The sequence below is a fragment of the Hemicordylus capensis genome, chromosome 2, assembly GCF_027244095.1.
Source record: "Hemicordylus capensis ecotype Gifberg chromosome 2, rHemCap1.1.pri, whole genome shotgun sequence".
In the NCBI taxonomy this organism is placed as follows: Eukaryota; Metazoa; Chordata; class Lepidosauria; order Squamata; family Cordylidae; genus Hemicordylus; species Hemicordylus capensis.
In genome coordinates this window covers 135,398,799-135,542,977 of record NC_069658.1, presented here as the reverse complement: position 1 = coordinate 135,542,977, position 144,179 = coordinate 135,398,799, and the positions used below count along the sequence as shown (strand labels likewise).

Below are 144,179 nucleotides of genomic sequence, written 5' to 3'. Positions count from 1 at the left end.
TTTTGGAAGTCCAAGTATACTATGTTGACCAGATCACCTTTATCCCCATGCCTGTTGATACTCTCAAAGAACTCCAAAAAGTTAGTGAGGCAAGACTTGCCCTTGCAGAAGCCATGCTGGTTCTCCTTCAGCCAGGCTGTTGTTCTTGTATGTTTAACAATTTTGTCCTTAAGTATGCTTTCCCTCAATTCACCCAGCACAGAAGTTAAGCTAACTGGCCTGTAATTTCCCTGATCCCCCTAGATGCCTTTTGAAAAATGGAGTCACATTAGCTATTTTCCAGTCCTCTGGTACAGAGCCTGATGGTAGGGACAAGTTACATATTTTTTGCTAGGATATCAGCAATTTAACATTTGAGTTCCTTCTGAACTCTTGGGTGGATGCCATCTGGCCCTTGTGATTTTTTAGTTTTTCAAGACATCTCTCTCATAACCTCAAATTGCCCTTGTTCTTCAGTGTCCAAGCCTGAGAAGCTCAGTCCCAGAGTGGGTATATGGTCATCCCCTGCCATGAAGACAAATGCAAAGAACTCATTCAGCTTCTCTGCAGTCTCCTTATCCTCCTTAATAATCTCTTTCACGCTCACATCTTCTAAGGGTCCAACTGCCTTGCTAGCAGGTTTTCAGCTTCTTCTGATATATTTAAAGAGCCAGCGTGGTGTAGTGGTTAGAGTGCTGGACTATGACCAGAGAGACCTGAGTTCAAGTCCCCATTCAGCCATGATACTAGCTGGGTGACACTGGGCCATTCACTTCTCTCTCAGCCTAACCTACTTCACAGGGTTGTTGTGAGAAGAAACTCAAGTATGTTAAAACTACTACTACTAATAGTATTGTGCAATGAAAAAAACACAAAAAACTCAAGTATGTAGTACACCACTCTGGGTTCCTTGGAGGAAGAGCGGGATATAAATGTAATAATAATAATAATAAAGAAGTTTTTGTTATTCTTCTTGACACTTCCAGCTATATGCTCCTCAAACTCTCTTTTTGCATCCCTTATTGAGGTAGGTCTCACGATCAAAGAGACCCACCTGGGGAAGGTGAGTGGGGAGAGCGGGCTTAGCCCGCTCTCCCCACAGACGGCCAGCCATTCTGCTCTGGGTGGCCACAGCAGTCACCCACACGACTACCGGCTTTGTCACAGAGCCAGTCGAGGCTGGGGAGTTTGGGGGCTGCGCGGCCCCCGGAAGCTCCAGTATGCCCTGTGTGAGTGCGCAGGGCATACTGGAGAGTAGGGATGTGCACAAACTGGTCCGCAGGCCATGTTGGAGGCCTGCAAACCGGTTCACAGGTGGCCTGGTCCGGTGGTCTGATGCCGGGGGGGTGGCTCTTTAAGGGCAGGGGGGTGGTACTTACCCCTCCCACCTCCCCCCCGGCGCTCCATTTTCAAGTAAAATCGTTGGGGCTGCAGCAGTCCTCCCTGCTACCCCTGCGCCCTTGTTGATGGTAAATGCGGAAGTAACTTCTGCGTATGCGGCCGCCGCTGACGCATGCACACCACACATGTCACGAGCTGAGCCCGGTGGCAGCCAAGCCCGGTGGTTCTCATGTTTGTAGAAAATCGGGCTAGCGGATGCTAGCCCAGTTTTCTACAATCATGTGAATAGCCTCATTGTCTCCTTGCATTTCCTTTGCCAGAGTGTATGTTCCTTTCTGTTCTCTTCATTTGGGCAGGACTTCCATTTTCTGAAGTAAATCTTCTTCCCTTTTATAGCTTCCCTGATTCTACTTGTTAGCCATGTTAGCGTTCTCTTGAACTTCATGGTACCTTTCCTCCTTCTTGATATACATTTCAACTGAGCTCCTATTGTTGTAGTTTAAATAAGTGCAATGCTTTCGGAAGTGATTTGATCCTCATGACTTTCACTTTCAGTCCCCTTATTTTTGAGAAGTTTCCTCTGTGTTGGACTTCCTTGGCAGTGCTACACTCGCATATAAGCTGAATTGTATCACACTATGCTCACTATTCCCCAGTGGTTCTACAACTCTGAAATCTCACACCAGGTCATGGGCACCACTCAGGATTAAATACAAGGTCACCTTCTCTCTGGTTGGTTCTGCAACCAATTGTTCTAAGGCACAGTCATTTAGCATTTAGCATGTCTAGAATTTTGGCTTCTCTGTCAATATCCGAACATGAATTTGCCTAGTCTATGTGAGGGTAATTTATTTTATCTATCTATTTATTTATTTAACATATTTTTATACCGCCCAAAACACATGTCTCTGGGTGGTTCACAACAAATTGAACTCACCCAATACTAATTACAGTTCTGTCTCTCTTTGATGCCTCTCTAATTTGCCTCTCCAACTCCTGGTCACCCTAAGTGTTTGATCAGGAGGGCGACAGCACATCACAGGTAGCACATTTCTTTCAGTCCTTGTATTGTCACCTATTATGATTCTGTGGAGGACTCCGGTCCTTCTAGGTTTTCTAGGCAGTTGGATCCTATCCCTTCTTTAACATACAATACTACTCCACCCCCAATCCTTTCCTCTCTGTCCTTTCTGTAGAATTTGTATCCAGGAATAAGAGTGTCCCACTGGTTCTCACTATTCCACCAAGTTTCTGTTATGCCCACTATATGTTTTCATTAGCAACAAAGCACTCCAGCTTGCCCATCTTGGCTTGGAGGCTTCTGGCATTGCTCGGAGCAGCAGAGCAAAGGATTCTCAGCAGTGGGCCTTCTGCCAGTGTATGAGCCTTGATAGTTGCCCGATCATATTGATCCCTGACACGAGCCCTGGAATAATTCAATTAACTTGAGTGGGATTGTTTTAGAGTAAACTGAGATCTGTGCATGTTCAGTATGTGTAGTTCTTGTAAAGCACTTCAGTGTTGGTGCAGAAATGAATCATGAAGAATCATGAAATGTTTATCAAGATTTGCCTGTTGTTCAGGTCCTTTGGCTTCTCAGAGACTTTTTATAATTCAACAGCTGTCAACATGGCATGCTTCAAAGAGAATTAGAGGAGACATTTAGCTCTCTATAGCTTATGGGATAAGTTGATTTGGCCTGTAGGACACATAATATCGTAGCAGAGACTAGACAGAAGTCTATAAAATCATGAATGGTGTGGAAGGAGATAACAGAGATACAATTTTTCATTTTTTATAATACTAGAATTTGAGGTCATTCAATTGAACAGACAGGCAATAGATTCAGAATTACAAAAGAAAGTAGTTTTATATGATATATAATTAACCTATGGAATTCATTACCAAAAAATGTAGCACAGGGATGTGCCAAATATCTGCTTTTTTAAGATTTTCAGGCCAAAATGTGTTAACTAGGCTTGGCCAGGAACAGTTATTTCTCCTCACCACCCAGAGACATAAGCTTTGGGCAGTATATAAATTTGTCAAACAAACAAACAAATACATAAAAATAAAATAAAATATATATTTTTAAATGGTTTATAGTGAAAATATTCACCTTGAGTTTATAAAGAAAATAATATTCATCCTGTTCACTGCCTTTATTTCTCCTATCTCAAAGAGTTCCACTTTTTTCTCCTAGTTATTGCTTCTTCTTTTTCTTGGGCAATTCACATCCCAGGCAATCAATGATCACATAGAGGAGAGATGGTATAGACTAGCATACCTGACAATGTGACCCTATTGTCCCATTCACCTGAATGGGACAATAGGGACATGTTGACAGGTATGGATTAGGTGATGATATTGCTGAGAGAAAACAAAGCCAACTGAAAAACAGGGAAGAGAGGACACTGTAAGTGAATATTTTTTACAAACATTGGTGAAAATAATTGGAAGTGGGGTGTCAATGTGTTGTTTTGGACATGGCCAATTATTTGCTCTACAGAAGCCGGAACCATGCTGCCACCATGTGGGCAGGTTACTGGAGGAAGCATCACCCACTTGGGCTGTGCCAGAGTGGCATTGAGAGGTGATAGGGGGGCTTTGAGGGGCAGCTGCTGGGCTAGTAAGAACCTTAATCTACTTTAATTATGTATGTATGTATGTATGTATGTATGTATGTATGTATTTTATTTATATACCGCCTGACTCCAAAGGCTCTAGGTGGTTCACAAACCACACACAAAAAACCAACCCCCAAATAAAACAAACTTTTTAAAAACATCAATAATTTTTAAAAAAATATTCAGAGATTACTAAAAGCCTGGCTGAAAAAATGTTTCTTAAGGGCTCTTTTGAAGCCTGGCAAAGATGTTAAACCACAAATACCTATAGGGAGTGCATTCCAGAGTCCAGGAGTGACTACGGAGAAGGCACACCCCCGAGTCACTGCCTGATGAGCTGGCAGCATACAGAGATGGATCTCTCTTGATGACCTCAATGTGCAGTGAGGATCATGCAGAAGAAGGCGCTCTCCTAGGTAACCTATTTAGGGCCTTAAAGGTAATCACCAGCACTTTGTATTTTGCCTGGAAACCTTTTGGTAGCCAATGTAATTGTTGTAAAACAGGCATAATATAGTCTCTCCAAGACACCCCAGAGACCAATCTAGCCACTGCATTTTTAACCAACTGAAGTTTTCAAACCACATACAAAGGCAGCCCCACACAGACCGCATTGCAGTAGTCATCCCCCCCATGGGAGATAGAGGAGCAAATTATCTATCAATGCTTCACTTTTCCAAGATTTGGGTTGTGTTTGCTCGGGCTCGGTTAAATGTGCTGCCCTCCTCTCTTTTGGAAAGGATGTTCGTTAAGGATTCTTCAGCTACAGTTTTCTGCCCCTGTGGCTCTGGCCTCCTGGAAACTGTTACCCATGTTCTGTTATATTGTTCTTTGTATCAAGGTGTCAGAGAAGAACTTATTTCCCCCCTGTTAGTTAGATTTCCTGGAAGGTGTGAGCTTTTTTATACACAATATTGCCTTGCGGATACAAGCTGTGAGATCACAAAAGTGGTGACCAATTTTTTTTTATATTGCTATGAGATTAAGGTCTCAATGTTAGGAGCTGTTTTACTGTTTTTAATCTATCCTGGATGCTTGTATACTGTTTTATTGTGTGTTATTATCAGTTACTATTTGTGTATATTAGTTATATTTGTTATTCTGATTTCTATCTCTTGGCTGGCCAACAGCTGTAATAAAAATTGATTGATTGATTGATAGTCAAGCCTAGAGATTACCAGAGAGTGTACCACAGTTCTGAGATCACTATCTTCAAGGAATAGACTCAGCTGTCCTATCAACCAACATTGATAGAAAGCGCCCCTGGCCATAGCCTCAACCTGAGAAACCAGAGTGAGGCCTGTGTCCAGAAGCACTCCCAAGCCACGTATCCGTTCCTTTTGGGGGAGTGCAACCCCATCCAGAACAGGAAGATTTATAACATCCCCTGAAGTATGACTCCTTAACATGAGTACCTCCATCTTGCTTGGATTTAGCTTCAATTTGTTATCCCTCATCCAGTCCATTACTGCCTGTAGGCAGACATTTAGGGGGGTTATGCCTATTCCTGATGATGATGTCATGGAGAAATAGATTTGGGTGTCATCAGCATATTGATAACACCCTGCTCCAAATCTGATGATCTCACACAGAGGTTTCATGTAGATGTTGAAAAGCATCGGAGATATGATGGAGCCCTGAAAGATACAATAGCTCTCGTTTCAAAGAGCAACTATCTCTTAGCGACACCATCTGGAATCTGCAGAGAGATAGGAACGGAACCACTGCAAAGCAGTGCCACCTATTCCCAAATCCCCCAGACGATCCAGAAGGATACCATGGTCGATAGTATCAAAAGCCACAGAAAGGTCCTAGAGAACCAACAGAGTCACATTCCCTCTGTCCATTCCCTGGTAGAGATCATCCATCAGGCTGCCCAAGGCTGTCTCCACCTCATAGCCTGCTCTAAAGCCAGTTTGAAATGGATCTAGATAATCAGTATCTTCCAAAACTGCCTGGAGTCGATCAGACACCATCCTCTCAATTATCCTGCCCACCCAAGGGAGGTTGGAGACTGGCCTATAATTATCAATCACTGAGGGCTCCAGGGCTGGTTTCTTAAGCAAAGGTCTCACAATTGCTTCCTTCAAACATGAAGGCATCCTGCCTTCCCTCAGTGAGGCATTTACAATGGCATCCCAGGCAATCAGTGTTCACATAGAGGAGAGATGGTATAGACTAGCATACCTGACAATGTGACCCTATTGTCCCATTCAGACCATCTCTAACAACTTCCCTACTAGATGTTATAAGCCATGTTGGGCATGGGTCCAAAGGACAAGTGGTAGGCCGAACACTTCCAAGGAGTTTGTCCACATCCTCAGGAGTCACAAACTTTTAAAGGTGCATTCCTGACGCCTCCTCATCCACCCTTTAGAAGACTTTTCAAGGATTCCCCCCACCCCTTTGCTTGTAAAGGGGAATGCTCACCACATTCCCCTTTACAAGCATAGCCCCTCAATCCTGAACTGGTCCCCCACAGACAGCTCGGTTTGGTCGTGGACCGTACCAACTCCTGTCTGGTTCACAATGGAACTATCAAACTGGCCCAGTTTTAGGCAAACCAGTTCAGGATTGAACAGTTCATGCACACCCCTAATATTTGACCCATTTTAAAGTTTGCCCCTCTTCTGTTTTCCAACACTTGTATGCCTTTCACAGAATACATGGTGATGCTTCTAATGCTTAGGAACGCTGAGACTTTTGGATGTTGTCAGAATGGCAGAGAGAGACACAAGTTAAGGTTGTCTCTTAGGGCTATGTCACAAATTTGGGCTTGCCGCCATGTTTACATGCAACCTAGGAGTCACAGCCAATCTCAGCTCCCAATATGTGCACCTGTATAATATAAGTGAGAGGCAGTATGTGCAAAGTGTCTGTAATTATGTGTTAGTTGCACGTACATATTATATTTTTAGGTGTACACTTAAAGCATATCCAATGTACACTTGTAAAATTGCCCCCCGCCTTGCCCCAGTAACTGCCTATACTACCCCTATGAAACAACTTAGCCTTCCCCACCTGCAACAGCAGGCACTATTTTGGCTCTATCAGAGAGCTGTTTGGCTCTAATGCTGCAGTTGTGGAGGCCAGCCATTAGGTGATGCTGTGGCCTACAACCTGACTCTCTGCACCTTGCTTCACTTCCCCCTTATTCTCTTTGGCCTCAGCAATGTGTGCATAGGGTGTTAATTCCACCCACTGCCTCCTCCGCTCTCCTGGAGCAAGTCTCCAGCTGCCAGCCTGCTCCAGGCTTATTCTCCTTGGCTGCAACCACACCAGTTTCGAATGGCCTGGCAGAGGCGACACATATCCAAGTTTCATGAGACATCAGGGCTCCCTTCTCCCTGGCACAGCATTGCCAAAACAATGCCTATGCTGGCTGGGGTGGCCTCAGCCTGGTTCACTTGCTCCAGCATGACTGCCGTTTTATTGGGGTTGGGGTTGGCGTTGCTGTTCTTCCTTATTCACTGCTCAGTGATGGGCTTGTGGGCAACTGGACCAGTAAGGAAAGCGGCTGATGTAGTCTGTAAAGAATGTCTTAAGTTAGTTCCACAGGATTTAAAAGACAAACAGGGAGACAGAGAGTCAGTCCAAGGCTGTGACAGCAATAACTGTAATTCATTGCAGTGATTTCACTACTGTTCACTATCATGGGCTATCAAGAGGTCGATGAATATGTATTGTTTTTACATCCTGCTGGACATTGCTTTGTGCATAACTGTTGGCTGCTACTGCTACTGTAGTTAGTGGCAAATCAGTCCAATTATTGGTGTCACTTGTTTATTTGCATATTATCTCAGTGACAATCTGGTCTGGTGAAATGCACTAAGTGCTCTAATTAAAATTGCCTGGGGAAATGGCTTGCAGTTGTCATTGATTGCAGTTGACAGCCCTGACCTAGGAAATAGTGCGAGTCCTGCAGTGAGAATTCTAAAATACTGTGAAAAGAAGAGCCTTTGGCAAGATGGATTTTACACTTGGGATGTCATGGTTTCCCATAGTTAAAGATATTGATATTGATTTGCATTGTTCCACATATGCTTCATGAGAAATTTATGATATCTGATATGCCGTGGGGTAGGTGCGATGCAGATGGCAAGATGTGTTGCTGTTAGCCCACTTGCAACTCAAATGTTCACACATCTGCCATCTTGAATCGGGATGGGTGACATCATCACAAACTATGTCGTTGAGCCATCCCTATACGTCCCTACAACTAGCAAATTTGGTTCAAATTGGGTAGGTGGTGCACAAGTTAGCCCACTTGCACCTCAAACCTTTGTGCATCTGCCATCCTGAATTGGGATAGATGATATCACAAACTAGTCAGTTGAGGTGTCCCTATGTGTCCCTACAAATGTAGCCAATTTGGTTCATATTGGTGCAGACAATGTGAAGTTGATAGGGATATATACACACACAGGGCCAGTTCAGATGATACCTTCAGCACGTGATTAGATTCCTTTACCCATTTGTACCCATGTACAAATGATCAACCGAATGGAAAACCATACATTCTCTACCCTGGATTTAAATACCAGATGTAATGTAGGGTTTAGACTGCTGGGTAGTCACTATCATGTGATTAGATGATTGCCCAAATTGCAATGTGGTGTTTTACCCTTTTAACCATAGAGTTTGAATTGTAAACAGGATAGAGCCCAGGATTGGATCATCCAGTTATGTAGGTGAGACTTACTGGCACAATTTTTTTCCTTCTTGCCTTAGATTGAGGGTTGTGAGAGAGTCCTTTTAATCTCTGCCATGCTTACATAGGTGGAATAACTGCTACTTACAAGACCAGTGTGCTGTATACAAGTTCCCCCCATTTCTTGCATAAAATAAATGTGAAAAACTGTCTGTGTGCCTATGTGCTTGAGTTTCAAACATGAATTTTTATTGTTTAATTTTTTTGCTGTGACAAGAAAAAAAGAGGCAGCTTTACCCACCAAGCCTTAAGGATGACCCCTGGTTGCTTGACTTCACTCCCCCACCTCCCAGAGCCTCACTTACATCCTCTTCAGTCACTCCTCCTGCTCCCCAACATTCCTTCCTGTGGAGATCTGACAGAGCATTTAGCCCAGGAAGATCCCAGTCAGTCTGGAGGGTGAATGATTGACACAGATTGGTTGCAAGAGGAGAGCGCCCAAGGTGGGGTGGTCTGAAGCCAGACCACCAGGCAGGTCCCTTAAGGCAGGGATCCTCAATGTTGGGCCCCCAGATGTTATTGGACTTCAGCTCCCATAATCCCCAACCAAAGGCCACTGGGGCTTGGGATTATGGGAGTTGAAGTCCACTAACATCTGGGGGCCCAACGTTGAGGATCCCTGCCTTAAGGTATAAGGGTCACTCTTGGTACTTTGCCTTCTCTTTCCATCTTTTCTTATAAAAGGGGTTTTCCCATTTTGGAGCTCATTTTGGAGCTCATTATGTCTATCTATCTACCTATCTGAAGCTGCTTGGGACTCATTCACTCAAGGTCATGAAACTCCTAGACCAACGAACAAAAAACATCTATCTAGTTTTTGCAGACAGGTTCCAGACCTTGCCTAGACTAAATAATAATAATAATAATAATAATAATAATAATAATAATAATAATACCCCCAGTGAGGCACTACCTTGGCGTGGTTGTGGGGCTTGCATGCTCTGAGGAAGGTGAGAGCTATGCCAGAGGCCCAACCATACTGGACAGGTCTCACCAGAGGAGGCAGACAAAGAGTGCCTCTCCCATCAACAATATGGTGAGACGTAACTTTAATAAATCTATACCGGATTGGTCGTCGCCCAGGTCAACAAGGACCGCACCAGGTGCTGGAGTCCCTGGACATCTGGTGGCAAGTGGGCTACAGGACTCAGGATCTTCAGTTGAGCAACCAGGGCTGAAGACAGCAAAGTTACTGGAAGAAACAACGCTTAACCGAAAAAAATATACGAAAAATGCCAACAAGGAAATAATGATCTGCTATTACAAGTCTAGTCCAACTAGAAGAGGTTATTTTAAAAGAATGTACCAAATTTGGAAAGATAAGCATCCAGATACAGAAATAACAGAACTAAGGCTAGCAGACCAGAGAAGATTCATAATAAGAAATAAAGTATTCACAGGAGTTGAGCTGGAAGAACTGCAAAGAGCAACACAGGCTCAAGATATGGAAGAAGAATTACCACCAACTGAAGCAGTTGCTCAGGCGCAGGTAGAGGAGGTGTTGGAAATAGAGGATGCCGCTGTTGCTGAACTGTTTCAAAATCAAAACCAGGCAACCTCCCCTTTGCCTTCACCTCAAAAACCCAAATGCCGTTTAACAGAAAAGCAAAAAGAACTAAAGCAAAAAATAACTGAGCACATGAACCAAACAACCACCAGGGTTCAACTTCCAGCTCTAAAAATAGTTGCCAAAAAACAACTTGTTCAGGTATTAAAAGATGTCAATGCTGCACTTGCAGAAATAACAACCAATAATTTGCAAGAAACAAACCAACTAATGTACAGTGCAGCAACAATAACAACACAAGAGCTCGGATATAAGATCAATGGACCTGTAAAAAAAGAAAGTGGTACATCACCTAAATGGAAGATTAGATTAGAAAATAAAATCTCCACGCTTAGATCAGATGCTAGTAAATCGAAAGATATGAAAGACAAGAAGCTGAAGAATGAAAACACCAAACTGTCTCTGATCCAAAAAATACCACCTAGATTCAAGAAAAATTAGAGAAGTCCTGGAAATAATAAAGCAGCAAATAACAGCAGTGTCAAAGAAGATTAGCAGATATGAAGCCAGAACTACACAACACAGGCAGAATCTCAAATTCCAGTCGAATCAGAGACGTTTCTACCAAAGCATAGAAGGAGAAACTGCAAGAAACATAGAAACACCAAATAAAGAAGAAACAGTGCAATTCTGGGAGAAATTATGGGACAATCCAATAGATTATAATAAAAGAGCAGACTGGATGAAAGAGGTCAAAAAATGTAACCAACAAATGCAAGATCTAATAATAACACCAGTATTAATAAGTGAAAGAGCAAAGAAAATTAAAAATTGGACTGCTCCAGGCGATGATGAACTGCATGGCTTTTGGCTTAAACACCTAACAAGCCTTCATAAACAACTATCAAAACAGTTCAATCACATTTTGCAAAGAGGTGATATTGAACAATGGCTAAGAACTGGGAAAACCCATCTCATCATGAAAGACCCAGCAAAAGGTGTAGTTCCAAGTAATTATAGACCGATAACCTGTCTGCCAACCATGTTCAAATTATTAACTGGAATCATAGCAGATGAAGTGATGCAACACTTATTAACTAACAAACATCTTCCAGTTGAACAGAAAGGAAATTGCCCGAACACCAGAGGCACAAAAGACCAGCTGCTGATTTACAAAATGATTTTAGAAAATTGCAAGAGAAGAAAAACCAATCTAAGTGTTGCATGGATTGACTACAAGAAAGCCTTCAATTCATTGCCTCACACATGGATACTAAAATGTTTAGAAACAACTGGTGTCAGCAAAAACATTCAGATATTTATAAAAAAAGCAATGAGCATGTGGAGTACACGGTTAACAATCAATAGCGAGACACTTGGACAGGTTAGCATTAGAAGAGGCATTTTCCAAGGGGACTCACTATCTCCTCTGTTGTTTGTAATTGCCATGTAATCACCACTTTCACAAATACTAAACAAAACAGGCCTCGGATACCAAACATCTAAAACATCAAGTAAAATCAACCATCTGCTGTACATGGACGATCTGAAGTTGTATGGAAAGTCCCGGTCAGAAATCGAATCACTGCTAAACACTGTCCGTATATTCAGTAGCGATATAGCAATGGAGTTTGGACTAGACAAGTGTGCTGCATTAATAATGAACAGAGGGAAATGACAAAAACAGAAGGAATAGAACTGCCCAATGGAAGCAAGATCAAGAACCTGGAAGAGAAAGAACCTTACAAATACTTGGGCATTCGCCAGGCTGATAACATTGCACACACTGAAGTTAAAAGAAAAATTGGAAGTGAATACATCAGGAGAGTTAGAAAATCCTCAAGTCCAAACTCAATGGCGGGAATACCATACAAGCCATAAACACCAGGGCTATACCTGTTATCAGATATAGTGCAGGAATAATAGACTGGACCCAGGCAGAGCTAGAGATGCTAGATCGTAAGACCAGGAAAATCATGACCATCAATCATGCTCTGCACCCCCACAGTGATGTCGATAGGCTCTACCTCCCTCGCAGCTCAGGTGGAAGAGGAATGCTGCAAGTCCATCAAACAGTAGAGGAGGAGAAAAGAGGCCTTGAAGAATATATCAAGGACAGTGAAGAAGATGCACTTAAAATGGTCAATAATGAGAAACTATTCAACACCAATGAAACAAAGCAAGAAAGAACAAGTCAAGAACCGAGCAGAAAAATGGAAAAATAAGCCACTGCATGGTTAATATTTGCACAATATAACTGGAAAAATCAGACATCACCAAGACCTGGCAATGGCTTAAGAATGGCAACTTGAAGAAAGAAACTGAGGGTTTAATACTGGCTGCACAAGAACAGGCACTAAGAACAAGTGCAATAAGAGCAAAAGTCGAAAAATCAACCACAAACAGCAAGTGCCGCCTTTGTAAAGAAGCAGATGAAACAGGACCACCTAATCAGCTGTTGTAAAAAGATCGCACAGACTGACTACAAACAAAGTCATGACAAGGTAGCAGGGATGATACACTGGAACATCTGCAAAATATACAAGCTACCTGTAGCCAAGAATTGATGGGACCATAAAATTGAAAAAGTCGAAGAAAATGAAGATGTAAAAATATTATGGGACTTCCGACTACAAACAGACAAACATCTGCCACACAATACACCAGATACAACTGTAGTCGAGAAGAAAGAAAAAACAAGTCAAAATAATCGACATAGCAATACCAGGGGATAGCAGAATAGAAGAAAAAGAAACAGAAAAAATCACCAAATACAAAGATCTACAAATTGAAATTGAAAGGCTGTGGCAGAAAAAGACCAAAATAATCCCAGTGGTAATTGGCGCCCTGGGTGCAGTTCCAAAAGACCTTGAAGAGCACCTCAACACCATAGGGGCCACAGAAATCACCATCAGCCAGTTACAAAAAGCAGCTTTACTGGGAACAGCCTATATTCTGCGACAATATCTATAACAACAGCAACAACATTGACAATAAAATTCTGGCATCCCAGGTCCTTGGGAAGGACTCGATGTCTGGATAAAACAAACCAGTCAATAACACCTGTCTGACTGTGTAAAATAATAATAATAAAAAATCCCAAACTGCACATAAAATGCATTATGCATTATTTTCCTAGAAAATGCATGGAAACTCTTCCATTGAAAAACATGGACAATGGAACCTCTTAGAGATAGGAAAGGCTAGAGTCACAGAACGGGATAAAAGGATCCAAAGCTCTCAGTTCGGACTAGGAAAACAATTGAATCTCAACATATGATCACTGTGCATGTCTCCATCATTTTATGAGGAGGTGCTGTGTTTGAAGCAGGAAATACAATAACGGAAGCCTGGGAATCATAGAGAGAGGGAAGTGATAGGCCTTCATCTGTGAAAATAAGGTAATAAACACGTGATTGCAAGAATATACTCTACCAACATTGGTCTGTTCATCTGAATCTGTTTTCCAAATGGGTATAAGAAACCACAGATATTCTAAACACGTGTTTAAAAGTATCATCTGCACTGGCTCACAGGCACGCATTTAAATGAGGAGAAAACTTGTATTAATACCTTTGTTAGGCCAGCCTAAAATTACAAAACAATGAGTAAGCTTTCAAGTTTCACCTGTAATGGCATGTGTTCTCGTGATCAGTAGGTTGAGGTGCCCAAGTCTGCTGATCATGGAAATGCCATCATGGTTATGGGCTTTGCCTCTGCAGGTGAATGCCACTGTAATTGTGAAAAGTGTGGGCGGGGGGTGAGTGGCAGAAGTGTGTGTGTGTGTGTGTGTGTAAATATCCTTTAATTACAATGAAGATAAGATATAACCATCCACTGAAGGGATACAGCCCAGTTAGGGAGTTAAAAACTCAATTGTAAAAATCACAATCACATATATATACACAATGATACTAAAATAGTCTCTGTAGCAACTGGAAGAAGTTGAAGGCTTCTGAATGTAGATGGGGAAAAACAATATAATCTTTTTGTTGAAGAGTAATATATCCAGAGGCAGTACTCAGCTGTATCTGGTTATATTGCAGAAAACTGCCAAAAGAGTTTCGACCCAAAACAAAGGTCTTCTTCAATGAAATACACACTGCCCCACTGGCCAATGAGGGTAAATGCACACTGCCCCACTAGCCAATGAGGGTAAAATTTACCCTTAAATTTGCTTAAAAGGAATAAGGAGGCAATTGCCAGCAGATCAGCCCATGCTTTCACTGGCCAATCTGCAGGCTGGAAGGGCTGGAAATTTAAACAGATGTCATAACTCAAAATGGAGACTGAAGGAGAAAGATTTTTTGTGATTGCAAAATGGAGTTCCAAAACAGCCGAAACAACAAAACGTTTTGTATCCGAAACAGGGATGTTGTTTCGTTTTGGCTACAAAATTTTCTGTTTTGAGCATTGGGTGTTTTGTTTTGGCTACAAAAACAGCCGAAATGGCCTGTTTTGTGCACAAAATGTTTTGTATCCGAAATGAAACGCACATTCCTAGAAGTTTCAGAAAATGGTGTGTGAAGAAATTCTGCATGGAGCAATTACAGGCAAAGCACATCAGAGAAAACAAAATGATTCCTTAAATCTCAACAAAATGATTCCTTAAATCTCTTCCTCAAATGTGTAGGCGCTCTCCATGTAACCCAATCATGGAAATTAAAGAAGTTGATATTTGTGATGTTAAGAAACTCCCTACACCTAACAAGGTCCTCTGATTTTGTGCAAATATAAACAAAGCATCAGTTTTTAATGCAGAACTGAAGCTTAGCCTTTGAATTCTGGTCAGAGGGCAAGAAAGGAGCATATCAGATTATTAGAGTACAGCAGACAGCTTTAAAATTCATTAAAACCAATAGGACTTCACCTTGATCCTGAAGCAATTGGCTGCAATTCAGAACTCTGATGCCACACAATTATCATTTTTCATCCAAATTTGTTTTCAGTAGCAAAGCCTATGGCTTAAATAAGTGCTTTCGACACTGAAGTTATATAAAAAGGATAGTTAGGGTTTATAGCATGTTTCATACATCTGGACCTTCTTCTTGAATTTGGAAGCTGGTAATTATAGGAATGTACTTGTATATATTTCTGATTTTGCAGAGTGTGGGTACAGGGAGAGAACAATGGATTGTTTGGAGGTCATTTATAAGATATCACATCTCAAGGATGCAGCTTCAATACACTTAAAAAAATAAACAAAATGGCTGACACCCAGACTAAAATACTCATGAAGCCCTTTACATAAATGCTTGAGTAGTACTACAGTAAGTTAGTCTGGATGTCATCCAATGTCTTAAAAGCACAAAATGGTGTTGGGCCAGAACAAAAATCACTTCATATGAAGCTGCCCAGATACTGAGGTCATCACTGAAGGGCCTGCTCAGTGTCCCTCTGCCATCAATGGTATAGCAGGTCAGCACAAGACAATGAGGCTATTCTCACGATGGGGGAAGAGCCCAGCCCAGTTTCCCCCCATCGTGAGAACCACCGGTTCACTCGCAGGTGAGCCCAGTGGTTCTCTGGCAGCTAGCCTGCCAAAGTAGCCCCCCTCTTAACCCAGGTTAGCACAGTGCTCAGGTTTTCTGATCATGTGTCACCACCATGACGTGGCTCCACACTGCGTTGACACATGAGAAGACCCCTACTGGGAGGCTCAAACAAGCCTCATGGTCCCGGGGGACTCGCCAGAATGCCCCGCGCACTTGCGTAGTTGTGCCTAATGGCAGTTCACATTGTGTGAAGAACCTCAGTGAGTATTTCTGCTGTGGTACCTAGATGACGATAACTATATGCGTCACCTTGTGGCATTAGGCAAGGCTATTCTGCTGCCCTGCAGCCCATTTGGTAAAGGGAACCCTTGGGTCATTTCTTTACATTTCGGTAGGGATGGGGAACCCTAGAATAGGACTCAATTAAGACAGCCTGATTTTGCATCTGAAAGAGCCAGTATGGTACAGTGGTTAGAGTGCTGGACTAGGACTGGGGAGACCCGAGTTCAAATTCCCATTCAGCCATGATACTTGCTGCTGCTAACATAAGACAAAGATCTCCCTGACAATTACCCGTGTAACTGCTGCCACCAAATAGACTTTTCAAACCTCTGTTGCAAAAACAACTTTTGGTAGAGTGGTTAGGCCTAGAGGCATGAGGTGGAATAAACAGAAGCTACAATTTTTCTTTAGAGATACACAAGTAATTTTACTTTACAATTAAAAATTGTAACTTAAAAATTGCTTCACAAGTTTATAAGGGGTGTGTGTGTGTGTGTGTGTGTGTGTGTGTACCATCAAGCAGCATGGGGAACAAGCAAAATGTGGGCAAAAATGCACCCACTAACCTGACTCTCCCCCCACCCATGTCTTGCTATGCTGCCTCATCATGGTGGTGGTGGTGGGGGGTGTTCTTGGGAGGGATGAGCGAAGTACACTGGGAGTTATACTCCCAGTAGGGTCACCCAAAGCACAAAGGCCATCCCAGCTGCCCAGCTAAAGCAAGCAGGCACCTATACTGGACAGCAGCGATATAGGAAGGTGCTGGAGGTGGACGATCACTTCAGTGACAATGACAAAGGCATCATTTCATTCTCAGCAGGAGAAGGCAATGGTAAACCATTTCTGTATTTTACCAAGAAAACCACATGGATAGAAAAAATGGAATGATTGTCGGTGTCGTGCCGGATGATGGGCCACTCAGGTCAGATAGTACTCAACATGCTACTGAGGAAGAGCCGAGGATCTCTCAAAGTACCAATGGTGTTTATGACACAGTTAGACTAAAGCCCTTTGGACGTTTAGCAGCTGATGTTGCTGTGCGGGAAAAGAAAATCCAAAGCTGCAAAGACAGAATTACAGTGGGAACGTGGAACGTAAGAAGCATGAATATGGGAAAGCTCGGCACAGTGAAAGATGAAATGAAACGACTACAGATTGCCATCTTGGGCATCAGTGAATTAAAATGGACTGCAATGGGACACATTCAGTCCGAAAAACATACCATTGACTACCCAGGACACGAAAACCAAAGGAGGAACGGTGTTGCTTTCATAGTCAGGAAGGAAATAGCAATTACAGTTCTTGGGTTCAATGCAGTCAGTGATCGACTAATATCAATTAGATTTCGTGGATAACCCTTTAACATTTTATGTATGTATGTATGTATTCGATTTTTATACCGCCCTTCTGAAATGGCTCAGGGCATTTTACAATTAAAAACAGAAACCATTAAAACCAATAACAATTAAAACAGAAATATAAATATGAACACCAATTTAAAAACATCCTAAAAAACAATTAAACTATCAGAACAATTAAAACCCTGAAAACCAGGTTAGCATTAAAACAATTAAAACTAATTAAAAACCCTGAAAGGCCAGGCCGAACAGATGGGTTTTAAGGGCTCTCCTGAAGGCTAATAGAGAATTCAAATTACGGATTTCTGCAGGGAGTGCATTCCACAGCCCGGGAGCAGCTACAGAGAAGGCCCGCCTCTGAGTCGCCACCAAATGAACCAGTGGTAACTGGAGACGGACTTCTTCAGATGACATTAATGTGCAGTGGAGATCATGTAAAAGAAGGCGCTCTCTAAGATATCTCAGACGCAAGCCGTTCAGGGCCATTCAGGGCTTTAAAGGTAATAACCAGCCCAGAAACATATAGGCAGCCAGGGTAACTGTTTCAAAACAGGCATAATATGGTCTCTCCAGGTTGCCCCAGAGACCAATCTGACTGCCGCATTCTGAACTAACTGAAGTTTCCGGACTACGTACAAAGGCAGCCCCAAGTAGAGCGCATTGCAATAGTCAAGCGAGGAGGTTACCAGCTGATGCACCACTGTTTTAAAGTCATCCTCTTCAAGGAATGGGCACAGCTGTCAAATCAGCCGAAGCTGATAGAAAGCGCTCCTGGCCATGGCCTTCACCTGAAATACCAGGGTGAGGCCTGAGTCCAGGAGTACTCCCAAGCTGCGCACCTGCTCCTTCTGGGGGAGTGTAACCCCACCCAGCAGAAGATCTAACTCACCCCTCAGATTCTGAGCCCCCACAATGAGCACCTCCGTCTTGCTTGGATTCAGCTTCAATTTGTTATCCCTCATCCAGCCCATTACTGCCTGTAGGCAGGCATTTAGAGAATGAGTGCCATTTCCTGAAGATGAAAAGGAGAAGTAGATTTGGGTGCCATCAGCATACTGATAACACCCAGCACCAAATCTCCTGATGACCTCACCCAGCGGTTTAATGTAGATGTTAAAAAGCATTGGTGACAGAATGAAGCCATGAGGCACTCCATATAACAGCTCCTGTTTTGAAGAGCAACTGTCACCAAGCTCCACCATCTGGAATCTGCCAGAGAGATAGGAATGGAACCACCGCAAGGCAGTGCCTCCTATCCCCAACTCCCCCAGGCAATCCAGAAGGAGTCAATGGTCGATGGTATTGAACGCTATGGAGATCCAGAAGAACCAGTAGAGTCACACTCCCTCTGTCGATTCCCTGGTAAAGGTCATCCATCAGGCTGACCAAGGCTGTCTCAACCCCATAGCCAGCTCTAAAGCCAGTTTGAAATGGGTCTAGATAATCAGTTTCCTCCAAGACTGCATGGAGCTGGTCAGCCACCACCCTCTTAATCACCTTGCCCAACCAAGGGAGATTGGAGATTGGCCTGTAACTGTCCATCACTAAGGGGTCCAGGGAAGGCTTCTTTAAGAGTGGTCTAACCATTGCCTCCTTCAGACGGTGGGGGTGCCCTACCCTCCCTCGGTGATGCATTTATAATATTAACTAGGCCACCTCCAACAATCTCCCTGCTAGATAGAAGCAGCCAAGTTGGGCAAGGATCCAGAGATCAGGTGATAGGCCGCACTGCCCCAAGCAGCCTGTCCACATCCTCAGGAGGCACAGATTGAAACTGATCCAATCTAATACTGCAAGAGGAATTGCTGGACACCTCCTCCATAGACCTTGCAGAAATAGTAGAGTCCAAGTCGACCCGAGTACAGGAGATCTTATTCGTGAAGAACCCATTAAAGGCATCACAGGAGAGCAACTCCGGGGACTGATTGGAAGTAGAAAGAGCAGAAACCAAACTCCTCACAACCCGGGATAACTCCACCAAGCGTGAACCTGCAGCCACAATGCGCGCAGACCAGAATCTCTTTTTCGCTGTGTGCACTGCCACCACATAAGCCTTCAAATGGGTCACATGCTGAATCCTGTCAGATTCAAACCAAGTTCTCCTTCACTTGCGCTCTAGTCACCTATCCAACTGCTTTAGCCCCCGCAGCTCCTCAATATACCAAGGGGCCATTTTTGCAGCAGGTCGGAAGGGACGCTTAGGAGCAATCATGTCTACTGCCCTGTTGAGTTCCCTGTTCCAGGTTCCCACCAGGGCATCAGCAGAATCACCGGCTGCACCAAAGTCAAAATCCTCCAAGGCCTTCTGAAATCCCACTGGGTCCAGCAGCCTTTTTGGACAGACCATCCTAATTGGTCCATCCTGTTATGACAGTCTTTCAAGTCTATGCCCCAACAACTGATGCAGAAGAAGAGGAAGTTGATGAGTGTTATGCTCAAGCTCAGTCTGAAATTGACAGAACATGCAAGCAAGATATGATGCTGGTGGTTGGAGACTGGAATGTTCAAGTTGGAAATGGTAAGAAGGAAAACACAATCGGCCTATGTGGCTTAGGAAACAGAAACGAAGCAGGAGAATGACTTGTTAGTTTCTGCCAAGCCAAAGATCTTTTCATTGCTAACACATTCTTCAAACAACCAAAGCAGCACCGATACACATGGACATCACCAGATGGAGTACACAGAAATCAAATTGATTACATTATTGGTGCAAGGAGGTGGAAAAGCTCAGTTATAATTGCAAAGACATGGCTGAGGGCCGACTGTGGAACCAATCACGAACTGCTCGTGTGCAAGTTCCAAGTCAAGTTAAAGCGGAAAAACAAAGCTATCCTGCTTCCACAATATGATCTTGAGAATGTACCCACCATTTTCAAGGAGAACACCAGGAACTGCTTTGAGGTTCTGAACCTCATTGATAGGGAACCAGGGGAACTGTGGAATGAAATCAAAGATGTTGTTAAGGATGAATATGAAAAGAGACTGCCAAAGACCAAGAAACAGAAGAAAGCAAAATGGATGTCAGAACAGATGGTGGAAAATGCCAAGAAGAGGAGAGAAGCCAAAGTCAAGAAAGATAAAGACCTCAGGAAGGAACTTAATTGGGAATTTCAGAAAGCTGTTAGAAGAGACAAGGAGCAATACTACAATGACATCTGTAAAGACCATGAGGATGGAAACAGACATGGAAAATAAGGAAAGTTTTCCAAAAGATCTCTGAACTCAGAGGGAGTTTCAAACCTCAGATAGGTATGTTAAGGGATGCCAAAGGACAGATAGTAACTGATTCAGAGGAAATCAAATGGAAATGGAAGGAGTATACTGAACATCTGTACAGCAGGGACATCAACATCCAAGATACTCTAAAAGATATTCCCTACTTGCAAGAACCTCTAGTACAGGAAGATCAGCACTCCGGTCTTTACCAAGTCGGAAGGCTACAAGAATTGATGGAATAGCTACAGAAATATGGCAGGCAGCAGAAGAAGAATCAGTCAAGGCTCTAACCAAACTATACCAGCAAATTTGGAGAACAACACAGTGGCCAACAGATTGGAAGAGGTCAGTCTACATACCCATATAAAAGAAAGGGGACTTAACAGATTGCTCAAACCATCACACAGTATCCTTAATTTCACATGCTAGCAAAATAATGCTCAGGATCATCCAACGCAGATTAGAGCCCTACATGGAAAGGAAAATGCCAGATGTTCAAGCTGGTTTCAGAAGAGGCTGAGGAACATGAGACATCATTCTGATGCATGCTGGATAATTGAGAAAGCCAAAGAATACCAGAAAGAAGTCAATATGTGCTTTATTGACTACAGAAAAGCCTTCGATTGGGTCAACCATGTCTTGGAATATCCTTAGCAAAATGGGCATTCCAGAACATCTCATTGTTCTCATGAGAAACCTATACACAGGACAGGAAGCCACAGTCCAGACAGAACATGGTGAAACAGACTGGTTCCAGATCGGCAAAGGAGTAAGACGAGGCTGTATACTTCCTCCTTCTTTATTCAGTTTATATGCTGAAAATATACTGAGCGAAGCTGGATTGGAAGATAAGCGTGGTTTTAAAGATGGAGGAAGAAACATCAATAACCTGTGCTACGCTGATGACACCACAGAGCTGAGAATATGAATGATCTGCAAGATCTAATAATGAAAATCAAGGAGCACAGTGAAAAAAATGGGACTACAATTAAATGTAAAGAAGACTAAACTAATGACAACGAGTACAGCAACCAGCCTCAGAATTGACAATGAAGACACTGAAGTCGTGGATAGCTTCTGCCTTTTAGGATCAACTGTCAACAGTAAAAGTTCCAGCAGTCAAGAAATACGCCACAGACTAGCACTTGGTAGGGTTGCAATGAAGGCCTTGGAAAGGATATTTAGATGCTGTGATATGTCTACACCTACAAATATTAGAATCATTTGGACAATGGTTTATCCTGTGACACTCTATGGATGTGAAAGCTGGTCTTTGAAGAAGCAAGATAGAAAAAGCATTGAAGCTTTTGAACTTTGGTGCTGGAGAAGATTTTTGAGGATACCATGAACAGCCAGGAAAACAAACAAATGGATCCTAGAACAAATCAATCTAGAATTTTCACTCATGGCACAAATGATCAGGCTCAAACTTTCATACTTTGGACAAATTATGAGAAGACCCAGCTCCCTTGAGAAGTCTATAATGCTGGGGAAAGTTGAAGGAAAGAGAAGAAGAGGACGACCAGCAGCAAGGTGGATGGATTCGATTACAACAGCAATGAATGCACCAATGAGAGACCTTAAAGACCAAGTTGAAGACCGATCATCCTGGAGAGAATCTATCTATGTGGTCGCTAAGAGTCAACACCGACTTGACGGCACTTAATCAATCAATCAATCAGTCAAGTCATGCAAAAGTTTTGTTATGTATGTATATAATGTGATTATATAGTCACATGTGTGTGACTATTATATAGATATGTATATGTACATACTATATGTATAGATGATGTAAAATGTGACTGATAACAATGAGGAAAATAGTCCAGACTCCTCTGGAACCCAAGGCACTGATTAAGCTTACTTATTTCTCTTCTTCCTTCAAAAGATGCTTCCCACAGACTCCATGGCTACTCCCCACAGAGTCTTCACTGATGAACATAACACTCTTCTGTCTGCAATATTGCTGTCAGATTTCCAGTTCTGAGGATTTTCTCCTACTTTATTAGGCTTCTAACTGTCATGGGATGTGACTCTTGGTAACAAAAAAGTATGTGTGCACAGACAAGAAAAATTCACAGGTGTGTGTTCCGAATTTCTGTTCAAAAATTGCCCAGAGAGAGTGAGAGCTAGAGAGAGACTGTGCAGCAACAGCCACTGGAAAATATGCCATACTGGGCTGAACAGGAAAAGTTGATCTTCATCTCAATATAAAAGAACCACCACTTAAAATGTTGCCTAGTTATGTCTATTTTAGTGGCATAAACCTATCAGCAAGCTAAGAAGCCAAATTCAAATGATTATGGCTTTGTTTCTTCAGATACTGTAAGCTAGAATGAAGGAAATCAGAAATACTGGAGCTCTCAGGGGATGGCAGAAATATAGGGCCACTTCTGCTGCTTTTTGGTTTAGAAATATCATCTTGGAATCATGAATTCAATGCAGTGAAGGCAATCTTTCTCTACCAGAAAACACACTTGATTGAGGTTGTATGCATCACTCTGAATCTGGTTTGAACTTTTCTTATCTATCACACACATGCATTAGTTCTATTTGTGGCATGTATGCACATACATACATGCACCCGCACATACATTCTATTGTTCTGACCTCTGGCAGAACATTCCAAACATGCACAGTAGCTTTTCTTGTTCAGTCCAATATCCCTGGAGGGCAGGGAAAACTGCTATCAACACCCAGATTTCCATTTCAACAGCCTATTTACCAATCAAAAATGTACACATTTTATCCCGAGAAACCCAAAGAAACAATTTTTTAGAACTTCATCTATAACCCATTGTGTTTCTCTATAGAACTGTAAGCTCTAATTCACATAGGAAACCTATAGTCCTTTATCACTCTGCCTGTAGTAAAACAAATAAAGTTTTACCCAAGAATTCTTGCTTCTAATCTAGCCAGGGGTTGTTTACAGGCTCAGCATTAGTGATTGTTATGGTCAAGCATTTGCTGGGACATTCATCCGCAGAGGGTCACCACTGACCAGAGCACATGAAATTGAAGTGAGCAGTGGCAGTTTCCTACATATTTAAAAATGTGTCCACCCTAGCACCAAACCCACCACTCCCTTTTAGCTAATTCATTCACAAAGGGGAAATGTATTCTATTTCTATACCGCCCTTCCAAAAATGGGTCAGTGCCATTTACACAGAGAAATAATAAATAAATAAATAATAAATAAGATGGCTCCCTGTCCCCAAAGGGCTCACAATCTAAAAAGAAACATAAGTTAGACACCAGCAACAGTCACTGGAGGTATTGTGCTGGGGGTTGATAGGGCCAGTTACTCTCCCCCTGCTAAATAAAAGAGAATCACCACGTTAAAAGGTGCCTCTTGGGCAAAATGCAGAAAAAAGGGATAGTATGATGGGGCATCCACTCTGTGGAGAGCTCCCTGCAACTCTGGCAATGAAGAAGTATTAGGAAAAGCAGCCAGGGTCACCATAAGCTGGGCAACCCTCCCCCCCCCCGCACACACACAATAGAGATGACACATGCCAAGGGAGTTGTGCCCTGTGAATTCATGGAGGGGCAGGCATGACACAGATGGTACATACCAAGGGAGTTGTGCCATGTGTCTTTGTCAATAGGAAGCCCCATCATTCCTGGTTGGCTTCATTCTCTTTTTATTTACAAATAGGTAGGGGAAGGGGGAGCCCCACCCCCCGTTCCCCTTGTGTGCAAACAACAAATATTTATATACTGCTTTTCAACAAAAGTTTCCAAAGCAGTTCACATAAAGAAAAAATAAATAAATAAGATTAATTCCTGTCCCCAAAGGACTCAGAATCTAAAAAGAAACATAAGATAGACACCAGCAATAGACACTGGAGGTACTGAGCTGGGGGTGAATAGATCCCTATTCATGCATGCAGTCTCTGGCATTACTCATGAGAAGGTCGATCTGCAGCAGTATTCCATCCAGTCACATGCCCAATTTTCCAAGTGTGAGGATGATTGATACTGCTCTTCAGCGGACAACTCCCTCATGAGAAAGGCCATGGAGACACTCTTGCACTATTAATGAGAATGGCAGTCCATCTAGAGCATTACTGCATCCCATCGCTTGAAAGATGTGATGGGTTGGCTAATGCTAGCCAGCGCAGACCACTCCCTCATGAGAGTTAGAGGCCATGGAGACATGCATGTGGGTTGGAGGGCTAACACCACACAGCCTGGATGTTTTAACTATGCAAGCACCGAGCAAAGGTACCCCAACAAGCCCATTCCTTCTTTTGGCAAATGCCACCTAGAAACACTCCAAGCACTCCCTTGCACCATTCTGGTCACCCCTTTGCAAATATGAATGTTTATTCTAATGCAAGATGGCCAGCTGGGTCACGAAGGGCTGCTGAAGACAGGGGCTCCCCTCACCCTTTCCCCCCAGCAGTGGCCAGTCTGTATATGCCATAATGCCAGTCAGAGCCTGGGAAGTTTTAGTGAGAGGGATCTTTCCCCGGTACTTCCCTATTGTTCCCACCCACAACCACTCCAACATGCAGGCTTCCACTGTGTCTCATGCTCCCTGGAGCAGATCATTCCCTCATGAGAGTGAGAAGCCATGGAGACACACATATGGGCCAGAGGGCTAATGCCACCCAGCCTGGTTTGACGCAAGCACCAGAGAAGGTCATCCCAACAGAATCATTTCCTGTCTTGGCTGAAGACAGGATCCCCACACCCACGATTCCCCATAGCAGCCGATCTTCATACGTTGCTATGCCGATCAGAGCCTGGGAAGTTTGAATGGGGAGAGGGATCTATCCCCAGCACCGTGTCTACCCAAGACCGCCCCGACACATGGAACGGCCAGAGTTCGCAGTTTGTAGTGACTGGATGGTACAGATCATGAGCTCTATTATTAACCAGTGAGAAAGGGGGGCCCACACAAGCAGGGCCCCCTAAGTTTGAACAGCCTAATTCACGAGGATGCAGTCCAGCAGAGAGCTGAGGCCCAATGGGACCCTGGTCCTCCCCAGTGGTCTGGCCCTCTCATGAGGACTAATCCCCAGCTGGCAAGCCAGCAAGGGTGGGGGTAGGAGTGTGTTTGGGGATCCTGGCCTGCTTCCACCGAGTCTGCCATCCCAGCATCCTCCCTTGTTATGGTGGACCATATCCCAGGATCCTTTGCCCATACATATTCCCTCCTAGGAAGTCATCACGACCCCTTGCCTGGGTTGCAGGAAAACAGTGCTACATTACCCCTTTAACATTTTATGTACTTCTGAAAGGCTGCTTGTCTGCAGGCCTCTTCCACAGGCTTAAGTGCAAGTGGTGTGAGGAGAAGGGTTTACATGTCATTTGAAAGGGCTTAAATGTCCTTCCCCAGCTGAGGGCAGGCAGTTCCTGCTGAAAATGCATGATCATGCTGCACATGCCCCCTTCAAGATCACAGCCAATACCTGTAGCTCTGATGACATGCCAATGCGTTGCCCGGAGTCTGGCAACATGAGTGTTGCAAGGATTGCTACATGCTGACTTGAAGGGATAGGAGGAGGGAGGGGCACCCCTGCCCAGAAACCTGTGGGGTTTATACAGCTTCTAAAAGCTTCAAAAACACAAAAACATCTATAAAATTTTATTGATGTTGTCCAAGGACTGGAAATGAAAATTGGGTGGGAACGTCCTCCAAAGATTACTCCACGGAGAGAGTACAACAGTTTGTTCATTGTTACCCTAAAATGACCTCTGTATACAAATGACCGCAATTTCTCTGTAATTATTTGGGTACAGGGATAAGGATGGGGTGATAACGCAGAGAAAGCTGTAAGTGCAACAATGCTATCACCTATTTCCCATCTCTAGGGGGTAGACGCTGCCAAAATCGCTATGAACATTCATCCCCTGAGATGTTACCAATGGCCACAATTTGTGGGCCTGGCTCATGGACTGAAGCTGCCATGCCCATCAAGTGGCTAGATTTGTTTGCAAGTGAAACATAATAATGGTCCATTGCCATACTCTTTGCCTCTATAGCATTCCCAGACCAGCTGGGTATTAGTGTATCATCTGCTGATTTGCCCTACGGCCTCCTCTTTAGCTGTTATTACTAGGAGTCAGTACCTGTCACTCCCTCCCACCCCACCTCCAAGCAGCCACCAAGTCAGCTTTAGCCAAGGGCTACCATATCTATTGTCCCTATGTTGTCCCTGTGCCAACTAGGGTGCACAGCACTACAAAAGACCCACTGAGCAGTGTGATTCTTTTCCAAGTGCACTGGGGCAATTATGTAAATTTCTGGTTGACTCTGTGAGAAGAAAGCAGGGGGGATTCTTTCTTTCTGGCTTCAGGGAGAAAAGGGGAGATGGAAGAAAGATATTTTTAAAAACCTTCTGTGTATATCTTCTTATGTAATTTGAGCTTTCACCCATTCTATCTTCATGACTGCATGGTAATGTGGTTTGGTTTTTCTAATTCTTTTCCACACTAAAACAACTATATTTTTTCATTATTTCTCTGTTCACTTAAAAGAAGTTTTGGAAGTTTTTTCTTTCGATGTTTGGTCTTTCTTGGATTTCCTATTTCTTTCAGCTTTCAGAATCAATTTGTGTGTTGTGTCAAGGGCAGAGAGGATTTTTATTTTGTTTCTGTGTGAAAATAAATATATTGTGGTGGCTTTCCCTCACACGGCCTAGAAGGCCATGATCTGTCCTTCCTATTTTCTTTCCTGTTTTTTAACAAATGGGCAGAAAGAAATTAAGAAGCCACTGGTTCAAAGCTAATTGTTTGGAATTAATAGAGAGCCTTCAGTGAGCCCCTCTTACCATTGACAATATGGGGATGATAATGATAGTTTACTTACAGGATTGCTTGCTGTAAATATTAGAAAGAAAATGCAAATTAGTCTGGCTGAAAGAGGAGGGATAGTAACAAAGCTTAAAGGAGCTCAAAATTCTGTCTCACCTGAGGGCCCATGAAAAACTTTCATCTGGCCTGTTGCTGTTTTTTAAATTTCCTCTCACCCCTTTCAGTTCAATTCTTTCATCCTTTTCCAGTTCACTCAGTTTTGAAAGAAACCAGACATATTTTTTTTTAAAAAAAAAATTGAAAGGATGAAGTGAATTCATGGATTGGTATCTAAGTTTTGAAAACAGGCAATGAAACACAGTGAGCCTTCTCTCATGATTGCCTGGGAGGGCTACCAGGCAGGCGGCAGGGAAGGCTCCTAAATCTTACCTTCCCAGCAGATCATTCCTCTGTCCTTGCTGGGTACACTGATTGCATGCCCGGAAGGTTGCCGGCTTCCCCACGCAGGGCAGTGGTTTGGGGTCCAGGACATGTTGTCCCAGCATGGCACTGACACATGGACACTTAGCCCAAGTTAAGGGTACCCTCTTAACCCTGGCTAAGCAGCAGGCTCCCTAAGTGGGCTTGTCACCACGCTGACCCCAGGAGCCACTTACCTCTGGCGGTTCACACATGCAGTCAATAGCTGACTTGGCTGCCTTCACCCACGCTTGGCTGTGCATATGAACAGACTCACTATGAGTTGTTCCAGCTTTTGTAGAGAATCTGTACCCAATAATGCCTGTATTGTGAACGCCTTGCCATTATCAATATAGCTAATTTTACTTTTACTTTTACTATGGGCAGCTTCACACGACACGCTTGCTGGGAACCAGAGGTTCCTGGTTTACTGACTTGACAATGATCGTGTGAAGCCACTCTATTGCAAAATTATTGTAAAACTCACAAGGCATATGCAGATCAACGGGCACTCTTATGATAGTTCTATAGATCTTAGCTGGTGTATAGAGAAAGGGCTTTTTTTCCCTTTTAGGTAAAACAAAAAAGACGTGAGTCTTGGGTGGTATAAAATATGTTAATTAATTAAATAAATAAATAAATAAATAAATAAGACAAAGTGTAGCATTTACTGAAAATGTTTTCAAATACGGATGTAAGCCATCAATTCAACTGAAGGATATTACAGCGGTTTCCAGACCTTCAGGATTGCCTGGAGTCTCCAGAAATAATCATAAATCTCCAGATCACTGCTGAAAGCAATCCTGAAAATTTAATATGACAAATATTTTTTTGGCGGGTGGGACCATTGGGGGGGGGGGAAATCTTCAGGAACAGCATCACTCAGAGCTAAGTTAGAGCGGATCTGTGTAATAGCAACACTATTACACAGATCCATATTAGTCAAACAGCTGATCGCAAGCCTATGTCCTTCACACCTCGTATTAAAAATGCCTAGCTCTGATTTTTATGTGACTGTCTTAGAACTGGATTAGATGTTATGCTCTATCAGCATCCCTGTGGCAATATCCTCCCCCTTGCAAACTGGTAGGACTTGCATGGTAAGACAAAATTACATGGCAGGACTCACCATGTAAGTTGGAACCATTCATCCTATTGTGAATTTTCACACATGCCACTTCACTCCATTTCAAGTCATTGGCAGCCATTTTCAGAGGTGGGGAATCCCACTAAGTAATTGCCCCAAATCACCCAGTGAGTCCTACTTACTATAGGATACACTTGTAGGGTGGGAAGCATCCCCATGTCTAGTTCAGCTAGCTCTTAAGTGGCCAGCAAACTCTCAAGAGCTCAGTGGGTGTGACGGTTCACAGAAAAAGCTTTAAAAACAGAACCACTGCCCATTTTATGCATTTGTACAGTAGATACTTGGTTGAAAGGAGGCTTCTTCCCACATTTTCATATACTCTTCCCGTGGGTTTACACATTTTTAAGAGCTCCAGTCTCTCTTCCATTTCAATACCACAAGAGATTTTTTTTTCCAAGCTTGAATTTAACAGCTGCCTCTGAATTTCATTTTGCTACTGTAAATGAGGTTATTGATTTAACTGAGAAAACTAAACCCACTTCAACTTACAGCCTTATTCCTTCAACACATAATGCTGAAAAATTTTCTAGAAATGGTTGGTATTAGCCTATTTTCTTGCTCTTTTACTTCATTGTGAAAGTGTTAGAGAAGCAATCAGCCTGTTTAAAAAATTACATAACAGATTCTCATTTAATATATAAATATAACCTGGCAGTGTGACTATTATTATTTTTGTGGAAATGGCACACTTTATAGCTGACCAAAGAGTCAAGTGTAAAAGCAGCCATATCTGTTGCCCTGCAAGGGAAGAGAAGTATCTGTGGGCACAGATAGGTCAACAGATCATCTGTTCTGGTGGGAAGAGATGCTACCATTGAGAGGACTGACAACTTTAGATTTCAGCCATTTTGTTTCCTGGGTGCAGGCTGGAAGCACAAATCCAGGTACTTTTTGGGCTAACAAGTCTGGGGATGGAATCTTGCTGTTCCCAGCAGGTATTTCTTTAAGACCTTCAAATGTATTGCATAAAAACAGATAATAAAACCTTGTAAAAATATTGTTTAAAATGTTGTTAAAAGCATAACAAAAACAGACATTTCTGCATCAGATGCCAACTTCAGTGTTGTTCCTACTTCTTCTGTGGATCACCTGCTTATATGGTTTACAGTTTCAATTACACACACTCTGGCAGTAATTTCAATCAACAAATGAGGTTAACAGGTGAGAGGGGAGGCGGGAAGAAAAGGGATAAAGAGATCCAAGTTCACACAGCTGTGTGTCTGTGTTCTTACACCACATATTCCTTAGTAGCCAATATATTTCATAGTCTCCTTTAGCTCTTCCCTAGCATTTACACTGGGTTTGAGTTTATCTACCTATACAGCCTCTCTAATCTTTCTTTGTACTAAGTAATGCTCCACCTCCAATACATGCACCTTAATAGGCACTGTTACTCCCTCATGATAGTTGGTCATATGTGCTGACCAAGGCCTCTCTCTCTTCACATATTTTGTACCTGCCAAGTGTTCTTTAAATCTAGTGATTAACTCTCTTCCTGTTTCTCCAGTATAAAACTCCCCACACTCTTTACAAGTTATTCTATACACTACTCCACTTAATCCAAAACTCCCCTCCCCCATTCCACATACTGGGCAATCTGTCTTGTCACATCTCCGATCGTATAACCTCATTCTCACCAGTTCTTGTTTCAGCATCTTAGCTGACTGAACCACCACATTGGCCTTAATGTCATACTTATGTAATGTTCTCTGGTATTGGCTAACAAAATTGTCAGATACAAAGGGAATTTTCAAAACAGGTAAGCCAGGTACAAACCTAATTCCTGCTGCTATTCTTAAAGAAAACCTGCAGCCATTACTTTGTCCCAATACTATAGCTCTTTCTTTTGATTGTTCTTCATATGCTTCTGATGAGATTATTACTGCTCTTTTAATTATATTCTCCATATTGTGAGTTTTAATAATCTGTGAATGTGCTGATGTGTTATTAATAATCAAGTCTTTCTTTGCTGGTTTCCTATACTACTTAGTCTTGGGACTACTCCCCGCAAGATGAATTTCCACTTCCAAACACTGTAACCAAACCAATACATTGGGACTCTCTCTAGTTAACCTTATGCTTCCTATTGTATTCAACCTCTCAAAAATCTCATCAGCTTGTTCTCTAAACCTAGTGTTAGAAGGGAAATTACTCCCTGCATCCACTTATCTTTTAGTTAGGTATTTCACAGGACACCAGCATCAAAGTTTCAAACAAAGCTTTATTTCAGTGCTAGCAAAAGCTTTGGGTGTGGCCACCTGCCTGGTCTGGTAGCCCACCCCCTTTTTATATCTTTGAGTAAACAACTTCCACACCTGCACATCGCATACAAGCCAAAGTGTTACTTTAACCCCAAAGGTTCTGATTTGCTTCCAAGTGTTATATTTCCCATTTACACTCATGACATCTGACTTGCGGCCTTGGTTTCCCCTCCCCGTTGAGACATTACTTTAAGCACTGCCATCATAAAATATCCTCAGGGTGTGGGACTATCCACCAACAGCTGCAAGCTTCATTGATAAAGCAAGTAATGAATTGCTGTGCAAACCAATCGTGCTTTTGGGCTGTTGAGAGCTATTTGCAAATAATATTCCAACACTAGTTATGATGATTATATCCTGCTAGATTATTACACAGATAATTAATAACAGATTATTAAAACTCACAACCCCTGCTAACTTGGCAAAGAGGCACCTTTTAACGTGGTGATTCTCTTTATTTAGCAGGGTGGGAGTAACTGGCCCTCTCCACCCCCAGCACAGTACCTCCAGTGACTGCTGCTGGTGTCTATCTCATGTTTCTTTTTATAGTGTGAGCTCTTTGGGCACAGGGATCCATCTTACTTGTTTATTATTTCTCTGTGTAAACCACCCTGAGCCATTTTTGGAAGAGCGGTATAGAAATCGAATGAATGGATCTTTTATATAGGAGTACATCCTGTTTTACACATTTCCTTTCTAGTTTGTCCATATAGCTGATAGCTAATAATGTGGCAAGGTGATTGCCCATAGCAAGTCATCACTCCTGTGAATAAAATTCACCATTAAATTTTAAAACATTGCATTTTAAACTGACCTCTATCATTTCCTCTATATCCCCAATTGTAAATCCAAAGCAATTCACCTGTCCTCAATAGCTCAACTAAACTTTTCCTGTCTGCTTCCTTATCTACATTAGTATACAGTGCCTCTACATAATTCCCAGTCATCTTAAATGGCAAAATTGGGGAAATGCTTGACTAACAAGAAGAAGGTTGCTGGTTCAAATCCCTGCTGGTACTATATTGGGCAGCAGTGATATAGGAAGATGCTGAAAGTTATCATCTCATACTGCGCAAGAGGAGGCAATGGTAAACCCCTCCTGTATTCTACCAAATAAAACAGGCATGGAGCCTGACTGCCGGTGGCCTGTGTGCGGCCGCTGTGGTGGCCCCGCTGACCCTGCCCCTCGCATCTGATGTCAGACACAGGGGGCGTGGTCTGACTCCCAAACGGAGCCTTGAGGCTCCGTTTGGGAGTTTGTGTTCAATTCCCGAAAGGGCCACACAGCCCCTTCAGGAATTAAACTAAGGCTTGCACTGCTTTTGCAGTGCAACCAGGAACGGCTCTTCCCTGCTTTAGCAGTGCCAGCCTTAGTTTAGCTCCCAAAGGGGCTGCGTGGCCCCCGCTCGGAAGATAAACAAGCACCTCCACGTCTGATGTCAGATGCGGGGTGTGTGTTGGGGCCACGAGGCACAGCCTCTGATTGGGTGTGGCCCGGGTTCTTTGAACCCATTGGCCCAATGGTGGCTCCGCCCCTGAAAGAAAACCACAGGGCTCTGTGGGTGCCAGAACTCAAAATCGACTAGACAACACACGTTTACTTTACCTTTACATCATTCCCAGCAGGAGCAAAGTGAATAGCAACATTCTGTTTGGTTCCGTGACCGGTGCTGACAGATTGAGTGGGTTGATCCATGTACTTACATTCACAGGTTAGCTAGTTAACCTTAGCTTCTAACTGAAATCAAATTTTAACTTTTAAAAATATATATACCTTTATCATTTTTATTTTTATTTTCCATCAGTATCTTTCTTTACTTTCATTTCCTCCTTTGGGCTTTCACCGGTTGTTATGGAAACTGTATAATGGTAATTGTTGAATGAACTGCTTGTTGTGATGTAAACAATCAGAAGGAAACTGAGAAGGATTACAAATATGTATGGGGAGAGATCTGGGTGACATAGCTTGATAGCCTATTCTCCCTGTGGGGGGTTATAGAGACCAGTTTTGGCTGAAGTTAGTCTATCTCTTCATGAAAGAATATCTTTCCATTTATCTCTCTGGTTTTTTGTTTGTTAAATGAAGAGGAGGACTGCTGAAGGTTTAACTGATTTCTGTCACTTACTTTATTGTGTCTGTGACTTTTTGCATACCTGTATGGGACTAGATGGGAATTTTGATTACAAAATATTGGTGGATATGTGGCTTCGTATATACAATATATGTACCTTTTCCTTTAGGTAGAACCCGTCTTTTAATGCTTACATTTTATTCTCCATTGAATTTTTATGTTTTAAATCATTCTTTTGAGGCCAAGGTGAGAGTTCAGTGTGAGGTTCAAGGTTCATTTTTTCTCTGACGATTAGATTTAGTTTTTAGACGTACCCTCTATTTTTTATAGATTATCTTAATTCATTCAAGTATACTTAAATATTATCTGTACAAGTCTTTTTTCCTTTTTGTTGCTTTCTTTGCTGTGGATGAGTAATTGCTCTTATTCATGTATGATTATGTCAAGATCAGAGATGTAACCGGTTCTATTTCTATTACTAATAAAAGCAAAAATTCTTGGGCGGGGGGGGGAGAAATACATTCACAGGGTAAAAGGAGCTGCACAGGCAAGGGGATGTGAAGCCAATCCAGTATCTGCTAGGCCAAGCTGCTGCATTGTCTCATTGCACCAACAATTGGGGCTGAGCTCAAGAAGCTGTCTCCTTAGTGCACTTGAATGGGACCAGCTATATAGATAAGAACATAAGTACAGCCCTGCTGGATCAGGCCCAAGGCCCATCTAGTCCAGCATCCTGTTTCACACAGTGGCCCACCAGATGCTGCTGGAAGCCACAGGCAGGAGTTGAGGGTGTGCCCTCTCTCCTGCCATTACTCCCCTGCAACTGGTACTCAGAGGCATCCCTGGCATGCTGCCTTTGAGGCTGGAGGTGGCCCACAGCCCTCCGACTGGTAGCCATTGATAGACCTCTCCTCCATGAAGTCATCCATACCCCTCTTAAAACCATCCAGGTTGTTGGCTGTCACCACATCCTGTGGCAGAGAGTTCCACAAGTGGATCACGCGTTGTGTGAAAAAGTACTTCCGTTTCTTGGTCCTAGACCTCCTGGCAATCAATTTCATGGACCCCTGGTTCTAGTGTTGTGTGAGAGGGAAAAGAATTTCTTTCTCTCCACTTTCTCTACACCATGCATGATTTTATAGACCTCTATCATGTCTCTCCGCAGTCATCTTTTTTCTAAACTAAAAAGCCCCAGGTGTTGTAGTCTTGCCTCATAAGAAAGGTGCTCTAGGCCCCTGATCATCTTGGTTGCCCTCTTCTGTACCCTTTCCAGTTCTACAATGTCCTTTTAAATATGTGGTGACCAGAACTGTAGGCAGTACTCCAAGTGTGGTCACACCATAGTTTTGTATAAGATCAAGGATGCACAGTGCTGATGGAGTGACTTTCACTCTAGATATTCTGGCAACCAGCCCAACATACTGGCAACTATAGCCAGAGCTGTTTCGCTTTTTGTTGTTCTCGTTGTTCTGGTGATGGTGGAGGCACTCATTTATTGACAGTTCCAATTATTGGCTTGTGCAACAGGCTGCCATAGGCCTTTGTCAGATGCTGCATTGCAACATTTACACCACACAAACCACACCTTCCTTCCAAGAGTGTGTTGCCAGCAGCAAGATGAAATTGCAGCACTGTGAATGATCTGTGCTGGAAGTTGTGTTTCCATTTCCTGCTGTTTTCCAGATCAATGTGCATAACAATACCAATTAGAGAAATGCATTTTGTGTATGTTTGCTTTGCAGAGCTGTTGGAAGCATCAAGGTTTTAAAGTATACTTCAGAATTCATTAAAAAAAAAAAACTCACTGCAAAGATGTGCAAAATCTCCCATTTTATGTTTGCAGATATTTCTGTGCCATTACGAGTGACCTTGGACGAGCAGGATATTATCTACGAAAGCTGACATGCCATTTTTTGCAAAAGTAGGATTGTCTGAGTTGTCAGTTTGCATGTTAGTTCTTAAGTTAGCTGAGATCCCAGCATTGCTGTGCATTGTCCTTGTTCATTTAAAGGTACAGCGGGAGTTTTAAGTTTGTTTGCTTTCCAAAACAGCACGTGCATATGCACACACACACAAAATTCCCTTAAAAAAATAAAAAAGACTATTCTGTGAATGGTGGTAGAACTGACTTAATTGTGCATGTTTACTTATACAAACACTGGGTTTCAATGTGGAACAAGGCTGCACTGCTGATTGATCCGCTTCCTATTGTGCTAAGCAACATTGTGTTACTCAGACTTGTTCCACACTTGAAGCTAGTTCAAGAGACTTAGGCTACACGCCTAAGCACGCTTGTGTACTTCCTGTGTCCCCAGGCAGAGAGTAAATCCATGGTATTTACCCCTGGTAAACATCCTTACAGGAGCACCCCGCGAATTGCACACAGCCTTGCAGTTGTCACTTGCTCTCCACATCCCCCACTCCTTTGATATGCTTCCTCATTTATTTTTCAGAAATATGTTGCTATTTGTGGGGCACTTGCCTGCAGCTGTGAATATGCAATTTTTGATTCGGGGAAATAAAAATAATGAATATTCGATGCAATCCTGCCTAGCAGGAGGCTTGCAAACTTATTTCATCATTGGGATGGATTTCAGTGGCCACTGCAATGACTGGATTACTATTAATATAACACAGCCTGCTTGAATACATAATAACAGCATTCAGCTCACCTGATTGAATCTCCAGTCAAGTTCATTGAAATGCTAGAATTCCAGCCCCACTTTGTGCTGCTTACTGAAAGCAGGACAGTTAGAAGGGCTTCATTTACATCCTTAAGGGTGCATCAGAGTCTTGGGCCCCCAATACTGCTGCACATGCACAGTGTATCTGAGAAATCTGCGAAGCATGGGAAGCTGTGTGCATTGTGCTATGAGAGTTGTAGGCAAAGAGTGGTTTGTGTCTGCAAGCATATATGACCAGATAGGCTGAGGAGCCTCCATCAGTTATGTGCATCCTACATCCTTGCAATGAGTGTTGCTATCACACTTGCACATGAATGTGTGCACTACCCATAAGTGTATCTGTGCTTTAAGACAAACTTAAAATTAAACTTAATTTTAAATTGTATAGTAGTTTTTATTTGGTGAACATTTTGATTGTTTTTTTTAATTCTGTGAACTTGTTTGAATTGTTTTCATTCTGTTTTATATGTGTTGTATTTTGGGTTATGTACACCACCTAGATACATATATCATGTGGCAAAGAAATATGATAAATAAATAGCTATATATAAATAATCTGGGGAAATTGTCTCAAAAGCCAAATTTGCAAGTGTGCATAACAAACAGACCACTGTCTGGATACAGGCAAATACCAGCATTAAGGTATCTCTGAGGAGCAACAGGCTCAGAAATAAGGTTCTTAAACCAAATAAATAATGTGCATTGATAAAGCAGAGGCACAATGCAAATGGCAGTATCTGGTGATACTGTCACTGTTCCACAGGGCATGAAGGCAGCTCCAAGGGACTACATAAGGTGGGGAGAAGGACAGAGTGAAAGCTCTAATAGCCTAACAGCTGGTGAGCATTGCAGTATGGACAAAAAGAGGAGGGGAAAGCAGCTTTTTTTCCTGTCCATGCCTGCTGTTTCATGTATGGACAGCAGGTATGGACCATACATACCTGCTGTCCATACATGTCCCCAAAAGGGCAGGACATCCCACCAAGAGAAGACTTGGGGGCCCCAGCAAAGGTTTTGCCAAAGTGAGGGCAAGGAGATATGCTGATGTGGCAGACCATGCAATATGCTGGTGTGGCAGCAAGGTCTGTGGCACTACCCATGCCTACATCTAGCAAAGGGGAGCACTGGGGCTCCAAGCAATCAGGTTCAAGGGTTAGTCCATGGAAAGTTCACATAGAGAATGATTCAGCCTCAAGAGTCCATCTACTGTTCCACTTGAGAGTCTGAGATCTCAGGTAGTCAGGCACAAGGATGTGGCAAGCCCATGCAGAGAGTGACCTAAGGACTCTATTTGTCAAGAGTTCCAGGGCAGTTCAGTGTAAGTCTCCCTACAGCAGCCCCACACAAGGAACACTCAAGGCTAGTGATTTCAGGTCAGTAGCTATTCTGAATCCTGTGTTCCAGTGTTCCAACACTGGGCTCAGCAGTCCAGTGATTCAGCTTCGGAAGAGGAAAGGGTTTGAGTACATGGCAGATACTCGGCCAAGTGGGTATTTGGAGGCAGTAGCTATCAGCTTGTGCCACCAAACTTACAACAGCATCAATAAAGATGCTTCCCAGCAGAGGGCAATTTCCTATGACACCAAATGCCTGCCTATGTTCTAGTTTCCATTGCTCTCTGTGTCCCAAAGCAGGGCAGGGTGGTTGGGGTGAGCAAGAGAGTCTGTCTGCTAACACTCTACCAGGAAAAAAGACATAGGCCACATTCAGACATCTCAGAAAACTAGAGTTACAGGTTGATGGCAAACCTGTAACTTTGGTTTTGTGTTATGTCTGAATGCATGAAGCCACAGCTTCGCAACCAAACCACAGAGTCCATTTACTTCCCAAACTGGAATTTGGACCTGGGATTGTTCCTCACTTTCACTGCTCTAAACCTTTGTTAGAAGGGGCCACCATGTTGTCTACATGCATCCACTGCTATAATTGTGGTTACAAGTTTAAGCGCCAGCTGCAACCATTGAGAGGCAAGCTCAGAGCAGCACCAACAGCAGTTACACTCTAGGGCTTACCCGGCACTCCATAGTCTGTTACCTGACTGAATGCCCTGCCAACAGGCATACCATGCCCTGCTGCTCTTATAATTAAAAGGCGAGCAGCACTACCAGGGGAGCACTGCTTGAAGTCTGTAATCACAGCTAGTAATCACACCCCCTCTGAGCTCCTGGCCAATTATAAGTGATTTCCTGGAGCTGTGAAGCCATGCCCACAGCCTGGTGACAGCATGGCTATACAAATGGGTGGAACCAAGCTCAGAAGACCAGAAAGAGGGAGGGGAAACTCTAACCTGCTTTTAGAGTTTCCTAAATGATACTAGCTGGGTGACTCTGGGCCAGTCACTTCTCTCTCAGCCTAACCTACTTCACAGGGTTGTTGTGAGGAGAAACTTAAGTATGTAGTACACCGCTCTGGGCTCCTTGGAGGAATAGCGAGATATAAAATATAAATAAAATTAAATAAATGAATAAATCGGGGATGGAGGATTGTCTATGATGTGATCCCCAGTTTAGAATTTTGACTGCAAACTGCAGTTCTAAGCCAGTTCCTGCTGTGTCTGAATGCAGCCATAGTTGCAAAATTCTATTCATTTTCATTATTAAGCACTCAATTTGCTCTGTTGAAATCAATGGTGTATAGTGATCCTGCATGCCTGGTGGGGAGCAAACAGCAACTCAGCACTGAAGAGTTCTGAATGAAATGAATGAATGAATATATGATATTTGCAACTTATTTGGCATACACAGGTGTTCATTTTGTTTGCCATAACAAATTAAATGAATGGGAGCCATTCGTTTCAATTTCTCATTTGCTATGAAATGAATGCACACTCCTATTCCTCGCAAGTCACTACATAATGTAAGTTGTGAAGCTGGAAGTATTTACATATGCTAACCTAAATTGTTTTTCATGCTTTGCCTCCTTTGGTGTCTGTGTGTCCGTGTGTGTGTAACTTTGCCTACTAGCCATAGACAGGATTAGCAGCTGGCTACGTCCCTTTACAAGTTAGTGTATGATTTTGTAACCCAATTTGCATGGATCCTTATGCTTATGTGTAATAACGTTTAACCTTATTAATTAACACATTTTAATTGATTAACTACTTTTTTAGCATTCCTTAATCAGCTCGCTTTTTAAAGCAATAGGTTGCCCCACTATTAAGCTAATTATCTGTAGTTTGATATAATCAGTTGTGAACCTCTCCTCTGCAACATTCAGAGTAGCTACATAAATGGGGCTGTTCACATTACCATCGTACCAAGGATTGGGGATTGCTGGCGGAGGAGACAGGATTCTATCTACTTCCCCCACAGGGCTGCTGGTTCCTTCAGGCATTGCCCCTCACACACACACACACGATTGGCACTGCAGTGAGCAGCATGTTAATCCACAGGCCGGGGGAAGGATGCCTGGCCTCCAGATATCCCATAATGCACTCCATGAGCAGCACAGTGCTTTATGGAAATGCTGGAGGCCAGGTCACTCCTCCCCCTGGCCTCTATCATTTTAATGGCTGCTGGCAGCCTATGCGCCCAGATGATTGGGTGGTGGGGTATGAGGTGTACAGGCATCCTCCAACCTCACTTTTAGCCCGAGTTAAGAACCTGGGCTACCCAGCGAGGCAGCGTCAGGATTGGGACTGATCCTGGCACTCCACAGGACCATACCTACCTGGATAGGACTGTGCAATCCCAGTTAGGGCTGGTTGTGTGAATGGCCCTACTGAGCCAAATCATTGGTCCACTTAGCTCAGTATCACATATACTGACTAGCAGAAGACAGATATTTCTCAGCCCTACCTGGCCATGCCAGGGATTCAACCTGTGACTTTCTGTGTACAAAAATCTACAAAGCAGATGTTTTTCCACTGAGCTAGGTCCTTTATGTGAGCATCCCTTTGAGACTGTTGGCACTGTCAGCTTTGACAGTGTTGATCACGAAGGGTGTGAGAATTTTGTTGTTCCATTACACAAGGGCTTCTTAACCTTGGGCCCCCAGATGTTGTTGGACTACAACTCCCATCATCCCCAGACATGGCCTTTGTGGCTGAGGATGATGGGAGTTGTAGTTCAACAACATCTGGGGGCCCAAGGTTAAGAAACCCTGCATTACACCATTCATGTTTGGTATTTAAAACCTTTGTTCATTTACTTATTCAGTAAAAGCCACATTCATGCTGAATGTAGGGCTTTTAAATTATCCCCTTCATTTTCATTAACTGAGGCTTACTAAGGCAGCAGCAGTGGCATTTTTTTCTCCTTTTTTCCACCAACAATAATTTTTCATGATCAAACATTTGGAGGCAGATATTCTTTGGCAGTAGCTGCCGTTTTGTTTTCCCCACTTTGCCCTGGATGTAGCATCATTCTTGGCATGTTGGGAAAGCCAGAGTAGTTCCCATTGGCAGCTTCCGCCCACCACCCCGGAACAATGCTATCTCCAGGGTATTGTTGAAAAGAAAATGGCAGCTACTGGCAGAGGAGCTCTGCCACCACCTCCTGTTTGAAGCTTTAAAACAGGTTTAAAAATGTAACCAATTTTCTCTGCTGTGCTCTGCTACCAAGTAAGTGAGCTCCTCCGACTTTTAAAAAAACATATGGAGTCCCAACTGAAATGGATGGCACAGCCATTCATTTCATTTCTGGCTCTAATTGTCATCATTTTCAGTTTGTTACTACTGAAGATGTGGATAAACTGCTTCGGACTGTACGTTCCACCACCTGCTTTCTTGACCCTTGCCCAACTTGGCTTATTTCATCTGGCAGTCATATTATTAGAGAGGGTCTGGTCAATATTATAAATGCTTCTCTGAAGGAGGACAGGATGCCTCCATGTCTTAAGGAGGCTATTATTAGACCTTATTTGAAGAAACCTGCATTGGATCCCTAAGTACCTGCCTGGAGACAATATTGGGCTGGATGAGGGATAACAGGCTGAAGTTGAATCCAAACAAGATGGAGGTACTATCTGTAGGGGGTCGGAATCCGAGAGATGGTTTAGATCTGCCTCTTCTGGATGGGGTTACACTCCCCCTAAAAGATCAGGTTCATAGTCTGGGAGTGCTCCTGGATCCCAAACTCTCCCTGGTTTCTCAAGTTGGGGCAGTGGCCAGGAGTGCATTTTAACAGCTTTGGCTGATATGCCAGATACGTCCATTTCTGGAGACAAATGACCTTAAAATGGTGGTACATATGCTGGTAACCTTTAGGCTTGACTATTGTAATGCCAAATTGACTAATGTAACTCTACATGGGGCTGCCTTTGTATGTAATTCGGAAATTACAGTTAATATAGAACACGACAGCCAGATTGGTCTCTGGGTTTACCCAAAGGGACCATATAACACCGATTCTAAAAGATCTACACTGGCTGCCAATATGTTTCCAAACAAAATACAAAGTGCTGGTTATTACCTATAAAGCACTTAACAGCATAGGTCCAGGGTACTTAAGAGAGAACCTTCACTGTCGTGAACCATGTCACATACTAAGATCATCTGGAGAGGTCCAGTTATGGTTGCTGCCAACTTGTTTAGTGGCAACTCGGGACCAGGTCTTCTCTGTGGCTGCCCAGGGCTTTGGAACACACTCCCTGCTGAAATAAGAGCATCTCCTCCTCTGTTTGTTTTTAGGAGGACCCTGAAGACGTACCTATTTTCCCAGACCTTCAACTGAGACTAAACTTTTAAATTTTAAAGTGTTTTTTATCTATTATTTTTATCTTTTTATGAATTTTAATTTTTTATGTTATATTTTGTTTTAATTCTGTACACCACCTTGAGATTTTTATACTAGGCGGTATATAAATTCAATGAATAAATGAGTAAATAAACATCATTGCCATTCAATTTGTATTGAAAACACAGACTGAATGGCTGAATGGGCTAATTCCGTTCATTTCCCCATTGGCTATGTAATGAACGTATGCCCCTCTTGGTCACCTGTTTTGCGGGGTGGTAACTGAATCAAGGACTGCTTTTCCCAATAATCTGTTGAACCTGTACATATGCAGAATCTCCCCTGAGTAGCATGCATATGGATTGCTGCTGCACATGATAATTTGTGGATGGGAACGAAAATTGTTATCTCTTAGTTCTTCCCAACCTAATTTGAAATAGTATTTCAAATTAGTCAATCTGTCATTATGGTGTATTTTAGGAAACTGCCAAATGTAAAGGCACCTAAAATTAACTCCCCCAGTCTGCCTTACTTCTAAACCATGAATTTCCCTTTGCTTTGCCTTTCTTCGGGGGTGGGGGGAACTCACTTCCAACTTCACTGTGTGCAATAAAATGGAAATATTTAATTGGATTGGCAGCAAAGAGTGACTTCTCCTTGTAGAAAGCTTGTGAAATAGCAAGATGCTGCTTGGACGAAAGAGATAAGAAAGGTACCCATGTGTTACTTCGAATTAACTGCTGTAGCGCAATAAAAATTTTAGAGTTTAGATTAGTTGGAGGCATAGTGTTAACTGCTAATTAACCAAGTGGAGGATGCTGTTTAAATGTAGATGAAGCTGTATACCTTTTGAGAATTCAGAAGAGTCAATGTAGCTGTTCACTCATTACCCTATACATATGTCCAGGTGTTTGTATGCCTATACATTTTTGAGTGTGAATGACTATACATCCATTCATTTTGAATATTATCATGGAATAGGCCCTTCAGTAATGTAGAGGAGTAAAGATTGTGTATATGGCTGTATGCACATTGAACATACCATGTGCATAACTCTCTTAAACCAGGCCTTGATTCTTTGGATCTAGGAGCGAGCCCCAAAATTTGAGGCAGACCACGAACAGTTGACAAATTTATCGGACTTGGTGATGGACAATGTGGAAGGGCAGAGTAAATGGGCTTCTCTTTATCCCCTTACAAGCATTGTTCTTAGAAGAGAAATAGGGCTGCCTGGGACAAATACCGGTGTGACTACATAACTCTACTTCTGAATATCCTAGTCATGGTTAAATTTCTAGGCATCATGGCTTGCTGGTGCCTGGGATTTGTCAAGCTCTGCTTGCCAGGCCACACAAAACTGAGCATGCACATCTTTCTGTGCAATATTCAGAAATAAATATTAGACACCAGTGGCAGATTCCTAATGGATCACAACGTCAGAAACAAGAGCAGATATTTCAATGCTTGCGGGGGAAGGGGGGGGGACTAAAATAAGGACAATTTCAGAAGCAACCCTAGAAGAACTGATTTTATTTTAGCTCCCAAAAGAGTTACAGGAAGTTTCAGCTGTGGGGTCCATCAGCTTTAAAACACTGACATATGGACAAGGTCCCATTTACTAGCAAGCAAATGCTACTTTCCCCCACACTTCTATTAGATGTCAGATTTACGACAAAGCAAAATATAGTTTTCCAGTAAACCTTGACCTAGGTTGTCTCCTGAATACAGATCAGTCAGTATTTGATTTGCTTTTCAGCTTTCAAGGTTAGCGTGTTTTGTACCTTTGATTAGCAGAACCCAATATGTCATTCTTATTACACAACAGATGTGATTGCATCTAATTCCACTATCTTCATTTGTTACATTTTCTACTAAAATGTGAAGATCCCTTTAGATTCAAAGATAATCTTGGTTTTTTGTATTTGCTTTAGAAATAGAAAAAATATGTTATCCATAAACCTTTTCATCCCTATATATTGCTGCCCTGTTTATGCCACAATACACTTTTGAATACTGCTGAATGCTAAAAACGTATCTGGTTTCAGGCCGCCTCCCTTAAGTAACATGAAGGAAAATGCATATGATGAGCTGCTTTAGATATTCGAAGGAAGCAGCTACAGAGAAAATGTGAATTCAATTATGTATCTCCTTTCCCCTTACTTCTGGGTCTCATTCCGAGAGAAATGCATGTCACATGTAGAGAGAAGCATATCCTGTTCCAGCATTAAGAGAATGTGCATCTCATTGAACAGTGGCCAAACATATGGGGAGCATATGCCTTATTGTTCTTGCCTCACTTTACCTTGAAGAAACTCATATGTGGCTGTCAGCAGACTTGTGAAGGCTAGGCTGATAAGTAGTAGGGCTGTACAGCACATTGGAGTGATGATCAGGTCTGATTTGATGTGAAGTATATTGGACAATTTTGTTCAGGATCGGAATCAACATGGAAACAGGGCCAATCCAATTCAAAATTGTCTGATATAATCAGATCAGATGAATTGGTCCACCAACCCTCAGGGACATATTTTCAGGGGATATTAGGTGCAGCAGAGGGAAGGGAGCTTTAGTGAGAAATCCCCCTTACTCAAGTACAAGATTACTCCGTACAGTGCTACCATCCATGTGTACAGTACACCATCAACTATAATTTGTTATGGTTTTTTTAAAAGGAGGAGGAGGAGGTGGAGGAGGAGCACAAAGTCTCAGTAATTAAATCTCTGACTTTTTTTTTTAAAAAGAATCAGTGCTAAATTACTCACGGATGCAACTAAAGCTGATGAAGAACACATATCCTACTCATAACTGGGTGTTCCTGAATACATACTTCCTTGACTTTTCATACCTATTATTGTGGTTATGATGTTCCAAAATACTTTAATAGTCAGCTAGCTTAAAGCTGTGCAGAAAAGAAGTGTTTGATTTCCCTTGCCTTTGTCCTGTCCATCTTCCTTCACCTCTGACTCTTTTGTTTTGATGGATCCATCGCAAGTGCTCATTTCCAAATGAAGCCTGCCATTCGTTGTCTTCCACTGCCATGCCATCATCATTAAAATATATGGGGAGTGCTCCGTGACATGGCTCGCTAACAGGGGCATGCATATAACATTCTTTGCCCCTAGTGAGACACATTGCATCAGATGGGCTTTGTAAGGGCTCTCGATATATTGAATTTGACAGTTCTAGTGGAGAGCAGAGCTCCATCACAGTAGCAACAGCCTTGTGTCTTGAATACAAATCTGCCCTTCCACACCCTTCCAGACATAGATAAAATGTTGTCTCGTTTTCTTGTTGAAGAGAAGCACTCTGTGCTGGAGGAGAGTGGGACAGCCTGAATGTGGGTCAGGAGGAATTAGGAAACTAATTAATTCTGGCATTGTGCCACAGATAGTTTTGTAGTTTTAATAGTGCCAAAGATGCAGGAATAATAATACACCTAATAATACAACTGCTAGAATCACAGGTGTGGGGGGGAAGCAGATCCCTCTACCACATGGGAATGATTATTTAGGGCTTGGAACATGGTGTCCTCAGTAACACTAAAGTGCTTAGGATTTGGGGATGATGATAGGTAGACAATGGTCATTCAGCGGATCAGATTTTGTGAAATACGGTGAGGTTGTTCTCATGACCAAACTGGTGGGAGCTGGAGGGAAGGCAGGAAACTGCCCATTTCCTCCACAATTGGAGCCTTTGTTAGACTCTGTCGCCCATGTGCCCACAAGAGTAGCGCGGCGGTGTGCCCAGGAGTAGGGGTGTGCATGGACAGCTGTCTGAGGCCCAGTCTGAATTTGGATTGGTCTGCAGTCCAGTGAATCAATTTGGTTTGGCCAAACTACGAACCGGTCCGGTGGCTTGAGGCAGCTCTGGGAGGACAGTGTGAAGCACCTTTAGAAGGTCCTTACCAGTGTGAGGTAAGATCCTTACCAGCGTGACCACTGCCCTAGAAATTTTCCTGCTGTGGCGGCACTCCCCTAGCAGCCCATGTGCAGTGACATATGCAGAGGCCAGATTAGTGACAAAGCCTCCTACACAGGAACAATCGGGGGGGGGAGCAAGATGGGGCTACTGGTTATCACAGCATGATAGCTCTGTACTGCCTGACCACTCCTCCACCTGGCTCTATTATAAAGATGGCTGCTGGCAGACTGGGAGCAGCTGCCAGGAGTGTGGCACTCCAGACAACCAGTGAGTGAAGTAAGAGGCACGTGCTTGTCCTCCTACCTCACTTTGAGCCTGGATAGCCAATCAGGGCGACCCAGCTGAGAAGCGACGGGATAGGGAGTGATCCCAGGACCCCAGACAACCAGCCCTACCTGGGTAGGACCGGGATAGCCCACATAGAGCTGGTCATGAGAATGGGCTCAATTATTTCTACCTTGCTGTTTATGTTTGCAGACAAATAAGTTTTTAAATGTGTACTTTGCAACGTATTATAACACCAGCTTTTTGGGAAGGAAATATATGGACATATTTGAAAAATGCATATTTAAATGTGGATTTTTCAGTGATGGAAAAAAAAAATCAGATTTTTGGTGGGAAAGAGCCAAACAGAAATCAGAGGGAAATGGACAACTTTTGGACAAAGCAGAAAACAGAGATCCTCCCAACAGAGGTGCAAACAAGTTCGATGTCAAACGTGTTCAACATCAAACCTGTTCAGTCCGACCCTGGACCAAACATCCCCCGACTGTTCAAGAGGTTCACGGATGATGATTTTTTTAAAAAAAAATAAAATTAAATTTAAAAATGTATACTTACCCCCTTCGGGGGAGTTGTTGGAGGCAGCAGGGGGGTCCGTGGAGGTTCCCCCTCCCTCTGCTAGCCTCCCTTATTGCTGCCACCAGCCATTCAGCTGGCTCTTCAGCCCATTTAGGCCTTCTCCCTCCAGTGTTGTGGCCATTTTGGAGGCCGCTGTGCCTGGGCAGACTTTTTAAAAAAATTGTTTGCAAACCACACACACACACACACACACACACACACACACACGACCAAACTGAACTGGGGGGGTTTGAGGGGGTGCTGGACCGAACTGGCCTGGTTTGGTTCGGGTCCAGTCCAGACTTGAACCGAACTGGACCAGCCAGCTCCGTGCACACCCCAACTTCCCAATTCTATGTGGATACATGAGGATGCCTGTATAGTACTAAACTGACTTAGCAGCATACTAACAGGGAAAGAGGTTTTTCTTCTAAGCTCTCAGAAACACTGGCCTTATGAGTTCTGTCAGTGCTGCATTCTCCTCCTGCTAACTTGATCTTAGGTCAGGTCCCCAAGCTCTTCCAAAGCATTTGACACTTTTCAAATGCCAGCTTGTGGTTGTCTATCTGGACTAATAATAAGCCACCTCTGTTTTTCATAGCTACCCCAAGCTTTCAAAGTGCTCTCATCTTCCCCTCAATGATAACTCATCTCTAGGCTCCTAGATTGTTGGGCTTTACATTCTGTGGCAGAGCTCTTAAGGAAGTGTGAAAAGTTGCACCTTTGGCAGAGAGGAGGCCGCTTTTAATGGCTCCCTGCTTGGAGCAAATGATAAAAGGAAACTGACTTTTTGTTTAAGTGGAAGTGAAAAGAGATTTGGGAATTGCTTTCTTTAGCTCTTTGTGGTGGTGTGAGAACGCAATGGATGGGGAGTTCCTAGTTCTGCTCCTCTGTCTTGAACAGCAAGTTGATCTGCAGAAAGCAATTCAGGAAGCTTTTCCCATTATTGAGATTGACATTAGCCCTATTTCTGTGTTTTGTTTAATGCATGCATATCCGCATATAATGTATGCATTTATGGAGCTGTGCACATCGAAGTTGTATATTTGGGGACAAGAGACATTCTTGTGGTAGCGAGCATGAATTGCCCCCTCTGCTAAGCAGAGTTTGCCTTGGTTTGCATTTGGATGGCTGACTTCATGTGAGTGCTGTCTGCTGGAAGATATTTCCCTTAGGGAATAGGGTCATGGCTCAGTGGCAGACATACGCTTTGCATGCAGAAGGTTCCAAATTCACCACCTGGCATCTCCAAGTAGGGCTGGAAAAAGACTCCTGCCTGAAAACTTGGAGAGCTGCTGTCAGTCAGGGTAAATAATACTGAACTAAATGGACTAATAATGATCTGACGCAGTATAAGGCAGCTTTCTATGTCATGTTCCAAAGTTATCCACACATTATGTTCAATGCACTTACAGCAGTACACTTCCTATCTATATCCTGCATTTCAGGGGGCCTGTACCAGGTTCACTTTTAAAATGAATGCATGTACAGGAGGACCTCGTTAATCACAGGTCCAGCACTCGCGGTTTGCATATCTGCAGATGGGTAATTGGCACCCAGTCTTGGTATAGGTGAGGTTAAATCGACACACAAAGGGTTCAATCCACATATTCACGGATCGGAGGCAGCTGGAAATAACCACGGAGGTCATTTCTGGCCACCATTTTGGTCATCAGAACCATTTTGTGGCTCATTTTGTTTTTTAAAAGTCAGAAAATCATAACTTTTTTTAGAGGGGGGAAAAGATTGTGGCACTTGGTGGGGGGCATTGCTGAAGTCCTGCAGACCATGGTATGGCACTTTATTTTGCCTTTCTTCCCCATCTTGGCCCATTTTTACCACCTTTTCCCAGCCTCCAGGAACCTAAACCCCATGATTGCATTTACAGCAATGACCTGGTATTCATGGTTTCTTTATCTGAGGCAATGGTGGGGAATGATAGCCCCATGAATACCAAAGTTTTTCTGTACAGTCATTCACACAGAAATGTGTTCAAGTGTACAGACACCTGTACACACATACAGTGGGAGGTCTGGATGAGACTATTATCTCCTGCCAGTGTCTGCAGATCAAACTGTTGTGAAAAGCATAGGAGCATGGGCTGGTGAAAGATTCAGCTATCACATAATCTTGTAACTATTGGAATTCAGTGCTTATGGAAGAGGACTTGTTTCAGCCTTGGTTGTTGATGACAACAGTTATAGCTGCTTCATTCTCTTGTCTACACAGTTTGAACAAATACATGGAAAGTGATTGTGAGAATAGATTAATCACATGTTGATCAACTGGGGCGGTCCGGTTGTGGTTTCCACTGGCTCTGTTGGTGGCACCTCGAAACCGGGACTTTTCTAGAGTTGCCCCAGGACTCTGGAACGTGCTTCCTAATGAAATTAGAGTTTCCCCTTCTCTGAATATTTTTCAGAAGGACCTAAAAACATACCTGTATAGTCAGGCTTTTAGTTTATAGTTTTAAAGCTTCAGTTTTGGAGTTTTTATTGTATATTAAATTATTTTAATGTTTTAATGGTTTTATATTGTGAACCGCCCAGGGACTTTTTTGTATGAGGCGATATATAAATGCACTAAACAAACAAACAAACAAACAAACAAACAAACAAACAAACAAACTGTTGTGTGAATGAAGTAACAACGCTCATACATTTGTTCCAATTCACCATTCATTGTTTGTGTAAAAGACGGTTATATAAATAGGATTTGACAGCACTTGAAAACTAGAAATTACCATCTGTGCTACACAAATGTGGTTAAATTCAATTTTATAGCACCATATTCATTGTAGATTGCTCAACTTTTATTAGCTGCATACTAAATATCATTGTCAATGAACAGAGATTTAAATAACCCCAACAAGAGTTCTTTCTTGTGAGACTTTAAGAACTTAAGACATCACAAATTATTCCAAGTCTCCAGGGCAGTCAACAGCGTTAGATGAGGAAAACTTACTGTTACGCCAGTGAACTGGGCATTACAGGAAATTATTCACAAAAATTTTATGGCCTATCTGGGGCTGTTGACAGCAGTCCACAGCATCAGGCTGGCCATGAGAGATTTGTGAATAAATCAGACCTGGAGTCCTGGAGTTTCAATTCTCCAAATGTGGGTTACTGAAGCCACTTACTAGAGTGGTGTATGTGTGTGTGTGTGTTGTGTGTGTGTGTGTACCAGAGCCAAACGCGCAGCAAGTAGAAGATTCAAAGCTTGACTTAGCATGGACAGAAGGTGAAATTTCTAGTATTATTACCAGCTCTAACCAATCCAAAGACTTCGTACTGCAAGACAATTGCAATACCTAATGTTTCACAAAGTTGTTTCCTTGAGTGCCTGAAGAAGACTCTGAGGCCTGAGCATGCAGTTTCCCAGGTAGCTCATTAGGCTGAGTCTCCAGCCTCTGGCCATTTGACTTCTGGTTTGAACCCTTGACACAGCCATTTGACATATACCATTTTAAACTGAATTGATTTAAAATAAATAAATCTGGAAGAGGTAATTTCCATGAAACGTAAACTTACCTAGATTAGGGTTGGCACCATCATTTCAAAAAAGTGAAATTCAATGCAAATTTCAGGGTTCTTTCCAAGGAGAATTGTGAGAATTTTCAAAAGACAGATGAGTTTCTATTAGGGATGTGTACAAAACTGGATTGTCAGGTACGGTTCAAGTCCAAACCAGACTTCAACAGGATCAGGCATGTTCAGTTTTGTCACCCTGAATGAGGGGCCGGCTTGGTTTGAATTTGAGCCGGTTCAGACCCAGTTCAAGGTACTATAGACATTTTTAAAAATGGGGGGGGGAGGTAGACTTACCATCACTGCGGGCTTCTATGGCCTCAGGGGTGGTGCTGCTGCAGCCATGAAGGGGGGGGTCTCTGGTGGTTCCCCCTCCCCCAGCAGTCTCCTCCTGGTCTGTTTCAGGCCTATTTTGGGCCTCTCTGAGCATATGGCAGCTATTTTGGACGTTGCTACATTTGCGCACAGGCCATTTGCATGCCCAGCGTCACGGCCCAGGCACGCAAATGTGTTCAGAGAGACCCAAAATGGGCCCAGAAAAGCCTGGAGGAGACGGGGGAATGTCAGCAGGGGAAGGGAGGCTGCCAGAGACCCACTTTTGCAGCTGTAGCAACATACCCCGAGGCTGAAGACGCCTGCAGCGGTGATCATATCCCCCCCAAAAAATAAAATGGACCTCATCACCATCTCCCTAGCTGAACTGGGCTTGAACTGGCCCAGGAGGGTTGGCCCGACCCCGAGCTGAACCAAACCAGGACAATTCAATGTTGAACCAGCTCAAGGTCAAGCCGGTTCACACATCATCATCATCATCATCATCATCATCATTTGATTTCTATACCGCCCTTCCAAAAATGGCTCCGGGCGGTTTCCAGAGAGAGATAACAAACAAATAAACACATCCCTCGTTTCTGCAAGACAGTAAAATTTCTTAAAATGTTTCTGAACATCCCTGTGAGTGAAATTTCACACAAAACCCAGTTCTGTGTGCAGCCCAAGCACACACAGAGTTGGGCGCTAGAAGCTTTGCCCTGACCTTCATAGATCCACGCTGAACCAAGCAGCATAGATTGTGTGGGAGCAAAATCCGCTCATCTCACCAATGTGAAAGGGTCATCTGGGGGGAAGGTAAGTTCAGTGCAGCCTCCCCCGCACCCTCCCACCCAGTGATCATGTGAATAGCCTTTTAGTATAACTTTATAAAAGTATAACTTTTAGTCTAACTTTTAGTATAAGTAACGAGAATAACAATGGGCATGACAATGCGGATACGTAAATGCATGTCTGTTTCTTTAAATTGGTTTCAATCAGCAGCCATGTGGAGGGATGAATCTGGATCAGAAACATGACACAGGAAGGAGGGAAACATCCATAGTATCATGCTGCAACCATTCCAGCCTGATCATGAACTGCTTCACTCCAGCACTGGTTGGGCTCTTGGGAGCTAGGGGGCTGGTTATGAAGTTCTTCATACTGTGGGCAAAGCTGGGAAAGACCAGGGAACAAAAGACTAGAACTGACACCAAATGAACTGACTCCAACTTTTGTGGAAAATGCACAGAATCATGAGAGACATCTGATGAGTGTTGAGGGTAGCAAATATAGTTTCAACAAGACTACTGACATTCCAGTGAGGCTAGGAAAAAGAGCTAGGGATGTAATGCTCCTCTCTAGCTTTTAAAAAATGTGTTAGTTTATCTTCCCGCACATTTATTTAGCCTTTCCAGGTTCTTTTCAGTATGCAGAGCCCCTGATAACCATTTTTATTGGCTAATTTCTTAGCCAACTGAAGTGCACTTCCAACGAAAAGCAACATCAGACAATTTGTCAGCTTGTAGGTATCCATCACTAGCTTGTAAAAATCATCCACTTTCCTGAGATTGATGGACTCAGACCGTTGTTTACAGAGAAGCAGAGCAGGCAGTCATGTCAGGGCAAAAGGGACCAAATGCTACAGATATAAATCAAAATTAAAGGCTCTGCATTGATGAAGGCTGCACGCCTCCTCTCCAGCTCTGCTCTGGAATACCTTTATCCTTGCTGGAATATCAATGCCTACATATGCTCTGCTCCATTTTTTTTGTAATTTGGCAGGTTGAAAAGACATTTCAAAGAGAGAGACATTATGGTAGATATATGCCAGCTCTCAATTTATACTGTCCCTGCATACTTAAGAGAGAAAAGTCAAAATCCACAGGCTATATGGCTAATAAGTCAATTTTAATAGGACTAAACTGGAATACGTGAGTGGTGGATAGGAGTCAAGTTACACCTTAGAAAGCACGTGGACATAGTGAGGCTGTTCCAAGATCAGCCCTACCTAGGCTCACGCAGCCGTACTAGGGTAAGGCTGCTCGTGTGAAGCCCTGGGATTGTGGCCAGTCCTAACACTGCTCCACCAAGTAGCCCAGTTTTTTAACCCCACATTTACCTGGGTAGAAGGGCACAAGCACACCCTCTCCCCGATCCCCGGTTGTGTGTCTGCTTGGGCTGTCTACAGCCCAAGCAGACACAGAGCCAGGTGCCTAGAGCATCTAGCTGAGGAAGAATCCCTTAATACACTCATGCACTGCACTCCTCACACAGTGAATGTAGGGATATCTGGAGGCCAGGCTGCATTTTCCTGGCCTCCTGATGGTGCACGGCCCCTGGGAGAGCCACTCATGTGGGCATGCAAACCATACAGCCAGAAGAGGACCAGAAATTATCAGGTGGGGGGGAGGTAGGTGCTATTCTGTCTCCCGCCGCCGCCCTCTCCGCTTGACTTGAAGCTTGTGTGAACAACCTCAGCATCTGGGAATCCCTCTTAGAGGGAACAGTGCTCCCATGGAGGGATTATCTCACTCCAGATCTGTACAGCTGCCTTTCTCCATATGGGACATTTGCCTGTTAAGGGCCCTGATCCAAACGAAGGTCCTGATCAAAATACCTTTGTAGTATTTAGAGAATTTTTCACAGCAAGGCTATGGAATGGCCACTCAGAAGATGTTTGGATGAGTACATTCCTACTGCTCTTTAGAAATGATTCCCTCTAGGCTTTTGATCAGTGAAAGTGCAACTAGAAACTACTTGGGTTGCCTCATAATCATACTGCTAACATGTCACATTTCTCAACACTGCACAGAAAAGCAAACACTTTTGTTTTTCTGGACATCTGGGTTGCCTTCAGTTTATTAAGTGGATGAACAGTCTAGCTGACGAAAAGGCAGGGTTGGGGAGGGCAGGGGGAAAGGCAAGACACAACCAACTTCCCCCCACATGATCCACAGTGCTCCATGATAGCTTGTGCCATGCACCCACATGGCCAGGGCACGAGTGATCACCGAACAGCAAGGGGTTGGGGCGGGGGGGGGAGCCGACTGCAACCTCCTGCATCCCACAATGCACTGCCATAGTGCATTGGGGGAGTTCCCTGCCACCAGGTGCTCTAGCCGCCAGACTCTGTGGCTCTTTGGGCTGCTGGCAGCTTGAGCAGCCACACAACCAGGGACTGGAGTAGAAGAGCATGCTTGCACCCTTCTACCTCAGCAGAAGCCTGGGGAGAACTGGGGATACCCAGCAGGGCAGTTACAGAATTGGGCCCGATCCCAGTGCTCTACATGAGCAGCCCTACTCAGGTAGGGCTGTGCAAGTCCGAGTAGGGCTGCTTGTGTGAACAGCTCCTAAGCCTCACAAGTCTCAAATTTGAAATCTAATTGCAAGTATAAATAAGAACTGACTAGTACTCCATGAGAGGTTCAAGCCTTGCTTCTTCTCACTGCAGCCTGCCTTTTCCCCACCAAATTGCACACCAAGGGAGAGAAGGGGAAGTTTTTCCTGTTTCTCTCAATGGACCCCTGGATTTTATTTAGGAGTGTTTGAAATATAGCAAGGGACTCCAGTCATAATGGCCATTACTTTCTGTTTGAATTGGCTTCAATTGGAATCTCAGCTGTCCTACCCTACATTAGTCATTGACAGTCATACACCTCATTCACACAACCGTGTATACCCAAGTACAGCCTACTATCCAGGTATACATGGTCGTATGAATGGGTTATAAGTAATTGTAACTAAAAATCCTTAAAATACTTAACTATTTTTATTCATAAGGATTCATAAGGATTTATCAAAACTGCAGATTTACATCATTTAAGTGCTGTTGTTTTTAAACTTCACTTTGAATTTGCCTTCTCCTTTGTAAATTGATGTTGCATCTCTTGGAATTGACAGATTTACAGTTTGACAGACTTGCACATTATCATATTTGAAGAGGTTTTTCACAGGATTTTGTTGCAGTCTCTTCAAGAAGAAGATTAATTATGAGGCACTATAATGAATCATAGTAGAATTATAATTTTATTTTTAAAAGGATTATAAGCCTACATTCAGCCCGCCCCCGCCCCTCCAGACGTGACATGAAACCCAAGGTCCCTTCATCTCCAGTTTCTCTAACCGAACATTCAAACACGTCGAACTACAGGGAAAGGGGAAAAAATGGACCCACAGTTTCCCTCCCAGAACTCAATTTGTTACCTTTGGTTCTTTCTAAGTTTCATTGTCCTAACCACCAGTTTGGCAGGGGCTGTGTTATATCTGAATGCTGGCACCGCTGTTAGCCTTGTTCCAAACCAAAGTTGAAGGAGGAAGCTTTGCTCCAGCTGCTATTGGCTGTGCAGGCTGTCTTTCAGGAAAGAAGGAAGCACACAAAGCCAGCTCCCCCACCTAGCTGCAGCCTCACTGGCTGCAGTAAGGCCCCTCTCCCCAATGTCCAAATGCGGATGGGAGAGCAGGGGAAAGAGGATCCACAGTTCTGTGTTATGTCTGAACCTGGCCCTCTCTCACACACGGTTCGAACTCAAACTGATTCGGGCAAACTGATTTGTGCACACCCTACTGCTCCCAAGGCTTTCTGCCTACCCAACAAGGTCATGTGGGGGGGGGGGATTTTTGCTCCATGTTCCAACATTGAGAAAGTCTAATTTGTCATGCACACAGGACGGAGCTTTCTCTGTTGTTGCCCCAGGATCTGGAATGCCTTCCCAGTGAATGTCCGCTCTTTGCCTCAGGGGCTGCCAGGTCTCTCAGCTCTCCTGTTTCTGTTGTCGTTTTTTATGGTGTGTGTGTGTGTGTGTGTGTGTGTGTGTGTGTGTGTGTGATGGTTTTTTTGTTTAATGGATTTTAAAGTTTTAAATGTGATTTTTTGGAATTTTATTGTATTTTAACTTTTGGAAAAATGTCTTCACCAACTTCTGTATCTCTTTTTTTTCTGGGCTGCTCTCTATCAATTTTCATTAGAGTGAGGCCAGAATTTTCTCTAGACACTCTATTGCCATCTGTTTGTGTGTTTGCATGTTGGTGAAATACCCCCTGTGCATGCATTCTGCTGCTCAACAAGACTCTGGGTGAGCCAGAAGCATCCTTTCTACATGCAGATGCAGTGATGCTGCCTAGATTGCTGCTGTGGATGTCAGCTGCAGCAATTAATGCCATTTAGGTTAGTCATGACTAACTTGTCTTACTTATTCCAATGGTGCTTAGTTATGAATAACAGTTTGGATCCTGCTCTTTGTTGCAAATTAAGGGAAACTATGGATCCACCCAGAGAAGTTTAGAACCATGTTACACAGCCAAACAGGGCAGCACAGCAAAACAATGCCCCGACTTGCTATCCATATAACAAAACTGTTTCATTACAGCCTTCACCTCTATGTGCATTTTGTCTATGACAAATGACTTCTGCTGCACAGCCTTATTTCAAGACTACAGAAAAATACAGGCACAAAACCCACATAAAACAATATTTTAGCTACAATACAATAACCAGAGATCTCACTTGAAGAGTTTGCTCATGACTGCTGCTGTTTCATGGTCTAACTAGATTGGGAGTGGGTAAACTGATCTCCTCCAGGCGTCTTCCCAATAACGTTGAGTCACAGTAACACACAACATCATCATGTTAGCATTTCCCTGCCCTGCTCCAGCTCAGTGGTTTCTGCTTTCAGGGAGTAGGAAAAACAGTGGAAGTGATGATTTCACACCACACATTTCTTACACTAGGTGGTCATTCACACAATGAAAAACTGTGTTGTTCTACCCAGGTTTAGGAGCTGTATGTGCTCCCAGATGTTGGTTGTATGGAAGCAAGGTAGGAGGAAAAACAAGGTAGAAGTGATTGTGTGGAAGCAAGATAGGAGGAAAATCTGGGTAGCTTTTCCTCCTACCTTGCTTCCACACAATCACTTCTACCTTGTTTTTCCTCCTACCTTGCTTCCTTTGGGAGTGCACTTTGGGAGTGCACACAGCTCCCAAACCCGGGTAGAACACAGAGGTTTTTTAATTGTGTGAATGACCTCTAGATGTTATCAGGGAGGCACAAGTTGGTGGCAGGAATCCTCCATAACTCCTAGGACTTAAATGGGGATGGGGCCATAGTTTAGTGGAAGAATGTCTGCTTGTGTGCAGAAGATCCCAGGTTCAATCCCTGGCCTCTCCAGGGAAGAGTTCAGAAAGACATTCTCCAGTTGGAAAAGACTCCTACCTGAAACCTTGACGAGCCACTGCCAGACAATACTGAGCTAGATGGACCCATGGTCTGACTTGGTGTAAAGCAAACATGCCAAGTATCTGCTTGCATGCAGAAGGTCCAAGATTTGATCTCTGGCATCTGCAAGTAGGTCTGGGAAAGATACCTGCATGAAACCCTGGAGAGCCACTGCCAGTCAGTGTAAACAATACTAAGCTGGATGGATCAATGATCTGACTCGGTATAATGAAGCTTCCTACGTTCTTATGTTCAAATGGATTTGTGGACTGTATCCTGATGTTTGTTGTAGTGGAATAAACCCTCAGTTGTGTACTTTTTGTTTTTAATGAGATACCGGCTGTAGTGCCATCATGACCTATAACCTGTCTTATAAAGTATACAATCCTTTCTCTACCAAAGGGACTGGGAGTTAAAGCCATCCTATGAGAATACCCACCAGTATATTTCATTGGATGTAGGGATAGTATCATTAAGCAAATGTCTTGCCTCTGTCTTCTGATTAGATGTAATCAGATTTAGTAAGCTGATGATATCTGCTGTTCTGTTTGGATGTAGTCAAATGATGATGTCAGTACTGTGCTCAATATAAGGATTACCTGGACTATGAGAAGATGGATATTCATACCATTCTTGGATGACACCATGGATACCTTGAGAGTGGATACCTTGAGAGTATCCCTAGCCTGCAAGGGATACCTTGAGAGTATCCCTAGCCTGCAAGGTAGATCTCTGGATGACTCACCCGCAACACTGAACATGGAATCTTTATAAATGATTTCAATAAATTGGCTTCATTGAGATTGTTCACACGACCAGGCGGGGGGAAAGGCTTATTACAGTCACCTTCCTACTGACGACCAATTCCATGTTTCTGGGAGTGCAGAACATGCTCCCAGACGATCCACACTGCATGCCTGCAGCACAGAGCTCTGGAGGCTGGGACAACACATCTTGGCCTCCAGAGATCCCACAATGCATCGTGCAACACACACAATGCATTGGGAGATTCTTCGAGGATACAGGCACTCTAGGTACCTGTCTCTGCGTCCGCTGGGGCTAAACATAGCCCCAGCAAACACATGATCCGGTAGCCCAGGTTAAGGGAGTGCTCACTGTAGGCTTTGTCTATGGGACCGGTATAGAGATCATCTATATATATAATTCTCCTGGGTGTGCCCAGGAGAAATGCGTCCCGGCAGCCCAGCTGATTGGCTGGGCTGCAGGGGGCGCCTGATTGGCTGGCAGCACACCCAGGAGAATTCGCTTGCTGGGCGGCTGCGGAGGCAAGGCGGCGGGCCCAGGGCCGCGGCGGCGGAGCCCAGCGAGGCGGTGGGCCCAGCAAGGTGGCGGCGGCCCCGGCCGTGAGGCAGGGCGAGGCGGCGGGCCCAGAGCGATGGCGGCGGGCCAGGCCGTGGTGGCGGGGCCCAGCGAGCGGCAGGCCCAGCGAGGCAGGGCAAGGCGGCGGGGCCCAGCGAGGCGGCGGGACTGGCCGGGCTGGGCCCGGCCGCGGAAGCAAGGCGGTGGGCCTGATGGCTGCACTCTGGGGCCGGCCGCGGCATCGGCGGCGGCACTCTGGGGCCGGCCAGGCCCGCTGGCGGCGGCGGCCGCACTCTGCCCCTCCGGAGACGGGGGGCGGGAGGAGAGAGAGAGGTAGCCTGGCCTGGCCGGGCCCGGCCGCGGAAGCGAGGCGGCGGGACTGGCCGGGCCGCGGAGGCGAGGCGGCGGGACTGGCCGGGCCCGGCCGCGGAGGCGAGGCGGCGGCGGCCGCACTCGGCCCCCGCAGGGCGGCGGCGGCCGCACGGGTCAGCTAGTATAAGGAAAACCAATACATGTACAGCTTGCAAGGTTGTGTCTGTACTGACAGCCAATCAATGCATAAAGGGTAAGGTTGCGTCTGTCTCCCCCATCTATACATTCATGCTACATAAAACTGTAACTTTCTCCTTGACATGCACAGTTTATCACTGAAGGGAGAATTTCATGAAAGGCAGTACTGAGGGGGAACATTCTGACATTTAGAATTATGCTATCTACAGTTTGCAAGGGGACAGATCCTCCACACATGCTTGATGGGGGATTTTTGCTCATCAATATCAACTTTAATGGACAGGTACTTCTGTTCCTCTCTCTACACCAGTGGTTCTTAATTTGGGATCTGCCAGATGTTGCTGAACTAAAACTCCCAGCATCCCCAGCCAAAATATATCATGGCTGGGGATGCTGGGATTTGTAGTTCAGCAACATCTGGTGGACCCCACGTTAAGAACCACGGCTCTACACCAATAACATGGCACAAGTGAGATGACATCATGGTTAAGGAAGATTAACTGTGGTTTGACATGATATTTACATTGATAAATCAAAGTTTGAAATCAGCTGGCAAATCAGAAAACCTAGTTTGAAGTGGATTTGCAAGCTGTGGTTTGTCTAAGCTAGGGTTTGGTATGATGTCTGAATTGACAGACCATAGTTACAGCCCTTACTCTTATCTTTGAATTTGAACTGGGCTGTAGTACATCACCAGCTCCTGTTTGTTTAAGCCCAGGGCTAGAATGAATGAAATGGATGCATTGGTCCTAAAGAATCAACTGAGAATGGATCCCTAGGTGGTGATTTACAATCCGCTGAGCTTTTCCCAGCATGAAAAATGTAACTTTCTCCCTCACATGCACAACATTTTAATAAACATAGGATATAACACTGTGGTTCATTTATCATGACACAGGTTGAAATACAGATCCATGGGAGCAGAAGAATTTTGTTCCAGCCTAACAGCTGGATCTCTGAGGAGTTTCCCTCAGCCAGAGTTCATTGATTCTAATTTAATTTCTGGAGCCTTTTGGGTCATTCTAGATATAAGAGAGTTGCCCCCTTCCATTGCTAACAGCTGTCGGGAGCAAGGATCATTATCAGGCTTGGTCAAAAGGTTTAGCCTGGTGTCAGTGTTCCAGAGTGAATTAATCCTTGCAATAGCTTCTTAATAAAACAGCAAAAGATAAGGAGGGAGAAGGAAAGCAGATGCTTCTTATACCCTACTCACATCTAAATCCGAATAAAGATGGGACTGGAAACAGGAGCATAGCAAAATAATTTGGCTTTTTAACCTCAGTTTATGGTGGCCATGAGTAAAGGTGCTAGTGTTCCGCTAAGATATGAGGAGCCATTTGGAAATTTCAGCAAGATACCATTGGTGAATACATGTATTTATTTATTTATTTAACATGTTTTTATACCACCTAAAACTTAAGTCTCTGGGCAGTTTACAACAAAAACAGAAAAGTTAAAACATTAGTTAAAACAGATAAATGACAACAAAGAAATTAAAACATTGGTTAAATAAATGAGAGCAAAAAGTTAAAACATTATAACAATTTAAAACCTTAAAACAATATTTTAAAACAATGTTAAAACTATTTGAATGGTATTTAATTAAAAGCCTGGGTGAACAAATGTGTCTAAAGATTTTTTTTTAAATTGTCATTGATGGGGAGGCTCTTATTTCACTAGGGAGCATGTTCCAAAGCATTGGGACAGCAACTGAGAAGGCCCGTCCCCGAGTAGCCACCAGACTAGCCGGTGGCAACTGCAGATGGACCTCTCCTGATGATCTCAATAGGCGGTGGGGTTCATTACAAAGAAGATGTTCTCTTAAATACCCAGGGCCCAAGCCATTTAGGGCTTTATAGGTAATAACCAGCACCTTGTATTTTGCCTGGAAACTTATAGGCAGCCAGTGTAGCTCTTTCAATACAGGAGTAATATGGTCTCTCTGAGATGACCACCCTAACTACATACAAAGGCAGCCCCACATAGAGTGCATTACAGTAATCCAGTCTGGAGGTTACCAGCAGATGTACCACTGTCCTAAGGTCGTTTATCTCAGGAAACGGAAGCAGCTGGCGTATCAGCCAAAACTGATAAAAGGCACCTCTGGCCACCGCCTCAACCTGGGACACCAGGGAGAGGCTTAGATCCAGGAGCACCCCCAGACTGTGCACCTGTTCCTTCTGGGGAAGTGTGACCCCATCCAGAACAGGCAGATCAAACTCATCTCCCAAGTTCGGACCGAGCACAATAAATACCTCCATCTTAGCTGGATTCAGTCTCAGTTTGTTATCCCCCATCCAGCCCATCACTGCCTCCTGGCAGACATTTAGGGAGCTTATGCCTTCTCCCGATGAAGTTGACATGAAGAAATAGATTTGGGTGTCATCAGCATACTGATAGCACACTGCACCAAATCTCCTGATGATCTCTCCCAGCGGTTTCATGTAAATGTTAAAAAAAACAAAAACATCAGAGACACTATGGATCCCTGAGGGACACCATACAAAAGTTCAGATTTTGAATAACTACAGTCTCTAGGGGACACCATCTGGAACCTGCCCGAAAGGTAGGAGCAGAACCACTGCAAAGCAGTGCCTCCCACTCCCAACCCCCTCAGGTGCTCCAGAAGGACACTATGGTTGTTAGTATTGAAAGCTGCCAAGAGGTCCAAAAGGACCAACAGAGTCACACTTCCTCTGCAAATTCCCAGGTGGAGATCATCCATCAGGCCGACCAAGGCAGTCTACACCCCATAGCCCACCCACAAGCCAGTCTGAAATGGATCTAGATAATTGGTTTCCTCCAAGCCTGTCTGCAGCTGGGAAGCCACCGCCCTCTCAATTACCTTGCCCAACCACAGAAGGTTGGAGACAGGCCTGTAGTTACTCAACTCTGAGACAGGCTTCTTTAGAAGTGGTCTAATAATTGCCTCCTTAAGACAAGGAGGCATCCTTCCCTCCCTCAGAGAAGCCTATAATCTCTACCAGGCCTCCTACAACAATCCCTCTGCTAGGTAATATAAGCCATGTTGGGCAAGGGTCAAGAGAACAGGTAGTAGGCCGCAACACTCCAAGCAGCTCATCCACATCCTCAGGAGTCACAAACTGGAACTGATCCAACCTAACCACACAAGATGAGTTGCTGGAAACCTCCACACTGAAGTAATTGGAGACTGAGTCTAAGTCAGCCCAAATACAAGAGATTCCCCCCCCGCAAATAGAATTCATTAAACACATCACAGTGGGTAATCAATGGTTCAAGATTCTGATTCAAAGGAGGAGGGGCATGTACTAGTCCTCTAACAACCCTGAATAATTCCGCCAGACATGAACTTGCGGATACAATACGGGCAGAATAATTCCGCCAGACATGAACTTGCGGATACAATACGGGCAGAAAAGAATCTCTTCTTTGCCACACTTATTGCCTAAGCATAGATCTTCAAATGTATTCTATGCTGTAATCTGTCAGATTCAAGCCGAGTCTTTCTCCACTTGCACTTCAGTCATCTACCTTACTGCTTCAGCCCCCGTAGTTCTTCTGTATACCAAGGGGCCAATTTTTCAGCGGATCGGAGAAGACGCTTAGGAGCAATCATGTCTACTGTCCCTGTGAGTTTTCTGTTCCAGTTCTCCACCAGAGCATCAATAGGATCACCGGCAGAGCCAACACTAAATCCCTCCAAGGCTTCTTCGAATCCTATAGGATCCAATAACCTTCTCAGGTGGACCATCCTAATAGGCTCTTCAGCTCTGCAAAGGTGGGAAGTGATTGTGAGTCCAACCTTAACCAGATGGTGGTCCGTCCGTGACAATGGGGAGGAGTCCCCAGCCACGGAACATCACCCTGATCACCCTGATCAGAGTGAAAGACCAAATCAAGCGTGTGACCAGCAATGTGCATCAGTCCCAAGACCACTTGGGATAAGCCCATAGTCATCATAGCCGCTGTGAACTCCTGAGCTGCCCTGGATAAATTGGTCCCAAAATGAACATTGAAGTCCCCCAGCACCACAAACCTGGGGGACTCCAACCCCAAGCCCGAGACCAAGTCCATCAGCTCAGTTAGGGAATATATGTTGGGGGTGGTGGTGGAATGTATAGTCTCTTGCTTATATTTCTGGATAGGATTCAGATCTTTTACACCAGCCCTTCTATAAACAATAAGGGAAAAGCTGTAAGTTGAGATGGCAAAATCTGGACTGTGCCATTTCAATACACCGGGATGGGGTGTTTTTTGGGTGGTGGTGGTATCATATCCTTGAATGTCCCCTTAAGTAAAACAAAAAACAGAACTTCCTACATGGAGTTAACTAGCATATCTGAATGAAGGCAAAGTTAAATCTTGGTAAACAGGGACAGTTAAAGGGTATGACAATCATCAATACAGGCAAACCTTGTTACCCGCAGATCCTGCATCTGCGGTTACATGTATCCGTGGTCAGGGAACTGACACCTACCCTTGGCGTACGCAAAAGGGCGGGGGAAGGGTTCAATCCATGTATTCGCAGGTCAGGGGTGGCCAGAAAAGACTGTCCTCGGAGGTCATTTTTGGCCACCATTTTGAGTGCGGGAACCATTTTGTTACTCGTTCAGTTTTTATTTTAAATTTCCATGAAAAATAATGAAATAATGGCAAAACTTGGACTTCTGGGGGGCATTGCTGGACTGCTGGAGGTCTGTGAAGCATGGTAGGGCACTGTATTTTGCAGTTTTTGCCAATTTTTTACTGTTTTTTTTAAACAAGATTTCTGGGCCTCCAGGAACGTAAACCCTGCAATCACATAGAATTTAATGACCCACTCAGAGTTAGTTTGAATGATATTATATCTTTGAATGTCACCTCAAGTAAAACAAAAAACAAAACTTCCTGCATGGAGTTTGAATGAAATTCAAACTAATCCAGAAATCCAGACTAATCATTTAAAATAAATTTCTAGTTTTTCCCCAAATATATATCCATTTCCATTGTACACCTTGTTGGTGTACTTACTGACTTAAGATAGTCAATCATTTAAGGTTACACTATAAATCTCCAGGAACTTTCAGCAAAGGAAACTTTTTTCTTTCCTAATGGCTTTTTCATACCTTTTGTGCATTGATTGTATTGCTCCATTTTCAAGGCTATTTCATTGAACAAACACATCCAAATATTTTCCCTGCTTATTATGCCCTTGATTATGTATATTTCATTTCCATCAGATTGCAATTTGCTATACAATTATACAGTCTTGTGTATGGCTCTGGTGTTTTGATGCAACAAGGAACATAGGCTGGAAAAGCAACCTACTCACTCTGTAAATAAACAACCAATTATAGAAATAAAAATAAAAATGAGACTCACCAGGAAAGAGAGTCACACAATAAGTTCCTTTTGTCACTTCCTACCCCAAACCAATACATATATACTGGAGAGATTAAAATCCTCTTCAAATGAATCAAGAGGTATGGATGATGATGATGATGATGATGATGATGATGATGATGATGATGATAAACTTTATTTGTTAACCACTCCATAATAAATTGTTCTCTGGGTGACTCACAACAGAGCGTTAAATCATTAAACAAAAACACATAACACATTAAATCATAACAGGTCAAAAGGGGTGGGTGGGGGAGAAAATATAAAATACAATATAAAGCAATTTAAAAACTTTCATAATGAGTTAAAAATCAAATTTGAAAATCAAAAGTAAAATTTAAAAGGCATGTGAACAAAAAGGTCTTTACCTCGTATCTAAAAGAATAAAGTGATGAAGCCAGGTGAACCTAACTGGGGAGGCTATTCCATAAATGGGGTACAACCACCAAAAAGGCCCTCTCCCTAGTAGCCACCCACCTCACCTCATTTGGCAAGAGCAGTTGAAGGAGGGCCTCCAAAGAAGATCTTAAGGTCCAGGTTGTGACATATGGGGCAAGGTGCTTTCTCAGGTAACCCAGCCTCAAGCTATTTAGGGCTTTAAAGGTTACAACCAGCAATTGGAATTGGGTCTGGAAACAGACCGGTAGCCAGTGGAGCTGACAATGCACTGCTGTAATATGCTCAAAACATCCAGTCCCAGTTAATAATCTTGCAGCCCTATTTTGTACAGTTTCCAGACCATTTTCAAAGGCACCCCCACGTACAATACATTGCAGTAATCCAAGCGAGAGGTTACCAGAGCATGAGTAACTGTGGCCAAGCTATATCTGTCCAAGTAAGGTCACAGTTGGCGTATCAGCCGAAGCTGATAAAAGGCACTCCGAGCCACAGAGGCCACGAGCCTCTAGTGACTGTGCTCGTTCTATGAGCACCCACAAACTGTGAATCTGGTCCTTCAGGGAGAATGGAACCCCATCTAGAACAGGCTGAACATCATTCACCCAGGCAGAGGAACCACCAACCAGCAGTATGTCTGTCTTGTCTGGATTGAGTCTTAGCTTGTTCACCCTCATCCAGTCCATTACTGCATCCAAGCACTGATCCAGGACAGTCACCACCTCACCTGTGTCTGATGAAAAAGAGAGATACAACTGAGTGTCATCCTTGTATTGATGACACCTAAGGCCAAATGTCTGGATAACCTCTCCCAGCAGTTTCATGCAGATATTAAACAACTTAGGGGAAAGAATGGAACCCTGTGGAACCCCACAGCACAACTGCCAAGGTGTTGAGCAGTAATCCACCAGCACCACCTTTTGGAAACGGGCCTTGAGGTAGGAGAGGAACCACCTCCAAGGAGTGCCTCCCACACCCAACTTGGCCAACATTTTCAAAAGGATACCGTGGTCAATGGTATTGAAAGCCGCTGAGAGATCCCAGAGAATTAACAGGGTTGCACTCCCCCATCTCTCTCCCTCCCTCCCTCCTTCCTCCCTCCCTCTCTCTCTCTCTCTGGACAGGTCACCCCACAGGGTGACCAAAGCAGTTTCTGTTCCAAAGCTGGGCCTGAAGTTTGATTGAAATGGATCTAGATAGTCCATTACCTCCAAGAGTGTCTGTAGCTGGTCAGTCACTACAAGCACCTTGCCGAGGAAGGGAATATTGGCCACAGGTCTATAGTTAATATTCTCTGGGTCCAGACTGGGTTTCTTTAGGAGTGGTTGAATAATAGCTTCCTGGAGCTGGGACCACTCCCTCTCAATGAGGTGTTTAGAACCTGCTGGCCCAGATAAAAATCCCCTCCCTACTACATATACGAAGCCATGTATGGCAAGGATCAAGCATGCACGTGGTCATCTGAACACCTTGTCCACATCCTTGAACACCAATAATTGAAACTCCTTCAGCAAAACTAGATCAGGTGTTACTCTAGACCCCTCTCCCAATGACCCTGCATCAGCCATAGAATCCAACTAACGGTGAATGCGAGCAACTTTACCCTAAAAGTGCTGTGCAAATGCATCACAGTGTGCTACTGAGGGTCCAGGGCAAGATTTCAAAAGCCCCTGCACCACCCAGAAGAGCTCTGCTGGATGACACTGAGAGGATGCAATGGAGGGCAGGGAGAAAAGTTTATTCTGTCCCATCACTGCCACAGAATAGGCTCAGTAATGAGCTCGAATCTGTGTTCACTCAGACTCACCCCATGTTTTTCTTCACTTATGTTCCAGCCATCTCCCAGCTTGCTTCATCGCCTTCAACTCAGGGGCTCTGCTTTGCTGGAGAGGGCACTTGGGAGTGATCATGTAAACTGCCCAAACCATCTCTCAGTTCCAGAGAGCAACTAGAGAGCTTCAACAGGAGTGACTGCCATACCAGATGGAAAATCCTCCAGAAGATAGTTATCTTCATAGTGGTTAAGCTGAGTCATGTAAAGTGAAGGAAACACACCAGTCAGTGGATGTACAAATGCACCATCTTTCACCTTCTAGGATCCAGAGGCCCACACAGTCTTCAATAAACAGTTTTTGCAGAGCAGCGTACATACTAGTGTGGTGTAGTGGTTCAAGCGTCAGAGGAGGACTAGGAAGTCCTGAGTTCAAAGCCTGCTCAGCCATGAAACTCACTAAGGGACCTTCTCTCAGCCTAACCAATGTCAAAGCATTTTTTGTGAGGATAAAATGGCAAGGGGAAGAGACCATGTATGCTGCCCTGAGCTCTTTGGAGGAGTGAATGGATAAAAATGTGATAAGATAATTACTATATAAAATGTGTCAGAAGCATCCCTCTTTGTATCTCCTTGTTGCACTGAGCCTAGGCTGTGAGTAAATCTGCAAACATAACTTCCAACATTAACCAGGCTGTCAATAAAAGCATTTTAGTCAAATTGTCGGCAACTACTGAACAGGCAATGAGAGTAATGGGCCATTAATTTCATGGAACATGGAAGGTCAAAAGGGAAATATCCATCAGTCATTCTAAGTTACTTTGGCAGTGACAGAATAAATATATTCTAAGCTGAATATCTGTTAATGAAAGCATTTATGACAAATTATTCGTGAAAGCATCTCCTTTTCTCTGAGGACGAAGGAGGGAGCCTACTCTCCAACATTTCATAGTTGCCTGGCATTCACTTGCTGCCTTTATTTCACCAAAGATAATATTCCCAAATCTATCACATATGGACAATTTTTCACAAAAAGAGATAGGCACTATTTACACAGGATACTAAAGCTTGGGTATTTTCAGAATCCCGAAATATAATGAACATTTCATATATTTGAATTCATGGTGAATAAACAAAGATTTAGTTTTCAAGTACAGTGAGTGTGGCATCACAAAGCAGACCAAAAAGAGGCATAAAACACTGAAGAATTCGGTTGTCAGAAATATCATTTAGCATTATTCTTACTGTGACAGCTATTCTGAAGTCTGATCTTAACAGTACAACTTCCAATTAATCTGTGGGATTCTAATGGTTTGAAATACTTCACAGAACGGACAGTATCATGGTGTGAAATAATGTCATTGTGTCATAGTTAATAGGCTTTTTCACGTTTTCTGTCAGTTCTTTTCATAATGGGATAGATCTTTCTTTTAAAAAACCACACAATTTACTAGGTGTACATCCTGCACAAACCTGATTGAAAGGAATGGGAACTGAGCAAGGCCTTTCAATTGAGTTCTTCCAATAGATCAAGGTCCAAAGAATCATGAAACCACTTCTGTGCACCCAAAGGAGCTTTGGACTTGTGTCTCTCAAATAGCAGTGTGTGAAAAACACAATACAGGAAAAATGCAATATAGGATGCTCCTTTGGAAACTGTTTTTAAAAATATTGTTGAGTGTTCAGCATCTGAATGCCTTCAAATGTGTTTTTTGCCACTTTCCAGTCTGATTAATGGTGCCACACACCTTATCCTTTTATACGTTTTCATTAGGGTCTCATGTTCAAAGAAATAAAATCCCAGTGAACATGCCCAAGATTTTGAATCCACCTAAAGCAATTTCTTTGATCCAAGATTCGTCTATAAATAACATCAGGACATCCTAGTGCTCAGAGCCTATATCAGATGAGACCTGCACTCCACATAAAAAAGATTCTACCATGGCCTCCATGACCAGAATGAACCAGGGCAGATGGGGCACGCAGAGGGAGCTTCTCATACCATACCCAAGAACGATATCCTATCCAGGGAACCTGCAATTTGCTCCAAGTTGAAGCCAGCTTAATCAGTTAGTCTTTGGGCTGGAGTCTGCCCTGGTCCTGCTAATCCATCTTTTTGTCTAGAAACACAACCCACTCGTGCTAACTTACCCATGCTTGAATACAAATACCTTCACTGGTACACCCCATCATTATCTTCACTTTGTTTCAATGTTAATAAAACCATGAAACACTCATTCATAAAACATTTAAGAACTACAGATTTTCTAAAATGCCATTACAACATTACAACAGCCCAAAGAGCATTGTTTAGTATATTTTTCTTTTCTTCTTTTTTGTCTGTTATGATTTAGTGATTTATTATGTACATCACCTAGAGATGTACATATCAGGTGGTATAGAAATATGATATGAATATAAAAAATTTTAAAAATGTCTTTTTATTGTATGTTTTAACCATCTGTTGTAAGCCACCCAGAGAACAATTTGTTATGGGGTGGCTAACAAGTAAAGTTGTTGTTGTTGTTGTTTTAAGCATTTCTAAGAAGAACTAAGCAGTATAGATCATCTGGAAATGACGTTATTCATCAAAGTACCACCAAGATGTGGAATTTTACAAATCTGAATGTGGATAGCTGAGGGGTAGTAAAAAATAAGTATGTTAATCCACTTTTTAATTAGTACCTGGAACATTATGCAAATGAACACACTCTAAGGAATTGAGATTGAGTGCTTGGAAGATTGTATGTGTGGGTTGTTTTTAAAAAGATAATTAGTAGGATTTTTTTTCAAAATGAAATGGATCATTTAGTAATTTATGTCAACCTAAATCTTGTCACCATACTGAAAGCCATGTTTCTAATTAAACATGTTGGATGAAACATCTATTCATTATTCAAACGCATCCTAAGTAATTAGTATGGATAGTGACAAAATTACAGTACTCTGTTGTTCTTCCTTACCTTGCATAATAATGTTCACGAAATCTAACCCCTTTTCCTAGTAGAAAGATCATGCCTACACAGCACCAGCAATTTTGCTCCCCTCTGTGAAGCTTGATGTTGCATATTTACCAGATATTCTGGTGAATATGGTGCTGTAATGCTTGTTAAATATCAGCAATACAGAATATTTTATTTATGTTCTTGCTATCTTGTGATAGCCAGTGTGCAATGGAATATCAAATTTCACACCGTACAAAATTGTATTAGGTACGTGATGTGCAATGATATATTTCTTTTCTTTTTTTCTTAAACAAAGCTTATATCCCTTTTCAGGAACACTGCAAGTGGCCAACAATAAGATCAATAAACCCAATAAAACAACATAATATTAAAATGTTTCAAGATGAAACAAATTAAAAATATACATCTACAGAATTCAATGAAAGTGGTAGCATTCAGCTTAGCCAAAAGCACAAAAGTTAAAGGGTTCAAACAGCATTAACCAGGGGTGTAACAATAAAAAGGCAAGGGGAGACAGTTGTCTGGGGGCCCACTGCCTTGGGGGCCCCCAGAGGCAAGTCACATGACTGACTCCCCCAACCGCGCACCCATATGGGCTTCCTTCAGTTGTGTTCATCCTCCAAAATTGATGTGAGTGTTAAGACCTGGAGCTACCAGAACTGCATGTCTTTCTCTAGTAGCTTTAAATGACTTGCATCGTCCACAATTGACAAAACCTTTTTAAAAATAATATAGGATGATGTTCTATTGTGGCACATAGATACATACATACATACATACATATAAAAAGCATAGTAAACTTTATATAAATTTTTTACTATGCTTTTTGTTACCATTATTCAGCCTCGTTTAAGATTTCTTTACTTCATGAACTGAGCTTCAGTGGGGGTAGGGGCATTTTAAAATCTTGTCTCTGGGCCCACTCCAACTGTGCTATGCCCCTGGCATTAACGTACTATATTAAGAAAAGCCAGGTTTTCTCCTGGTTTCTAAATGCATGTAACATATGGACTCTTCCATGGGGAATTCAGAAGGGTTGGTGCCACCACTAAAGGGCTTTGTTCCCAGCAGATGCCTTCTGATCTTCTCTCAGAGATACCAACATGTCTAAAGCGCTGGCATGAAGGAATAATTGAAGTAAATTCAGGCTGCATACTGAGTTGGGGAGTGGGGGCTAAGGCAAGAGAATACATAATAGACAAACAGAGAAATTTTATTAGGATCATTGACCAGTGCCCAGAATACATTCCAGTATCTCATTCACTGTTGGATAATTTGTTTTCAGACTACAACTCTCATCATTTCCAGCCACAAAGGCCAGGGATGATGAAAGTTGCAATCCAAAAACAAGTTACCGAGGACTGCTCGTTATGGATGAAGGCCAGTTGCTGCAATGTGCTGTACTGAGAGTAAAGGGGGACGATCCCATTGAGCCTGATCCCTTGGGCTCTACTCACACCAAGAGAAGTCGTGCTCAGAATTTTGTTCTGGCTTCACATATGAATGTTCTGGCAGCTGGACAGGATGATACAATTCTGGCTTGTTGGCAAACTGAAGTGTGAGTGGGGCCAGCATCAAGTAAATTGGGTATGAAAAAAGGCTTTCATGGTTGTGTGTTGCTTCTGTCTGTTCTGTTAAGGAAAGTTTTTAATGGTTCGTCATATTTTCTTTCTATACAAACTCAAAAGTCTCTCCGGGTGCCCAGAACGATGATTCTAAAGGGGTGGGGCTTATACTTTGAGTGGCTGCCATATTGAATCAAGACGGCAAGGTACTGTTACCAGGTTTGTTCTGAAGTGTGGTAGTTACCACCCTTTGTGGCTATGCTTTGGCTTAATGTGGGTAATTTAACTCAGTTTTATGCAAACCTGCCTACAGCCACTTATAAATTAAGGTACCGAGAAATCTGACTGTGACATGTGTATAGGATATACCCATGTTAGAGTACTCAGAATGTCACAATAGACTACAGACACGTTCCTTGAAAGCAAGATTAGGTTTTATCGACAAGCAAAGATTTACATTAAAGGCAATGGCCTCAGCAAGATTGCTTGTAATGATATTCCCTTATGGGGTTAATGCTCTGAGAATGGCCTCCAATACACATTTACAGGTTAGCACTGAGGTGGGATACAATTGTGGCCACTAGGAAATGAGAAAGAGGAAGGGTGGGGTCTATAGCTACCTGCCTAGGCACTTTGCCTTGAGCTGGAGTGATGAGATGGGAGATTTGCCTGGTGAGGAATATCTCCGGCCACTGGGCAGATAAGTTCTCAGCTTGCAAGGAACTGAGGGGCTGAAAAATACTGATTTAAAATATTGATTTTCAGCTCAGAGGGCTTGAGAATCTCAAGAACTCATCCACAAAATGCACTCTCCTTTTTGTGTTTTCTGTGGTGTGGATGGTCATGACACAACCAAATGGGGTTAGCGAACAAGGCTATTGAACACTGGAGGTTGGATGAACATTGGAGTCTACCACAAATGCTGAACAAAGTGCAAAACCTAAGAGGAGGTTTTACATCCTTCTGGGTGGCTGTGCTGAGTGCTTTTCACCTTCTAGAATTTGGATCTGGTTGTTAATGAGCTTATTGGGATTTGGGGGGGGGGGTTTGCTCACAGTATTCTCTTATACATTATATGTGTTCTTCTAGACATTCCTCTTAAAATAAAGGCTGAATTGATGTCATCCCAAGGGAGACACTGGGGGGGGGGGTTCCAGCATGACTCACTTAATTGAATCTAAAAGTCTAATCTATAGGAGGGAGGATGCCCTTGATTCTTTGGCTCATCTGAGTGTCTGCTTGTTACGAGGGGGAACTGCATTCCAATCTCAGTGCTCCAAAGCTTTGTTTATGCTGGCGTTCTCTGTGCATGGTCTGGAGCTATGACTATCAGAGCAGTATCTCTTAGTCCTTTTTCAATCACTCTACTGACCTGGGATCACTAAACAAAAACCTGATTGATTCTTTTCCTTCCCTTGAATCAGAGGATTGAATTTAGGCGCGGCCTTCCTCGTTACTAGAAACAGTGATCTAATCATTGCAGACAGCCAAGATTTTCTCTGGGGTTACACAGGGGTGCAATGGAATAGGCGGGCATGGAAACAGTGTCCCCATCAGGGATCACCTAGGGTTGTTGGGAATTATTTGAATATATATAGTCTTTGTTCTTGCCATGTGTGTGTGTGTGTGTGTGTGTGTGTGTGTGTGTGTGTCTATATCTATATCTATATCTATATCTATATCTATATCTATATCTATATCTATATCTATATCTGTGTATAGGCTTGTGGTAGAGATTAGAATGTTTGTGTCAATCATCAGTTCTATAGAACTGATGATTGACACCAACCAGTCAGTTTTTATTTCTTACTAGATGCTTGAGACTGGTTTTTCCCCCTGTTAGGATGATCTTTCACTCAGAGTAGGACAGAGTAGGAGAGGAGAGCTGGTCTTGTGGTAGGAAGCATGACTTGTCCCCATAGCTAAGCAGGGTCTGCCCTGGTTGCATCTGAATGGGAGACTTGATGTGTGAGCATTGCAAGATATTCCCCTCAGGGGATGAAGCTGCTCTGGGAAGAGCAGAAGGTTTCAAGTTCCCTCCCTGGCTTCTCCAAGATAGGGCTGAGAGAGTTTCCTGCCTGCAACCTTGGAGAAGCCGCTGCCAGTCTGCGAAGACAATACTGAGCTAGATAGACCAATGGTCTGACTCAGTATATGGCAGTTTCCTATGTTCCTATGTTTATAGTATGGTAATCATTAAATAATAAGACTTAGTAACTTTGTTAATAAACTTAACAAACCTCAGTTTTTGCTCTGTTAAACTCTGCTACAAGGACCCACTCCCATGTACAGTTAATTTAGTTTGTATTGGACTGTTGACACACAAGTTATTAGTTGGGGTGGGGTGGGGGTGGGGAGAGAGAGAGAATGAATGATCTCATGGGTTGTCTTCCATTCAGCAAGTAGGCTACAAAATATCCTACTCAGCCTCTGAAGATGACTGGGGTCACCCATGCTGCCTAACATGGGATAGGTAGATGCTGAACAACTGGAAACTGCCTCAGGGACACAGGGAGTCCAGCAGCCATACATACTCAGCTGATTCCTCTCAGCTATTGGCCAACTGCATGAGGCAGTTGTGGCCAGCTCAGATTCTTCTTCTTGTGCTTTTTCCTTCCCCACCTGCCATGCTGGGGTTGGGAAATAGAGGGGAATTGGAAATATTATTCAGTATAGGCCTGGAATGTTGTAGGTAACCCTGAAAAGCATCCCCCCCTTGACATTGAGAGGGAGGTTGGAAACATTTATTATCTCATGCGGCAACATATCTAGTGCCATCCCTGACGTGTAGTGTGTATCCAGATTAGAGGATTCACTGTGCTCTTGTACAGGTGCAAGTCCCTCTAGAAGCTGAGCTTTTCATCTTGTGTTGCTCTGAGCCTGGGTCTTTGGGAACTCAGCACTACAAGCCAACAAACATCATTTTGCCTGAGGGCTGTGTCGGATTTGCTTGGTTGCAGCCTTTTATCCCAGGTGGCTTTGAGTCTGTATGCACACTGAGTTCTCCTCTGTGTGGCACTTCCATATTCATACAGCTCTATCAACAACAGTGAGCACCAGATATCCCTACTGAGTACACAGGTGCCCTGGGAAATATGTGCTAGAGTCCTTTTAGCATTCCAGAAGGCAGAGAGGCAAGCAGGCCTCCCAGAGAGGGACCTCCCAATAGCATCTGTTGCCACAAAGATAGTTTGGAATGAAGGGATGCTGGGAGATGTGGCCCCAGCAGGTTATACTGGCCTGCTACTCTGAGTCAAAGAATTGCCAAGGTAACCCTTTGCTGTGGACCTGGGAGACATGATATAAGCATCACACACACACACCCAACCCTACCACCAGCCTCCCTAAAATGTACCTCAAGTTCATCCTTATTTAAGAACATAAGAATAGCCCTGCTGGACCAGGCCAAAGGCCCATCTAGTCCAGCATCCTGTTTCACACATTGGCCCACCAGATGCTGCTGGAAGCCTACAGGCAGGAGTTGAGGGCATGCCCTCTCTCCTGCTGTTACTCCCCTGCAACTGGTACTCAGAGGCATCCTGCCTTTGAGGCTGGAGGTGGCCTATAGCCCTCCAACTGGTAGCCATTGATAGACCTCTCCTCCATGAAGTTATCCAAGCCCCTCTTAAAGCCATCCAGGTCACTGGCTGTCACCACATCTTGTGGCAGAGATCTGTGGCCATCTTGTGGTCTGCCATCTTAAACTGACACCTCCCTGCCCCGCCCCCCCGCCCCCGTTCCCAGTACAGAGCAGCATTTAAAGTGGTGGCTCTCTTATATGTTGTTGAAAAGCAGCATATAAATATTTCTTATGAAAATAAATGGTACACAAGAGAGAGAAAGAGAGCAACTGTCCCTATCCAGACCCAGCACAATGTACCTCCTCTTATAGCTGTTGATGGGATTATCTATCCTGACACTCTGCCTGAGGTAAGTGTTCATGTTGTTTTCGGGGTAGGTGGAGATTTCAACCACCTCCTGCTTTTCAGTGATTTGTTTTTGTTAATAAAGTTGAGGCTGTATGTGCTTTATGAGATACGGCTAAAATGACCTGATCAGAGAAATGATCTCAAGGACTAGAGAGGAGAGAGCAATAGGCACTTCTCTAATTCATTCATTTCTGTTCCAAATAGAGAGTACATGACAAATTTATATCTTTCTACAAAATGCTCCAGTATTGTCTCATTTTTGCGCTAATGAACTAATATACTCTGATCACTCACACCCTGTTGTGTTACAAATGATTTCCATGTATTCGTGCATGCTTTACTTATCAGATGAAGATTCAAGATTGTTAAGTCCTATATCTATATTCAATAATAGAACAAAAGATTATCCTTCCTACGCTTTACAAAAGTAATTAAAAGTACTTTGCACCGTTCTTATCTTCTTGCCATCTTGTGGATTTGAAATTAAATGATCTTTGAAAAGAACATGAAATGTAGCAAATGTATTACCTAAGGTCTCTAAATGACTGGAATGTAGTACTGCTGTTTTCAGCTTGGTGCATTCTGCAAAAAAACAAACAAAAAACCCCCCCACATTTTCAAATCTTCAGTGTAAGAAATACTCCAGATTTGGAGCATTAATAATGAATTTATCCTCTAGATATCAAGAACCATTCTGAATTTAGGGGGGCAATTGGCAATCGTCTTCATGTAGTGGAGGAGCAAGCAGGCACACATCTTTCCCCTTCCTTATGCCCATAATATGATTTGTTGCAGACACCACTTCAGTTCACATAATCAACCCCACTTTATTTGAAGAGATTTTAATAAGAAGGTATGAAAATTTTAAAGGATTTGTGGGCAGAAAACAGAAAGGAGCATTCTTGGACCATACTGAGCATGCTCCAATGCTTTTGAGCATGATCAGATGCACAGGAAAGGAGGGAGTGACAAATAGCAGGAACTGTTACTACAGAGGACACACTGTATGTCTGCTTCCATTCATACAAGTCTCCGTGCCTCACACGTGGTCAACGCCAGCTTGAGCAGGGATGCTGCCCGAGGTGATGCTGGCCACACCCCAGCATTGCCTCTGCCCCGACACCAGCATCAGTGTCGGGGCAGTACAAGCCCTAATATTTTGGAGTCCCATATTTTAAGAAGGCTTGAGAGAAAACAGCTTTGAGTAATTGCTGTGGGTCTGTTGTTAGGCTTATGCCACAGGACTTCATCAATATCATATGGATAACAGAAGGAGTTTTCAATATGTGCCCATGGTAGATACTTAAAGGGAACCCATAGTTTGGGTATAAAAGAAAGTAAAGCGGCTTCATAATATATTTGAAGATTTGGGTGCTTCAGACCTCCTTGGTGCACCTGTCTCTGTAGAACTAACCTTTGGATTCTAAGTTTCTTGTATCTCCATTTAAAGCTATCCAAAGTTTGTTGCCACATCCGGAGTTGTGCATAGGAAATAGTATCTGGGATTGTTTAAAATAGAAATAAAATTCTACGATCGATAACCATTTTTATTAAATGAATTATTTGTATCCATGAGAAGTTTAAGGAGTTCCAGCTATTAAGATCTGTTTTAATTCTCTGTAGTAAAGGTTTATAATGTAAAGTTGTGCTGTTGAGTCGGTGTCGACTCTAGTGACCACAGAACCATGTGGTTTTCTTTGGTTGAATTCAAGAGGGGTTTACCATTGCCATCTCCCACACAGTATGAGATGATGCCTTTCAGCATCTTCCTATATCACTGCTGCCCAATACAGGTGTTTCCCAGAGGTTTATAGTTCATGTCAAAAAGTGTTCTCCATTAGTTAGGATCCAGACACCCAGGGACTTCCATTTTGATGTAGCATGTTTGAACTGGGTATACAGTATACAGTATACATAAATAGTATAGAGTTTTTCTCATCCTGAGAGATGTTGCAAGTGTAGATTTGTTAGCTTTAATTGTAAAGCCTGAAGCTAGTTTTTATTGGTCCATAATACTAAGAAGAACTGACAATGATTTAAATAGCTTGGTCAGATAAAGGGTGACATCATCAGCATATAAACTGATTTTGTGCTCGATATCATATATAGATAAGCCAGTGATTTGAGTAGACGATCTAATAGCATGTGCTAAGGGTTTGATGGAAAGGGGGAATAGCAAAGGAGATAATGGGCATCCTTGCCGTGTCCCTCTTTGGATGTATATCACTTTTGATTGTAGAGCACTGAGTAACAGTTTTGCCATGGGAGAGTCATAAAACAATTTAATAATTCTTCAGAAATTAGGACCAAATCCAAAATGTTCCTGTAAGCAATGTAAGAATTTTGGTTCCAATATGTGGAACGCTTTCTTGCGAACCCAATTCAGAATAACCAAAGGTATCTTATGAATAACAGGCCAAATTATAAAATTTATGGTTCTTTGAGTGTTGTCTGAGAGGTGTCTACATGGTATAAAACCTGTTTGGTCAGGGTGTATACTGAGTCTCTTGGCCAAAATTGAAGTAAATAGTTTAATATCTTGGTTGAGCAGCAAGATGGGCCTCTAAGAACCTGAGTTCATATGGTCTTTGTCTGCTTTAGAAAGGACTGTAACAAAAGCCTCTTTCCAAGATGGAGGGATAGAGCCAGTGGTTAAAAGTTCGTTAAATGTTGTAAGTGGAGGTAGCAGAAGATCTTTAAACTTTTTATAAAAATCTGGTGAATAGCGATCTGGGCCTGGGGCTTTATTGGGTTTTGTTGAAGCAATGGAATTCTCTTTCTCTTTCTATAATTGCAGATTCCATGATGCCAGTGTGAGTTGAAGACAGTTTAAAAGGTAAGTAGTTATCCAAGAATCCTGTCATATTAGCTGATCATGGAGACTCTGTGGAATATAAAGTTTTGTAGAATTTAGTAAATTCAGCCATGATGGCTTCAGAGCTTGTTAGTTTATTTTGGTTCCTGGAAAGAAGCAACTTAACTTTTCTGGCTAGCATTTACTTTAGTACTAATTTAGCTAAGAATTTACTAGCTCTTCCCGCATTCAAAGTAGTTTTTAGGGGTGTGCAGGACTGGTTCAAATAGAACCTGGTTTGATTCAAACCAGCCCATTTTGACCACTTTGAACTCGAACCAAATTTGAACTGAACCACCCGTCTGTGAACCGGTTCATTAGAACCAGCAACAGTTCAGTTTGTGCTGTCAGACTGGATTGAACTGGGTTGACCTGGTTCAACTCAGCCCGAGTGCTTTGCTTGTAAAGGGGCATCCAGTAAGTATTCCCCTTTACAAGCAAAGGGGGATTCCCTGTCTAAAAGGGGGTTGGGGCGGGCAAGAAGGCACCTTACCGGCTGCTGTGGTGGCTGCTCCCTGGTGGTGGCAGTAGCTCCACAGAAGCAGCCCCTCTTGGCCCTACCAGTCCTCCCGTCTGCACTGCAGGATGGCAGGTGGCCCAGTTATGGCCTCCGCACATGCATGAAGGTCAGAACCAGGCTGCCTACTGGCCCGCGGTGTGGGGGGAAACACTGGTGGGGCCGATAGGGGCTGCCAATGCTGTGAATCCACCCCTGCTACCACCGGGGAGCCGCTGCCATAGCCACCGCCAAGACAGCCACTGCCACAGCTAGTAAAGTGGGCTTTTTAGATACCCCATTTTGTTGTGAAGGGAAATCCTTACTGGATTCCCTTTTACAAGCAAAGCACTCAGTTTGACAGCACAAGCTGAACTGCCTCAGGTTCTAAAAAACTGATTCACAGACCAAGCAGTTCAGTTTGGATTCAGTTCTTGTTCTTTGTCTTGTACACAGTAGTTGCCTGCTAATCAGAACATTAAAACATAAAAAAAGCCTTGCTGCATCAGGCCCAAGGCTTATCTACTCCAGCATCCTGTTTTACACAGTAGCCCACCAGGTGCCTCTGGGAAGCCTACAGACAAGAGCTGAGGGCACACCCTCTCTCCTACAGTTACTCCCCTGCAACTAGTATTTAGAGGCATCTTGCCTCTGAGGCTGGTGGTAGCCTATAGCACTTAGATCAGTAGCTAGTCTGAGGGCTGGCTTTTAGTCTGGCTACTAATTGAGCATGTTTCCAACAAATTCAGCTTTGCTCTATTTTTTTGAAGTTCCTGAAATATTTGTTGTTGTTTTGTCTGTTTTTGTATAACTTCCAAGAATCTAATATTAGCTTTAAAAATTCATTTTCAGAATTCTGCAATTTGAAAATGTATGTTGCAAGACAAATATAATCACTTCTTATTGTCGCTTAGAAAGCATCCTAGACAGTTTTTAGTGTTACAGCACAGTTAGAGTTTGGTTCAAAATAAGTCTTTATTTTGCATTCCAGTTCTTTAATTACATAATAATTGCATAATAAAGAGTGGTTTAAGCGCCAGAATCTATGTTTCATGTTATTATTGTCCCCAAATTCAAAAATAATCCAGTTATGATCAGACCATAACTTGTCACCTATGGCCGCGTTCTGAAGATACTTCTGCAATAAGTTATTTCTGCAAGGAAGATGTAATTTATTCTGGAGTATGAGGTGTGCCTTGTAGGATAGAATGTATAGTCTCTCTCTTTCGTGTGTAGAAATGTCCAGGAGTCTAACAAAAAAAGATTATTTATGAGATTCAATACAGTTGTCTCAGTCGGCATGCCTTAGAAAGTCTAAAAGGTGTGGTTGAGCTGGATTTATCTAATAATGGATCCATGACTATTAAAATCACCTCCAATTATCCAGTCAGTTGCCTTCATTGATTGCCATTTCTTTAAAAAGTTGTTTATAATGGTGTCCTGAACCGATTCAAATTGAACCGGCTGCCTCCCTCCCCAAAGGTGGTTGGTCTGAGTTTGAAACGGCCCAGGCCCAGTCCAATATGGACTGATTCAACCCGGTTTGACCTGTTTCAAGGGCTATGCTTGTAAACAACATTCTTGTAAACAGTTTGCATTCTTGTAAAGGGGAATCCCCCCGGTCACCCTTAGAACATGTTTAAAGGATTCCCCCCACCTTTTCTTGTAAAGGTGAATCCTCTAAATTCAGAGATTCTGCTTTACAAGCATAGCCCTTGAAATGAGTCAAACCAGTTAGACCCAGTTCAACTGAAAGAACCAGACCACCAGCCGGTTCAATTGAACCAGCTCACAGACCAGTGGTTCTGTTGGAATGCAGTTCAAATTCAAACCAATCCACCTCAACCAATTCCTTGCACACCCCTAGTCCTTTAGAAAATTCTGTTGGTTATTATTGGATGCATAGATGGAGTCCAAAACAATGTTTGTCAAGCTTAGTGTCTTTAATTAAGACATAGCAGCCTGAATCATCTTTATGTGCAGTATTTCTAAGGGTTTAAAGGGACAATTTTTAGATAAAAGAACAGCTGTGCCCCTGAATTTAGAATTGTCAAAGGCAATATATTGCTTTACATAAAGATTAAGAGTTTAGAAGTGGATCTCTTAGTATGCATTTCTTGTAGTAAAATTATATCAGGCTGTTGTTTCTGGAGCATTTTGAATATCTGTGTACGTTTCACACAGGGTCCAAAAACGTTGCAATTAACAGAAATAATTTTTAAGTTTTCCACCATGCCTAAAATAAATTTTTCCACAACACATTATCTTAAATTGAGTTGCACCTACTATAATAAACAGCAGTATTTGGTTAGAAATTAGTGAATGAGTAAGAGAAAAGGCACAAAATAGTACTTCCATGTAACTTCTCTTGTAGTTTAAATGACTTATAAATTCCAACCCTAACCCCAACTGTGTCTAAGAGAGAAAACATCCAATTAACAAATGTTAACTAACAACATAATAAGATTGTGGACATTCTTATAAGTGGTTTAATGAGGGAGGAAAGCCTAAGATCAATTCCCCTCCCCCTCAGAATTAAAGAGATTGTCAAACCATTGCATTGGATGATATCAATTTGTTTACATTGTCAGGTATTAATAGCAGACATCAAATAGTAAAGAGAAACATTATCAGCAATTGTACTAATTCAATTTAGTCTTACCAAAATGGACAAATCAGGTAATATTTCAGCAGAATGGTCCCTAAAACCTGCATCACTCAATACTTGTTGGAGCTTAAAATCTCATTTAACAAGTTTGGGCTTCCTCGGAGGTAAAGATGTTGTGTTCTCAGATTCAGATGTGGAAAGGCCAGTAGCGGAGTGGAGAGCTGGTCTTGTGGTAGCAAGCATGAATTGTCCCCTTTGCTAAGCAGAGTCCACCCTGGTTGCATTTGAATGGGAGACCACGTGTGAGCACTGTAAAATATTCCCCTTATTGGATAAAGCCACTCTGGGAAGAGCAGAAGGTTCCAATTTCCCTCCCTGGCATCTCCAAGATAGGGCTAAGAGAGACTCCTGCCTGCAACCTTGAGAAGCCGCTGCCAGTCTGTGAAGACAATACTGAGCTAGATTGACCAACTCAGTATATGGCAGTTTCCTTTGTTCCAGATTCCAGATCTGGATTGCAGTTAATGTGGTGCCTTCTTTTTTGAAGAAGTTGTATTTCTGTCTGTATGGTAAAGACAACCACAGGGCTCTGTGGCTGCCAGGAGTCGACACCTACTCGACGGCACACTTTACCTTTACCTTTACCTTTACCTTTATGGTAGTGCTAAGCTCCATAGCCATGTCAACTATGCAATAGCAGTAGTCTTTTGTTCTAAAGCATCAATCTCATTTTTCATAGGAAACAAAATAGATTGTATTTGCATTAAGATATCAGACTTACATTTCTGTAGTTCATCCAGTACAAGTAGAGTGTCTGCCGAATGTTGGGAGGATGGTGGTGGTGGATGAGATGAAGCTTTTCTGGTCACCATATTCACTTCAAATCTTGGCTGAGATTTAAGTAATTAGTCTTATAGTCATTAAGACTTTCTCTCCCCGCCAACCAGGGTACTTTCTTGAGAAGATTTGTTGTTAGGTCTGCCCATTATCAATTGCTCAAAACATGATGCTTTTAGAAGCTTAAAGAGAACTCCGTGGTGAAGCACCGAGAATTCAGGCGTGCGGCATGCAGATGATGTCATGCCCTCCCAAAATGTATTTTTGAAATGTGTTGATCAAAATAAATTATTTTCTGTGTGCTTAAGAGGTTTGCCTCTCCGTTTTGGACATTTCAATGAAGTGCCTTCCCTCCTCTTTCCCAGAATCATTAGTGGCCACCTTAAGCATGTGTTGTATGATGGATCTCTACGATCAGGAGCTGAGGCTTAGATATTGATGTGAGCAGGCAAAAAACACTATTTTAAAATGAGCCTTCTTTCTCACCTTTTCTCCTTCATAGCACTCAAGAAAGCACACATGGAATTTGGGGGAAGTTGCCCATCCAGGCATTGACCAGACTTAGACCAGCTTAGTTTTAGTAAGATGGCTGGATCAGGTGCCTTAACCAGGCAAGGTTAGAAGGCCAGATTCCTAGTATTCATGCATGGCTGGACTAATCCAGAAACCTAAATGCTTATTGCCTTCTGCTCTTGAATGTTCAAATAGGAGTATCTCTCTTGGCTTGAACCTCAGACAACAAGCTGCTACTGTGTTGGTTCAAGCCCTGGGGGCCTGATCTCTTCTATTGATAGTGAAATTTTATTTACATGTAATGGAGATCTTGAGAGAGGCTTGATTGTCATGGACATGGGACAGGGCCTTCTCTGTTGTAGCCCCCTGAGCCTGGAATGCTCTCCCAGTGAATGTTGGTTCTGTGACAGTTGAGGCTCAAGACCAGCTCAAGACCTTTTTATTCACTCAGGCTTTTACCTCCTAGAAGCTGCCAGGTTTCTCAGCTTTCTTGCATTTTTTCTTTCTTGCATTGTTTCTTGGTGTTTTATGGTTTTAATGTTTAATTGATTTTAAGGTTCTAAATGTAACTTTTGTGGAATTTTATTGTATTTTAACTTTTGCAAACCACCTTGAGATGCTTAATGAAAGGTAGTATAAAAATAGAACAATAAATAGAATAAAATAAATAAATATCTTAAAATAAAAGAGAGAGAGAGACATGAAGAGGACATGAAGAGACAAAGGTCTCAAGTTTGATCAGTTAGAAGTGCAACTGTTATTTACAACCTGGGGAAAAGTTTGTCCCTCCTTTTCTAAAGCTTTTTACTTTGCATATCTCAATGTTTGTTGAATAAGCTTTTTTTTTTTTTTTTGCCAGAGTGTATAGTAACAGGGAATATAGCCTATTAAACCTGAATTGCCATATAATGGTTGCCCAAGAAAGCACAGAGCAGACACGTTTGCTTTATAGGTACCTCTTGGAGATTTTTCAACTTGTACTTAATGAGTGTTGTTTTCAATTTCACACACTGTTCTGTGCTTCCAAACTCTCCAACGTAAAATTCAGCAGTAATTAACAAACAAAAGGCTATGTATGAGGCATTTAAATCAAGGACACAATGTCAGGAAGTTGGGTTAATAAATATTTGAAGATGCCACAAGGAGATCAGCTATTTATTAGAGAGAGAGAAAAGGTGAGGATTTCAGAAGCTGTAGTCAATAACAAATGCTCAGCATAAAGAATTAACCTTCAGCAATAGCTATGGCAAAGAGGCACCTTTTAACATGGTGATTCTCTTTAATTACCAGGGGGAGAGTAACTGGCACTAACTATCCACCCCCATCACAGTACCTCCAGTGACCGTTGCTGCTGTCTATCTTATGTTTCTTTTTAGATTGTGAGCCCTTTGGGGACAGGGATAGATTTTATTTATTTGTTATTTCTCAGTGTAAACCGCCCCAAACCATTTTTGGAAGGGCGGTATAGAAATTGAATAATAAATAAATAAATAAATATTTTGTAAGGGATATTTTTGATAGTTAAGAGATGCATGCCCACATTTTTCCAGAGGAATGGTTGGACCTCAGGATCACATTCTCCCTTCCTGCCTCCCTAGGACCCATACTCTACAATTCTCCCTACAAGGAGAGGTGAGAGCCCAAACTAGGTGTTCTGTGGTTATTTGAATGTAGGATCTCCTCTAATCTTAGCCCTATTCAGATCAATCAATAAATTTGCGCCTGTTGGTTCTGCCTGCCACCCAACCTTTATGGAAATATCTACATAGAAAGTCAGATTGTTCCTGCACAAATGGCACCAATGCACAATCTGGTACCAATGGCACAGAGAGAATGCAGAAAATGAGTATACATATAGGCTTTGTTATAAAGGAACAATTGACATATAGAGATTGGGAATGGTCTGCCACCACTGTCCCAATCCCCACTTCATGTATTGACTGTACCCACAATCAGATGTCTCAACAGGGCTTTTAGAAGTCAAATATGCAGGGATATTATCTTCTGTCTGTAGATCTTTCCAGAACAGCAATTCATATGTTCTTAAACATGTTGTTCACTCTCCCATTGACATCAAGCACTTTCATGTTCCACCACAACATTTGGCTGAATGCTACATTATACTGCTGATTTATGTGAGTGTCATTACCTAAACTGCCCCGGAGCGCCAGCTAGACATTCCAACTATGGCTTAGCATGGGGAAATAGCTTGGCTAGAGGGAGCAATTTGGCTTCAGTATCAGTTTGAGCAAGTTTTGCATTTTGAAAATGATGAGGAGGCAAAGGTGCAATACAACAATTTTATTAAGGATAGAAAGGAGTACAGGAATGCAAAGGTTTGATTAGGTGAGGCAATAACTCCTAACTAATATTTTAGGTGAGAATATAGCTGGCAATAATTTAGCTTAAAGTCCTAATTATGAACCAATTGGCTTGGCTAAGGTGCTTAGCCCAAAGCCTGGCTCGAGGTTTGCTGTACGAAGTGCTTGGAAGTGGGGAGAAAAACCAGAGAAGGAAATAAGAAGACCTAGAGAAGCAAGAGGTTAGTTCTAACTACCCTTAGTCCGGTGGTGTGTTCGGTGCAATTGAAGGTCTCCTCTGAGGAAAAGGCAGAATGGCAGGGAGAAGAAAGGGTGAGGAGCGGAGGGCTACCATTTGCATGCTTGAGAACCAGCAGGGTAAAGATCCATATAGATTCCGAGGCCATGTGGCTTGGACAGGGGTACATATACTCAAAAATATGCCTGGAGGCCATTCCCAAGCCATGCTCCCCAGAGGCGTAATCAGGGTGGGGCAGGCAGGGCACATGCCCTGGGCGCCACTTGAGGGGGGCACCAGTGCCATGCCCCACCATGCCCCCACCCATCACCCCTAACATTTGTTTAAAAAAAAAATCAAAAAAAATTTTTTTTCATTTTTTTTAACAAAAGCGGGAGCCGCCGCCACACCCCCCCGTTGCTCACTGCTGCTGCCAGCTCCGGGTGCCCTAACCCACACACTCCCTCCACTTGCGCAGGCACAGCAGCGGGCAGTGCACAGTGGGCGTGTGCTCCAACTGGCTGGCAGAGAGCGTGCCCCGCGCTGATTGGGCCGCCCGCCACCGCCCCGCTGGTTCAATTTTTACACGCATGCCTACTGCACGACCATGTGGGTGAGTTGAGCAGAGCCAGCAGCAACTGCTGAGCGTTTGTTGTTCTCCAGCCCGTGTGCTGCTGTTAGTTCCTCCTTCCGGTTTTTGCCCACGACACTGCCTGCCCTCATATGTAAGCTCAAGTAAGTGGATCTTCCTTATTCTCCTCTTCCATCCCACTTCTCTCCCCACCCCAAATCAATGTATGGATAAAGAGTCCTCGAGCTGGTGGTGGGGTCTGGGGAATGCTCAGCCAGCCATGTGCATTAAGGGCGGGGGTCTTCATCACTTTCTGGGGCATATCCCCTAGCGTTGCCAAGCATTTACATCACCAAAACGGAAGGTAAACCAAGAACACCCACACTGGAATCCTTGCCTACTGCTCTGGAGAAGTAAAAAAGCAGGACTTCAGGGAAAGGAAATCTCTCCCTCTGGCAATAGTTGCAATGTAGCTTACTCTTGCTTGTTCCTAATCCGCCGCCGCCACGCCTGGGAAGACCTGGCTGGTGCATACTAGGAGGAGGCAGCAGGACATGGGGAGGCAGAAGCAAGTCCTCCCTGCCTTCTTGGCTCTCTGTGTGTGTCGCGACTCGCGAGGTGTATGTGTGAAAGAGAGAGAGAGAGAGAGAGAGAGAGAGCCCTTCCTTGCTGCTGCCTAAGCCTCCCTTGCTGTGCTGCATAACCGCTAGCTTCTCCAGGATCTATTCCTTTCCGAGAGTGAGAGAGAGAGAGAGAGAGAGAGAGAGAGTGTGTGTGTGTGTGTGTGTGTGTGTGCGTGCACCCTACTCTGCTGCTGCCTAAGCCTGAGACTCCCTTTCTGCATGATCGCTGGCTTTTCTCTATTCCTCTTCTCCCTCCCCGGCGTGTGGTGTGTGAGAGATGGAAAAGCAGACTATCTGCTTCTCTGCAGCAGCCCCGGGGCTGCTGTGCTTTAAAAACACAGAGTACCTGACAGGACGAGCAGGAAAGTTGTGGGGAGGTTTTCTTAGATGCTCCTGCTCCTCCAAGCCAGATGCAGCCGGCCAAGGTAGAACAACAAAAGAAGCGGCTGAATGCACAATACAAGGAAACTCCTCCCTACCCCCAAATCCAGTGTCTCTCTTTCTCTCTATCCCTCCCTTGAAGGGGCGCACCGCGCGATGGATGGGGTTGCCTTGGGGTCTGTCTCCCTTTAAGACAACTTCCTCTGAGCTGGACATTCAGCTCCTTCAGTTCCCAGGCTTGTATTGTCTGTGCTCCTGAGTCCTGTTCATTCTGTTTCCTTTTTTCTCATGGAGTGGGTGAGGAGGAGAGATGAGCCTGGCTGCTGGAAGGAGTAAAATCAAACACCTAAAGGCCCCCCTCCCCCGCTTTTTTAATCCTCTCTCCCTCCCCCATCACCTTTGGTACCTCCCAAAATGATTTACTGAGAACTTCTCGAATTGAATACTTTTCTGTTGGAGTGAATCTAGCCTGAGAACAGAGGGTCAAATGCAGTTGTGGCTCACTGGTGGGGCTTTGCTGTTTTTCAGTGGTAAAATTGCCTTGTTAGCTTGGGATTGTAACAATCGGGAGTAAACAAAGCCTCTGGTTTCCTGGCTAATGTAGATGGATCCAAACTCATTCCTATTTTGCACCCACTGAAATAGAAAGAATCCCCACTGCACTTTATCTATTGGTAGCTTTTTCTCTCTCCATTTTTGGGGGTTGTCTTGAAAAAGCATGAGGTGCTACTCAAAACAAGGGATTTTCTCTCAAAGACCATTTCTTGTTTGTTTTCCCAGGCAAGAAAGTTTTTGGTTTTTTTAAAAATTGTATGCTTCTGTTCCACGTCTAGCAGTTCAGAAGAGTGTAGACTGTAATTGTGTGAGACACAAAAAACTAGAGGCACACAACTAGGTAAGGTGACAACTCTTATTGGATCCACCTTTGCTGTTCAAAGAAGATACAGCAAGCTTTTGAGTTACACAGAACACCACATCATTGGACAACTGTGCCATTATACTTGAGTGTATTGCTGTGAAAGACTCCTTGTAGTTTAAAATGATTTGCTTATGAATCCTCTGGAGCAGAAATCTGTATAGTTCCAGGTGTCCAGCTGTCACTTCATAAAACTAAGAAGTGGACTTGAGCAGTTATCCTTGTTCAAATGTTGCTGTGGTGATAGAGTGGATTTATCTCATTAAAGATTTCTTCTTTGTCTAATTATCTGACATACTTTCTGTCTGGCACTGCATTTCTTAAAATTTTGTCTCTATAATCTGTTGCATCATGATTTAGAAAACAAATAAAGGTGTATTTTTATGCCATGGCCCAAATTAAGCAGAAAAAAACAATTTGTTTTAGATTAGAATATGCTGCAGAGATACAGTGTTTAGTGATTTGCAGGACTTTGTACTATATTTTAAAATATTTGAATTTGTTTGTTTTGCAGCTAATCTCTTTGACGATTGATCTTCCTCTTTTTTTTTAATTGTTGTGTGAGAGCTGCTTGCTAATGAACTAAATAATTTTTGAGCTGACATTATAGTAAAGTTATCTGAAAGATGGGTGCCAGATGTTTGGAGGGGGGGGCGCAATTTCAGTGCTTGCCCTGGGCGCTATTTTCCCTAGATACGCCTCTGATGCTCCCTCCCTGGAGGGGCAGAAACTTGGGTAGAACGATGAAGTTCATAGTAACATGAACTAGTCAGTCTTGGGTGTGACTTGCCAAACAAAAGGCAAGAGTGGCTTGTGGAAGTGTGCATGTAGATGTGAATAGTTGGACTTGAGGCTTATCTTGAGATGGAGATGCCATTCCAAGTGTAAAGATAAACAATTTGAGATTTTAATGGGCTGCCTCCACTCTGGTTGTTGCCAGCCAATTAAGCTGTTGGTGGCAAGTTGGGAAATGCTGCTCTTATCTGGATTGCTCAAAGAGTGCTAGTAATGTTATCTTTCTAGTGAAAAGGGACTGTTTTCTTCCTTTGAGGTGTTCCTTTGAGTTTGGTCTGTTTGCTGGCTGATTGCCTTCTCTTCTGATATAAATAAAGAGAGAGAGAGGATGGTTGGGGATGGCCCCTTGCAGTCCTGCTCTTATGAACTTGGGGCACATGGCCCCATGTCTTGCTCATGTCAAGCGACCAGCTGTGAGTCTTTGCCTATGGGCAGGTGAAGAGTTCATGATCCCATGAACCGAATTATCCAAAATGGAGACTGTGAGCCCACTGTTCCAATTGCATAGAGGGGTGGTATCAGTGCCACCTCCAAATAGAGCTGTTCTGGCAACAATGTTATGGGTTCCAACTGTCTCTATTTACCACAGAGGTGGTTTACCACAGAGGTGGCTACTCTATTTACTCACTGGGGCATTCACACAACCTACTGGGTGGGCAGAAGGCTCAACACACCTTGCCTTACCCTCGGACAGGGCAGATCTCTCTGATATCCCACAATACCAGCTCTGGGTATCTCACAGTGCACCGTGTAGCCAAGCACAGTGCACTGAGGGATTCCCCCAGGGGAAGGGTGCTAGAGGCCCCGTCCCTGTTTCGGATGAGCTGCAGTAGCCTACACTGACACATGATCCCAGCAGCTAGGTTAAGGGCACACTTGCATCTTGCTTTAACATGGACTTAGAGCCAGGCTTTGGCGCCAGGTTTGACACCGCAGCAGCACCGGGATCCACATGGATACCGGCAGATCTCATGGGCAGTCAAATCCAGACTTGGCTTCCTAAGCCTAGGCTTGGCTGCTCATGAGAACAGCCTTACTATTTTCATAAATCTATTCCAGGTCAATCACTGGCCCCAGAGGTTCTAGAAATTAAATCTCCAGGTGCGTGTGGGAATGTACCCTATCTCTAGTGCATCTGCATGGTAATGCACAGCACTAAGCCTCTGTGCAGTGCACAGCATATAGTAGGTGGAATCCAGTAATGTGTAATAGTGGATACAGGGAACAGTGGATCCTTAACATGAGGATCAGTTGTTTGAAGACCATCCCTATTGCATTTGCAATATGTTGAAGGTATGTGAATACAGTAATCCCTCGACCTACGAACTACTCGACATCCGATGTTTTCGAGTTACGAGCGACAAAAAAGACTGGAAGTAGTTGCCGGTTTAGATTCAGCTTACTTGACCTACAAATTTTTAGATGCGGTTTCCTCGACTTACGAATGTTTTCAGACTTCCGTGGTGCGCTCTTCGACTTACGAAAATTTCGACCTCCGAACGTGCGTTCGGAATGGATTAATTACGTAAGTCGAGGGACCACTGTATTTGCATTCCTCCAGGGCAGAAAAACCATTATTTTTTCAATATTTATTCAACTGAGATTTGTTTCCCACACTTTCCAAGGAATTTAGAGCATTGGTCCATTCTATCCTCACAAGAACTCTGTAAGGTAGGTTAGACTGATTCCTAGTTTACCTAATGAGCAGCATGACTGTGAAGGTATTTGAACCCTGGTGTCCTCTGTCCAATAATCTCCACTATAACACAATATGGAAAGCTCTATATAGAATATCCGATTCCTTGATGTTCCTCATCCAAGGTCAAGAGAGTCTCTGCATTTAAATAAGCATAGATTTATACAGACATTGTTGCTCAAAAGCTATACATCATTTTTACCTCATTAAATGAATTTTGAAGTCATGCTTGCATAAATGTATGTAAATGTAAAGGCTTTATCTGAATGTGAGAAACACACAGTGTCATTCTGGCTAGGTGGCAATAATGTTCTCCAGGAGAACTTCTTGAAGACAAGCAGCTCAATTTAGATGGCATCCAGAAATAGTACACATCTGTTCCTCCACATGCCTGTCTCATTAGAGAGCAAACTTTCAGAAGAACACCACAAAACCTGAAACAATAAACAACCCCCCAAACAGCATTATTTCACTGCAATATAGTGAGGCAGGTGTATGAAGCACGGAGGTCTAGTTCTTTTTCTATTTAACTATGGCAGGCTCATTGTGCATGTTTTCTAGATTAGTTAAAATAAGATTTGAGTATTAACCTGGTATAACTAGCCTAATCTACTAAGGCTGCAGTCCCATTGCCCCCGAACCCCAATGAAGCGAGGACACAGGTAAATGGGATAAACCATCGCCACACTTTATTAACTGTAGGGCTGTGCAAACAGGTTCGAATCTGAACTGGTTTGATATTGAACCAGTTCTGTTCAAAGGTTTGGGGTTGAGCCGAACCACCCCTGGTTCCATTTTTTTTGGGGGGGAGGGAATCTTTTTTAAACTTACTCCCTCCAGGGGGCCTCTCCAAGGTGGCGGGGGCAATCCAGGAAGGGCCCCCCCCAGCCTTCCTTAATGCTACCTGGGCCTATTCCCCATTGTGGTGGCCATTTTGGAGGCTGCCGCACATGTGCTGGGGGACCCTGCATGGCCTGGGTCATGACCCCGCCACACAAGGTCCCACTGAGCATGTGCAGAAGCCTCCAAAATGGCCACCACATTTGGGAATAATCCCAGAAAGGGCTGAAGACTACCCAAACCAGGCGATTTTTGCATTAAGGAAGGCCAAAGGAGGAGGAGTAACCTCTGTGGACCCCTGCAGAGGAGGAGAAGCCCCCCGTAGGGATAAGTTAAAAATATTATTTATTTATTTTTTTTAAAGAAAAGTTCAACGAACCCATTCCCCCCGCCCCAGTTTGGTTTTGGGGGGATCGATGGGGGGGCAAAACCAAAGTGGCCCGGTCCAGTTTGGGTCCAGTTTGAACTCAAACCGAGACAGGCCAGGCAATTTTGTGCACACCTCTAATTAACTGAGGTGACCAAGATCTGCACCAGTAACAATTAAAGCATGTAACTAGATTGTGGGCAACTCCACCCTTCAAAGAGTGACAGCCTCCTAAAGGTGACTGCCTACTGGGCTTGTTGGGTGAAGCAACTGGGCTTAGAAGATGCCGTCCGTCTGAGCAATGTACCCTCCTCCCAGCTGCACAGTTTCCTGTGTTGAGCTGGACATACCCTGATCCCCAAAGCTCTGCATGGGTGAACTGAGCAGCACACCAAAAGGTGATCTGTTCCCAATCATCCCTGGATCACACAACCCTGAGGTTCCATGGAATCACCTTTCACCTGTAAAGGTGCCTCCAGCTGAATACCAAGGTTGATCTACCTTCTCAAGCCCATACACCTGCCAGTGTGATCAACTATACTAATAAACAACTCCCACCACTATCTATCAGCTCTACTTGAAATACCTCAGTGAGGAGTAGGCAAAAAAGCTTCATCAGGCAGAAACAAAAAATTCCTACTCGGTCCCCTCAGGCAACCAGCTACTCTCTAACTTAGTAAGAGAGGGCGGGTGGGAGCCGGGTTCCCATTGGAATAGAGGAGAATGGAGCACTTCACTCCAATAAAGCCCTCTCCACCTTGGAATGCAAACCTTGTGTCCCAATGGCCAGACAGAGGTATGTCTGCCCTGCCTCTCAGGAGATCAGAGCCTGCCCCCTACCCTGCAACAGCCATTTGGGCATTGGGGCGATTGAAGTGGCAATTCAGTCACTTTCTTTAGATCTTTCCTATTGAAAGAGCCATGCTTAATTTTGGCTGGATTATGCTTGGAATTACTTGGGTAACAGTAGAGAGTATTTAGTCTCATACACTGCAGCCAAGCTACGTAAGAACATAAGAACAGCCCGGCTGGATCAGGCCCAAGGCCCATCTAGTCCAGCATCCTTGGAGAGATCCTTTTGGAGCTCCTCACAATCCGTTTTGGATTTCACTACCAGAAAGAATTTGATATTATCTGCAAATCTCGCCATTTCGCTGCTTACCCCTACTTCTAGATCTGAGTCTATCTGACTCAGTTCTTTAGCCTCCATCCCCAAAAAGCCTGGTCCAGGAACAGGTATATGCTCAGTATCCTCTGCCAAGAAGACAGATGCAAAGAACTCATTTAGCTTCTCTGCAACCTCCATATCCTCCTTAATAATCCCTTTCACTCCCTCATTGTCTAATGGTCTAACCGCCTCCCTGGCAGGTTTCCTGCTTCTGATGTATTTAAATAAGTTTTTGTTTTCCCCTTGATGCTTTTAGCTAAATGTTCCTCAAACTCTCTTTCCCCCTCCCTTATTGTTACCTTGCATTTCTTTTACCAGAGTTTGTGTTCCTTCCTCTTCTCTTTATTTGGAGAGGGCTTCCAATTTCAGAAGGAAGTCTTCTTCCCTTTTATGGCTTCCTTGACATTACCTGTTAGCCATGGTGGCATCCTCGTGGACTTAGTGGTACTTTTTCTTCTTTTGGGTATACAATCTAAATACATGTTTGAAGGGGGTCCATCCTGGGCTTTTGGATCCTCACTGAAGTTTTAAAATGGCAGGGGAACAGTGTGATTTGAAGCTTTTCCCCCCACCCTTGCATTTCCCTTTCCCAGGATCTTTCTCCTCAGCTATGGAAAACACATGTCTGAGAACCCCTTCTGAAGAAAGCTACCTTGCCTACTGCTTTTTAGATATTCAGTGGAAACCAGGTTTCCAGACTCAGGACTTCCACTGAAAGTCTCCTTTTTTCATAAAAGGTCTACTTACACAACAGTTGTCTTTGCTGGTATGCCATTGCAGAAGTGTAACTGGAAAACATGCTGTGGCGTAAGGAGTATTTATCTGGCTTCTACGCTCTGCCCTTCTGAGTGGGAAAAGGGTCTAGCCAAGGCTTTTCTGTGCTGTTTTCCTCCTCTTAGCAGCCTGTTTGTTATCTGGAGCTGAGCTCACTCTAATTGGGCTTTGATATCCTGCACCTAGCCAAACTGCTTGATTGGTGGGGCTCAGAACCGCACCCATTGGGCTTCTGATCCCCTGGCCCTTATTAGGGTGGGCAGCAGCCAAAGGGTGCTGCCCATCGGTCCCACCTGTGCACACGGATCCAATGTGCTCATGGGCAGGCCTGATGTGTGTGTGCCCGTGCCAGCACACGCAGGCGCACCAAATACTTCCAGGTAGTTCTGGTAAACGGGGGCAACAGGGCAGCAGGGAGGTACGCTGCTGCCCCAACGGGCTTTACTAAAATTGAATGCTGTGGGGGGGGGGAGTGGCAGGAGGTGTAAGTGTACCCTCCCCTGCCCTTAAAGCTGCACCTCCACCTTCAAACTGGCGGAACCACCCGCCAGTCCAACTGGTTTGTAGGCCCATAAAGGGCCTCCAAACTGGTTCTGTGCACATCCCTAGTACAGGTATGTGTTTTGGGTTGAACAGAAATGGGAAGGTGTGAGATGACCCTGGGACAGCTATGCCAGTGGTTTGATTTTGACCCTGGGACAGCTATACCGCTTTGATTTTGGAGAGCAATGCCGCCCACCCACAGAACCTCACCTTGTTACTCTGTAATACCAGGTCGGTTCAAAATAAATATGAGGTAGTCGATGGCTTGATTATGGATGAAGGAGCTGACCTGTTATGTATTACAGAGACCTGGTTGGGAGAGGCTAGTGGTCCAGTTTGGTCCCAGGTTGTCCAAGAGGGTTACTCCAGGTGAGAGGATGTGCTTGGGGAGGTGGGGTGGCTGTGGTCTATGAGAATACCATCTCCCTTACCAGGATCCCTGTCAGGGATCTGGCCTGTACTGAATGTGTGTACCTAAGCCTAAGGACCAGGGATAGACTGGGACTTCTGCTGGTGTACCGATCACCTCGCTACCCAGTGGAGTCCCTAATTGAGCTGATGGTCTGTTTGCTCAGTTGGCATTGGAGTGGCCCAGGTTGCTGTTGGTGGGGGACCTTAATGTTCATTTTTGGACCGGGTTGTTATAGCGTTCATAGTGAGTTCATAGCGACCATGACAACTATGGGTCTATCCCAATTGGTCTCTGGTCTGACACATGATGTAGGTCACACGCTCGATTTGGTCTTTTGCTCTGATCAGGGTGGTGTTCCATGGGTGGGGATTCCTGTCATCTCCCCATTGTCATGGATGGATCACCATCTGGTTACAGTAGGACTTCCAACCACAACCGAAACCCATTAGATTGGTCCACCCAAGGAGGTTATTGGATCCAGTAGGATTCCAAGAAGCCTTGGAAGGGTTTAAGGTTGGCTCTGTTAATGATTCTGTCAATGCTCTGGTACAAAGTAGAATAATGAACTCACTAGAGCAGCAGACACAATAGCTCCTAAGCATCCTCTCTGACTTGCTTTAAAGACAGCCCTGTGGTATTCGGAATGAGTTATGGGAGCTGAAGTGGCGAGGTACACGATTAGAGCACAAGTGGAGGAAGACTTGGTGTGAGTCTGATCGGGCACAACACAGAGCACATTTGAAGACATGCTCTGGCAGTGTGGGTGTCAACGAAGCAGTTCTTTTCTGCCCACATTGCTTCCACAAATTCATGTTCAGCTGCCTAGGGTTGTGAGGGTTGTAGTATGTACCCCCTCTCCCTTGAATTTAAACTTGGAATCATCAGTCACTCACTGTGAAATTTTTAATGACTTTTTTTGCGGATAAAATCTTTCATATTCAGGCTGACGTGGATTCCACAGTTACTGCAGAGTCTATTGTGAAGGTGTCCAGCAACTCCCCTTATGAGATTAGATTGGATCATTTTCAGTTTGTGACTCCTGAGTAAGTGAACAAACTGCTTTCGACTGTGCGTCCTACAGCCTGTTCTCTTGACCCTTGCCCTACTTGGTTTATCTCATCTGATAAAATGATTATCAGAGAGGGTCTGTTAAATATTATAAATGCTTCTCTGAGGGAGGGCAGGATGCCTCCTTGTCTTAAGGAGGCTATTATTATTATTATTTTGAAGAAAGCTGTTTCTAATTTTCCATGGTTCAGCAAGGTGGTTGAGCAGGTGGTGGCCTCTCAGCTCCAGGCAGTTTTGGATGATGCAGATTATCTAGACCCATTTAAAACTGGCTTCCGTGTGGGCTATGGGGTTGAGACTGCCTTGGTCGGCCTGATCGATGATCTCCAACTGGCTATCAACAGAGGGAGTGTGACTCTGCTGATCCTTTTGGATCTCTCTGTGGCTTTCAATACCATTGACCATGGTATCTTCCTAGATTGCCTGGGGGAGGTGGGATTGGGTGGCACTGATTTGCAGTGGTTCCACTCTTATCTCTATGGCAGATTCTAGATGGTGTCGATTGGAGACTGTTGTTCTGCTAAGTGAGAGCTGAAGTGTGGAGTTCCACAAGGCTCCATACTATCTCCAGTGCTTTTTAACATTTTAACGTGTTATGCTGATAACACCCAGAGCTGCTTCTCCATGCTGACCTCATCAGGAAATGGCATATCTTCCCTGTCTGGAGGCAGTAATGGGCTGGATGAGGGATAACACACTGAGGTTGAATCCAAATGATGGAGGTACTGACTGTGGGGGGCCAGAACCCAAGAGATTATTTAGGTCTGCCTGTTTTGGATGGGGTTACACTCCCCCTGAAAGATTAGGTACATAGCTTGAGAGTGCTCCTGGACCCAAAGCTCTGCCTGGTTTCTCAGGTTGAGGCGGTGGCCAGGAATGCTTTTTATCAGCTCTGGCTGATACCACTGAAATGAGCTACGCCCATTTCTAGAGGCAAACGACCTTAAAACAGTGGTACATATGCTGGTAACCTCCAGGCTTGACTACTGTAATGCACTCTACGTGGGGCTGCCTATGTAGGTAGTCCGGAAACTACACTTGGTACAGAATGTGGCAGCCAGATTGGTGTCTGGAACAACATGAAGGAACCACATAATGCCAGTTTTTAAAAAACTGCACTGGCTGCCAATATGTTTCTGGGTGAAATACAAAGTGAAATACAATACCTATAAAGCCCTTAACAGCTTAGGTCCAGGCTATTTAAGAGAGCACCTCCTTTGTGATGAACCCTCCCACCTTTAACTGGAGAGGTCCAGTTACTGTTGCCACTGGCTCATTTGGTGGTGACCCATGACTGGACTCTCTCTTTGGCTGCCCCGGGGCTTTGGAATATGCTCCCTACTGAAATAAGAGCATCTCCTCCTCTGTTTGTTTTCAGGAAGAACCACAAGCCTCTCCTGTTTTTGCAGGTTTTTAATTAGAATTAATTTTAATAATTTAAAAACTTGTTTTAATAACTATTTTATTCTACTGTTTTTATTGTGTCATGTATTTTAATCTGTGACTTTCAAGTATTTTAAATTCTGTACACTGCCCTAGAGATGTACATAGGTGGTATAAAAATATGAAAGATAGATAAGCAAACAAACAAATAAATAATCTGGTAGTGTTAACTCAATGTTTTCGCATCTACAATAATTACTTATTTGAATTGACAGTATACAGTATATACATTACATGTCCAATAAAAACCACCCACGGTAGGTATACAAGATCCTAAGTCTTGTGGTGCATGAAATCTCATTGCACATATACAGCCACTTGTTCACAGTTCTTGAAAATACCTATAGATTACCAAATTATTCCACAATGAGCTCTTAAAACTTGATTATTTGTATCCTTCTGCCAGGCAATAGAAAGAACTATGGAGTTGTGACAAACTGGGAGTGGACAATTATTCCTTTAATCTTTCGCCCACCCTCCAATTCTTTTCTGAGCCTTAGAGCCAAAAACTGTAATTCTCAATCAGCTCAGCTGCCACCATTTAAGTCATTGAAACACTTCATTAAAATCCTCTTGTAAAAGAACCAAAAAGAGAATCCTCATATTATCTAGCAGCCAAGGAGTGGGTTGGTTGCGTGTGAATAACTGCAAGGCACAGAAGTATAGTTTAAAAGTATAATTGAGTTTATTTAAGGAAATAAATGATATTAAACTTTTTCTTTAAAAAGGGTGAAAACTTCTAAAAATGCAAAAAGGGCCTAACAGTGGAAACTTCTTATCAGGCCCATGTTGATATTTCACCAGTTGTAGGAAATAGTCCTTCATTCATCCCACTTTCCAAAAAAGGAAAGCATGCACGAGTCTTCTCAGGATAAAGAAGCATGCAGAATGTCAACTTGTGTTGGAGCCTCTCCAGACTCAGGGAAAACTCCTATTTCAATCTACAGTTGGAACAACAACAACAAATTCCAAAAGGAAATTCGAAAGAGAATTTCAGGGTTCCTTTCAAGAAGGAATCTAAGAGAATCTTCTCAGACCATTTTTCCAAACCCATTTTTCATGGAATATATATATTTAGTGATGTAGAATAATTTATAACCCACCCTTTCCAATTTAAAAAGTACAAAATAAGAAATACAAAATACAGTGGGCAACTAGTTAGTCATGCAATGAAGTTTTCATTGCAATCAATAGGCCCAATTAAAGAGAGGAGACCTGGTCTTATGGTAGCTAGCAAGCATGATTTGCTGGCTAAGCAGGGTCCACTCTGGTTGCATTTTAATGGGAGACCACATATGAGCACTGTAAGATATTCCCCTCAGGGGACAGAGCCACTCTGGGATAGAGCCGCTCTGGGAAGAGCAGAAGGTTTCAAGTTCCCTCTCTGGCTTCTCCAAAATAGGGCTGAGAGAGTTTCCTGTCTGCAACCTTGGAGAAGCCACTGCCAGTCTGTGTAGACAATACAGAGCTAGATAGATCAATGGTCTGACTCAGTACACGGCAGCTTCCTACATTCCAATGAGACAAGTAAGTCATAATGAGCCACTTATGTACCTTTAATTTCAATGACTGATGCTGCACATGCACAATGAGCAAAATTGTGCTAGTGCAAGCAGAGGCGTATCTAGGGAAAATAGTGCCTAGGGCAAGCACTGAAATTGCACCCCCTGTCCATCACCCATCTTTCAGATAACTTTACTATAATATCAGCTGAAAAATACAAGTCAAGCTCGTTAATCTTTTAATATTTCAAAAACTATTTAGCAGTGGACATAGCCAGACCAAAAAATGCTGGAAAACTACAAATTTCAGTATGTTGGGGCTCATGAAATACCCAAATACTATGTGGAGGTGTACTTGGAAAACTAAACAAAAGTGCCTGTCTAATTCTCTACTATGCATTGTAGCATCACTATTACATGAGTTTTAAAAATAAATGGAGAATTTGACTTTTCCCAGATACTCTGAAAATAATTAAAGGATATGCAGAAGAAACTGTGTCACTGCTTGGAATATATTCTAGTATTTCAGAAAGACAGTTAAAATGAGAAAATGAGAGCAAGAAACTCCCAGTGGGCCTTAATACTAAGGATATCACACTGATTCAAAGACAAACTCACCATTAATAGCCATATTATTAAGACATCACATTTAGCTCACTTATCACAAGAAGCAAAGTAAGAGCAAATGAATACAATCCAGCTCATAGGCTTCAGCTCAGTATTCACAAGCCCTGATTCTCTGTACACAGTGCCAATCTGAATATGTGTACAGTGACTCAAATTATATTAAATTTGTAGCCCTTTCAGGGGGCTTCCTAAAGGCAGTGGAGGGTCTGCAAAGGTTCCCCCTCCCCCAGCTGGCCTCTAGGGCCTTGCAGGGACCATTTGCGCATGTGTGGTGGCCATTTTTATATATATATATATATATATATATATATATATATATATATATATATAATGGCTGCTGAAAACAAGATGGCCACCGCACATGCTCAAATGGCCTCTGCGAGGCCTGGCATGGCCTAGGGCCTCACAGAGGTCATTTGAGCATGTGCAGTGTCCATTTTGTTTTTGGCGGCCTTTTAAAAAAAATTAATTTTAAAAAATGGCACCCCCCTTCAATTGGCACCTGGGGCACGTGCCTTGCCTGCCCTCCCCTAGATACACCCCTGAGTGCAAGGAGATCTTATTGCTGCATGAAGTCACAGGGATTTTTGGAATTGCGCAGCGCAGTTGTGCAAAAGTTCCCTGCAGAACACACGAAGTGTGCCAAAGGTTGTGCACTTTGTTACACAAGTGCAAATGCTAGCATAACATGAATCTGGAACACGAGCTCCAGATTTAGCACAACTACCTAGCACAACATCCTTGTGCTAGTGCAACATCCTTTCACAAGTGCAGCATAGTCAGGATATTGGCCAATGGGACTTAGTAATGGATCATTTAGTCTGGATGTTGCCCAATTTTTTTTAAAGGACACCCAAACAAATGTTCAAAGCAGTAGCACAGCCTATGTTTGGGATAGGCTGTTGCAAAGTATATGGACACAATATACAGCAGAGAAGAGTTTTCAGCAATGTGGAATTATGGCGAGGCAGGGCACCAGTAATCCTTAGTGTGGGGATAATTCAAATTTTAGACCTGGCAAAATTGGATAATTTGCTCTCTCTGTGTGTGTCCGTCCGTGTGTGTCCCCACCCCCATCGATTTGGTAGGGACACACAGGAACACCTCAATGGTGTAGTTTGTGATGATGTCATCCACTCCAGTTCAGGATGGTGGATGCATAAATGTGTGAGGCACAAGTGGTCTAACTTATGAACTGCCTAACCAATTTGAACCAAATTTGCTACAGCTGTAGGGACACATAGGGATGCCTCAGTGGTCTACAACAACAACTATTTATATACCACTTTTCAACAAAGGTTGCCAAAATGGTTTACATAGAGAATGAATGAATAAATGAATGAATGAATGAATGAAGATGGCTCCCTGTCCCCCAAAGGGCTCACAATCTAAAAAGAAACATAAAATAGACACCAGCAACAGTCACTGAAGATACAGTGCTGGGGGGTAGATAGGGCCAGTTGCTCTCCCTCTGCTCGATAAGAAGAATCACCACGTTAAGATGATGCCTCTTTGCCCAGTTAGCAGGGGCAAAGCTTTTTCTAGACCTTAGATGGTCATGCTGTTTGTGCTTCCATCTTTGCTTTTCAATTAAAATTAAAATAGAAGGAAATTCGCTCAAGACCATGGGGCGAGGGAAGGGGATATTTATCTGTTTTCCCTCATGTCCCAGACTCAATGAAAATCTAACTAGGCAGCACCTTAAGGCATTACTGGGTGATGGGAGGAGCATTCAAGCCATCCCTTGAGACTTTATGGCATGAGGGATTTGGCTGAACTTCTCCTTAATACCAGTGGCATTGTCAACCCAAAGGCTCCAAAGTTTGGGGAGGGGTGGGATTGCTGGTGGTACCTTGAGCCCCAACTGTTGAGAATCAACTGGAATGAGGAAGGATCCGACTACGGCTGATCTACTTCTTGGAGCCAGAGTGGGAGATCACTTGATTTGATTGATGCAAGGGCTGATACATCCTGGACTGTTGGGAATAGAGCTAGACCCACTGCAGTTCATTATGAATGTGAATTAAGTTGTGACCCTTTTAGGTCAATAATCATGCTGCTCAGTGAGCAAGTGAGACATCCCCTGCTAACTGGACAAAGAGGCATCTCTTGAAGTGGTAATTCTCTTAATTTTAGTGTGTGTGTGTGGGTCTATTCTGGTCTTATTCAGCCCAGCACAGTTGTTGGTGTCTACTTTGTGTGTCCATTTAGACAGTGACACCTTTGGGGGACTATAAACCACCTTCTTAATATTGGGGAGGGGGGTCTATGTAAACCACATCAAGAAATGATGATGATGGTGGTGGTGACCTCCCTCAGTTCCAAATGAATAAACCTCACCCCAGCCTTCAGCTAATCTTGAAAAATGCTGGTATGGCATGTCTGCTCCGCGCAATACTGGCTTGAGTCACTGTGGCATGAACTTTCATGGGTCAGAGCTCACTTTTTCAGATGCAGCATAAACAGCATTTTCCATAAATAACAAAAGGTCATCTCAATTATATCTGAAATGTCTTTTCTGAGCATGACTCCAAGTAAGTCCTTATCCTTCACTTATCAAATTTTCTCATCTGTGATCATACTCAGCAGTTAGCCCAGTATCAAACAACTGAGGAAATTTTTAAATATCTCCCCCTCAAGTTATACCAAAATAGATCCAAGTTGCCAATATTATTGTTTATGCTGATTGATCAAATTATGAACAGTTTGTGAAAACCATTACATTGCCCTGAGTGAACTCATATTCAGTACACAGCTTGGGGGTACTACTGGATCTGGCTCTGCTTTTGGAAGCTCAGGTGGAGGCGGTGGCCAGGGCTTCGGCTTTGCACGGCTTTGGCTAGTGTGCCAGCTTTCTTGAGAAGGCAGATCTGGCCACGGTTACCCATGTCTTAGTCACGTCACGGCTAGATTACTGTAACGCGCTCTACGTGAGGCTGCCCTTGAAGAATATCTGGAAACTGCAGCTAGTGCAAAATGCGGCAGCTAGGTTTTTATCTGGAGCTGCCTGGTGGGAGCACATCACACCCATTTTGAAAGAGCTGCACTGGCTACCAGTTTGTTTCCGGGTCCAATTCAAGGTGCTGGTTTTGACCTTTAAAGCCCTTAATGGTTTTGGCCCTGGATATCTGAGGGACCACCTGCCCCCAAAGGTTGCTGCCCGCTTGACAAGGTCATCTGAGGGGGCTCTGCTCCTGGTGCTGACAATGAAGCAGTTGGTGTGCACGCAGGACAGGGCCTTCTCTGTTGCTGCCCCCAGACTCTGGAATGCTCTCCCAATGGTTATTCGCTCCTCAGTCTCCATCACAGCTTTTAGAAAGCACGTTAAATCTTGGCTTTTTACCGAGGCTTTTATATGATTGTCTCTGCTGTTCTTTGTACTTTGTATCGTTTTTATACTTGTGTTTTAAATTTTTTAATCAGATTTGTCTTATATTTTTAGTTTAATATTTTAACTGTGTCATTTTTATATTTTTGTTTTTAAAATTTTGCTGTGAACTGCCTTGGGATTGTTTTAATGAAAGGCAGTATATAAATTTAGCAATAAATAAATAAAATAAAATAAACATTTACTAAATAGGTTTGGAGACAAGCTGTACCATTCAAGGGAAAATACAGTTTACTAAACTGATTTTCAAGCCTTTTAAAAATCAAGGAGTTACATCATATCCTTGAGACTTCCTTTTAAAAAACCCCGTTGTGATGGTGAATGTTTCATGCTAGCAAAATTCAACACTTTTTGAAACCTATTGAGAAGAGAAATGCATTTTAGGGAGGATAATCAGAGAAAATATTTGTCTTATGATAACAGGAAACATATCAGCTATATTAAATATGTCTGCTTTCCAGTTCCAATCCAGTGAAGAGAACACTGAGGGGACAGCTGTTGTTTTCATATTCAGATTTTAATTACAGAGATATATTTGGTTTATTTGGTTTATTGATTTTTGAAACCTATGATTGGAGACTTACTTCCAACTAAAAGCTTTTCATCACTGTGGGTGGCTGCTAATATATTTTGTTTTATATATGTTAATATTTATAATGACATTTGTTGTTAAAAATCAGTGGCTCACATCCAGACCAATGAAGTAGTGGTACTACTGGAGAAACACCAGAGGTTCTGCAGATTAATGCTGTGCTGGGATTAATGTTGGGAGAGATTTCAATGTCTTCTCTCTCACACAAAAGCACTCTGTGCAACCCAAAAATATGTCCCCGAGGGCTGCACAACCCTTAAGGACATATTTTTGGGTGGCACAGTGCAGGGGTGTGCACAAACCATCTGATGTAGAACCAGTTCACATCAAAATTGGCCAGTTTGGTGACTCGAACATGAGCCAAACTGGGGCTGGGCCGGTTCAGTCCACAATCAAACCAAACCAAGCCTGGTTTGAGTAGACCAGTTCGGCACTGAAGGGCGGCAGGCGAGCGGCAAAAAATGGTAGTCTAAGGTGCTTACTGGCCTGGTGTGGTGTACTGCTTACCACTCCTCAGTGCAGCCCAGGTGCCGTATCCCCTTTTAAGCAGGCTGCCTGCATGGCGTTAGCGTGGTTGCTGCCTCTGCAGATGCAGAGTCCAGAACCATGCCACCATGTGGGTGGCCTGTTTAAAGAGGGATCCAGCACTTGGACTGTAATGGGGGGCAGCAAGGGGTGGCACCAGCATCTTGGCCGGGCGGGTTAGCACCTTATACTACCTTTTTTGCTGCTCCCCCATAGCCCTTCAGTGGATTCCCCCATTCCTTTACTGTAAGGGGGAAACTCACCACATTCCCCTTTACAAGTATTGCTGCTCAAACCACCGAACCCTTTCAGTCAAGCAGACTGGACCGGCTGGTTGGTTCAACTGAACCAGTTCGGTGTCATGCAGTTCAGTTCAAATTCAACTTGAATTCAAACTGATATACAATTTTGGGTTTGTGCACACCCCTGGCACAGAGCTCTTAAAGGGAATGGACAGGTTGTCAAATTTCTCTCACACACACACACACGCGCGCGCGTGCACACACACACACACACACACACACACACGGGATGTGCAAACAGGTTCAATGTTGAACGTGTTCGATGTTGAACGTGTTCAGTTAGACTGTTCAGGGTCCAACTGAACCACCCCCTGTTCGGTCTGACCCTTGACCGAACCCCACCCCCCCTCCATTCGGAGGGGGTGCTGCTTTTTTTTAACTTGCCCCCTCTGGGGGAGTTGCTTGAGGCAGTGGGAGGTCCAAAAATATGGCTGTATTTGCTAATATTTGTTTGTTTGTTTGTTTTTATAAGAATATTTGCTTTTATTAGTACTAGAAATAGAACAGGTTACGTCTCATACATGAATAAGAATTATCCACAGCTTAGAAAACAACAAGAAGAAAAAAGACACAGTAATAATATTATATTTGCTAATATATGTTGAGGGCATCGATTTTTAGGGCAATGGTTGACATCAAGATTAACAAAGCACTTGTACTGCTGAAGTGTTCAACTACCTCAGCGTGTGTGCATCTGTGTGCGTGCATGAGTGTGTGTGTGTTAGGGGGTTGCACAGAACTGGCTGGTTCAGTTCGGTTCGAGTCGGATCTGGACCTGAACCATACCGGGCCTGTTCGGTCCAGCACCCCAGTGCACTAAAAATCATAAAGCCAAGTGATATGAGAGCTGTGGCACCAACTGTGGCTACTAGTCTGAGGGCTATAGGCCACCTACAGCCTCAGAGGCAGGATGCCTCTGAATACCAGTTGCAGGAGAGTAACAGCAGGAGAGACGTCATGCCCTCAACTCCTGCCTGTAGGCTTCCAGCAGCATCTGGTGGGTCACTGTGTGAAACATGATGCTGGACTAGATGGGCCTTGGGCCTGATCTAGCAGGGCTGTTCTTATGTTCTTAATTGTCCTGGGAAGATTTTAACAACATATATTAGCAAATATAGCCATATTTTCTGATCATTCCATATAGGCTAAATAACTCATAGTAACAACCATTAGTTTATTACAAGTATGGACCCACAACAAAATGTTGCAGTATATCCCTGGTAGGGATGTGCATGGAACTGGCATGGTCAATTTGAAGGCAGGGGGATAGCTTTAAGGGTGGGGGAGGGTGTACTCACTCCCTGCCACATTTTCCCCACCGGCCCTCGCTTAAAAACCGGTCTGGCCGGGCAGAAGCATACCTCCTTGTCACACCGTCCGCTTCTTGGACCGGAAGTAGTGTGTGTGCACATTGGCGCTTGCACCTGCACATGCTACTTCCAGTCACTTCCAGACTGAGGAGTGGATGGGGCAGCAGGGAGGTCTGCTGCCACCCTGCTGGACTGGTTTTTAAGCGAGTGCCCGTGGGGAAAACACGGCAGGGGGTGAGTGCACCATCACCGCCCTTAAAGCTACCCCCACCCGCCGTCAAACCCTTCAAACCGGTTTCAGGGTTTTAAATTACTGAGATTGTTTAATTGTTGTTTTAAAATGTTTTTTAATTGTTAATTGTTATATTGTTTTTTAATTTTTGTTTTAGCTGTTTCAATCGTTTATTTTAATTGTAATCCGCCATGAGCCATTTTGGAAGGGCGGTATAAAAAATAAAATAAAATAAAATAAATAAATGAATAAATAAATAAAACCCGCCCAATGTTCAAAGCTGTTCGGAGGCCCATAAAAGGGCCTCCGAACAGGTTTGTGCACATCCCTTATCCCTGGTGTTTTACATGAGCCTGCAGCTGAGCATGATGAAAAAACAAAAGTTAGCAAAGTTAGACCCTACTCTAAACTTCTGTCTTACTTCATATGCATTTTATTTTTTCTGTTTTCTGGGGGTTTTGTGTGCAGGGGATTGGTGCTCAGTCCCAGTTTTTTTCTTTCTTTCCCAAACTCCTTCCCCCTCAAAAACACAAATATGTGAAATTTCTGGTGAGATAACAAAAGAGTTTTACACACCCTTCCCCCTCAGAAGCAGAAGGGGTAGCGATGAAGGGAATATTCTTCAAACTATGAAATTTCTCACTCTTTTTGTTCAAGCCCTCCTCCCCCGCCCTTTACCATAGAGTTTGTTTGTATTATTTATGCCCCACCTCTCCAGTGCACACTACTGCTCGGGGTGGCACACAACATCAACAGAACGGATACAATGTATATAGAACTATTCATAAAGTTAAACAAGTTTAAAGAACAAGCTAAAACTACATATAAAATTACAATTTTTAAAAGTTTTGAATTAAAAGTTATTAATAGGAAGCTAAAAACTGAAGAAGAAAAAATAAAACTAAAAAGCTAAAAAAAAACACCACCCTACCAGATATAAGCAGCAGATTTAAAAGTCTCCTTTGAAAGGGGTGTGTGTGTGTGTGTGTGTGTGTGTGTGTGTGTGTGTGTGTGTGTGTTTTACAGAACACTGAGGGAGGGAGCATGGCAAATGTCTTTGGGGAGGGCATTCCAAAGCCAACGGACCACAACCACCAACTGGATCTAGGTTAGTGGCAGGGCCTGAGATGCCAAGCAGAGGTCCCTGGCAGGTTCATATGACGTGGTCCGATAAGTACCCTGCTCCAGAGCTTTAAAGGTTAAAACTTTTAAAGGTTTTGAATCTATTGTTAAAATTATTATTTTAATAATACATTAAATAATTGTCAGTGTCCTATCATTTAATAGTATCTCAGAATCTGCTTCATGTGTCATTCTACCTTACCCTGCCTAATGGCGGAATCAGCTTTGATCCTGGAGGCCAAGTATAGCATGGCCTAAAATTTGCAAACAAAGGGAAAGGGAGTTGCATTCTATTGCAATGCACTGATTCTGTCAAGTCGTTTGTTTTACGCAAATCCATTTATATATAGATATATTTTCAGGCACATGGAGTTATGGGTTAATTTATCCCATTATTATTCTCAATTTTTAGCAGACTTCTCTCTCTCTCTCTCTCTCTCTCTCTATATATATATATATATATATTCGTCTAATAAATGCAAGCCAGAGGTGTAAAATTCAGAACATTCATTAATTGCCTTACATTTAGATGATGGCTATAATGGACCGTAAGTGAAAATCAGCTTAAGGATACCAGCAGGGTAACCACATGAGGTCACCATTATGTCATTATGTCACATAAGGCCACTTGGAAGTGCCAATTAGATTGTAGTTACAAAGGAGACTTGGGGGAAAAAATTGCATTTGGTTCAGATTTAGAGAACTCATGGAGGGATGTGCTTCTTAAAAGCAAAATCAGCCCACTTGAACTATTTAATTTGAGAGATGTGCCAGATATTAACAGGATTTGTCCATACGATCTTTGGCATTTGGGCTTCACTCTCTCTCTATATACAATTTTCATGCCAATTTCTGGGTCCAGCAGCCACCTCATGAATCTCAAAGCTATTTGAAGAAACAGCTGCACTAGCAGTGTTTCAGAAAGGTCAATCTTTAACATAGCTTTAACTCCACTGGCACCAGGATCATCTCATCCCAAGACTTGCCTGGCATTTGGCGTATGCCAGAAAGACCCTTAGCAGTCATATATCCATTTTCACATTAGGAAATTGCTAGAAATATGGCTGAGAGACACGCGTGTCCCTTATGCCATGCATTGTTCTCAAATCAATGAATGTCCCACTCAAGACTTAAATGGATGAATGATTCTTCATGAGTTATGTAGTGAAAAATAACTTGTAAAGTATTTTCTCTTCCTCTGCAAGAGCTTGGTGATGTGCATACATATATACAGTATATATTCAGAATATCGTGGGAAGCTGCGTTGGTCCATTAGATGAAAAACCCTCTAGCTATGTCTGTCTTTCTCTCTGTCTACTCAGCACACTAATTTGTTTCCCTTATGCAATGCCGTTTTGACAGGAGACTGCCTGTTTTAGTAGCTTCAGCATAAAAAAGTGCTGAGCTGCAAAGCCATGTGCCTGTGGGATTGGGCGATGTTATAAACTTTGGAGAGGAAATGAGTTTGTAGTGTCCAAACTGGTTTGGTGGCAGGATTAACTATGGCTTCCCACTGCTAACAGAGAATACATGCTTTTTAACAGCTGCATAACACGCAAACATCCATCAGCTTCCTCCATGATGGTATACGTATCAGAAAGAAATAAGTTTATATAAAACTCGTCAGAATTATTTGGATATCTCAAAACAAGAGGATCAATAAATCTAAGATGCCGATCACGATAAAATGAGCAATACAAAAGGACATGACCTACTGTTTCAACATCACCATCCCCACAAGGACACAATCTCTCCAGAAAAGGAACCCTCCTAGATCTACCCTCTAATACCACACTGGGCAACACATCCATCCGGGCAAGTGTCAGGGCTCTTCTGTGGGTTGGATATGTCAGATTATTTGCAAGGGCTTAATAGCTCCAAACCAACTGTATCTTGATGCCAGACCTTAATCTAGCTGGTGTCCATATCTATAATATGCTGCTTAAGGATCACTCTGGCATTATTGTAGCCTGGGGGGCGTAGAAATTCTATTGACAATCCATATAATTTTAATTTTTCTGTGATTAAAAGGGTCCAATCAGAGGGGTGTTCAAGGGAGCTAAGCGAGAAGGGGGGGGAATCAATTTCAGAAGTTGAAAATATAAATCCAGGACTCTAATTTTAACAAACCAGCTTCCAGTTGCAGCTTGACATTTCACACAGAAGTGGGGGTTGAAAAAATAGCCCTGAGAAATTTGGACTGGATCCTTTCAAGTGGACAGAAGTCACGAGATATGCAAATCTGTGATCCATAAAGAAGGTATTGGTGTAAATAAGGGCCACAATTTATATTAACTTTTAAAAGCAACGTTGTTAAAGAACAGGATTGGCTCTCCACCCCATACAGTGCGGTATCAATAGGCATGTGCCACCAGGGCATGCCTCCCCTATAGCATAGGGCAATACACCTTGGCTCCAGGCAGCCCCAGTGCTCTAAAGCAGGGGCTGCCCGTCCTAGCCGTCCTAGTGCCAGGCCTCTGCCATAGCACTACCCCCCGGTAGCTGTTCAGTGATTCCGGGGAGCTTAGCCTGACAGAGTACCTGAAGGTGCTCACCAGCCTCAGATGTTATTCCCAACCGCACTGTAACTGCCACAGTGGGAGTTAGTCTAGCTTAACACCCTGCACCACCCACCAACCACGTAAAACCACAGCCAATCCCTGTTCAAAATCCCTGAAAAACAAACTCGTCCCACTGGGCGAAAGGTGAACTCCATCCCTCCTAAAATAATTCAGGTGCAGAGAAAACAATGTCGGGATGTACTACAGACCTTCCCCCAAGGGACCTTGCAAAACATGCCATTTGGGAGTTAACTTTCCTACAGGCCTGTTTAATCTTATAGGGGTCCTTGGCTCCCCTCCAGACCCTACGCTGTAGCATAGCGGAGCAGATGACTATGATCCCGGGAAACTACTCTAGAACCTGTGCGAGGTCCGACTGGATGCTATGGATGATGGAAAGCCCTGACTGCATAGCTGGATCATTTTCTCATGTGAACCACCAAGCTATTGGGTGGTAGGTTAGCCTACAGGTATTCCTGTAGCATGGGCAAAAACTGGGCGATGACCATACCCCGCCGACCAATCCAGGAGATTGATGCCCATTTCCCAAGTCCTAGTTGTGTTCCAGGCTGTGCCCCACGTGCTGCTCTGTGGGTCCAGAACACAATCAAATGACCCACGATGAGGACCCGCACCCTCTCTGCCTGTTGTGCTGGACCTGCAAGGAGAAAACAACCACTGACTGCTGCCAAACCACTTAGCGCATGTATTGCTTATACGTGGTGGACCTCCAACGTCCAATACGTTGGATGGACTCGCCAGAAAGCCCCAGCCGGGAAGCCATGGAAGCAGCTCCAATGTGGAAAGAGTGGAGGGATAACTGCTCAGTGGGGACCCCTGCCGCCGCCAGGATTCGTCGCACCACCACCCATAACTGGTACTGGGAAATGGGCCAGCCATCACTATGGATAAACAGGCACCCTGCCTCCAGCCCCCACAAGGCTGCATAATCTCTTAAAGACCACACAGGGCACAGCAATGAATTGCTGTGCCCAGCAATGAATTTCTGCCAGAGTGCAGCAACACGGGCTGCCCTCTGCCCTTCTGATCAGTCTTGGAGAACCGAAGCTGCAGCTGCACTGAGACCTGACCTAGCGTCATGTCCCCAAACTGCACTACCCTGGCTGTGGAGCCTCCCCGTCCCTTGGGAAACAACTCACTGGCCCAGAAGGCCCTGAAGAACATTACTAGCATGGCAGCGTGGAAAAGTGTAACCTCGTAGGGAGACTGGCAGATGGTCGTGATGCGTCCCAAGCGGTGGGTGTAAGGGGCCTGCAGCTATCTGTCTGCACTGGACGTTCCCTTGACCAGCCTTCCAGCATCCTCCTAACCCGAAGTCTCCTGTGGTATCCCTGAGACCCTGCACCTTGGTATGGAAGGCTATGGCAGCTAGGTAACCTGCCAGGACCCTGGGTGACAACCCCTTACCCTTCAGACATACCAAAAACTGCATCAGATGTTCTATAGGTGGGGGCCATTCTTGACCCACTCCTACCTGAAGCCCAAAATCTTGGGATGCCCTGCACTGTCTACCACACACAGCCCGAGTGCTTGGAGCCAAAGAGGCCAGGATGGCTCTATGCACTTCTAGGCGCTAAGGCTCCACAGCCAAGGGGGCATCCTGTCGGGCAGTGACTCTGCCTCTGGCACCAGCTGACGAAAGTGGAGCACCTGGAAACGAGACAGTGCATCCGCCAAGCTATTCTGGACACCCGGAATATGGCATGCCCCGAACATTATATTATTAGTTAGGCATGCCAGGACAAACGCCCTCACTAACTCCATAACCCTGGGGGATTCAGAATTCTGATGGTTAACGACCTGGACAGTGGCCTGGTTCTTGCACCAGAAGCTCATGGTCTTGTTTTTGAACAGGGCGGCCCAGACGTGTATGGCCACGACTATCGGAGAGAATTCCAGAAAGGTCAAATCTCTGATAATGTCTGCTGATAACCAGGTGCCTGGCCATTTCTCAGCACACCAGCGCCACCAGAAGTACACCCCAAAGCCCAGTTGATCTGTGGCATCCAACTGGATCTGAAGCTCAGCCTCCAACAGGAGCAAATCACGCCAGAAGGAAACCCCATTATATGAGTCCATGAAGGATGCCCACAGTTCCAGATCCACCTTCATGGGGGCTGTAAGCCTAATCCAGTGCTGCACCTTTCTAATGCTGAAGGTGGCACCACAAAGTCATCTTAAGAACAGCCAGCCTGGTGCAACCACCCTACAGGCAAAATTAAGATGGCCTATAAGCTGTTGTAATTGCTTTAGCGTGACCTTGTGTGCCCTCAAACATTCCTGCAATAGTGCCCTCAAAACCTCCAGCTTAGCTTGTGGGAGTCTAGAGCTGCCAGATTGTGTGTCCAGCTCGATGCCAAGGTAAGTTAGGACAGTGGTGGGGGCCTCAGTTTTATCGTGTGCTAGTGGCATGCCCAGCTCTGAGCATAGACTGTGGAAACCCTCTAGAAGGCGCCTACACTGGTTAGTCCCCACCCTCCCTGAGAAAAGGAAGTCATCTAGACAGGGAGCTGTTGTCCCTAACCCTGCCTTCCAGCGAAGCGCCCACTCCAGCATGGAGCTAAATGCTTTGAATGCAGCACAGGAAACCAAGCAACCCACGAACAGGGCTTGATTGATGTAATACATTGCCTTGGAAGGCAAAGCCCAGGAGACTGAAATCAGCTGTGTGGATGGGGAGCAGACGAAATGCAGACTCGATATCGGATTTTGCCAGAACTGCACCAGGCCCGCAGGAACGGACTATCTTAACTGCCTGATCAAAAGAGGTGTATCTAACAGAGCAGAGTTCAGCTGGGATCCCATCATTCACTGAGGAGCCATGGGGCAAAGACAGATGGTTAATCAGTCTGTACTTGCCTGGGGCCTTCTTGGGCACCACCCCCAGGGAGGAAATGCACAAGACCAGTATGGGAGGTTCCTTGAAGGGGCCAAGTACTCGCCCAGTGCCAATTCCTTGTGTATCTTTTTTAGCACCACCGCCTCCATGCCTTGGACGGACTTGAAGTTCGGGGCTGAACAATGTTCTCTCAGACCAATATAAGGGATGTGAAACCCACAACTAAAACTCACCCACAAATAAGCCGCCTGGTCCCTAAGAGGGTAACCTTCCAGGAGCTCCAGTACTGGGAGCTTAACTGGGCTGTGGCCCTTTTCTAGTGGCACCACCCTGCGGGGGGGGGGCTGCCTTTATGGCCACTTGGGTGCTAATCTTTGAAGAAGAAAAACCCTGGACCTCCTAACCCACTGGCAGTGGAGGCCAGCATGCTCTCCGCCACAAAACCCACATTCGTGCTGGAAGCTGCAGGGTGAGCGATTACACTTACCACTGGTGTTGAATGCCCAGCATGGCAGGGTACCTTGAACACCCTGTACAGCAGTGGGCCCTGGGGACTGTGCTGTGGGAGTCTTGGATATTATTTGGCCACTGTTGGCATGCTCAGCCTGAATGGGTCTTGAAGGAGTCATAATAAGGAGCCAGAGCTTCTGGTGTTGTTTGTCCCATGGGATCGAAGGGTTCAAAGCTGCTCTAAGATGGAAGGAATGCTGTAGAGTTCCCAGGCATTCCCGATGAAATCCATATAGCCTCTATGGATTATGTCCAGATATTTAACTAAGAGCTGCGAGGCATGGCCCCTGATTGGGCTCGGCCCGGGTTCTTTGAACCCGTTGGTCCAATGGTGTCTCTGCCCCTGGTTGGAATATCAGACTAGAGTTTAAATCACATCTCAGCCACACTAGGTGACTTGGGCCAGTCACTTGCTCTTAGCTTAATCTATCTCACAGTTTTGTAGGAATAAAATGAAAAGGGAGACACCATGTATACCACCCTCAGCTACTTGAAGGGCAGATGTGACAAAAAATTAATAAATAATCTGCATACCTCTTTTTGTGTCTTCAAGACATTACACGTATATTAGCATTATAACCTGTACAATATGCTTTTAGAGTAGGCCAATGTAGTTATTCTAATATTGCAAGGGTCTTGCTTAAGACCACCTATTTAATTAATGGCTTCAGTGAGAATTGAATTCATGGCTTTAGTGAGAGGTCAATGAGAGTTGTAGACTTCCTAACTCACACTAAGCCTATTCTCAAGACCATAGATTCCTAGGTAGGACAGGGTTAACCCAGGAAGCGGTTGTCTGGGTAACCTGCTGCCCAGGTTAAAAGTGAGGTAGGACAGAAATTGAGCCCCTCCTACATTTGTTTTGGCCATCAGTTAAGCTGGCACATTTTAAACTGTTCCTGGACTGCCAGTGGTCATATTAATCATAGAGTCAGGTGGAAATTGGGGCCAAGGAGATCCAAGCAGTTGCTGTACTAATGGCTTCCTCTCTGCTGCTCGCACAATGCATTGTGGGATAGCTGGAGGCCCCAGCTCCCAATTTCCGCTCTGGACACTGCCACTGTGGAGTTTGTGTGGGCACATATGCTGCAGAGCCAAAAGGAGGCTCTGGTCTTCTGGGAGCAGAAAGGGAGGATCCTCCAGTCCACTCTCATTTGGTCATGAGAACAGCCTCACTGTTAGCTTCTACATGAAAAACCATGTAATTGGGTGAGTGGGGTACATGTGTTCATTTACAGCAGATTATTCTGCTGTTTTGTGGCAAGAAATTGTGCATGACAATGTTTCAGAAGCCAATAAGCAGATGTCTGGATTCTTGTATCATTTACTGCTGAATCTGCTGAGATCAAAGGTTTCCATGCAAATATTAACACTTAGAAAATATGTGTTAATGTTCTCCCTAATGGATTTTGTCTCCCTATTGCGTTCTGTGTAGCAAACAGTGCTCTGTTCCAAGATATTCTGTGCTATTTGAATGGTTGTCCCCTGTCTAGATCATTGACATTTTGGATTACAAAGGTCTTCCCCACTGCTCCATATGAATACACTAAATAAATCACACTTTCTCATGTCAGTAGAACCATAGGGGGAAGAATGTTGTATTTGTGTTTGTCAGGAGTAAAAATTATGGAGAGAAGTTTCAGTTACTCACCCTAAACAGACTAAAGAGGGCTGAGCATGTCTCTCTCAGGGAACATGAGGGGAGATGAGGGTTGGGAAAGAAAATGGGTTATGGGATTTCTATCCTTTCCCACTCTAAGTAGAGGACCAAGCTGTGTGGGAGTAAGAGAAAAAGCAAGGAATCAGCCTATTTGGCAGGGGGCGGGGTTCAGTTCAGTTCTAGTTCAGACACTAAGGCCAAATTTGGATGTAATTTGATACCAGAGGGCCCTTCACCTTCAGTTTCCAAAGCTGTATGTCCGAATGCAGGAAACCACAGTTTCAGAAAAAAATGGACCCACTGTTTCCCTCCCCAAAAGAATGAAATGAACCTATGGTTATCAGTAGGTTTCACTACCATAAACTCAATTTCTGTGGTACCAGTATTACATCCGAATGCTGGCACCATAGTTTCACTCCTATCACATTCAAATGCTGGCAGCATAGTTTTACTCCATAGCTGCTCCCTCACTACGGCTCCTATTGGCTGTGCGGACTACCCTTTGTGAAAGTAGAAAGCCTGTGTGCCAGTTCCCTGTCCTCTCTGCAGTCAGTGAGACTACAGAAAGGTAGCTCTCCATTTCAACTGAATGCAATGCAGACGGGAGAGCGTGGGAAGGTGGCATAGCTTAAACAATTAGTTCAGTAATCAGTTTAGATGCATTTCACAGAGAAACTCTTTTGTTTGCAGAGTAACTATATAAAGTGAAAAGAAATGTTAATGATCTAACTTGAGAAAAATATTATTTTTACGAACTGTGAATCTTTGACTTGCTAAAAGCGGTTTGTTTGTTTTTTACAAATTAAATTTATACCGCAGGATAATCAGACCAAAGAAATAAAACACTAATTATACAATTGAAAGCTGAGTGCATGATTATTGAAACATTTATTTGAAACTATTTATTATTATTTCTTGTTTACACAGTCAGACAGGTGTTATTGACTGGTTTGTTTTATCCAGACATTGAGTCCTTCCCAAGGACCTAGGATGGCTGAATTTTATTGTCAATTGTTATAGATATCGTCGCAGAATATAGGCTGTTCCCAGTAAAGCTGCTTTTTGTAATTGGCTGATGGTAATTTCTGTGACCCCTATGGTGTTGAGGTGCTCTTCAAGGTCTTTTGGAACTGCACCCAGGGCGCCAATGACCACTGGAATTATTTTGGTCTTTTTCTGCCACAGTCTTTCAATTTCAATTTGTAGATCTTTGTATTTGGTGATTTTTTTCTATTTCTTTTTCTTCTATTCTGCTATCCCCTGGTACTGCTATGTCGATTATTTTAACTTGTTTTTCTTTCTTCTCGATTACAGTTATATCTGGTGTATTGTGTGGCAAATGTTTGTCTGTTTGTAGTCGGAAGTCCCATAATATTTTTACATCTTCATTTTCAACAACTTTTTCAATTTTATGGTCCCACCAATTTTTGGGTACAGGTAGCTTGTATTTTTTGCAGATGTTCCAGTGTATCATCCCTGCTACCTTGTCATGCCTTTGTAGTCAGTCTGTGTGATCTTTTTACAACAGCTGATGAGGTGGTCCACTGTTTCATCTGCTTCTTTACAAAGGCGGCACTTGCTGTTTGTTGTGGATTTTTCGACTTTGGCTCTTATTGCATTTGTTCTTAGTGCCTGTTCTTGTGCAGCCAGTATTAAACCCTCTGTTTCTTTCTTCAAGTTGCCATTCTTAAGCCATTGCCAGGTCTTGGTGATGTCTGATTTCCCACTTATATTGTGCAAATATTGACCATGCAGGGGCTTATTTTTCCATTTTTCTGCTCGGTTCTTGACTTGTTCTTTCTTGTAGGCCTGTTTTCTTTCATTGGTGTTGAATAGTTCTGCGTTATTGACCATTTGAAGTGCATCTTCTTCACTGTCCTTGATATATTGTTCAAGGCCTCTTTTCTCCTCCTTTACTGTTTGATGAACTTGCAGCATTCCTCTTCCACCTGAGCTGCGAGGGAGGTATAGCCTATCTACATCACTGCGGGGGTGCAGAGCATGATTGATGGTCATTATTTTCCTGGTCTTACGATCTAGCGTCTCTAGCTCTGCCTGGGTCCAGTCTATTATTCCTGCACTGTATCTGATAACAGGTATAGCCCAGGTGTTTATGGCTTGTATGGTGTTCCCGCCATTGAGTTTGGACTTGAAGATTTTTCTAACTCTCCTGATGTATTCACTTCCAATTTTTCTTTTAACTTCAGTGTGTGCAATGTTATCAGCCGGGAGAATGCCCAAGTATTTGTAAGGTTCTTTCTCTTCCAGGTTCTTGATCTTGCTTCCATTGGGCAGTTCTATTCCTTCTGTTTTTCTTATTTTCCCTCTGTTCATTATTAATGCAGCACACTTGTCTAGTCCAAACTCCATTGCTATATCGCTACTGAATATACGGACAGTGTTTAGCAGTGATTTGATTTCTGTCTGGGACTTTCCATACAACTTCAGATCGTCCATGTACAGCAGATGGTTGATTTTACTGGATGTTTTAGATGTTTGGTATCCGAGGCCTGTTTTGTTGAGTATTTGTAAAAGTGGGGTCATGGCGATTACAAACAGCAGAGGGGATAGTGAGTCCCCTTGGAAAATGCCTCTTCTAATGCTAACCTGTCCAAGTGTCTCGCCATTGATTGTTAACTGTGTACTCCACATGCTCATTGCTTTTTTTATAAATATCTGAATGTTTTTGCTTACACCAGTTGTTTCTAAACATTTTAGTATCTATGTGTGAGGCAATGAATCGAAGGCTTTCTTGTAGTCAATCCATGCAACTAAGTGTGATTGGTTTTTCTTCTCTTGCAGTTTTCTAAAATTATTTTGTCAATCAGCAGCTGGTCTTTTGTGCCTCTGGTGTTCGGGCAATTTCCTTTCTGTTCAACTGGAAGCTGTTTCTTAGTTAATAAGTGTTGCATCACTTCATCTGCTATTATTCCAGTCAATTATTTGAACATGGTTGGCAGGCAGGTTATCGGTCTATAATTACTTGGAACTGCACCTTTGGCTGGTCTTTCATGATGAGATGGGTTTTCCCAGTTGTTAGCCATTGTTCAATATCACCTCCTTGCAAAATGTGATTGAACTGTTTTGATAGTTGTTTATGAAGGCTTGTTACTAGTGTTTAAGCCAAAAGCCATGCAGTTTATCGTCGCTTGGTGCAGTCCAATTTTTAATTTTCTTTGCTCTTTCATTTATTAATTCTGGTGTTATTATTAGATATTGCATTTGTTTGTTACATTTTTTGACCTCTTTCATCCAGCCTGCTTTTTTATTATAATCTATTGGATTGTCCCATAATTTCCCCCAGAATTGCACTTTTCTTCTTTATTTGGTGTTTCTACATTTCTTGCAGTTTCTCCTTCTATGGTAGAAACGTCTCTGATTCGACTGGAATAGGAGATTCTGCCTGTGTTGTGTAATTCTGGCTTCATATCTGCTAATCTTCTTTGACACTGCTGTTATTTGCTGCTTTATTATTTTCAGGACTTCTCTAATTTTCCTTGAATCTAGGTGGTATTTTTGGATCAGATAGTGTTTGGTGTTTTCATTCTTCAGCTTCTTGTCTTTCATATCTTTCAATTTACTAGCATCTGATCTAAGCCTGGAGATTTTATTTTCTAATCTAATCTTCCATTTAGGTGATGTACTGCTTTCTTTTTTTACAGGTCCACTGATCTTATATCCGAGCTCTTGTGTTGTTATTGTTGCAGCACTGTACATTAGTTGGTTTGTTTCTTGCAAATTATTGGTTGTTATTTCTGCAAGTACAGCACTGACATCTTTTAATGCCTGAGTGAGTTGTTTTTTGGCAACTGTTTTAGAGCTGGAAGTCGAACCCTGGTGGTTGTTTGGTTCATGTGCTCAGTTATTTTTTGCTTTAGTTCTTGTTGCTTTTCTGTTAAACGGCATTCAGGTTTTTGAGGTGAAGGCAAAGGGATGGTTGCCTGGTTTTGATTTTGAAACAGTTCAGTAACAGCGGCCTCCTCGATTTCCAACACCTCCTCCACCTGTGCCTGAGCAACTTCTTCAGTTGGTGGTAATTCTTCTTCCATATCTTGAGCCTGTGTTGTTGTTGTTGTTGTTAAATATCCCACTCTTCCTCCAAGAAGCCCAAAGCAGTGTACTACATACTTAAGTTTCTCCTCACAACAACCCTGTGAAGTAGGTTAGGCTGAGAGAGAAGGGACTGATACAGAGTCACCAAGCAAGTCTCATGGCTGAATGAGGATTTGAACTCAGTTCTCCCCAGTCCTAGTCCAGCACTGTAACCACTACACCACACTGGTTACAACTATTTGAGTTTAGGGACTCAGTTCTGGTTCAGGGGCTTCTTGGAGGTTGCATCACAATGATGAATCTCCCTCTGCAAAAATACAAATTTTCCCCCTATGCCTTTGTGTCCAACCTGAAGCCCTCCAGCCGTTGCTGGACTAAAAATCCCATCACCCCTATCTACATGGCTGGGGATAATAGGAGCTGTAGTCCAGCAACAGCTGGAGAGCCTCAAATTAGATATCCCAATCCTATATAGCCATTTTAAAATTAAATATGAAGACTTTCAATCTGGGAGACTTTTTAATCAATTGCTGCCGTTTATATATTGATCTATTCCCACTGTATTGTTGCCATTGTTTCATGGTTATTGTAAGCCACTTTGTGAATGTTTGTATTTAAAAGTGGGCTAAAATATGTTAATAAATGTGAAAGACTGAAATACTTTGGGTTGGACTTGAGATCATACAGGAGGGGGTGGTTAATGGAAGTATGAGCCCTTTAGGGGCCGTGAATTATGCAAACTAGGCAAACCATCCAATCTGAAATGCAACCTTTTGAAAAGTGGTTGGACATAAAAAGTTATAGGTTCAGATTTTATCAGTCAGGCTGGCTCTATGCTATCTATCTATCTATCTATCTATCTATCTATCTATCTATCTATCTACATATCTATCAAATTTGTAGAACACCCCAATGTTCCGTCTCTGAACCATAAAGGACCTCTTCTTGTTTGAATCCGACCCATGCTTGATACTTGTTGCACCAAACACTGTCAATTTTTTGATTTAGTTTAAAACGCCAGGTACCGGCAGAAGAACCTGCCAAAGAATGAAATGAACAAAGACTTTCCCTGCTATTTAAATACCACCAAACAAATGGGAAGTTCTCTGGGGACATCCAGGAGATTGTACTAAAACTTGTGGATGTATGAGTGTCAAAGAGCTCCTGAGCAGAAAGGTGATTTACTCTTGAATAGACATTTCCTATTCCCTGTTTTGTGTAGAGTTAATTTGCTTAAGTTTTCACAAGGGGGCTTTTTTCTCTTTTGGGTAGCCAGCTATGCAAAACAGTATTAGAAATTTCCACCCTTTTCCTCACAAGTTGATTTTAATGGGATGAACCTCTCACTGACACACATCAAATTTAAGTTACTTTGTCTCTCAGATATCTTGTGCAGAGGCATTATTATGCCCTCTGGATTTTCTGAATTATTGTAACCCCAGTGGGAGAATGATAACACTTCCCTCCATTTTCTATAACCGAATGGCTGGCTTGGCTATACTGTGAACATTTAGAGGCACTCTAGCTAGGCTTAGGAATGGCAATCAGACAGAAAATGAAACTTTTACAAAATAATTAACATTTAGCTCTGTATGCAAGAGGAGGAAAGAGTTTTAGATGAGCTCTCTTGAGGGTCATAAGAAAGTAAAAGAAAGAAAGAAAGAAAGAGAACAGGGAAAGTTTGCATCTGACAGCTGGAAACTTAACAGTTTTGCCAGAGATTATGACCTGAAGGCTTCATAGAGACATTTCTTTTTCACTATGCTTGATGATGAACTCCTGGTGTATGCAGGCTCAATATTCATGCTGACTTGGTTAGACCTGCCATCTGCCTTTGGAACTGTGGTCGTTTATGAGGGAGTGCTGATGTGCCTCTTTCTGCCTCCAGCACTAGAACCCCTACGTGGCATCCTTCTTGTTGCCAAGGAAAAATACAGTGGAGTTGGACTCAGCAACAAACTTCAGCCCTCTTACTTCATTGGGAGTGATGAGGTCTGTTTCAGATGCTACTTTTGGTTAAGCACATAAGAAGGGTCTTGCTAGATCAGCCCAATTGTGTCCAGCAACCTGTTTGCCCACAGTGGCCCACCAGATTATTATTATTATTAATTCGATTTCTATACCGCCCTTCCAAAAATGGCTCAGGGCGGTTTACAAAGAGAGATAACAAACAAATAAGATGGCTCCCTGTCCCCAAAGGGCTCACATTCTAAAAAGAAACATAAGACACACACCAGCAACAGTCACTGGAAGTACTGTGCTGGGGGTGGATAGGGCCAGTTACTCTCCCCCTGCTAAATAAAGAGAATCACCGTAGTAAATGGTGGTGATGCCTTTGGGAAGCCAACAAATAGGACTTGTGCAGTGGACAAGGCATTTCGGACCCAATATGCCCTACGTCGGGTGCTATTGGAATGAGTTCCACAATGACTGGAGAGAACTCTGACAGTTGGAACTCCGACAAAATTCCACTAAATTCCTCCAACCAAAAATATCCCCTTTAGAACAGTAGCCACTATGAGAGGCAAGAGACCAGTAGGGATGTGTAGAACCGGTCCGGCGGTCCAATGGTTCGGTCCGGGCGTTCGTGGATTTGTGATCAAACTGAACCCCCCCGGTTCTGTCTGGACCGGAACTGGACCGCCAGGTCTGGACCAGAACCAGACTGTCGGGTCCAGTCCGGCAGGTCCGTGAACTTTTTTTGAAAAAAAAAATTAAATGCAAAAAGGTACTAACTGTAGCCCATTCGGGGGGCTTGCTGTAGCCCCAGGGGGGGTCCGCGTGGGCCCCAGAGGGCATTTGCGCATGTGTGGCGGTGGCCCAAATGGCGGCCGCTCACTTTTACGAAAGCCCGAAAGGGCCAAAAAGACTGTTAACCCGGCCGCGGCAGTGATGAGGGAGGCCAGTGGGGGGAGGGAGGCCAGCGGAGGGAGAGGAAACCGATGCACACACACACACACACACACCCGCGGCTACAGCAAGCCCCCCGAAGGGGCTACAGGTAGTTCCTTTTTGCATTTTAATTTTTTAAAAAACACACTTTGCGGACCAGTCCAGGACCAGACTGGACTGGATCGGGGGGGGGGGGGGCTTCGATGGGGGCTGGATCGAACTGGCCCGGTTCCGTTGGAGGCCATTCTGGCCTCAAACCGAACCGGGCCAGATGGTTCCGTGCACATCCCTAGAAGCCAGGCAACCGGTTCCAGTCTCCAGAAGAGGACATTGTGCTGCAATCCTCAGATCCAGGTAAACGAGGGGAACATGGAAAGGGTGTTGTCTATGGGCCAGGGGTCTAAAAATGGGTGGATTGGTACATTTTAGGTGAATAAACAGGATAGTGTGTTTTGGATAGCCTATGACCCTACTTGGAATTATTACCCATGATGGCCTTTGATAATGAGGAGCTTTCACCCCTTTTTGTATTAAAATAGCTTTAAAATGCATAGTAAAAAACAGTGACCATGTGGTGGTTAAATTAACTAATCCAACATTTTCTATCTGAAGCAACAGACTGACAGCTAAACAAGAAAAACAAAGTTTTCCCATGGCAATCTATATATGTAATTCTCCTGGGTGAGTCTTGGAATGTGCGTCCTGGCACCCAGCTGATTGGCTGGGCGGCGGAGGCGCCTGATTGGCTGAAGTGCACCCAGGAGAATTGGTCGCCGTGGCAAGCTCGGCCGCGGAGGTGAGGTGGTGGCAGGCCCGGCCACGGTGACGAGGTGGATGTGGCAGCAGTGGGCCCAGCCGCGGAGGAGAGGCGGCGGTGGGTCTGGCTGCAAGGCGAGGTGGTGGGTCCGGCCACGGAGGTGAGGTGGCGGTGGGTCCGGCCCCAGTGGTGGCACTCGGCCAGGCAGCCTGGGCATGGCACAGGCCAGCCGGAGACTGGGGCAGAAGGTGGGCAGGGGAAGAGGTAGCCGGACCCAAAGAGTGCATAGATGCTCTGTGTGGGGTCAGCTAGTATTCATTGTTTTATTAGCATTTTGAAAGTATTAATCGACAGAAAACAGCCAAAACTATTTTCTTAATACTTCTTAAGAAGCTTTCCCTGGATCCCTTGGTGATGGATATAGGCCAGTCTCCAATCTCCCACAGTTGGACAAGGTGCTTGAGAGGGTGCAAGAGCTGGTAACCTCCAGGCTTGATTATTGCAATGCACTCTAAATGGGACTGCCTTTTTACGTAGTTCAGAAACTTCAGTTAGTTCAAAATGTGACATCCAGACTGTTTTCTGGGGTAACCCAGAGAGACCATATTATGCCTGTACTTAAAAAGCTGCACTGGGTGCTGATATGTTTCCGGACAAAATACAAAGTACTGGTTATTACCTTTAAAGCCCTAAATGGCTTAGGCCCACATTACCTTAGAGAGTGCATTCTTTTGCATGATCCCCACCACATGTTAAGGTCATCTGAGGAGGTCCATATCCAGTTACCACTGGTACATATGGTGGTGACTCAGAACCAGGCCTTCTTTGTAGCTGCTCCTGGGCTGTGGAATGCACTGTTGGCAGAAATCCATAGCTTGGGTTCATTGTTAGCCTTCAAGAGAGCTCTTAAAACCTATTTGTTTGGCCTTCCAGGGTTTTAAAAATGTTTTTAAATGCTTTTAATTGGCTGTTTAATGGTTTTTAATTGTTTTTGTATTGATTGTTTTTTAAAATGACCAATTTGCAGATTTTGTTTTTATTGCTGTGCACTGCCCAGAGCCCTTTGGATAGGACGGTATAAACATTAAATGAATGAATGAATGAATGAATGAATGAATGAATTTGAAAAAACATTACCCCGTTTATTCTCTCATAATGTATTTATTGACCCTTCTGGTGCATAGACTAGTGGGGGAAGGTAGGAGAAGGGAAGGGGATAGGAGAGGGAGTGGGGGAGGGGAAGGATATGACAAAATGTCAGAGGAATGATGGGTCTGATTCGATCCAACTGACAGATTCGGGAGGGGCATGTTGCTCCTCCCAATAATTTCTCCGTCAGATGAGATTGAATTGGATCAAACATTTTTCACCATACATAGGCCTACCAACAAGCAGGAGATGATGGCAGTACCCCTCACCAAATGTTGCTCCCTGCAACTGGCATTTAGATGTATAGATCATCTGAGAACATTCTCCAGTGTTCCACCTTGGGAGGAACCCTGAAATTCTCTTTCAGATTTCACTTTGGAGAAATTTCCATTTCAATCCTAATTCAGACTCATACTGCCTCTGAATTTGGAAACAGCATATAGCCATCATGACTTGTAGCCATTGATTAGGGTTGTGAATCAATCAAAGTTTTATACTCTGCCATGTCCAAAATATCTGTAAAAACAACAGTGTCTTCCAATACCTTAAAAGCAAACACATTTATATCAATATATGCTTTTGTGGATTATAGTCCACTTCATCAGATGCATGAAGCATCATCCACAGTTGGCAGGTATATAAATAAACACTTGGGGCTAGAGGAAGAGAAGGAAAATGTAGAGGTGTGGATAAAAGGGATGAATGAGTTGTACTCTGTGTGACCATTATTATGTACAGTTAAATTATAAGAGATAAATACAGTAATAATTAACAATACCTGTAATAGTAGATACAGCAATCTTTCTGACTATGAGGCTCTTCACACTATTAGTGTGAAGAGCCTCTGTGGGGTTGCAGGGAGAGTGGGCTTAGCCCGCTCTCCCCTCAGATGAGCAGACAGTCTGCTCTGGGTGGCTGCAGCAGCCTCCCACACGTAGCCATCCAGGGCGGGGAAGTTTGAGGGCCACACGGCCCCCAGAAGCTCCAGCATGCTGGAGAGACCCTTTTCAGCCTCCCAGTCGGGGTATCCTCGTGAGTAGCTGCAGCGCAGTGCCACGCCACAGCTACTCACAATATTAAGAATCGGGTATGCGGAGCGCTTGCTCCACAAACCCTGTTTAAGGGGAGGGTTACTTTGGCAGGTTAACCGCCTGGAAGCCACCAGGCTCGCCTGTGAGCCCGGTGGTTCTCATAGTCAGGAGAAATTGAGCTAGGCTCCCCTAGCCCGATTTCTCCTGATCGTGGGAATAGCCTCTATGTAAAGTTAATTAACCAAAGTACTGCGATAGGAATAACAGTTCTCTATTACAGCCTGAACAGGTAGACCCAGACTTCTGGTAAAAAGGTTATGGAGTGCAAGAAATATAGCAGATTCTTGTTCTTGGGTGAGGTAAAATGCATGAGATAAGTACAATGATAATATACATCTGCCATATTAGGCGATAAATGCAATTCTCCCGGCTGAACTTAGTTACTTATATAGTAAGATAAGAAACAGAATCAAATCTCCTGGTAAGTTCTAGTCCAGCAGTTTCCTGCTTTTGTCTGCCTTTCAAGTTCCTTTTTTGTAAAATAGTGACTTTCAGGTCAGAAGTAGAGGGTCCTGGGAGAATGAAATGTTTTTTCATGGGTTTCTGAATGTTGCCATTTTTAAAATGTCAGATTTACAGTATGTCCATTAATTATTTTGCACATGGATTACTTTGTCTGTTCTATATAGACAGAAGAAGCTCATTGTTGGCAGCTGATGGCATATATTGCATTGGAAGATGAGCAAGTGAATGAGTCCCGGACATCTGGTAGACTGTGTGTAAAGAGCATAATAAAATAAAATAAAATAAAATAAAATAAAATAAAATAAAATAAAATAAAGGTGATTGCACGACATTATAGCTTTGATATTGTTGTATTTGCCACCCAGAATTATTGTGTAGAATAATTACCTTTACGAACATGTAACCTGTTTTAAAATTCCATAGTGTGGTCACACTGAGGCTATTCTCACTCTGGGGGAGAAGCGGGCTAAGGGAGCCTAGCCCGGTTCTCCCCCATTGTGAGAACCAACGATCTACGATGAGACCCCCGACTAGGAGGCTAAAACAAGCCCCCCCCAGCCTCGGAGGTCTCCCCAGAATGCCCCGTGAACTCACGCGGGGCATTCTGCGACTTCTGGGGGCCAGGTGGCCCCCGATCCCCGCAGCCCCTACTGGCTCCGTGATGGAGCCGGTAATCGTGTGGGTGGCTGATCTGGCTGCCCAGGGCCTTAGCCTGCTCATCTGTGGGGAGAGCGGACTAAGCCCACTCTTCCCGCAGAAGTTCTCATGGGACTTCACACTAGTCTTGTGAAGCGCCTCACTGAGTCACTGCTGCTTCTCATTTTGCCTCGGTAATATAGTGAGCAGCTGAATGGTACATATTTTACAACATTGGTAAATGCTAACCAGTGCAAATTATTATCTATCTATCTATCTATCTATCTATCTATCTATCTATCTATCTATCTGATTTCTATACCGCCCTTCCAAAAATGGCTCAGGGTGGTTTACACAGAGAAATAATAAATAAATAAGATGGATCCCTGTCCCCAAAGGGCTCACAATCTAAAAAAAAAAATCAGACAGACACCAGCAACAGTCACTGGAGGTACTGTGCTGGAGGTGGATCGGGCCAGTTACTCTCCCCCTGCTAAATAAAGAAAATCACCACATTAAAAGATGCCTCTTTGCCAAGTTAGCAATAAATAATAACAACAACTTTATTTGTTAGCTGCCTCATAACAATTTTTTTCTCTGGGTGGCTCACAATAGAACAACAATAAAATAAAACATACAATTTAAACACAAACAGAACAAAAGTATTTTGTATTTGATTGTAGTAAATAAAATACAAAATAAAATGCACAAACATTTTAGTAACTTTTTAAAAAACTATTTTCAAAACCAATTTTAAAAGACCTGAGTGAACAAAAAGGTCTTCACCTGGCATCTAAAAGAACAAAGTGACAACTTCAGGTAAGCTTCACTGTGGAGGCTCTTCCATAAATGAGGTGTCACCACCAAAAAGGCCTTCTCCCTAGTAGCCAGCCACCTCACCTCATTTGGTGGGGGCACGTGGAGTAGGGCCTCTGAAGAAGATCCCAAAATCTGGGTTGGGACATATGGGGCAAGATACTCTCATAACCTGGTCCAAGCTATTTAGGGCTTTAAAGGTTAAAATCAGCACTTGAGCCTGCAAAAGGGTTGGGAGCCAGGGCAGCTGACAAAGCACTGGTGTGACATGATCAAAACGCTCAGACCCAGTTAATAATCTGGCAACCCTTTTTTGCACCAACTGTCCAAAGGTTTCTGTTTTCAAGGGCAGTCCCATATATGACACATTGCAGTAATCTAAGTGGGAGGTTACCAGAGCATAGATAATTGTGGCCAAGCTATCTAAAAATCTCTCACTTTTTGTGAACTGAGTAGTGAAAACTGCCTCTTTGGAATGGTTCACATCTCAGGGCTGGCCACATCCACCATCTTCTGCAAATGGCCAACCATGAGCTGCTTGCATGTGCCAATGAGGGCTCTGCGAGACTGCAACTTAAAGGAGCAAAATTTGGGTCCCTGGCTTTGGATTTCAAGAATTTGGCCTGAATCTAACTGTGCAGAAAATGCTGTGCATGTGGAGCCCTGTTAGAAAAGCTGTGATTAGTGTTACCTTGCCCTGAACTTCCTCGGTGGCCATAGGCAAAGCTCAGTTATCTGCAATATGGGAATGATAACACTGACCTACCTTACAGGGTTATTGTAAAGGTCATTAATAACAGGTATACAATCCATGTGCTTCGAGCAGCCTACACATTGCTATATGAATGCTAATGTTAATGTTATTAAATGTTATATAAAAATGCAGGTTTCTTTTTTTATTTTGACAGCAGTATTGCCATCAATCACTCTCCTTTTTTTCTTTCTCTATCAAGAGCTTCAGTCCATTTAGTTTGCAGATTGAGAGCAACTCCAGTACAGCATTCATGGAAAAAGAAGACTAAAAGGAACAGAACTGAGCGACAGGAGTTATTACCATTTCAGATGCTGGTAGCACAAGCTTGCCTGGGCAATGTGAAATATAGCAAAAGAAAATGGTAATCCAAAAAGAAAAGTGGTATGTAGACAGCAGCCAAGTGGAGGTCAGAATGTCAAAAAATCTCTTTCACACAGAATGTAATAAGATTATTTATGTGTGTAAAATCCACATTCCCTGTAAGGCTTCTCTCACCTGTGCTATTTATACAGAGTACCAATTCAACAATGGTAGCAGATGCCTAGGAAAGGCTCAGTAACACCGTAATGTTGGCTGTTAGAGCTCCAAAGCTGAGAATGAATCCTGTAAGCAGGTGAAGCTAACTCTTGATGCCGGCAGGACTGTGGGCTGATTACAGTTGTCATAGGGATGGACATTCCTGTGATGAGTTCTCCATCCCAAGCCATAATGTTTGTAAGCTCTTACGATGTTAGGTGGTCTCTTCACATTGTGAGTATCATTACAATGACTCTTCCAGCATATCAGTGGCAGTTGTGTTGACCGCCTTAACTTTCTCAAAGAGTGGGCCAATATATGAGAAGAAGATCTAATATGTCAACAAATTAAATGTTACCAAGTATATATCAACGTATCTAATCCCAGTTTAGTATTCATTTTGCTAAGGCCAGATTCCTGCTTGGTTTGTTTGCCTATTTAGTTAAATGAATTGCTTGTTCCATTTTGAAAACTTAGGCCATGCAATGATAAATTTTAAAGAAGTGAGAACCTACCATGAAATTCCAGTTATCTCAATGGAATCAATTTCCCCACAGATTATTTTTACCGATGTTTTGCCTGACAACAGGACCATCCAGTCTCAGTCAATGGGACCATTCAGATTTACCTCAGAGTTTCACGTCAGGCAAATTTCTGTTTCATTCTAAAAGTATGCAAGATTCCCTTGTAGGACTGTAAATAAATTAGGGCTGACCAGAGGTAGAGAACAGAAATAGTACAGGTAAAGATTTGGATGCTGGAGGAGGAACTGGGGAAGTTGTGGGATTACCTAGCAAATGCCACAATCAAAGAGCAGGAGAGACATTGGAGCACAATGTCCTTGATTTGCAATGTCCATGCCTGAATGCAGAGAGTATGGGAAATAAACAAAAAGAGCTTGAACTCCTAGTTCAGGAAGGTAATATGGGTTGGTAGATATAATTGAGACTTGATGGGATAACTCCCAAGTATCGAATGTAGTAACTGAAAGCTATAACTGGTTCAGAAATAACAGAGGCAGCAGAAAGAGAGGGCAAGTAGCATTATATATCAAAAATGTGTATACCTGCGCAGAAACCCAGGAGAGTGCACATGGTAGCCCAGTGGATAGTAAAGAACTGCCCAATCCCTCTTTTGCCTCTCTCTCCTCCCAAAAGCAGAACTGTGTGCAAACTCATGACAGTAGTGCAACTGGTGTGAAGTAAACTAACTATAGTTGGTGTGATAGCTAACTATGGGAGGTACAGAAACGTTAAATAAATAAAATAAAACAAATAAGATTGCAATTCAAGACTGATAAGAGATGCAGATTACACAAAACTTGGAGGGACAGCCTGCACCTCAGAAGATGGAAATAAAATTAAAAAACACCTTGACAAAATAGAAAACTGGGCAGAAACTTAGAAAATAAACTTCAGCAGGGCATTGCAAACTTCTGGACTTAGGCTCCTGCCATCTGCCATGTTTTCCCAGAATGCACTGGGGAATAACAGTACTTCATAATGTAGCATCAATCCTGGTCCATTCTGGGGAGAAATGGCAGTCTCTGCTGATAGTGGCATTCTCGGATGCATTCAGGAAAAGAAATGCTGGCTGGCAGAAGCTAGGGATGTGCACTAAACCGGCTTGGCCTGTTTGGTTCGAATTTGAACAAGCTTTGAAACAGGATGGGTATGTTTGGTTTTGCTCAAACCCCACCCCCGGTTCAGTTAGAATTCGAACCCAGTTTGAACCGGTTCTAAAAGGTTCTACATAAAGAACCTGTGTCAGAGTTCACAGCAATTAGGTCACACACCATTCTATGTATATGAATGGGGAGAGACTCCAATGCATTGCAATGGAAGGAAAAAATTCTTTTTAGAAATAATTAAAAAACAACAACCCAACAATAAATCCTACATACCTGGGGGTGCCTGGGGGGAGTTCAGGCCAGAACTGCCATGCCCCCATACCCACTTTGGGGTACCTTGGGCACCCCCCAGAGGGGAGAATGGGCCAGATGGGCCACCTCAAATCCCCATTATTCCCTATGGGCAGAATACAAAAATTGGAAAAATCTTCAGAAATTCATCAATAATCACAGAAGTGTCCGATTGCTTTGTGGTTCGCATGAATCCTGCCACGCGTGAGCTCCACCGCCCAGCCAATCCAGCGCCTTGGCTTCCCAGCCAATCCGCTGGGTTGCCGGGACGCATCCACACAGAGGCACATCTATGGGGATTAATAATATAGATAGCTGCTGTATAGATAGATTTGTATATATACTTGTGTATATATGTCTTTGTCAATTGTTTTTATTAAGTGTGCCCCCCCATTTCCCCTCACCAGTTTGGTTCTGCTGACACACATGCACACACATACATCATGCATGCACCGGCCATGATGAGTAAGTGGTCTCCTGCCACACATTGTGTGTGGCTTCCACTGACCCACCTCTGAGCTGGACTTTCCTATCCCTTTAATTTTTTCAGAGCCCCCTTCTCTTTCCTCTCTTCTATCTAGCAGCGCACACACACAGACACAAAACGCAAACACTCATGAATGTCACTGGTGCCACCATGTGTCTGGGGCCCTGTGTGGCCTCCAGCAAAGATGTGGTGGACCAGACACTCTGAGGCATTCCTTTCCCCACATGCAAAATGCATGCATTGCACACGAAGAGAAGAGCAGAAGAACCAGGTGTGTGTTATTTTAAGTTCTCCTTCAGTGTGTTGGTGTGTTTTTGCCTTGCCCCTCTTTCTTTGCAGTTTGCGTTCTGGGTTGGTTTTACTGCCTTGCGCCGTCTAGTTAGGTCTTGTTGGTTTGTGGCTGTTGCTGCGTAGCTAGTCTGTGCTGTGGTTTGGTATGGTCCCCTTTGCTTTGCAGTTGTGTGGGCACAGCAGCAGCTCTGTTTCTGTGGTGGTTTTTTTCCCCCAGTTGGTTGTCTTCATAGTTGTGCCACTGTGTGTTGGTATGGTGGCCTGCTAGGGGCACAAAACTGGGGTGGGTTGTGGGCACCCAGGGGTGCCGAGCACCAGCTGTGGCGGGCACTGTGCGCCACCAGTGTGAGGAAGCGGCAGCAGGAGCAAACGGGCCAGCAAGCCGGTCAGAAACCACAAGCGGGGAGAGGGGGGGAGAGAAGGGAGAGGGTGGGCGGTGGTTAGAGACACCTGGGGAAAGAGTTAGGGAGAAGGGGCTGAAGGGGGGGTAGCCAGGGAGAACTAGGGGCGCAGATGCTATGCGCCCGGTCAACTAGTACAGTAATATTTACACTATCATCAACTATCTACCAACACAAACCAAACCAAAAACGCTATCTACAGAAAGGAAAGAAAAAGCCCTCTACTACTGAAAACACACACACACACACCAAAAGAAACCTCCACACACGCACACACTCACACATACATATGCACACACACTTTTATCTACACAAGCACATATTTACACACACTGAAATATTTACAAACACACATTTTGGCAGTCCCGCTGCCTTCTCCCCACAAGTCAACTATGTACAACAAGCAACACAACACAAGCAACACAACATACATCAACATATTTACACGTCATCTACACCGTGCCACACTGGCACAAACTGCCTAGTGTCTGTGTGTGTGCCCACGGCCCACTAAATGCCGTGGTCAGGTGGAACCAGGGGCTAGTTCAGCATTGGGTTATGCCAGTGGGGGTGTGTATCCAGTTGACAATTCACAGCAGTAGTGGGCATGCTGTGACTTGACATGGCTGAAGGAGGAAGGGGGGAGGGGAGGGATGAGCGGAAGCTTCTGCCAGGCAGGTGACAGGGACCATGGGTCAACCATGGGCAAGTCACTCGCCCAGCTCAATCTCCAGCTTGGGGTAGCCCAGCAGGGGGAGGTTAACCTTGAGGAAAACCAGCTGCTTGACCAAGCCAGGGTCCAACCAGGACGGAATGGGTTTTACCACGTCACCAGCACGTGAAAACACCTGCTTGCTCTGGACACTGGTTCGCGAGCAGGAGAGGAGGCGTGAAGCAACCACCGCCAGGTCCAGCAGGACTTGGCAGTGGGTTGCCCAGAACTGTATGCAGTCCATCTCTGGGTCTTTCTCCACAGGCTCCTCCAAGTACTGCGCAACGCACTGCACAGCACTGGTGGGCCTGGTAAGCCGAGCTTCATTCAAACCGGGCAAGGCATCAAGACACACCTGTTTAAACCACTGGGCTGATTTAGCGGGAAGAACTGGATGTTGTGTTGGCACCACTGCCTGGGATGCCACACCGCTAGATTGGGAAGAAGAAGGAGTGGGTGCTGAAGGGTCACCCACACTGCTGCTGCTGAGTGTGGATCGGACACACTCAGAGGGTGTACCATCACCACCCTCCTGGTCTCTGCTGGTCCTAGTGACCTCCCTGGCTCGATCGGTTTGGAACTCACACAAGCATTGCAAATGCAATGCCCTGTTGGGTCTGAGTTAGAACCTTCGAACCAAACCGGTTCAAATTCGAACCAGTTTGCACATCCCTAGCAGAAGCTGCCTGGCTGATGGTAAGAACAGCAGTGTCTCAAATGCTGCTGCCATTGTTACCTGCAGAAGTGCAGTTTTCTGCAAATGAAAGAATACACACTGCCTCCACTAACAACAGTAAGCTACTGCCCTCCAACATTTCTCCACAATTTCATGGGTGCCCCCACAAAACTGATGAGCGCTCCCATTTTTCTTGCCTGATCCAGCAAGGCTCTTCTTATGTTCTTATGATAACAAGTAGCAACAACAAAGAGGAATCTATGGAGGTGGTGTACAGTTTCATGAAACCTTTCAACTCCCAGCCCTTCATTTTGAAGCCAATAACATTCTCAACAGAACTTTTGATTCACCTCTATCAATATGGATTACAACTGGCTCCTTGCTGCACCTTTCTTTGTTCCTTCACCTATTAAATGGATCTTTTAAAAAGAAGAAGAAGAAAGAAAGCTTCCCCCTACTTCCTTTTTACTGTTGGTTAATTGTAGAACTTACGAGGCTTGATTTATCTCCCTCTTTACAGAATGGAAAATGGAAATATATGCAAGAATTCAGACTGTTCATATTTTTTTTCTTTATTTTTGCAAAAGACCACACACATGTCCTATTATGTGGAAGCCATATAAAAAAGCTTTACCATACTAAACGGTTATGATGTGACAGTTATTTTAATGGGTCATATTTAATGCCATCCAGTTTATTTACCTAAACAAAAAATGATTTATTCAGTGAATTCAAATTTGCTTCCATGGGAACAAACTGCTAAAAAAGAATCTCTACCAATTATATTTCTGGAGGCTTGTCAAAATCTCTTCTTGTAGTCCAAGATTAAAAATTATGGATTTATAGAAGATTAAACATTTTGCCAATACATTTTATAAACACTGTCAATCTGAGTCCTCAATCTGGGTGCAGTGGAACTATTAATTCATTACACTGGGTAAGTAGTTTGCATTAACATTAATGTATGACAGGTCAACAGATCAATGAAAACAGAAGCCTTATGTGCTTAAAATAGCTGTAATGCATTAAAATAGATTGATTCCATTAGAGGTCTTGTCCTGTGTATGAATGTTTTGGTTATTACTCAAGAAATGTTGCTCTCTGATGAATGCTCAGCCATTGCTATGGCTTTACTAAAACTAGCTTGCTAGTTATTATTTTACTAGTGGGTTTTTAAGCCAAGCATACAGAAACACACACAATTACCCAAATAAAGCTAAAATGATCTCCATGTGCAAAAAGACCTCTGTGCAAATCACTCCATGGGTGAAATGTGTGTACGCAGAAAGGTGGCTGAAAGAACCTCCACTCCCCACCCCACATCTAGTAACCAATTTATTTTCTTTATTTTTAAAAAAAGGGACAAGGATTTCTCCATATAGATATACATTAGTACAATTATAGCTTCAAAGCAATTGTGATACAAAAACTAAAAAGCAACAGCAAACTTTGGGCTGCTAACCAAAGGACATTGGGGGAAGGGACCAGGATACAACTACAGATTAAACTATAAAACTAGTGAGCCTGACGGATGATCTCCAACTGGCAATCGACAGAGGGAGTGTGACTGCTGATCCTTTTGGATCTCTCGGCGGCTTTTGCTACCATTGACCATGGTATCCTGCTGGGTCGCTTGAAGGAGGTGGGATAGGGTGGCACTGTTTTACAGTGGTTCCGTTCCTACCTCTCTGGCAGATTCCAGATGGTGTCACTTGGAGACTGCTGCTCTGAAAAGCGAGAACTAAAGTGTGGGCTTCCACAAAGCTCTAAACTGTTTCAAATCCTTTTTAACATCTACATGAAACCGCTGGGAGAGATCGTCAGGTAGTTTGACCTGGGATGCTATCAATATGCTGATGACACCCACATCTATTTCTCCATACCAACTTCATCAGGAAATGGCATGACCCCATCCACCCAATGCCTGCCTGGAGATGATATTGGGCTGGATGAGGGATAACAGGTTGAAGTTGAATCCAAACAAAACAGAGGTACTGTCTGTAGGGGGACAGGATCCTATAGATGGTTTAGATCGGTTTTGGCTGATATGCCAGATTAGTCCATTTCTGGAGGCAAATGATCTTAAAACGACGGTATGTATGCTGGAAACCTCTAGGCTTGACTACTGTAATGCACTCTACATGGAGCTGCATTTGTACGTAGTACGGAAACTACTATTAGTACAGAATGCGGCAGCCAGATTGGTCTCTGGGTTTACCCAAAGGGACCATATAACACCAATTTTAAAAGAACTACATTGGCTGCCAATATGTTTCTGAACAAAATACAAAGTACTGGTTTTTACCTATAAAGCCCTTAACAGCTTAGGTCCAGGGTACTTAAGAGAGTGCCTTCTCTGTCATGAATCTTGTTGCCTATTAAGATCATCTGGAGAGTAGGAGTGTGCATGGTTCGGTCTGGCACAATTCAAAAGACCGCCGGACTGGTCCGGAGGTCCGGATGGGCGGGGGACTGTTGCTTTAAGTGGGGTGGTGGTGGTAGTACTTACCCCCCCGCCACCACTCTTCCCCCTCCAGTGCTGTGTCATTTGAAAAATCTTCTTGGGGCGGCAGAGTTCCTCTGCCGCACCTGTTCCCGTTGTTGTTTGTAAAGCCTTCAAAGAGACGAGTGCTAGCGGTGCGCATGCGCCCTGCGCGGTGCATGGGCTCATCTCTGATGCTGCTGCGCGCGTGCGTGCGGCAGCGTCAGAGATGAGTGCGCGCGCCGTGCAGGGCGCATGCGCGCCGCTAGCACTCATCTCTTTGAAGGCTTTACAAACAACAACGGGGGCAGGTGCAGCAGAGGAACTCTGCCGCCCCAAGAAGATTTTTCAAATGACACAGCGCCGGAGGGGGAAGAGCGGGGGGGGTTAAGTACTACCACCACCCCACTTAAAGCAACAGGCCCCCCCCGTGCCGGACCAGGGGTGCACCAGACCATGCACACCCCTACTGGAGAGGTCCGGTTACGATTGCCACCAACTCATTTGGTGGCAACTCACGACTGGGCCTTCTCTGTGGCTGCCCCAGGGATTTGGAACATGCTCCCTGCTAAAATAAGAGCAGCTCCTTCTCTGTTTGTTTTTACGAGGACCCTGAAGACATACCTATTTTCCCAGGCTTTTAACTGAAACCAAATTTTTAAAATGTTAATGTGTTTTCATCTATTATTTTTATCTTTTTGTGAATTTTAAATGTTTTAGATTTTATATTATGTTCTAATTCTGTACACCGGCTAGCAATTTCTATATTAGGTGGTATATAAATTCAATAATAAATAAATAAATAATAAATAAATAATAATAATAAAATCAGTAGGCTTTTTAACACTACTCCATTCTATATAGGCTCTCCTTCAGAATCTTTCTCTTTACTTTCTCTGCCTTCTTTGTTCAAGGGATAGCACAGGTCTGGCTCAATCCAGCCTGGCTACTCCCCCACTTTCAGTTATTTCAGCTCAAAGACCTGGCTTGGTAGCTGGGCAACTCCAGCAGTCTCCAGCAACCACCAGTTCTCCGCTTCCTTCGTTCTCTCCCAGGTTTCATTTGCCAGCTTTTCTTTCCAGGTTTCTCTCTCCAGTAGCCTTTTGCCAGCTCTTCTTCTGCAGACTTTCTCAGCCTGACTCAACTGGACTTCAGCTCTTTTTAGCAGACAACTCCAGAATGAACTTCTCCAATTCCACTGCCCTCAATCTCTCTCAAACTTCCACAATATATACACTTCTTCCATCACATCAGTTAGTTAGTTCAGCCAATCAGATATTGACAAAACATTCCATCCATAAATTAAAATCATTTCCCCCTCCAAAGCCCAACTGATAGATTTACCAAAACTAAAAGTGAAACAAGAAAAACACACGTGAACTTTTTTCCTATACAGAGACCAACTATAATACAAATCTCTTTTACAAGGGAGAAGGGGTCTGTAAGAACAAAAATCAAGGTAGGTTTACAATACTTTTAAGTGGGCTTATTTGCAAACAAACAAACTAACAACAACAACAACCCCAACAACCCCAGGAGGTCTAGGCCTCATTCCTTCACACCCACTTTGGAGCTGTAACCATGAGTAGTTGGGTGGGGAGAAATGTCTGAATGGGACTTCTGTCTCTCTGGAAACTGAACACCAAATCAACGATTGATTAAAGCAGGGCTGCACAACTTCAGCCTCCCAGTTTCTTTTGGATTACAACTCCCATCATCACCCACCATAGTGGCCAATAGCCAGGGATAATGGGAGTTGTAGTCCAACATCTACAGAAAGGCCAAAGTTGCAGAGCCCTGGATTAAAATATTGGAGAGCCTGATTGTTTGTTCCTTCCAGATGTGAACCCCTGTGCACACTTACTTGAGAGTAAGCCCCTTTGAACCTAGTGGGATTTATGTAGGATTAAACATGCAAACGGTGACATTGCATGACTATAACTTCATTCCAATAGTGTAAAATATGGCTGTGATTTGGTTCAAGCAAAATACAAAATTAATGTATAGAACAAAACCATTTTCTTCACACTCAACAAGCCGTTCAAAACACCTTTCACCTATAAAGATGCCAAGCTCCATAAGACAGTGCATAAATTTATTCAGATAAGCATTTGTCTAGCAACTGATCCAGGCGGACATGAGATCGGACTGATTGGAACATCGCAAATTGTGATTGCTTTGTTGATTACTAAAGGTTACTTACTTCTTTGCCTTTAACAGCTAGATGACAGGCATAAATTCACCGGGCGCACCTTTCTGCAGCGTTGAGATAGATATTTTTAGTACTACCTATAGGCAATTTATCTGTGAGTTTATCTGGGAGCGGAAATACAAAACCCCCAAGGAGGTTACAATGAACAGCAGCACCATGTCAATTTCTCTTCTCACTCCACAGGCTCTCACATGTAGCAAAACCTATTCTGTGGATTGGTATAATCACAATCTGAGCTTTCCCGCCTCACTCGACATCATAGCCTACTACTGGCCAGGGTGGGGAAATGCATGTTATGACACGAAGACAGGCACATAGCTAGGTGAGAGGGGCCTTGTGTTTGCGCCTCTCGCCGGCGGTCCCTCACACACATCAACTACACCCCCTGTCACACACAGGGGGCATGACCAGCACCCCAAAGGGCCAGCCTGGCCTCTTGAGTTCATTTCCCAGCTGGCTTTGTTGCTGGCACTAAACAAGGGAGAAAGTGAAGAAAATAGGGAGGGACGAGCCAGGCGGCTCTCAGGAGCTGGACGGCTCAGGTTCTCTGGATCTGTCTGCCCAATTATAGTTCCATCCCTGCATGAAGACACAGGGTAGGTTTTATTTTGACATATTATGGAAGAGGAAGATTCAACACAGGAAAGCTGTTTTCAGCAACAGCTCCAGACAAAATGAACACACCACTGCCACTACCACCACTACCAATATGTATATGTTGCTTTTCAACAAAGCTGCCTTATACTGAATCAGACCACTGGTACATCTAGGTTAGTATTGTCTATGCCACTATGCCATTGTAATCTACCTTATGCTGGTCTAAGGCCGTAATAATGTTGATTTGATTTGATTTGGACCAGCAGCACTTCTCCAGGGTTCCAGACATCAGATTTCTTAAGTGTAGTTCGATGTTATCCTGAGAAATTTCTTAGCTTTTGTTTTGTCTCTTCTCCCAGTTGTGGTTATGCACAGGGCCACCTAGAATTTGACAGTAATACTTTTCACTTCCTGCGTTAACACTGAGCAACTTATACATATGATTGACATTCCAGTAGAAGCAATATCCAGAAACCGGTAAAGAGGCTTGGAATTAAATTAAAGTTATAGCTACAAGACCGTAATGGGAGGCACACTTCATAAGAACTGTATCCATAAGAATGTGTTTGTTAGGTGGAATACAGGTTTCCTTAGCAACAGGCATTTTCTTCTCAATGCCTTCTTCTCCCTGAATCTATCCATTATGGATTATTTATCCCATTATCTCTCGGAGTTACTAACTAAAATGTATTGGCGTGGGGGAGGGGTTCATCCCACTATTGGCATGCAAAGGATTTTAGCTTTTGAATATAATAACAATCATAAGTATAATGGAAAATGATGCAAACTTTTGTTAATGGAGTTAGCCTAGCAACACTAATTACAAATGAAAATGATTAAAAGTCCTTTGAAATATAATGGCTCTTATAACTTTTACTGAAACAATTATTACTGTGCTGGAGACATCATATGTGAGGAATAGCAATGTATTTTGTTGTGCTGTTGTTTGACAGTTCTTCAGAATGGCCTCAGAGGGGGTCCTACATAGTTCATGTTCCAAGAGCACCAAAACAAATCAACCTCTTCTGAATGGTTGGTCAATATCCATCACTGAGTGGAGTGAGTGCTAATATGATAGCAATGGGTGTTGGAGATAGTACAACACAGCACAAGACATTAAATCTACAGTGCAGAGAAAGCTAATTATATTCTAGACCTTTTTAGAACCCATTGAAATGAAAGGATGGTCCCATTTGTTTCAATATATCACTAAACCTAACACTCCTCTGGATTGCACTCTAGGTGCCACAAGACACTGAGACTGTTCTCACAACCACAGGTTCCTAGGTAGGACAGGGTTAACCCAGGAATATTATTATTATTATTATTGTTATTATTAATTCGATTTCTATACCGCCCTTCCAAAAATGGCTCAGGGCGGTTTACAAAGAGAGATAACAAACAAATAAGATGGCTCCCTGTCCCCAAAGGGCTCACATTCTAAAAAGAAACATAAGACACACACCAGCAACAGTCACTGGAGGTACTGTGCTGGGGGTGGATAGGGCCAGTTACTCTCCCCCTGCTAAATAAAGAGAATCACCATGGTAAAAGGTGCCTCTTTGCCCAGTTAGCAGGGGTTGTGGTTGTTTGGGGAACCTGAATATGTGGTTGTTTGGGGAACCTGAAGGCCTCCTGACCCAGCAGCTCCAAACATGGGTAGCCCATATCTGCTACCCAGGTTAAAAGTGAGGAAGGAGACAAAGAGAGCCATCATACTTTTCTGTTTGGGTCATCTGCAGCAGTGGTACGATTTAAACTATTCCCAGTCTGTTGGTGGCCATGTTTACCATAGAGTTCTATGGCAAGTGGGGCCAGGCAGAGCAGAGCTGCTGCAATGCTGAGGGCTGCATCTTTTGGGCTCACTCAATGCATTGTGAGATATGTGGAGACCCTAGCTCCAAATTTCAGCAGCAGAGAATGCTGCTGCAGTGTTCATGTGGGTCCATGAGCTGCAGAGCCCAAAGTAGGCTCTGATCATCTGGAAGGTATGAGGTAGGAGGATGTCTTCCCTCCAACCCATCCCCATATGGTTGTGAAAACAAGTTCATTTTTTTACTTTTCTTGCAACAGACTAACATGGTTGCCCCTGTGGAAGTGGTTACACCAGACTGGCAATCTTCTGTGTGATTCTTCTAAAGGTTTGCACTTTGAAGTCCAATGGAATTCAGTGTGAAAAAGAAGCAGTTACAATCCCTTCCACTGGATTCTGTGGCCAATATCCAGACTAATGCTCCATCTAGATGTTGCGCTAGGACAAGGACGCCTTTTGCAAGTGCAACAAACTTTCCATTCCTTAGAGTGACATTCTACTGATAACCAGGGCAGGATTAAGCTAGTGTGGGGCCCATAGCATATGTTATAAAGGGGCCCTAAATTTTAAAAAATGCACATAAATATTAAAACATAAATTATGTACTTGCAACAAATGTCTGACACTTCAGTAATACTATCAGTTACATGTAGGTATCAATTTTAAATGTCAAAATTAAGAAAACTACAATTTAAAAGTTACATTTTCTAGATTCAGCATGAGCAAATTTGTTGATGATACTGGAAATGTCTATTTCACGCAGAAGTTCATGTTCAATTCTCATTAGAGTGAGATTCATTTTGATACACACCCCTGCCCAATAGATCACTGTAAAATGAAGACTCAGACAAGACCTAATGTAGATGCCAATGGAAACCCCGCCCCACCACGACCCCGTGGGATGCGCAGCCTCACATTTTAGGTCGAAAAAATCAAGGCATGTCTTTTAAAAAAATAATAAAGGAGTGTTGCGGAGTTAGTGCTTTTTAATTGCTGTATCACCGCTGCCACCGCTGCCACCATCATTATCAAAGTGGCCCATTGTGTTACTCGGGATGAGAAATCCCGCCCTCTGCATTCAAGGAGGCCTCCTCTACACTACTTTACTCTCTGGCCCTGCCCATGCCGGCTGCCCCACGGCCAGCCAGACAATTCCCTTTACCACTGGCTCGCCTCTCAGTCAAGGAGGACAGAGGTGCAGAGAAGACGGAGAATTGGGCTCTGCTGCTGCTGAGGTGGCTGCTGCTGCTACTCACCAGGAGACTTCCTGGAGGCAGGAGAGAGAGAAGGCAGGGGGGCTGACACCCAATGCCGGGGAGCTTGTGGAGTGCTCTGCTGCTGCTGCTGCCGCTGCCCCCCAGACTCCCTTGGGGAGGCTTGCCGTGCGGGCCGTCTGGGCTGCTGCTGGCCTGCAGGAATAGCGGCTGGCACTGGTGGTGGCTATACGGGCGGTTTTTGCAAGCGAAGCCGCGTGTGCCACTTGGTGTGATAAGGCAGACATGAGGACAGAGGAAGGGAGTGTGCACATGGGCTGCCCGCACCTATCATCAGCCCCCACGAGAAGCACATGGGTGGTGAAGGGGCAGGGCAACTGGGCAAGGAGGTGGCAGCCAATTGGAATCAGGCGGCGGCGGCCAGGCCAAGCCAACTCACCGCAACAAGGAGGAGAGAAGCTGCACCATGGCACGAGAGCAGAACAGAGCAGTTGGAAGCTGGGCGTGCAGGGCCCTCAAAAGTGAGGGGCCCATAGCAAAAGCAAATTTGCTAAAAGGTTAATCCGGCATAGCTGATAACATTAATCTGGATGTTAATCAGTGGGATTAAGAACTTTCTTTTACTTGAATAATGCCCTAAAGCTGCAATTCTAAATTTCTTCTCTTGGAAATAAGTCCTAAATAATGCCCTAAAGCTGCAATTCTAAATTTCTTCTCTTGGATATAAGTCCCAGTGTAATCAATGGGATGTGCATCTGTGTAACTTGCTGGAGATCAGAATATTCAGCATATTTTCTCAGAAGGAACTTTCACTGCAAATTGCAATTGATGGCATATACTTTCAAATAAATGCAGTTGGATTAAAGTGAAAGTGACATTAAAAGCATAAACTAACCCTGAATGGTAGAGCATTGCAGCCGCCCACTCACTGCTTGTTTGGGGCACGGCTTCTGCCTCATTCAAACAAGGCATGAGGCCTTTTCTTTCAGACTATTGGCTGAGGTAGGCGGATGGCTGGACTTTGGCTGGCTACAGCTACGTATGCTGGCTTTCATTCCTCAGTCACTGAGAGCAGCAACCCTCTCCCTCCCATCCCTGGATGCAGTGTGGGTTTTGCTGGCTGCCCTTATTGGGGGCCAGATAGTAATTTTTTGCCCCCCTGTTGATTGGCTCTTGCCAGGGGGTTCTTTTCACCTACCTCTCACTGCTACCCTTAGTTAGTTAGTTCCTTCAGGTCACAACAGCAGGCACAGTGCAGTAAGAAATTAGCAGTATAGTTTCTCGTAAGCACCTTAAAGCAATGCATGTTGGCATCAGGAGGAGTCCTGGGCAATCCTTAGAGGCCGCACGGCTCAAGGAGCACTGACCCTGGATTCATTCCTCCCTGGCAAGGGATCACCCTCTTTAAAGGGCCTCACTGCTTGAAACAGGGTGATCTTGAGCCAGGGGGCTTTGACATAGATCAACTAAGTTGTCAGCATTAACCATAGGGCTGATGATGGCTGGAGCCAAGGTGTATCATCCCTTCTCTTTAGGTGGGTTCACTAGGATTAGTGAATATCTAGTTTCTGCAAAGGGGGTGGGGGTGGAGAGCCAATCCTCCAGTTTTTCTTCTGATTTGACCAATAAGGTGGGGCCCATTTAATTCCATTCTTGAGTCTCATGTCTTTGTTAGGTCTGGGTGCAAAGAGAATTAAATCATTTCTATCATACATTAAGCAAGCAAAGTCTTTTACAAACTCATTGTCCTTTTCCACACCCCAGGAAGTATGTCACTGGTAAAGGTACAGAACATAAGAACAGCCCTGCTGGATCAGGCCCAAGGCCTATCTAGTTTAGCAGCCTGTTCCCCACAGAGGTGCACCAGATGCCTCTGGGAAGCCCACAGGCAAGAGCTAAGGGCATGCCCTCTATCCTGCTGTTGCTCCACTGCAACTTGTATTTAGAGGCATTTATAGTGCCTCTAGATATTTGGTAACCTATAGCCACCAAACTAGTAGCCATTGATAGACCTGTCCTTCATAAATGTGTCGAAGCCTCTTTGAAAGTCATGAAGTCAGTAGCCACCACCACATCCTGTGGCAAAAAATTCCATATATTGATTGTGTGCTGTGTGAAAAAGTACTACCTTTTGTTGGTCCTAAATTTCTGGACCATCAGTTTGATGGGATGACCCCTAGATCTAGCATTGTGAGAGAGGAATAAAATATTCTCTCAGTCCACTCTCTCTGCTCCATGCATAATTTTATACACCTCTATCACGTCTCCCCTTAGTCATCTCTTTTCTAAAGTAAAGAGCCCCAGGTGTTGTAGCCTTGCCTCATAAGGAAGGTGCGTCAGGCCCCGATCATCTTGATTGCCCTCTTCTGCACCTTTTCCAGTTCTGCAATGTCCTTCTTAAGCTACAGTAACCTGAACTTTACGCAATACTCCAAATGTGCCCTCACCATTTGTATAAGAGCATGATGATATTAACATTTTTATTTACAACCCCATTCCTAATGATCCATAGAATGGTATTTGCCCTTTTCACAGCTGCCATGCACTGAGTCGACACTTCCAACAAGGTGTCCACCACGACCCCCAGATCTCTCTCTTGGTCAGTCACTGACAGCTCAAACCCAATCAGTGTATATGTGAAGTTGGGGATTTTTGCCCCAATATGCATCACTTTACACTTCATTACATTTAACTGCATTTGCCATTTTGTCACCCACTCACCCGGTTTGGAGCTCCTCACAATCTGTTGTGGATTTCACTACCCTAAATAGTTTAGTGTCATCTGCAAATTTGGCCACTTCACTGCTTGCCCCAATTTCTAGATAATTTATTAACAAGTTAAAGAGCACTGATCCCAGTACAGATCCTTGGGGGACCCCACTTCTTCTCACTTCCCTCCATTGTAAAAACTGACAATTTATTCCTACCCTCTGTTTCTATCCTTCAGCCAGTTACTAATCCACATGTGAACATGTCCTTTCATCTCATGACTGCTAAATTTACTCAAGAGTCTTTGCTGGAGAACTTTGTCAAAACTCCAGGTATACTATGTCAACTGGATCTCCATTATCCCCATGCCTGATAACACTCTCAAAGAACTCCAAAAGGTTAGTGAGGCAAGATTTCCCTTTGCAGAAGCCATGCTTGTTCTCCTTCAGAAAGGCCAGTGGCAGCCCATGAATGCGCCTCCCTGGGGTGGGTGGGTGGCAGGAGGCATCTTCAAGAGTAAAGTAATTCGGGACTCACCTCCGCTGTGGCGGCACCTGAACGCTATTTGGAGCTGCAATGTGCCACCCAGCAGCCCCTATGGTGGGGAAGCGCCTCCGCCACTCACCTGGCTTCCATGGAACCGAGCCCCCGCAAGCGGCCAGGTGAGTGGCAGAGGTGCTTCCCCGCCATAGAGGCTGCTGGGTGGCACATTGCAGCTCCGAATAGCATTCAGGTGCCGCGGCGGTGGAGGTGAGTTCAGAATTATTTTACTCTTAAAGCTGCCTCCTACCGCCACCCCCACCCCCCCCCCGAGGCACATTCATGGGCCACCACTGAGCAAGGCCCATTCTTATATACGTCTAACAATTTTGTCCTTAGGTATGCTTTCCATCACTTTTCCAGGCACAGAAATTAAGCTAACCAGCCTGTAGTTTCCCAGATCCCCCCTGGATTCCTTTTTGAAAAGCAGAGTTACATTAGCTAGTGTTCCAGTCCTCTGGTGACATGACTGAAGGGACAAGCTATATATTTTTGCTAGGAGATCAGCATTTTCACATTTGAGCTCCTTCAGAACTCTTTGGTGAATGCCATCTGGTCCTGGCAATGTGTTAAATTTTTAGTTTTTCAAGAGAGTTAGAACATCATCTCTTGTCACCTCAGATTGGCCGTGTTCTTCAGCCTCTAAGCCTGAGAAGTTCATTTCCAGAGTGGGTATATGCTCAGTATCCTCTGCTGTGTAGACAGACACAAACAATTCAATCAGATTCTCTGCAATCTCTTTATCCTCCTTAATAATCCTTATCATGCCCTCATAATCTAAGGGTCCAATCATCTCCCAGGCAGGTTTTCTGCTTCTGATGTATTTAAAGACGTTTTTGTTATTCCCCTTGATGCTTTTAGCTAAATGTTCCTCAAACTCTCTTTTTGCCTCCCTTATTGTCACCTTGTATTTCTTTTGCCAGAGTTTATGTTCCTTTCTGTTCTTTTCATTTGGGCAGGCCTTTCAATTTCTGAAGGAAGTCTTCTTCCCCTTTCTAGCTTCCTTGACTTTACCTGTTAGCCATGCTGGCATCCTCCCCGTTTTGGTGGTACTTTCCCTCCTTCTTGGTATACATTCCAACAGAGCTGCTATTATTGTGATTTTAAATAAGTTCCATGATTTCTGGAGTGATTTGACCCTCCTGACTTTCCCTTTCAGCTTCCTTTTTACCAGTCCACTCATTTTTGAAAAGTTTCCTCTTCTGAAGACCAATGCATTTGTGTTGGACTTCCTCGGTTAACAAGTTAAAAGGATTGCTGTGCCAGTTCAAGATTATTGGCTGAGGCATAGGGTAGTCATCATGAAATAATATGACTGAGCCATATAATCTGACTGAGCCAGGATAGGTCTCAGTTGTGTTCAGCCACAACTTCAAGAATGAAAACTGTGGCCTGAACATCCCTGAAAGTATTGAGGCTATTCTCACAATGGGGGAAGCCCTGCCCGGTTTTTCCCCATCGTGAGAACCAGCGGGCGAGCCCAGTGGTTCTCTGGTGGCTAGCTTGCCAAACTAGCCCTCCCCTTAGCCCAGGTTAGCGGAGCGAGCGCTCCACTAACCCAGGTTTTCTGATCATGTGCCACCATGGTGAGGCTCTGTGCCATGGCGGCACATGAGGAGACCCCCACCGGGAAGCTGCAAGCAGCCTCCCAGGCTTGGGGGTCTCTTCAGGTTGCCCTGTGTGCTCGCATGTGGCATCCTGGGACTTCTGGGGGCCACGTGGCCCCTGATCCCCGCAGCCCCTGCTGGCTCCGTGATGGAGCCAGCAGTCATGTGGGCGGCTGATCCAGCTGCCCAGGGCAGACCCTGGATCACAGGGTCACAGACCCAGAAGAAGCTGGATCGCAGACCCAGAAGAAGCTCTTCTCACTGATCGTGAGAACAGCTTCATTGTCTGTGCCACAAAATTAAGTGAGCAGAGATTGTGATTAGAATGTCTATGGAAAATCTTTAAATAATATGTTGGGTCCCAGCTATTTTTGAATTGGGAATCATCATAAAGTTAGTTTTACTTGAATGTTTCTCCTGTTGAATAAACCTTACTAGCATTGTGTATAGCTATGTCATCCCTATTGGAAGAAAATGGAAACATTACCAGAAGGGGCATGTGAACAACTACAGAAGCAGTGAACAACTCAGAAGTTGTTCAGT

General features: G+C 43.7%; 1 long non-coding RNA gene across 2 annotated transcripts; it reads left to right on the top strand.

Moving 5' to 3' along the window:
• The first annotated feature begins 32,735 nt into the window (after positions 1-32,735).
• LOC128346503 (uncharacterized) lies at positions 32,736-131,046 on the top strand. 2 transcript variants are annotated; one of them, XR_008316994.1, is made up of 4 exons: positions 32,736-32,860; positions 77,009-77,047; positions 125,658-125,839; positions 130,669-131,046. It is a non-coding gene; the product is annotated as an uncharacterized LOC128346503 (long non-coding RNA). The 2 variants fall into 2 exon arrangements; XR_008316993.1 differs by lacking the exon at positions 130,669-131,046 and having other exon boundaries at positions 125,658-126,341.
• Positions 131,047-144,179: the final 13,133 nt, after the last annotated feature.